At 44.8% G+C, this 144,179-nt stretch overlaps 1 protein-coding gene and 1 long non-coding RNA gene across 4 annotated transcripts in view; one reads left to right on the top strand and one right to left on the bottom strand.

The window, feature by feature from the left end:
- The window catches only part of LOC115656913, a 12,471-nt gene extending 6,962 nt beyond the window's left edge, over positions 1–5,509 (top strand). The window contains exon 3 of the long non-coding RNA XR_004001788.1: positions 5,370–5,509. This is a non-coding gene — a long non-coding RNA (uncharacterized LOC115656913). The remainder of the gene's footprint in view (positions 1–5,369) is intronic.
- Positions 5,510–75,642: 70,133 nt separating this feature from the next.
- KLHL3 (kelch like family member 3) lies at positions 75,643–141,297 on the bottom strand. Of its 3 annotated transcripts, XR_004001685.1 has the most exons (16): positions 141,111–141,297; positions 129,923–130,042; positions 126,898–127,004; positions 119,972–120,093; positions 111,404–111,566; positions 106,312–106,421; positions 100,367–100,483; positions 98,656–98,805; positions 92,514–92,631; positions 91,599–91,796; positions 89,415–89,516; positions 85,542–85,670; positions 81,621–81,761; positions 81,287–81,430; positions 80,459–80,972; positions 75,643–77,427 (listed from the first exon to the last, which is right to left on the bottom strand). XR_004001685.1 is itself a non-coding variant. In XM_030573315.1 (15 exons), exons 1-15 carry the CDS (start codon positions 141,122–141,124, stop codon positions 80,944–80,946), a joined length of 1,764 nt encoding a protein of 587 aa, XP_030429175.1. In that variant the 5' UTR covers positions 141,125–141,297; the 3' UTR covers positions 78,627–80,943. The 3 variants fall into 3 exon arrangements, 2 of the variants coding, with proteins under 2 accessions (XP_030429175.1, XP_030429176.1); XM_030573315.1 differs by lacking the exon at positions 75,643–77,427 and having other exon boundaries at positions 78,627–80,972; XM_030573316.1 differs by lacking the exons at positions 75,643–77,427; positions 129,923–130,042 and having other exon boundaries at positions 78,627–80,972.
- Between the last annotated feature and the right edge of the window lie 2,882 nt (positions 141,298–144,179).

Below are 144,179 nucleotides of genomic sequence, written 5' to 3'. Positions count from 1 at the left end.
AGACCTTGTCTGTTTATTGCAGGAACCCTTGGCTGGAACCCAAAGATGAGGGAAAGCCTGAGTTCCTTTATTGGCCATGAAAGGTGGTGGAAAGTCCCTAGAGACCAGGATTCAAGCCAAAGACTTGACTTGAGGGTGTGGGACTATGGTTTGTTGGATTTTCCGTTACCCTGGAAGGGATGGGACTAAAAGAGACCTGGTTGGAAGGAAAAGTCATGAGAAGAAGCAGACTATTGCAGGACCAGAGTGTCTGTCAGTAAGGTGTGCCAGACAAGGAGCGTGTGCTAAGCAATATGACATAATGCAATCCCTTCTATTTCTCAACTTATTTCCTTTACCCACCTCTCCCCAACTTCCCTAGTTGTTGCCTTCCTCTCTGTTCTGTCTATCTTCTTTCTTATGCTTTCTCTCCTTCAGAATGGTACAAAATCTGGTGACTGTTTTTCAGAGGATTTAACTGCAAAATATTTTCCCCTTTTGTTTCAAGCCATTTCTCATCCCTCAGTTTTCACTTGCCCATGAAATTCAGTGCAATGACTATCTGTACATCCAAATCATGCAAAGCTGTCTGTTTCAGATTTTGAAGCCATCTTTCACTTGGGAATATGTCTATTTTTATTCAGCAATAAACTTATTTTCTCTGTATCAGGGGGACTAGAAGCCTCAATTCATCCACAAAATACATACGGCACAGGCAGTGGCAGTGCAAGCTTCACCATACTGTTGACCAAGATGACTAAATCTTCTAGGGGTTACTTTGAGGGGTGTTAAACTGCAGGCCATTGAATTTCTGCATTGTCCACTATAAATACCAACAAGAATGTAGCCAGTCATGGCGTTTACTTTGGCTATATGGAAACCTGCTCAGTATAAACAGACTCAGATGACCAAACTCTAGCTTCTCACTTAGACCATTAAACCAGGCATCAGATGGTAACAAATTTTAGTCACCACCAGCTGGGACTGAATTGTAGTTGGCAGCTTTGAGATTAAAAGCTTTATAGCCCACTGCCCATCCCCTGAGTCAGCCAGCCTCCCATAATTGGTTCCTTTCATGTGCCTTTCTTTTGAAAGACTGAAAAAGTATATAATTTTACACCTCTTATTTGGTTTCATTAGTTGGCCTTTTTTCACTGAAACTGTGCTTTACATGCTATGCTTCCCATCAGAACTGGTATATGTCGTTTGTATGATCCTAAATAATATATTTGTTAGGATTCGAAGGGCACTTGGTCTAGTGAGAAGAGTCACTTTATTGGTTTTCATTTAGTTGTTCTAAGGCTGTTTTCCAGGATGGCAGAAATCTTGGAATCTTCACAAAGTGGTTTTAATTAGAGCAGCACTGGCTGTAATGCCAGCTATAACAACATTGATGTTTTGTCATCTAAAAGGTGCTGATTTGATTTGTCTGCTAGTAGTGTTAGTTCAAATGATTTGCTAAGGGTCCAACTTTATTTTAATTTAGTTATTAGCTCTGCTCAAACAGCAGCTCCAAGTTAATTCGCTTTGCTTTCTGCAATGCACAGGGTGCTTTGAAATTATTTTTATCAATGGTCAAAATTACTCTGATTAGCCAAGAGCTGGCTCAGTCACAAGGAGTATTTCATTTTACAGTATTACAGCTCCTCCAGGTTTTCCCCACTGTTCATGATCACAAGCCATGTTCTTTTGGCAGATGTAGAGATGTAGCTATTATGTAACCCTTCACTTTGGGACTGAAACCAAAATTCTGCATCCAATTCTCTTCATTTAAATATATCATCATTTGAACAATAAAAAGGAACTAATGTAACAATCTAGGCATCGTCATAATGTATAACTCTCAGAAACTGGCATGACATTTCATAGAAACCCTGAGTGACCCAGTCCCCTCTTTCTTTGGATTATGCTTGTGGAAGGGGACTTTGTTAATCATGTTTTCTCCATCTCCTATGCAGTCATAAATACTGGGCACATTTTTGGTTTGTGTCATGAAAATGTGCTAGGGTTGGTATGTACCCATGGACATCCTGTTGATTTGCTCTTGCCATGTGGACTATGTCTAATTTATATAAAACCGATCTCATTCTATCCGATCGCTTTGTAATCATATTGAATTTAGCTTTACCCCTGACAGTGCAGATTGGCTCCAGGCAATTAATTAAATTTTGCCCTCTTAAGTCATTTATTCAGTCTAGACTTCAGATGTGATGTAGCTTTCTCTCGGTCAGATTTTTTCTTTCCATAACCTTTGAATAGGTGACTCATATGGTAGCATTCTGCATGACATTTTCAAGTACTTGTCCTCTGACAGATCTTGGCTTTGGGCCTGCATAGGACATGTGCAGAGTAGTATGTATGTAGTCACCAGGTGAAAAGTGAGGATCAAGATGGGGAGCATAAGGGAACCCAATCCTACATTAATGAGAGCACTACTGTGTAGGTGGCAAGTTACTCCTGCCTAGAGATTTGAACCTGTACCTCTTGCCTTCCATGGTACAGGATCAAACCCCACAGGCAGAAGTAAGCCCGAAGTGGAAAGCAAGTGGCATGGTGAGGATTCCACTTATTCTCATGTTGCTGTAGATGCACCCATTTTCCACCCACAACCAATCACTTTTTTTTAACCCAGTGTTCTTAAGTCAAGGAACAGATAAACAAGCGGGTCCAGATCTTCAAAGCTATTTAGGTGCCTAACTCCCCTTGAAATTGATAGGAGTTAAGGAGCAATTGAAATCTGCTTACATTGCACGACAGCACAACAAGCCTCTAACTACAGCTGGTTAACTTTTTTTTTTTCACACAAAAATGTATTAGTTGAGAAGTTGGTTTGTTTTTTTTTTAACTTGATTTTTTTCCCCAAAAATATTGCTCGCATGATCAGAGTTTTCTGTTTGAGAAAATTTCCAATGATTTTTCATCAACGTTTTTTATCAAAATTGTTATCAATGAAAGTGTTGTCAAAATGGCATTTTGTTCAAAAAACTGGAAGGGGGTAACATTTCATTAAAATTTTCAGCAAAAACTTCATGTTCAGAAAATGTTTCAAAAAATGGAAATTTGACATGTTTAACAAAATCACTTTCCCGTTTTTCAACCCAGTCCTCTTCTTGTAATCTTCTTTAATTTAAAAAAAGAAGAAAGCCCCGGTCAGAAGTGTGTATTCTCAAGAGCAACTACCACTGGAAGGCTATTTGATGGCCTGGATACAATGATCTTCGGCTGCAGCCTGAGCCCAAACATCTGCACTGCAACAAACAGCCCCTTAGCCCCAGCCCTGCTAGCCCAAGTCAGCTGGCATGGGCCAGCTGTGGGTTTTTAATTGCAGTGTAGTCATACTATAAGGGACTCCATCCGTAAAGCCACCTGGGTTCAGAAGATTTCACTCCACAGGTCACTGGCTGGAGAGTTTTTCCCACTCTCATTTGTACTGGTTTGAACTCAGCACATATCTTTAACAGTGCAAGGATCATGAGTGGAAGGCATAAGGGCTGCAGGGAGCAATTATTCAAGTAACACTTGGGGTAACTCATGTGAGCAACAGCCCACTAATGACAGTAAAGGTTTCACAATCTGACCCTGTGTAAATTTCAGTTTTTGTTCCAATGCTAGAGCTGTTTAAAACAACATCACAAAAAAAATGTATAATAAGGAAAGTGTTACTTTTGTCACTCCTCGTACTGAAAAATGGCTGAACCATTTATGCTCAAGCTTTCCAGAATAATTGCCCTGTACAATGGAGACCATCCCTAAAATGTTCAGGCAACATGTGAAAGTTTTAGTAGTAGGGAACTGAAAACAAGGGATTGGAATGCCATTGTAAACACAGTGCCAAAATATATTCCCTACCCTATTTCTCCTCCCCAGTTTTTATTACTAGGTATAATACCTTTGCATGAAGAGGGTCTTTGTTTGTTAAGAGTTCTTCTTCCCTGATGATTATTAGAATGGATTTTCTTTCTACCATTGCTGATAAATTATAGCCTTTCAGAAAACTCGTTTTCAAGTTGTTCTTCTTGTCCTACAATTTACCTTACTTCTGTCCCTCAAATTTAAATAAAACCCTTCTCAGTCTTACACATATTCTCCTGTATAGGGCCCATCCTCAAACATTTCTTCCTCTTAATTTTAGATCCTGCCACTTCATGAAATTCCATTTCACCTGTACAGACAGGCGGCACGTCCATAATAGTCACACATCTGTCCACATTTTATTTTAACTTATGGTTCCTACAGCACTTGGACAGCCTGTTGTTTTCATCCTGTCTATCCATTCTCACAGAGGCTTTATATGGCAGACAGAGTACTGAAGAGATGGATAGCTCAATCATTGTTCAGAGTCTCCAAAAGCATAGTCACTTACATCCTAATGTAGCTTAATTTTTCACCCTGGAAAAAGATGTACTGTTCCAATACAATTCCATCGCCTTAACATTTTCATGAGCTGCATTAGTCACAGGGGCCACAATTTGGCAGACTTAGTACATTACTCCTTGCAAGGTACTATTGACTTCAATAACGGCAGGACAAACTCTGTTTTGCCCTATGAGTTTTAAGGAAATTGAACCAAGGGTAAATCTGGAATATAGGACTTTGTCTATTGAATGAGACCCATGGTCCATCAGTCCTATCTCCACCAGTACTAGCTACTTCAGAGGAAGGTGCAAAACACCCTCCATTAGAATAATCTGTCCATAGGGAAAATTACTACTTAACCCCCATTAATTGGAGGTTGGTTTGTGCCCTGAAGCATGAGTGTTTATATTTGTGTTGCATGACTAGAAAAGGTTAAATAGCCTGCAAAATAAATAACCTCAAAAGACCTGGGGAGATAATGTTCGTGTTTTTGTGTATTTACATATGTACGAATAAGGTGAACAATGTAATCAACAGTCCCTGTCTATGCTGTGTTCTGATAATTCAGCTATCAAAAGAACATCCCAGCATTTAAATGAATTGAAAACACAGGATAGCTCTGTATTCATCTCTCTTTTAAATGTATAGCAAATAACCTGTAAATGGTGGAAGGATGAGCAAATTGCCGTATGTTAATTCTACAGCTAAGTACCCATGATGAACCACCTTCAAAGTCATCCTAATTATCTTTTGTTCCCAGAAGAACTCCCAACTTGTCAAAGAGGATGTGAAATTGTATAAAAGATCCTTGGGTTCTGATTCTGTCATCTCAGATCTGCTTAGGCTTCATGAGGGGAAGTTTCAGTCACAAGACTGAGGTCCCAGTTATGCTGGTATGCCCTGAATATGAGATTTGGGCATTGGACTGTTTCTTAAAAGAACTCTTTGCAACTACAAAGCTCACCATCTCTGCTATGAATCTGAACCTCAGTGAATTGAACTCATGTCTGTATGTATATTGATCTTTTAACCAGTCTCTCTTTTGTTTTTTTTTAAATAAATTTTAGTTTAGTTCATAAAAATTGGTTGTAGCATGTATTTGGGAAAGATCTGGAATATTCAATAACCTGGAAGGAATATGTCCAATCCTTTGGGATTGGTAGAACCTTTTCTTTTATATGATTAAATTAGATTTTCAGAAATCATCATATTTGACTTAGGTACCTAGATGGAGGCCTGAGACTGGATCACTTTAAGGGAACTCTGTTGTTTGGACTTCTGAGTAATCAGTAAGGTAATGAAGAAGCTGTTTTATGCTGGCTTGGTGAATCTAACTATTGGAATATCCACCAGCTTTTTGTGGTTTGTCTGCCTCATTCTTTTCAGTTCACTCTAATTGAGTGACCACAGGTGGCTTCCCACTAGGACCCTGGTCACAATAGATTCATAGATTCTAGGACTGGAAAGGACCTCGAGAGGTCATCGAGTCCAGTCCCCTGCCCTCATGGCAGGACCAAATATTGTCTAGACCATCCCGGATAGACATTTATCTAACCTACTCTTAAATATCTCCAGAGATGGAGATTCTACAACCTCCTTAGACAATTTATTCCAGTGTTTAACCACCTTGACAGTTAGGAACTTTTTCCTAATGTCCAACCTAAACCTCCCTTGCTGCAGTTTAAGCCCATTGCTTCTTGTTCTATGCTTAGAGGCTAAGGTGAACAAGTTTTCTCCCTCCTCCTTATGACGCCCTTTTAGACACCTGAAAACTGCTATCATGTCCCCTCTCAGTCTTCTTTTTTCCAAACTCAACAAACCCAATTCTTTCAGCCTTCCTTCATAGGTCATGTTCTCAAGACCTTTAATCATTCTTGTTGCTCTTTTCTCCCTTCCAAAACTCTTGATCTTTCTTTTATATAGTTTCTGGGTTATTTAATATTTGCTAGTGTAACTCTGCAAGTTTTTGTTACGTACATAAATGCCCGATCCATTTTTGAATCCTCTTTGTTGCAAAGGTATCGCATCACAGGTGAGTTCCACAGGCTAATTATGCAAAAAAGTTGTGGAACGTCTTCCTTTCTCTCCTTGCTGAGTGTGTATGAAGGCAAAGGAACTACCAGTACTCATATTAGTAAGTGCCCACCAGTGTAAGTAAGATTTGCACACTCAGTCTTTCTATATACAAATAGTATATGTTGTTACTGGAATAGTCCCTTATTATGGTCTAAACTAATTTTCATATAGAATAATTTGTACTAGGATTTAAAATGTGTTTTGAAAGTATGATCCTTCTTTTCTTTGAATATATCATATTTATAATATTTTATACTGATCAGAAACAATAAAGAATTGTTTTCCCTTTAAGTGTATCTATTCTTATCTGGGCGTTATCCCAGGTTAGTTTTTCATAGACTAGTATTAGCACTGACCATTTATTGATATTTCTCTGTAATTATATTGAAATCCTCTCTCACTTTTGATAGAATCACACTTTATCGATTTTCCCTGAATTATTTATTTTTAAAGCTCTGTTATAAACTTCCCAACAATTCGTTACTAATAATCTGAACAGACTTTTATCAAGCAAAATCCTAAATGTCTATTACCAAGAGGCCTTTTCCTGACCCTCAAGAGCTGACTTTTTTTGACAATTCATCTGAAGTCAATTGCTTTTATTGACTTTTTCCAGTTTCTTCTGAAATGACGACGCTCTTTAGATTGGAAAATTAATCTGACTTGTTACGAGTCTCTCTCTACCCTACATAAATCTTGATTTAAAAATCCTGCATTTCTCAACAACATCCCTCCTAAAAAATTTTCATTGAAATCCTATATTTTCTGCAGGACTTAAATTCTCAGATTATTTCCCGGAGCCCACCCACCCCCATCCTGCTCGGGGCTTCAGCCTACAGGCGCTGGCTTCCTCCAGGCCCCAGGAGTGCTCAACACCCCCCTCCGACTGCTCCCCCCTCAGCCTACGTCTACTCCCAAGCCCCCGCTCCACCTCCACCCTGCCTCTTCCTGCCCAGTTCCATCTCCCACCTCAGTGCCCCCTGCACACCACAGAACAGCTGATTGCAGTGGGCGGGAGGTGCTGGCAGGGAGGGGGATTAGCTGATCAATAAGGCTGCCAGCAGCTAGGAGGCACTGGGCAGGAGGGAGGAGTTCGCTGCCAGTGGGTGCTAAGCACCAGCTAATTTTTGGAGCACCCATGGAGTCAGCACCTTTGCTTCAGTCCCATGGTGGTGAGCAAGGGGGGTTCAGGCCTGTGGCAGGTGACAGGGTTCTGCTCCAGTGGGCTCTGGCTCAATTTAAGCCCTGATTTTTCCTTTAATTCCTTTATATCTTTTGTGCTCCTTGCCACTGTATTTTTTTAAAGGCATTTACAAATGTCATCCTTTATGAGTTCTGATCTGGTTTCTAGTTTTATTTTTTTCAGTGTGTCTAACTTTTAGACCTGAGTCCTCTGTTATATCCATCACCAATTTTGGAATAATGAAATATTCACTTAAGGACTGACCCTGTAAGGTACTGTAATTCTCTTCTATGGTGCTGATCCTGACTCTCCCACTGAGGTCAATGAAAATGGAAGGTGTTCACCACCTCATAAGTTCCTTTAGTTCTCTTGGTTTTCTGTAGGCCTGACACTATTCTTAGGTCCTTATTTAGTAAACTACTTAAGCACATGCTTGAAATTAGCACATGCCTAAATCAATCCCTGTTCAGCAAAGCCAATGGGACAGAAACACATGTTTATGTGCATTGTTCAACTGGGACCTTGGCTTTGTTCCTCTTGAGTCATGTCTAGGCTTTGTTTCATTGGTTTCTGTTTTTTCCTTCACGTTTTTTCATGCTTTACAACAACTTGACCCAGGTTTTCCTATCTAATAAGCCATTTCAGGTTTTAGCCTACTCTTTCCAAGCCTATTTTGGTATGAATGAAACAGAGGGAACAAACGAAACCCATTTTTTTTTCATTTTTCACTCATTCAGATATGATTAGATACTCAAACTTTGAGTTATTTTTTTCAAGTCTTCAGTTTTCTTCCCCTCATTTCAGTCCCGTAACCTTTCTTGACTCTCTTATGTTTCACATCCTTTCATTCCTAGCCTATGCTTAAGGCTGCCATCCCACCCACAGACACCATTAGGCCTTAGGACATCAAAACAGTTATGCTTTTCCTCTAATAACCCTGTCATAGCTACACACATGTTCATCAGACACAGCTGGATTCTCTCCTGAGCCAGCACTCCATTCAGTGGAGGAAGCTGGTCACAGCTCCATGATTCTGGCCCCAGCCTCACTGTGACTGCTATGTCTTCCGTCTTCATTTCCAGCTTACTTAGTGCAGGGATCTCTATCTCTGATTGCGCAAGTGCACTAAAATAGAAGTGAAGCCGTGGAGGGGCAAGCAATGGTGCAAGCCGTTGGATGGGCTAGTCACCTGAATACGATCCCATCCAATACCCTAGCTATGCAGTCGGGCAGCTAGACTCTCCTGCCACTCGTGCTGCAGCATTTACACTTCTATTTTTAGCACTCTAGCCCAATCAGCTAATGCAGGTATGTCTGCTTGATCTGGAAATTACATCTCCAGCTCCAGGGTAGACATACCACACCTCAGCACTCTCGGGGTAAGTGGCAGCTGCAGTGTTATGTCCTTAATGGACCCTATCCCAGTGGAGGATTGGCTCAGCGGAGCTCCACTAAACTATGCTTCCTTCTTGGCCCACACATTTTGGCAAGCAAGGAAATATACTGCAGGCCCTGGATGCAGCATTCTCTGCTGGGCATTTGCATCCAGATTACAGCCCTTTTATGCAGCCTGAAAACAAGCTGTATCTGTGAAAAGAAACGGAGTCAGAATGCCTCACTGTTCAGAACAGAATGTTCCCCACTCAGAGGGTCAAGGGTCACAAATATGTGTAGTCTTTTTTAGGCAGATCTCTCATTTTTAAGTGTCTTATTCTCCCACCATAGAAACCTTCTTCATTTCCACTAAGATTTTTTTCCCCCCGTTTTTCTGTGAATTAAAATAATCTGCCAAAGTAGGAAAATAATGACATAGAAAATGCCTGTCAACAAACCAAACCTATTAACACCTTCAAGAGCCTACATATGAAGCAAGGAGGGAGGAGAAAATCCTTTGCAAGAATCACAACACACTTTGAGGGAAGGAAGTTCACTATTGCCATGTTCCCAATGGGGAAACTGAGGCAAAGAGCGGTAAAGTGGCCTGCACAGGATTACACAGGCAGAGCCAGGAATAGACTGTAGACCCATCTCCTCACTCTTTTGGACTTTGGCATTATGGTAAAAAAATGAATAATGTATTAAATCAAAAAACAAAACAAGAGGTCCACTAATAAGCAATAGACAGCTTTTTTTTCCTTCAGTAAAAAGGCTCAATTTTTTTCACTATTGTCCAGCTTGACACATTTGTGGTACTTGTTAGTGTTTGTAGAAACAGACCATAGTTTGTGCATGTCCTAATTGTAATCACATCCAGATGGTATATGTGTACTCCCTAGGCAATCTCTCTCTCTCTCTCTCTCTCTATATATATATAGAATCTCCATCTTTTAGGAGACTATTTAAATATGACAAGCTGATTCATATTTTAGCAACATTAAAGACCTTCTTCAGCAACTTCTTCCACATATATTCTTAGCCATTATAGCAAATCCTCTTTTGCTACATAAGAACAGAAGAAATAAATTCTAATCACATGTAGAAATCTCCTTCCAATATTTGCTCAGCACTAAATCAACTCTTTATCTTTTCCCTTTATTATTTCCTGGCATGCACTTTAAGCTCCAGAGAGCCAGAAAATGTGCAGAATGTGCTGAGAAATGTGGAGAGGAAAGAAGTCCTTTTTTAAGTTGCAGGGAAAATCAGAGGATTGAGTGAGGGCTGACAGCACAGTAGTTACTTAGGATCATAAACCCTCCACAGCAAGATGTGAATCCTACGTGAGTATGACAATGATAGCTGGGCCACAGCCTTGCCAAAACTTATGGGTAAGACGTTTATAGACTCATAGATTCATAGATTCTAGGACTGGAAGGGACCTCGAGAGGTCATCGAGTCCAGTCCCCTGCCCTCATGGCAGGACCAAATACTGTCTAGACCATCCCTAATAGACATTTATCTAACCTACTCTTAAATATCTCCAGAGATGGAGATTCCACAACTTCCCTAGGCAATCTATTCCAGTGTTTAACTACCCTGACAGTTAGGAACTTTTTCCTAATGTCCAGCTTAAATCTCCCTTGCTGCAGTTTAAGCCCATTGCTTCTTGTTCTATCATTGGAGGCTAAGGTGAACAAGTTTTCTCCCTCCTCCTGATGACACCCTTTTAGATACCTGAAAACTGCTATCATGTCCCCTCTCAGTCTTCTCTTTTCCAAACTAAACAAACCCAATTGTTTCAGCCTTCCTTCATAGGTCATGTTCTCAAGACCTTTAATCATTCTTGTTGCTCTTCTCTGGACCCTCTCCAATTTCTCCACATCTTTCTTGAAATGCAATGCCCAGAACTGGACACAATACTCCAGTTGAGGCCTAACCAGAGCAGAGTAAAGCGGAAGAATGACTTCTCGTGTCTTGTTTACAACACACCTGTTAATGCATCCCAGAATCATGTTTGCTTTTTTTGCAACAGTATCACACTGTTGACTCATATTAAGCTTGTGGTCCACTATGACCCCTAGATCTCTTTCTGCCATACTCCTTCCTAGACAGTCTCTTCCCATTCTGTATGTGTGAAACTGATTGTTCCTTCCTAAGTGGAGCACTTTGCATTTATCTTTATTGAACTTCATCCTGTTTACCTCAGACCATTTCTCCAATTTGTCCAGATCATTTTGAATTTTGACCCTGTCCTCCAAAGCAGTTGCAATCCCTCCCAGTTTGGTATCGTCCGCAAACTTAATAAGCGTACTTTCTATGCCAACATCTAAATCGTTGATGAAGATATTGAACAGAGCCGGTCCCAAAACAGACCCCTGCGGAACCCCACTTGTTATACCTTTCCAGCAGGATTGGGAGCCATTAATAACTACTCTCTGAGTACGGTTATCCAGCCAGTTATGCACCCACCTTATAGTAGCCCCATCTAAATTGTACTTTCCTAGTTTATCTATAAGAATATCATGCGAGACCGTATCAAATGCCTTACTAAAGTCTAGGTATATCACATCCACCTCTTCTCCCTTATCCACAAGGCTCGTTATCCTATCAAAGAACGCTATCAGATTAGTTTGACAGGATTTGTTCTTTACAAATCCATGCTGGCTATTCCCTATCACTTTATCACCTTCCAAGTGTTTGCAGATGATTTCTTTAATTACCTGCTCCATTATCTTCCCTGGCACAGAAGTTAAACTAACTGGTCTGTAGTTTCCTGGGTTGTTTTTATTTCCCTTTTTATAGATGGGCACTATATTTGCCCCCTTCCAGTCTTCTGGAATCTCCCCCTTCTCCCATGATTTCCCAAAGATAATAGCTAGAGGCTCAGATACCTCCTCTATTAACTCCTTGAGTATTCTAGGATGCATTTCATCAGGCCCTGGTGACTTGCAGGCATCTAACTTTTCTAAGTGATTTTTTACTTGCTCTTTTTTTATTTTATCTTGTAAACCTACCCTCTTTCCATAAGCATTCACTATATTAGACATTTCTTCAGACTTCTATATATTTATTTTTGGTTATGTCAAGCAGGAGCTATCTAAGAATTCTGTGAAAGAAAAAGCAACAGGAGTTACTCATGTACTTCACAGAGTGCTATGAGCCAGATGGTGGCACAAAGGGCTTCCCAAACTTTTCACTTAATTTACTTATGGCATGCTGATGGGCTTAAAGATGTCTGGACCTGATTTAGGGTGGAATTTTCGAAAGGTCCTACATAACTTAGGAGCACAAATCCTACGGACTTTGGCACTTTTGAAAATTCCATCCTTAGTCCTTAAAAATTTCCAAACATGATGTAGAGAAAAAAATTGGGTGAGATTATAGCTTTTATTGCACCAACTTCTGCTGTCTGAAGCTTGTGTCTCTCACCAACAGCAGTTGGGCCAATAAAAGATATTCTCTCACCCAACTTGTCTCTCTAATATCCTGGGACCAATATGGCTCCTGCAAAATGGCATGTGGGGGGAAAAAGTGAGCGTGGGGGTGGGGACTAGCTACTGAAAAGGTCAGTTGAATATGCAAGGGGAGCCGCTGTCAACAGCCCTCCTACTTCCTTTGTCCCCCTGGTCATACAGATATCTTCAGGCTAGGTCAGAATTGGAAATAACTGAACTGTGTGGATGGGTGGTAAATTGCATAGGGTTTAATCTTGCAATGAAGGAAGTACTAACTCATTCTGTGACACACTCTAAATATTTTATGAAAATATGGTAATGAGTATGAATATAATATAGCTGGATTATGCTTCATGCAAAAGATCTCTTGTAAGGTATCATTACAAATCTTATAATCTACTGAGTGTGGCCATCCTATTTGTATAAATGTATCACTTGTGTATCTGAAACTAGAACTATGAAATATAACTGTGAGGGCCTATTGTAATTATGCAAAGTGTGGGCCATTAGTGGTGGTCTGGAATCTGTAGATGGCTCTGTTTTACTTGTAAGTCGTCTTGTATACGTGTGTCCTGGCAAGTGAGTAATGAAGTCTTATAGTGATATGATCATGTCACCTGAACTGGGATCCATCTTTAACATGGTGCTTTTCCACTGAGAAGGAGGGGGTGGGAACCCAGAGAGGGACAAAGGATTCCTGCCTTATGCAAAAGATATATGAGTGGGTGGAACAGAACAATGAGTGGCCATCAAGAGAAATCCCCTAGCTACCACCTGCGCTGGAACAAGGGCTGTACCAGGAGAAAGGATTGTGCCCAGACTAAGAAAGCATCCAGTCTGTGAAAGAAACTTACTGGAACATCTCTGAGGGTGAGATTTTATCTGTATTCCATTTTATTACTGTATTAGGCTTAGAGTTGCATGTTTTGTTTTATTTTACTTGGTAATTCACTTTGTTCTGTCTGTTACTAATGGGAACCACTTAAATCCTACTTTCTGTATTTAATAAAAATCACTTTTTAATTAACCCAGAGTATGTATTAATACCTTGGGGAGGGCAAACAGCTGTGGATATCTCTCTAGCAGAGTTATAGAGGGCAAACAATTTATGAGTAAAGCTGCATAAGGTTTTTATTTTTTTGTTGTTGTTGCTTGGGACGGCAAAACAGCCAGAGCTGGCCCTGGTTGGAGCAGACTGGAATGTCTGGCTCAACAAGACAGGGTGCTGGAGTCCCAGGCTGGCAGGGAAAACAGGAGCAGAAGTAGTCTTGGCACATCAGTTGGTAGTTCCCAAGGAGCTTCTGTGATCCAACCCGTCACACATTCTTTCCTAAAAGTGTGGTGCATGCAGTGCAACCCCACTACATCTCAAGACCTGATGTCATCATTGAGTAGGGTGACTAGATGTCCGGTTTGCAACTGGAACACCCAGTCGAAAAGGGACCGTGGCAGCTCCAGTCAGCACACCTGGGGGGGGGGCGGGTATGGGGCTCTGCGCAGTGCTTGCAGGTGAGAGCAGTGTGCTGAGCCTCCCTCCCACTAGGCGCCAGACCTGCTATCAGGACAGGCAGGAAGCCTGCTTTATCCCTGCCGCTGACCGGGAGCCATCTGAGGTATGCCCACCCCCCAACCTCAAGCCCCAACCCCCTGCCTGAGCCCTGAACCCCCCCCAAACCAAAAGCCCCAACCCCCTGCCTGAGCCCTCAGACCCCCCAACCCAGAGCCCCTCCAACCCAACCCCCCAGCTCCACCCCAGAACCTGCATGCCCAGTTGGACACCACTCACCCCCCCTGCACCCCAACCCCCTGCCTCAACCCAGATCCTCTTCCCACACCCTGAACCCCTCATCCCCATCCCCCATCCCAGAGCCTGTGCCCCCTCCAACTCTCCAAATCCCTTGGCCCCACCCCGACAGCCTGGAGTCCCCTCCTGCACCCCAAACCCCTCATCTCCAGCCCCACCTCAGAGCACTCACCCCCTCCAACCTCAACCCAGTGAAAGTGAGTGGGGGGGGAGAGCAAGCCACTGAGGGAGGGGGAATGTAGTGAGCAGGGGGCGGTGCCTTGGGGAAGGGACAGGGCGGGACTAGGGTCTTCGGTTTTGTGTGATTAGAAAGTTGGCAACTCTATCATTGTGTGCACACAGTCACTCGCAGGTGTGGCGAGAAGAAAAAGTATGAAGGAAATCCATCAACCAGAGGGCAAAGACTGACCAATACACTTCATACAGGGCTGAAGAAGAGCTCGGTGCAGCTCAAAAGCTTGTCTCTTTCACCAACCGAAGTTGGTCCAATAAAAGACATTACTGTCAGATAACCTTAGTCCCAGATTTGGACCTTAGCGTCCAAAATATGGGGGTTAGCATGAAAACCTCCAAGCTTAGTTACCAGCTTGGACCTGGTACTTGCTGCCACCACCCAAAAAATTAGAGTGTTTTGGGGCACTCTGGTCCCCCTGAAAAACCTTCCCTGGGGACCCCAAGACCCAAATCCCTTGAGTCTCACAACAAAGGGAAATAATCCTTTTTCCCTTCCCCCCTCCAGGTGCTCCGGAGAGATACACAGAAGCAACCTCCGTGAATCTAAGCAGAAGGAGTCCACCCTCTGTAATTCCAATCCCGGAAACAAAAGCACTTTCCTCTTCACCCAGAGGGAATGCAAAATCAGACTAGTAAATCTAACACACACAGATCTCCCCCTGACTTCTTCCTCCCACCAATTCCCTGGTGAGCTGCAGACCCAATTCCCTGAAGTTCCCCACTACAGAAAAACTCCAACAGGTCTTAAAAGAAAGCTTTATATAAAAAGAAAGAAAATACATACAAATGGTCTCTCTGTATTAAGGTGACAAATACAGGGTCAATTGCTTAAAAGAAATATGAATAAACAGCCTTATTCAAAAAGAATACAAATCAAAGCACTCCAGCAACTATAGACATGTAAATACCAAAGAAAAGAAATCATATAACTCACTATTTGATCTCTTTGTCCTTACAACTTGGAAACAGAAGATTAGAAAACAGAAATCACTTCTCAAAGCTGAGAGAAAAGCAGGCAGACAGACAAAGACTCAGACACAAACTTCCCTCCACCCAGAGTTGAAAAAAAATCCTGTTTCCTGATTGGTCCTCTGGTCAGGTGCTTCAGGTGAAAGAGACATTAACCCTTAGCTATCTGTTTATGACAATTACGTCACTCACCTTGTCTTGTTCCAACAGCCTGACCCCAGCATGGTTTTAACACTGCAAGCAATACAGCTTAATTGTTAACAGGAGTCTTTGCAGTCTTAAGGTAGGGTCACGTGGGATAACTAGATAGGCAGAAGCCTCCAGCCACGCTGAAGCTCTACACTCATTCTTCCATGGAGGCCTAAACAGACGTTGAGTAGCAACAGGGAGGAGAGCAAGGTGACAGCCCTCTGCTGTTGGGATGGGAATAGAGCCAGGAAGTGCAAGTATTCCATAAGAAAGAGGTGTCTTTATACCCACTTAGCAAATATTCTTACCAATGAATAGTCCCACTATCCACCCCTCGCTTCTTCTTGGCGGGATGGGACGGGGGCTTCCTTCTTGGCTGGGTTAGTCCCAGTCCCTTACACTCCTGGAAGAAGCAGGTCAGGGCCAGCTCTAGGTTTTTTGCTGCCCCAACCAAAAAACAAATAAACCAAAAATCTTCCGAGAGTGCAAGTCCCGCCCCTAGACTTGTGCCACCCAAAGCATGTGCTTGGTTTGCTGGTGCCTAGAGCCGGTCCTGAAGCAGGTATTCACCCAGGAATTGCTCCAACACACAGTTCTATCCCAATGTCTTTATTAGCATATAAAGAACCCTAACGTTATTGCAAAGAGCAGTCAACAGGAATATGGCAAAAATCCCAGATGCCTAAAATGAACTCTACATCCATCACCTGCTCAACTGCCTTCCCTGCCTCTCCCCCACCACCTGGATTAAACTCCCACCTTTCTTTTGGGCTGTGGTTAATCTTAGGAGTGATAGTGTTGACTCGCACCATGTTCCAGGTAGGTGTCAGAGCTTGTCCCATAGCCCCGTGCTGTCAGCCAGCCCAGGCGCTGTCTTGCAGCCCTCATAATGTTATCAAATCAGAACCCCATCCTTCACTCGGAGGAGAGCTGGCAGGAGGAAGTAAGAGTGTGAGTTCTTGCCAGATTTCTAGCCAACCGGGGGTCATGGAGGTGTGGAGAGGCCAGCTTGCCCTCCTTGCCTGTCCCGTAGCCAGTCTGGGTTTCTGCAGCAAGGCTGGCTTTTACAGTCCTGCTGCTGATCTGTGGAGGCTTCCTAAAGACACCAAGGAAACAAAATTGAAAATCCATTATTTGAACTGCAAAGAAAACCAGAAATGGGATCTTTGAAATACCTAACCCAATTGAAATCTGAATGGTTTTTCGAAGAACCACACAGATGAACAGAGACACTGGATTTATGGCTTATTACAACACACTATACCCCACTAAACCCTGCCCGCCCACCCCACAACTATTTCTCCCCTTCTCCTTTCTGCCTGTAATTGGAGAAGTGTTAACTGGCTGCTTCACCTTGCCTGCTCCCTTGAAATATAAGTTAAATACTTTTGCTAAACAATCTGATCCACCTTGGGGTCTGCTCATTTATTAGGGTTCCTTATCTAGGGGTGGGTGGGGAGGATCGATATTTCTATCAATTTACTGCTTGTGTCACTTGTGTTCTTATACAGAGATCTAGTCCTCCCTGATGCACGTTCCCTCCCAATGGAGCTAGCCTGCAGGACCTAGGTTCCCCAGGGGTGGGTCTCTCATACACACACACACACACACACACACACACACACACACACACACACACACACACACACACACACACACACACACACACACACACACACACACACATATATGAAGGAGACAGAGACACAACAGCTTAATTGTGAAAGTTGTTTATTGCCAGGTAATAACCATAGGGGAGCCAAACAAATCAATTATAATATTAAATCTAACTTACATTTGATTATAAAAGTCAGGTTTACAAAACTATATCTGACCACACAAGGCAGGGTCAGAAGGCTATATCTAGAGAGAGAGAGAGAGCAAGCGAGCGAGCGGAAGCTGGGTTTTCACCACGCTGTGAAGCTTGAAGTGATCAGGGGACCTAGGTGGTGGTGGTAGCTGAAGGTCCAGAGTGCTGGAGTCAGCCAGAACCCCCAGCCCAGTCAGTCAGTTAGGAAAAGATGAAGGCCCAATGGAACTGATGCAGAGTTTGGATCCAGGCATCAGACCACTTACTTTGAACATGGATAGGGGTTTTTGTAGAGAAACAACAATGGTTCAAGAGAGAACACGAGATTTGTTTCTGGAGAATACCAAAGTGGTTTTGTTCAGGCTAGACATGGGAGCTGATCATGCCTGGCTTTGGGCAGTGACCCTTGGAGGGAGCTCACAATGCAATTAGGGAGTTTCGCTATTTTGGATACCAATAAAGAGATTTATTACTAGAATTGGTCTGATAATTACTGAGCTGGTTGTGTCCAGGCGTGGGTTCATTAACATCTAGAGTAGAGATTTCCCCCATTATGCAGTGCTTTTATGCTAATGGAGGTGCCGCCATGTCCAAGCTTCGATGCAACTGAAGCTAGGTGTTTCCTTAATCCTGTCCTCCTTATCCCAAGGCTTTAGGTGTGTTGCTCACTGCCTTTCTTTCCTTTTTTTAAAGTCTTTCTTCTGATGCAGATTTGGTTCAAGCAGAGGTTGGGATGCGGGAGGGGAACTATTTCATGAATCAGGCAGGCTGGGTACTGTGCCCTGGTGCCCCAAGAACACAGAGCTGCTAGGTAACAGCTGTGACACACCAAGTACAATTCCCAACTCTGAATGAGAACTGTGTGTAAACTGGAAAGCTTGTCTCACTTGAAAACAGAAGTTGGGCCAAGAAAAGCTAGCATCTCACCCACCTTGTCTCACACATACACAGTCTCTTGCAGCGTTCAGTGCTAGCGCTCCACTACCACACAGGGCCTCTGCTTTCATGTGACTACATTAGCTTTTCCAGCTCATTTTATTTTCACTGATAAAAATCTGATTCTTGCCCATAAAGTGTGTGTAATCTGGCTTCCCAAACATGCTGCTGTAAATAATCCATCAAAGCTATACTTTACCAAGAGACATGATGCCTTCTTCTCATAACTGGACCCATTCTTTGTAGTTCTAATGGTTTGCCTGAGTTCCACTGGCATGCAGCTTTTCACCATAATTAATATAGCAATAGCATTTAGGGTGACTAGACAGCAAGTGTGGAACATTGGGACAGAGGGTGGGTGGTAATAGGAGCCTCTCTAAAAAAAAGACCCAAAAATCAGGACTGTCCCTATAAAATCTGGACATCTAGTCACCTTAACAGCATTTAAGGGCCATTTGAACTCCAGCAGTTTCCTTCTATTCACACCTGCATTAATAAATAAATGCCTGCTGTGGTCTCAAAACTCTTTGGATTCCCACAAATGCTCATGTTCCAGCGCATTTGGAAAAGACATTCTGAGATGTGCATATAATGAGCTATTTTCTGAAGGCTACCAAAAACCTTGGCGAAAAGACCAGCTAGTGCAGAAAGGTGACTAACAGAAGTATGCGGGGGGGGGGGGGGGGGGGACTCAATCAGCGCCCCATGGGAGAGTGAAGGGGGAATATCCTCACACTATACAGGCTCCATCTTCTGGCCTGGCCAGGGCCTCACGAAAAGAGGAGAGGAGCAGGGCTAAGAGGCCACGGGGGGGAGGAGAGGAAGAGCAGTGGCTGGAGCCAGAATTCCCACTCCTTGTTGGGGCCCACAAATTGGCTGAGACCCCTGGGCCGCTGCGTCCATGTAGTAATCCGCCACTGTTAGCATAGCTTTGTGGCAACTGGTCACAGCCAGTGCAGTGGATGGCGTTTTTGCCTGCTGTTTCCTGTTCTCTACAACCATGCAGAACCTAAGACAGCCAACCAAAGGGCAGGGCTGGCTCTAGGTTTTTTTGCTGCCCCAAGCAAAAAAAATTTTGGCTGCCCCCCCCGCCTCCCCAGCCCTGAGCTCCTCCTTCCCTGCCCGCCAGTGCTTCCCCACCCGCACCCCTTGCCGCCCCAGCACTTGGCTCTGCCCCCCCCCGGCCCACAACCCACATTCCCTGCCACCCCAGCACTGGGCTCCCCCTGAAACGTGGGAATCCACTACCAGCACATGGCAGCCGAGCCCTGGCCCAGCTGCGACTCTGTCCCCATGCGGGTGGAGCTGCTGGACAGCGCGGAGCAGGAGTACTGTCAGCTGGAGGTGTGGCTGCGGGGTGGCAGGGAGAACATGGCCCCCTCCCTGGGCTTCGTGGTGCTGCTGGGGCTGAGGACCTGGAGAGCCCCCCCTGGACCTGCTGCTCTTCAGCCTCACAGTGCCCTGGCCCAGCCCTGATGGGCAGGAAGATGAGGATCTCCAGCTGCAGGGCTACCTGTTCAGCACCGATTAGCCCAACCGGCTGCTCACCTCCTCACACATTCCAGGAGCCTCTCTCGCCGCCGCGGCCCGGGCTCAGCCACAGGGGACCCCCACCTCCCTCCCTATCCGGCTTCTCACACGCTCTGGGCAGGGCCACCCAGAGGATTCAGAGGGCCTGGGGCAAAGCAATTTCAGGGGCCTCTTCCATTAAAAAAAAAAGTTGCAATACTATAGTAACACATATTTGGAAATGTAAAAAATAACTAGTGAAATACATTCAAAAATTAATTTGTAATAATTTGAAAATACACTAAATACATTATTTTAAAACATTAAATGCTTTGCATACATTTGCAATTACATAATGGGCTGTTGCTGAGTGCTAGTGAGGGTTGGTGCCAGTGGGCTGTCGCTGCCTGGAGTTGGTGCTGCTGTTGCCCAGGGTTGCGTGAGGAGCTGGGCTCTGGGTTGGGGGGGTGTGCCTGGCTCACAGGGGCTGGACTCAGGGCTTGGGGGTGGGGAGATGGTGTTTGGGGGGGTCTGGCTCAGAGGGGCTGGTCTCAGAGCTGGGGGTTAGGGCTGTGGGGGGGATGGGGTCAGGGGGGATGCCCAACTCAGAGGTGCTGGGCTTGGAGGTGGGGTCGGGGGGTTCCCGGCTCAGAGGGGCAGGGCTCAGAGCTGCAGGGGGTGGGGATCAGGGCTGGGGAGGATGTGGTCAGGCGGGTTCCCAGCTCAGAGGGGCTGGGCTCGGAGCTGGGGGTCGGGGCTGAGGGAGATGGGGGTCAGAGGGGATGCCCGGCTCCGGCCCTGGCCTCTTACCATGTCGCTTACCCCCCCCCAACCTCCCAGAGAGCACTGCAGTGGTTTGGTATCTCCAGCGGGGCCTGAGTTCCAGCAGCTCGGCTGCACCTCACAGCCCCACCCCCTTACCAGCTGAGACACCAGGGGATGGGGGAAGACAGAGGTGGGGGAGCCTCTGACATACTCATGTAGGCCCCTGCGGGGACCTGAGGAGAATTGCTCCACTTGCCCCCCACCCCCAAGGCCCTGATGCTGGGAGCCCTTCTTGCAGCTGCAGCAGCCTGAGTTCGGCTCCAGGGCTCGACTCCGGGGACCCCACCTCCCTCCTTGGCTTCTCACACACTTCGGGAGCCCCTCTCGCTGCCACTGCAGCCTGGGCTCGGCAAGATGAGCCCAGGCTGCTGCAACGTTGAGAGAGGCTCCCGGAATGCGTGAGGAGCCAGGGAGGCAGGGCCCGGGATTCAGGGAGGGAGGAGGGGTCCTGCTCCTGCTGCTGCTGCTGCTGCTGCTGCTGCCACTCCGAGTCTCCCCAGGGAGGTGAGGCCTTTCCCTGAGTGGGCTGTGCAGGGGGCACAGATCCCAGCTGGCGCGCTGACAGGGCGAGTGGCTGTGACAAGACTGGCTCCTGGCAATGCCACCCCAAGCAAAAAAAAAAAATGACAGGGGAGGCAAGGAGTGCCGCCCCTTAGAAAGTGCCGCCCCAAGCACATGCTTGGAGAGCTGGTGCCTAGCGCCGGCCCTGCCAAAGGGCCATCAGGAGGCCCAGAGAGCAACTAATGTCAAGAAGGCTTTCCTTCATAACAGGCTTGTTGTCTGTTGTGCCTTTAATAGTGTCCCTTTGAGACACTAACAGCTTTCCTGAACTCTTTTTTCCCTTATTTTTTTTTGTCATATGGGACCTTACTTTCTCTGTGATTGTTAAAGTCTGCTGGGCTTAGTCTGGTACTCTCACACCTTTGAATCATGACCACTAGCATTTCATGGTCACTTGCACCCAATTTGCCTTCAGTCTTCAGCTTTGCAACCAGTTCTCCCTATTAGTCAGAATCCAATCTAAAATGGATTTGGCCCCAGCTTACTTCCTTCACCTTGTAAAACAAGAAATTGGCCACATCACTTTTCAATAACTTATTGGATATTTTGTGTTCCACTATATTAGCTGGGTCATCAAAGTGCCCCATTACTACCACATATTGTGTTTTGGCTATTTCTGTTATTCCTCCTCCCAATTTGGTGTTCTGTAGTAAAAGGCTACCATGACATCGCCCATGGTTTTTTTTCCCCTCTTTTTAGCTTCACCCAGAAACTTTCAGCTACCTTTCTCAGCGCTTTTTTGGACTGCAGAATAACCATATTGATGTGTAATGCAACATCACCTTCCTTTTTTCCCTGCTTGTCCTTTCTGTACCCCTCCATACGAATATTTTTGTCATGCATTTCATCCTACCATGGCTCTGTCATGTCATATTTTAGCTTATGTATTAACATTGCCGGTTCTTCTGGTTTATTCCCCATACTCCTTGCATATGTGGATAGATACCTAAGCTGTTGAGCAGCTGCCCCCACTGTTTTCCTCGTGTTGCTGCAATAACTCTACTGTAATTTTTCATCACGACCCCAATAGTTATCCACTGTGAAGGTCACCTTTTTTATATACCCTCACCTGTGGGCTGGTGTCACCTGCCCCTTTTGAACCTAGTTTAAAGATCTTCTCACTAGATTGGCAACTTGGTGTCCAAAGATGCTCGTCCTCTTCTTGGTCAAGTAGACCCAGTAGCCTAGCTGGGCGGGGGGTGGAGGGGGCGGGTGCAGGCAAAGCAGCCTCTTCCCCTCAGCACAGTTTCCAAAAGCCGTGCCTTAGTTAGGGGTTACCATGGCACCAGCGGGCGAGGCCCACGCTCCACTCTGAAGCGTGGCCTGCCAGGCCGGCGCTGGGCTCCTGCAGGCAAGGGGAGGCAGCACAGACTAAGGAGCCATAGGGGCGGGTCTGAGTGGCCAGAGGAGGGGGGCTGGGGCACGCAGCATGACAGCCCGCAGCACGGCCGGAGGAGCCATGGGGAGGGGCTGCATGGCCAGAGGAGTTGGAGGGGGGCACAGCACAGGTGGAGGAGCCATGGGGGGGGTGGGCACAGCCGGAGGAGCGAGTGGGGATGCAGCATGGCAGCCCGGCCGGAGGAGCCATGGGGGGGCACAACTGAAGTCACCATGGGGTGGGCTGCATAGTCAGAGGAGCAAGTGGGGGGGGGCAGCGCAGCATGGCAGCCCGCAGTGCAGTCGGAGGAGCCATGGGGGTGGGCAGCAAGGCCGGAGGAGCTGGCGGGGGGGCTGCATGGCCGGAGGAGTGAGTGGGGGGCACAGCATATCAGACTGCAGTGCAGCCAGAGGAGCCATGGGGAGGGCATGGGGGGGGGGTGGCACGGCCAGAGGAGCGGGGGGCGGTGGCGCGGAGCAGCCAAAGGAGGAGCCAAGGGGGTGTGGTCAGAGGAGGAGCCAAGGAGAGGTGCTCTTTTTTAATGTTTGCTCCCCCCCTGCTCCTAGAACATGGGTCAGCCACCTTTCAAAAGTGGTGTGCCGAGTCTTCGTCTATTCACTCTGATTTAAAGTTTCATGTGCCACTAATACATTTTAATGTTTTTAGAAAGTCTCTTTCTCTAAGTCGATAATATGTAACTAAACTATTCTTGTAAATAAGGTTTTTTAAATGTTTAAGAAGCTTCATTTAAAAGTAAATTAAAATTCAGAGCCCCCCTGCACCAGTGGCCAGGACCCAGGCAGTGTGAGTGCCTCTGAAAATCAGCTCACGTGCCGCCTTCGGCAGCTGTGCCATAAGTTGCCGACCTATCTTAGAACCTGGCTATGCCACTGAGTAGACCACATATCTTTCCAGAAGGCCTCCTTCTCAGAACAGCATCCCATGGTTGAGGAAGCCAAAGCCCTTATGTCATGGGGAGGGGGAGGGTGCCAGGACACCTGGTTTCCTGCTTTTTGATGGTGCTGCTAGAATTATGACAGGGACTTTGGGATTTTTGCAGTGTTTCCTGCAATATCTGAAATCTGGTTGTGGGATGTCATACAGCAAAATCTTGCTAATTCCCACTAACAACTGGGATTTTGTTGCAAATTACGGAATTTGGCAAATTAGTGAGTAAATAAATAAGCAATAACTTAAAAAAGATTAAGTTATCACCAACTGTTCTTTACAGTAGTCCTTTCATTTCAGTTCCTCGCTAGCCAATTAGTATTTGATTCTTGAAGATAGCAATGTAATTGTCTAGCTCATAGTGTAGGGTTGATTTTTTTTTTTTTTTTTTTTGGTGAGGAGGAGGTCAGAAGTACCACTGACAAAATGACACCGTTTTCATCATGAAAATAGCAACATGTTACCCTCTTGCAAATCTCTGAGTAGAGTATAAGGAAGCATCAACATTATAAGGAAAACTTTAGTAGGCTGCAAATTTGGCAGTATTGCTATGGGTCATGTTCCATAGGCCAGTCGGATACGATTAGTCTAACAGAGACAAAGCCATTAAGCACTGTATGTCCCCAGCGTAACTCAAGTAATGAAACACCTAATCTTAGATGACTTTGTCCTGCTCTAACGAGAAAATATCAAATATGTTGCCACATGGATTTGAGGGAAACTCACAGGAGACCACATTTAGCCTGGGAGAGCACCCACGGTGCAACAAAGGTCATAGACAACACACTGCAGTAGATAAGCAGGTGAAAATGAGATTGAGCTGGATGTGATGGTGCATTCTGCATTCATCATTTCAAAGTGCCCTTGTGGAACAGTTATATACGTTGTAGGTGTTATTTTGCTAATAATTGAAAGTGGTAGTCAAGCAAACAGATATCCAGGAGCTAGCCATAAAGTGACTGCTGCAGGCACTGCTTCTAAAAGGATGCTAAAGTAGTGTTAGGACTGACATGGTCATTGCGCGCTAGGCAAACAGGAGACCTTGCAGCCCCCCACCGAACCCTACCCCGGCAACCAGTGTGGTGACTTCTAGGACATACTCGGGAGTGACAGATCTGCCAGATCTCATATTTACGCACGTGCTAATACATTTGGGGTTAGTTCTAGGCTCATCCCTCTGTGTTAAAAGATTTTAAAACAAGCTGTAAGGACATGAAAAGTAGCAAGCGATGAGATACACTGACCGTCAGCAAGCAAAAGTGAATGCTTTCTGCCATAAACCCCTAACAAGCCTTTCCAAAGGTCACACATACTTTCCTATGTACCTATCTCCTCAAAATAGTCAGCAAATATGGTAAGATACTCAGGGAACTTCCCAACTTCTCTAATTAGTGACACGTATTTAATATTTATTTATCTTTCATATTGAAAAATAGTTGAGTTCCAAATTGCCACCTGATGCAGGAAGCATTTCCCCCCCCCCCCCCGTTTGTCAGTTTTTACCACTGGCACCAACACTCTTTCCTTCCCTTGGGCCCTGCTGAGCGCTCTCTGCACATCCAGTGCTGTGAGAGTGGGAAGGAGGTGAGCTGGGCAAAGAGATCAAGAAGGAAATGTAATCCAGCCTTTACCCACCAGCAGGGATCCTCTGTAAGGAGAGTTTCCAGGGCAACTGCAGGAAGCCTGTCAATGGAACCATGCTGCCATGGTGACAAAGCTTGTCCAACACCAAGACCCAAGAAGGATGCCTGGGGCACAGGGGAAATGTGAGAGTTATGTGTGGGTCCCAAGGCCTGCATCATAGGGAGTAACCCTGCCTTCAGAGAAGCATCTGGGGAGAAATATCAGTGAGGAAACTTCCTGGAGATCTCTTCCTTAGCCATGGCTTTTCCTACAGCAGGGAGCAAACGGGCCTCAAATAATAACTTCAGGATCTGATCACATAAGTTTAAAAGTTTCCATTTCTTCTTGAGGATAAATCCATGTCACTGTATTTTAAAATGCTTGAACTCCAAAATACACCAACAGGCTACTGCCAGTATTATACATATATCAAAAAAGGACACATCCAAAAGTAAGACAAAGCCAAATTATTTTCTCTACTTTGAAGTTTATTTGTATCTTGCACTGCAGGGCACTTGTGAAATGTACATAGAAAATATAGGAAAATGAGTGAATACTATTCAAGTAATTTGGGAGATGAAATGGTAAAAGTAATCCCTTTGAACTCAGCCTGATGGCACATTGTGAAGTGTATTTTCTAATCTCCACTTTCTTATCTACACATTACCCAGGTATGGTACATATAAACATACACAACACTGTGTTGTTACGTTTGTGTGATAATGTACATTGGAACTACAGAGTCAGCCTCAGTCCACATTAAGGCACAGATATTTCATTTGTAGATTCCCAGTTGTCCTGCGCTCCACTCCCCTTGTTCATCCAATTATTATTAGTTATTTTTATTACAGTAACACGCAGAAGCCCTTCCTAAAGGCACTATACAGAAATATATGCTACAAGGCACCAATGGGGATATGTATATTTCTGAACAGTGCCTAAGAATATCAGAATGGCCATACTGGGTCAGCTCAAAGGTCCATCTAGCCCAATATCCTGTCTTCTGACAGTGGCCAATGCCAGGTGCCCCAGAGGGAATGAACGGAACAGGTAATCAAGTGATTCATTCCTTGTCGTCCATTCCCAGCTTCTGGCAAATGCTACATCTAGACCAGGAAACTACATCATGTTAAAGAACTTGTGCTCTGACATGTTTTAAATTGCCTGCTTTTAAACACTAGTATAGACCGGATTCAACAACTTAAAAAAGTTATTAGCTGATTGTGGGGATTCTAGGACTGATCATAACTAGCTATCACATTTTGAAGACATCAAATCCTGTCTCCCATAATATCAAATGGGTACAGACAACAGCAACAACAGATGGAGAAAGGAAGTATCCCCATTTTGAGGGAATTGCCCAAAATCACGCAGGAAATCTGAAGCAAAGCTGGGAACTGTGCACTGTTCTCAGGAATCCAAGGCTTAGTTTTGAGGTCAAAACATCTTTCCTCACTCCAAGTCCCTGTATTTTGATGGATCAGTTAAAACACCCTTTATCATCTTTGACTTTTTATCATTCTGACACCAGTTTCAAAAGAAGTGTAAATTTAAACAGTTTTGTTTAGAAAAAGAAATTAAGAGATTAACCATCAAGCTAATAAGAAAGATTAGACAGGCTTACAGTGAAGGAAGAAAGAAACTAATTACTGATATTCAAACAGATATGTAATGAACTCTGTGTGAGAGATAAATGGAATGCAACGTGTAATTTTTCCACAGAAACTACCAATGTATTTACTCTGTTTACAAATATATTAGTTAAATTACACTTTTTTTTCTAACTAAAATATTATAACTATTTGATTTGAAATTGAACCCTTGGCTAATATGAATTAGTCCTGGATTTTAATGCTACGTACTAATAAGAAGCTTGTAAATATTTCAAACAGATTTGGAAAGTTGTTCTCCTATAGATAATATTACTAACACACACAAAAAGCTATCATTTCAAAGGGAATCTTCTAACCATTATCTGCTGCAGGAGTTGAAGAGACACAGCTTTGCTAAGATAGACAACAAAGCAAAAAAATCAAACCATAGCCAGACAGAACTATCACTGATTCCTTAAGGGATTTCCTTAAGGGATTACCTTGTTGAGATTTTTTTTAAAAAAAAGATAAAATATTAACTAGATATAATAATGGATAAAACATGGAAGGCTTTTATCGTTGAACCTTGGAGATCTCGCTGAGATTGCATGTGCAAGCAGCATGGTTTTATTAATATAGTCCCAAAACAATCCTACTGTACAGCCAAAAAGGAGAGGAAAAAACTGCAGACAGAATAGAACAGGAGCAGCACTTGTGCTCAGGGAAAGGGTCACAACTCTTGGAGAGAGGTACTGCAGCACAAGGCCCAGGGTGGTCTGCACAGGGCACTTCATTATTATTTGTATTACACTGGCCACTACAGGCCCCAAGTGAGCCTGGAGCCCCATTGTGCTAGGTGCTGTTCAAACACACAGTAAGTCCCTGCCCCAAAGAGCTAACAGGCAGAGAACTAAACACAACTGACAAACGGTAGGAGGGGAAAGAGAGAAAATGACTTGCCCAAAGTCGTACAGTTCTGAAGACAAGATCGGAACCCAAGTCTCCTGACTCTGATTCACTAACCACTTCCTGTGTTTTATGCAAACAGAGAACTGAATCAGGACTGTGGATCCAAACCTACCCCAATCCATTGAACTTTGGGGAAATTTGACCTCTGATCCAGACAAACTCCGTGACGTTAGCCAGGATGGGCAGGGATGATGTCCCTAGCCTCTGTTTGCCAGAAGCTGGGAATGAGTGACAGGGGATGAATCATTTGATGATACCTGTTTTGTTCATTCCCTCCAGGGCACCTGGCATTGGTCATTGTCAGAAGACAGGATACTGGGCCAGATGGACCTATGATCTGACTCGGTATGGCTGCTCCTTTGTTCTCATGACTTGGGCCCATCTCAAGAATAAACAAACAATAGTTACAACCATCTGACTATTAAAGCCAGTCAAAAATTAGAATTTCATTGCTGTATAATGCTTCTGAAGAAACTGAAATATTCTGTTTTGTTCCCAAATTTTCCATAAAGTTTTGAATGGAAAAAGTTTGAAATGAATCAAACCAACATTTGTTTCAAACTGACATTTTTTTCTAGATTTTTTTAAAGGCTATGGGGGTTTAGTTGAAGCCCCAACCCCGCTTGTTCCATTCCTCTGATACAGAATGGTAAACGTCAAAAAATGAGAGAAAGCAATTTTTTTCAATTGCCTCCGGTGTTCTGGCAAAAGAGGTGAAAAGAGAGAACATGGGGCAAAAACCTGAAGAGAACAAAACATTTCTAAGAAAAACCTCAATATCTTTCATTTCAACATTGAATTTTTTTACAATTTTGAGCAAAATGTACATTTAAAAAAAGATGGAAAAGCCATTTTCTGTCATATACACCTCCATAAGTGTGTCTAATACACCTTTCTGTTCCCTTCGATTAGCTGGATCTTGGGAGGTATTTTCCACAGTTTCCATGTAGGCATTAATAACCACTCACGCTTTCCTTAAATTCCACTTTGGGTAATCATGTTCCACATGCTAATTTCCTTTTGGTTTTATTAAGATATGATAGACTTCTGATCCCAAACTGTTGTGCAGTTTGAACACTGTTAATCAGCTGCCACATTTCACTCCAGAGATCTCTACATTTAGTGGCTGGCAAAGCGGTTGTTTGAAAAGCAGTTTGGGATCCTTCAGGCTGAAATAAAAATAAATGTACTACTATGTGAATGCAAGATGATACTATTTATCCTTCATCTTGTAAAATAGTCTTGGTGTGTGACACAGTCATTCAGATACTGCTCCTGGGACAGTGAATTTTTAGGCACCAGTACAAACCATCAAACATGCAACAATAAATGTCAATAGCATAGTATATAAACTTACTCATTCTTCCCAAACAAAACCCTCCTCATTTCTCTTCAATAAACCACCCCTCATAAAATAATGGTTGAAGAAATGGCTTTATCTCGAATAACTGGTGTTTGGTACTGTTTGCAACCTCTGGTGTGCTAACTTTCTCTGCAGGGGGTATCTTAGAAAGCTATCACTGTGCTTTAGCTGTTTATCAGATCAAGATTAATGTAGTGTGCATAAAAAGCATGTTTATTTGTAGGATTGTGACTAATGTAGTGTGTACATTCTACATCAGTAAACATTAATGATTATTCCTCTGCGTGTGTCTATGTAAGTGAATAGCCTGGTATATTATTTCCACAAGACAAACTACGGTACAGGGTGAGGTGAGTTAATTTCAATCCCACCATGGGATTGCATGTATAGTGCATGTTATTGGGGCTAGAAGCCAATTTTTCAACAGGAAATAATGACTCATGGTACTGTGCTGTTTATTGAAATTAACCAGGGTTGGCATTATATCTGCAAGATGAAAATAACAGAGTAGAATCAGGGGCTATACGGTGCCTGCCTGATTCACAGTATCCCCAAGTGCCTGACAAACAATAAGTGAAATTCTGAGTGAGCAGAGCCCAGGAACACAGTTGTGTCAGCCTTAATCAAAGAGGAGGAAGCCATGAGAGAGTGAAAGGAGAAGGACAATAATACTAATATATGTTTAGACTTAACCCACTTCATCTCTATAGCTGGTCCCCAGTAGTGAGTGCCTCACAGTCTTTAATGTAGTTATCCTATCATCCTCCTAAGTCATATCTATGTGACGGTACAGGTATTGTCAGTAAGTGCATATTCTCCTCTAGCCCCTGAGCCCCTGCAACCAGTCTTCCCCAAGTTGGACCCTCAAGAAGGCTAAGGTAGAATTTACAAAATAATTGGCATAATGGATAAGCAAAGTGCCAGAACAAAAAAGCTAGTATAATGCCCCACATGTGTACTTTAGCTGTACTTATACATGACATACTTTGTAGTCCATTAGATTTGTAAGTGTGTTATAGTAGATCTTGTAAAAGCTATAAAATATTTGGGGCCAGATCCCATTACCCTTACTGATATGGATTAGTACCTTACTCCTGGAGTGGGCCCATTTACTTCTGTTGGAATATACAACATGAGTAAGGGTGGCAGAATCCGTTCCTCATTCTAACTTTCAATCTTGTCTGAGACATAGGGAGGGAGTGACCAGTTTTTTGTTTGCAGATTAGTAAAGTATGGATTAGCAGAGCTCTACAAAGCACTACTGCAATAGCAACAATGCTTGAATCAGGCAGTAGGAGGCAGCGGCACACAATCAGCAATGCTGGGGGAGGGAATACGATGAGCTAAATGGAGTTTTGAATAAAATATCGAGTCCAGTTATGATTCTTTTAACTTGCATCAGAATGGATAGAGTGAAGGCGGCTTTGAAACATAGACCCCTCAGTTCAGCACCCGGCTTTTATCAGCACTAGGCGGATTCCTGAATACTTGTGTGGTCAGACTTCAAGCCCACAGTATAATGGTTCACAAGCAAGAATGCCACCATCCAAATTGTTCTGAGGCTTTCCTTTATCCTGACAATTCCCTTTACACCTTACCCTTTAGATGTTCCTCCTGCTGTTTTTGAATTCTGTCAGCAGTTTTGTGTGTGGCCACTAACTTCATCTAAATGCCAGAACACATCTCTGTATGTTTGGTGTTTTTGTTGTCAGTCAGAATCTGCATTGTTACAAAAGAGGAGCATGAGCTGCCTGTGTGAGTTTATAAATAGCATAGTCAGACCCTCACCTCAAACCATCCAAGAATAAATAATGAATAGGCCTATGTATAACCCTCAGCTTCACTAGTGTCTCTGAAGGTGCCATTTTTTAAAAAATCCATATTGATTGATAGAGACTGATCATTAAATCCTAGGATCATGAGGATGAACTGCTTCATGAGTCAGCTACTGCCTGTGTAGGACTTTGATGGATAATTCCTAGCCAAACTTGTATACAGTGGAATTACATCAGGTCCATGGTGGGTGGGAGTGAAAGGGGCCAGTAGCCTGGGCTGAAGGATGTGCACAAGTTGTGCCAGACAATCCCAGTTCTGCTGGGACGTATTCTGGCTGGTATCTTGGAGGTTTTGGGGCTATTAGATTTGCCTAACTGTACATCTCTTTGACCTATCGCTTGCCTTTCCTGTATTCACTTGCCACCTGCTGTATCAGCTTTGCAGAATTTTCCAAAGAGTGCACTGGATACAGGTATATGCACATCTCCCACTTCAGTGCTTAAATGTTGTTGTAAAGACCCTCCCCCTCCTCCTCACCAGGTTGAACTTCACCCTGATTGGTTAAAGTCACTCTAGCCTCTGGCAACAAGTTGGGAAACACAGCAGGAGCCTTTGAAACTTTGTAGTTGTGTAAGCTACCAAGAACAAAAGACACCTTCTATGGGGCAATGCTGGTCAGTATTCCTGAAATAGCTACTCTACCAGGTCCTGGATTCTCCTGTGTAGCATCACCATATGTCATTGTTTTTCTTTACGATTTTATCTAACATTTAAAAAAAGTTCCCCTTTGAAGTTATGTACTAATAAATCAGCTTCTCGGTATAGCATTAGTGACAATATAGCATTGTGGGCTGACAGCCTAGCTGTACATTCTACACTCTAGGTATAACAAACAAGACATTTACTTACCATTCCACTGAAACTGACGCTGCCACATTTGTGATCACCTTGGCTAGAGCTCTCATCACATCTGTGGCTAACACAGAGCCTTGCCTCTGAGGGAGTACTTCAAAGTTTATATGGCGTGGATTATATTGTGCTTGAGTTAGCATGGTATAGTACAAAGGGTGGCAGGGCACAGAGAGAGAAACATGCTGCACGTGAACTTTTGGTCTGGGCCACTCTAGATCAGTTAGCCTAATGGAAAATGTGTACAAATTTTTATTACTGTCTAGCTGCATCTAGTCAGAGTGAAAGACATTGTGCTAGGCAAAAATCTTTAACTGGAGAACACTAAGAAAGGTAACTTGCTTTTGTCCATATGATAGAGCAACTAACCAGGATGTAATGTTTGTAAAGATGAAAAGTTTATAAAATATGATGTCATTACTTATTATGGTATTGCCCAATGTTTTATATGAGTGATTTATAGAAGTGGAGGGAAAAGGCATCTGTAAAGAGAACAGGAGGCATTTGGAGAGTGGAGTTAAATGTGTTTTATTTGTGAGGGAGCTGAATGAATATAGTCCTTGTGTAGAGCCCAGGGTAATCATTCCTGTGGAATTTTTTATTGGGAAATCTCTGCTCTTTGGCTGCAATATGGTGCAATCTGAATGCAAAACCATTTGCTCTTTGGAATTAGCTTTGAAACAGGGATGAAAATCAGCCTCTGCATGGTCACAGAGGGGAAGAATGCCACCAGGAACAAGAAATCCCCTGCATTCCCCATATCAGTTCAAACACTGGCATCTCCACTGTAACTGATCTTGCATGAGCAGGCATTTCCTATAGCAACCAGACAATATCTAATCTCTTTAGGTAGGTTTAGGGAAACTCAAACGTAGGACTAATCTCAGAGGAAATAAAACAGCATGACAAATAAAGAGTGATATTCAAGTATTATGTTCTGCTTAGCCTGATAATAAAAGCAATAACAAAATAGTGTGGAAACCAATAAATCTGTTGGGGCCCTAAGTAGCTTCCCTATGTTGGCTGCACTGCAGCCTCTGATATTCAGCTTACCATACCTCAGACATGTGCTCTCTCTAAATACAAACAATATGAAATGCTGGCATTTCTGTTACATGAACCCAAAGATTGCAGACATTTGGTTGAACCTGCTATCCCACATCTCAACACGTCGACAATGGTTTTTGTTTAGAAGTGTGGAAAATCTGGACAACCATTCAGAAAAACACCATTCACATGCAAGGTCCAATTTCTTGCGTTTTAGCAGGCACTTTGTTTTGTAAACTCCTTGGGGCACAAGGCTTTTCTGGCCTCTATTTTGTACATAGAAGAACTGGTTCAAAAAGGGTTTTATTGGCAAGTTTGTTTTTTGGAGAGTAGGAAAATCAAGAAAAATCAAGCTTGTCCACAAAGAGTTCTCCAGCTCTCCAAGGAAGACAGATGATTCTTGTGGGGGATTTAATACTCAGTAGAAATGAAGGCATGTTCTGCAAGAGACAGGCAGACAACAGGACAATCTTCTGCCTTCCCAGAACCAAGACACAAGACATCACTCTAAGATTCGATAGGCTTTTGAAGTTGACAGGAAAGGATCCATTGGTGATGGTTCATATCAGCACTAATGATATGGTACCACAGGACATCTATCTGATGGTAGATGACTTCAGAGAACTCGGAAGCATGCTGAAGAAGAATGTCCAACCGATCTTCTTGGAGATTCTTCTTGCCCCATAAGTGAAGACAGACAGAAGGCACAAGATTCTGGAAGTGAACTGCTGGCTAGGTAAATGGTCTGTGGTGGAAGGTTTAGGTTTTGTAAAACATTGGTCCACCTTCTATAGGAAGAAGGGGCTGGATACTTTGGATGGCCTCCAGCTCAGCAGGCTGGCTAGAGTAGTCAGGAGGGCATTAAACTAATAACAAAAAGGGGAGGGTAAAAAAAGGAAAAATATGAGCACTCAGTTAGTACAAAATCAAGATGAGACCAAAATTTATCAAGGAACAAAAAGGACACAAAGTGAACAGATTCTTTAATTGTCTATACACCAATGTTAAGAACCTGGGCAACAAACACGAGGAATTAGACTTGCTCATTTATAAGCATAAATTTTATCTAGCTGGTGTTACTGAAACCTTGTGGGATGATTCCTATGACTGGAATGTTAAAATCAATGGTTTATATCTATTTCGGAAGGACTGAGTGGGGAACGGGAGTGGCATTCTGTCAAAAATGTCATTACCTGGTTCTGAGTCACTGATAACACAAAACAGAATGATCTTGAATGCTTCTGGATCAATGTTCTAGAAGATAAAACACAACATAGGTTATTAGTTGGTGTCTGCTACGTACCAGGAACTGACACTGGGGAACAGGATAGCCAACTCCTTACACACCTATCCATAATGTGTAGGAAAGAAAGTTGTATGATCATGGGGGACTTCAATTTGAGTGACATTTACTGGAGGTCTCACACTGCTAGTACTAAAATATCTTTGAAATTTCTAATTATAGAGGACAATGGCATAGCTCAAAAAAAAAAGTGCTGCATCCAACAAGGTGGAACTCTATATTAGACCTCATCTTGACAGATAAAGAGGAACTGATCACAGAACTAAAAATTAATAGTAACTTAGGTACAAGTGATCATGATTTGATTACATTTATAATGTGCACACAGAATAAAATCCAGATCAGTGAAAACAGATGATGTAGTTATAACGGGTGACTACATCTTATGATAACACTATCATCTCAGGAGGATATTAAACAGCAGCTACTAAAGTCAGATATTTTTAAATCAGCAGGCCTGTATAACTTGAATCCAAGAATTTTAAAAGAGCTGGCTGAGGAGCTCTCTGGACCATTAATGGTGATTTTCAATACGAGTCTTGGAACACCAGAAAAGTTCCAGAAGACTAGAAGAAAGCTAATGCTGTGCCAATATTTATAAAAAGTAAAAACACCTTGTCATAAACAGATAGCTAAGGGTTAATGTCTCTTCCACCTGAAGCACCTGATCAGAGGACCAATCAGGAAACCGGATTTTTTCAACTTTGGGTGGAGGGAATTTTGTGTCTGAGGTCTTTGTCTGTCTGCCTGCTTTCTCTGAGCTTTGGAGAAGTAGTTTCTGCTTTCTAATCTTCTGTTTCTAAGTGTAAGGACAAAGAGATCAGATAGTAAGTTATATGGTTTCTTTTCTTTGGTATTTGCATGAATATAAGTGCTGGAGTGCTTTGATTTGTATTCTTTTTGAATAAGGCTGTTTATTCATATTTCTTTTAAGCAATTGACCCTGTATTTGTTACCTTAATACAGAGAGACCACTTTTATGTATTTTCTTTCTTTTTTATATAAAGCTTTCTTTTTAAAACCTGTTAAAGTTTTCTTTACTGGGAAATTTCAGGGAAATTGAGTCTGTACTCACCAGGGAATTGGTGGGAGGAAGAAATCAGGGGGAGATCTGTGTGTGTTGGATTTGCTAGCCTGATTTTGCATTCCCTCTGGGTGAAGAGGAAAGTGCTTTTGTTTCCAGGACTGGGAACGGAGAGGGGGAGTCACTCTGTTTGGATTCACAGAGCTTGTGCCTGTGTATCTCTCCAGGAGCACCTGGAGGGGGGAAGGGAAAAAGGATTATTTCCCTTTGTTGTGAGACTCAAGGGATTTGGGTCTTGAGGTCCCCAGGGAAGGTTTTTCAGGGGGACCAGAGTGCCCCAAAACACTCTAATTTTTTGGGTGGTGGCAGCAAGTACCAGGTCCAAGCTGGTAACTAAGCTTGGAGGTTTTCATGCTAACCCCCATATTTTGGACGCTAAGGTCCAATGACACACCTCTATCCCGATATAACGTGAATATATAACGTGACTTCGGATATAATGTGGTAAAGCAGCGCTCCGGGTGACAGGGCTGCTTTACCTCATTATATCCAAATTCATGTTACTGCAAGCGGTTCCTCTGCACCCACCCGTTACTCGCTGTGGCCCTCCCTGGGCCCCCCCCCCACACCCCAGCTCACCTCTGCTCTACCTCCTCCATGAGCATGCTTCAGCTTCGCTTCTCCTCCCTCCCAGGCTTTAGATTAGAACTCAACATGAAATACTAGGAACGAAGTAAATTACAAGCCTGTTAACCAAAAATAGGATAGCCTGGATCTCAGTGCCTGGGAGAGGGATGGATGCAGGAAGAATCTCCGGAATATACAAAAAAGAACAAAAGCGTGATTAAATTTTATTAGAATTGCCAAGAAAATTGAAAATAGATATTTTAGCTTTTGTCATTATTTGTCCAGAGACAAATCTATCAAATTGTCTTTTGTTCTCGATAATAAATGTTCTTTTTATAAGCAGAAAATATAAAGACTAATTTTATGCACGCATAAATACACATGCATATTTGTGCACGTCCAAACTGAGGTACATAAACTCCCCACTCAAATACATGTCAGAGTCCACACACACACGCACACACAACGCAGATGCACAAACCTCAAGTGATGTGTGTGTCGGAGGTTATTTATGCAGATAATTAAACCAATTCTCAAAGCACTTCTGGACAATACAAAGGACAAAAATACCAGTGTGAGGGCCTACAGCTACCAAGCCATAGTTAACCTCCTGAAGATGAGGGAGAGCGAAGAAGTGCTTCAGTCTCTCTCCAAGATCCCAGATACTGCCAGTCTGGAGCTGCTGAATGAGAGCAGCAGCAGCAGATCTCTGAAGAAGCTGGCCAGCCAGGCTGGTTCTGTTGAATAGATCAATGACGCTATACTGACGTGATATTTAAGATCCTGAAGAAAAGAAAACACTGAACCAATGGCTGCATCAGCATTTCAACTCAAAAACCAATGTTAAATGTTTTCATTTTTGAAAATATATTAATTCTGATGGGGGCTTATGAAAAGGGCTCCCAGAGAGTATTTTAATATCAAAATATACCTTCCTGGGTGTGGTGCTCTGTCCCCCTCTAGTGGCGCTGGGACCATTTAGAAATTGATGAGTCTGCTACAACCTTAGCTAAGAGCCATGGGACTTTTAGCTCAAGCACTAGAGGCTCATACATTTAGCTCCAGAAGTTACAGGTTTATTCCTGCCCACTGACACCTGGGCTCTGTCGGTTATATACATGCTTACACAAAAACTGGCCAGCAGTGCAAGTATTTCATTGTAGTGCAGCAAATACTGCAAGCTTTGTCCTGCTCCCATATAAGTCAATGAGACTTTTGCTATTGATTTCAACAGGAATAGAACTGAGGTCAGAGTGCACAATGTTAATACAAATGGCCTCACTTGCAATATCTCATTAAGGCCCCCAATACTACAACCTACTGCCTGCACTTGAGGGATAGCTCAGTGGTTTGAGCATTAACCTGCTAAACCCAGGGTTGTGAGCTCAATCCTTGAGGGGGCCATTTAGGGATCTGGAGCATAATCAGTACTTGGTCCTGCTAGGGAAGGCAGGGGGCTGGACTCAATGACCTTCCAGTTCTAGGAGATAGGTATATCTTCATATATTATAACTCCACTCAGGCAGATATTTGTATTCTTAAATATGACTAATGACCTTAGCACTAACATCATCTTATAAGTACCAATATCTGTTTATGTCTGGGTCTGTATACAGGGCTGTCTATGACTAATGTGTTCAGAAGATCACAGGCCCCAGAAAGTTAGCACAATTAAGACCATTGGTAATGTGAGGCACCAGCCACCTGAATTAGACTTTCCACTGAGAATGGACAGTTTAAATAAAACAGGATAACCATGCCCAGCATTTAAAGACTTCATAATGTGAGACAACACTGCAACTGGCTACCATGGCTGCTGCTCTCAGCAAAGGCTTGCATGGTCCCTATATGCACAGCGAAGATAGGACCCATGATACTGTACAGGTGGCAGGTGGGGTCATAGCCTCAGTTGTCTTTGGACAGCAAGCTCACGGGTGTGTCTGTGAATGTCTGCATGTGCACACACAGGTATAATCCTGTTTCTTTCAGTTTCCCATCTTACTCTTCAAAACTTTATTCAAATAATTTCAGTGCCTCCTTCTGTGGCATCTTGTCTACTAATTGGCACTTAAACACCTCGGAATAAAGCAAGCCATTAATATTATCTCTTTTGCCTCTTTCTTTACCTATCCTTCTTGGGAGGATGTAATTAAGGTAAAATTAATTGTTCAAAAAAGGCAACATGCTGTAACTTGAATCTGTAGTTCCCCTTTGAAAATCTTCCACTAGGTTTATGGTGGTTGGAGTGTGCTCTCTTTACATTTTTCATTAAGGAACACAACTTCTTGGTTAGAGTGCTGGAACTGGTAGCAGTGAGCTACATTTAACATCAAGAGGTGTCTGTGTTCATTTTTAAAGAGGCACAGTTCATTAGAAATGGCCCTAGATGAATAAACCAGCAGGCAAGGTATGTAGGCTTTTTATTTTACTTTGTTAACGCTGGTGAAATGGAACAAGTGCACCTCGGGGATACATTTTCATAACCAGACAAGCAGACGGGTGAAGAAATTTGACTTGCTATAAAAAGCTCATAACTGCTGAACAGTCTTAAAGACTCAGTAGAAAGAGTTGTCTGCACTGCAGACTGTACTCCCCCTTCAAAGATTTCACATTATACATGACAGTTTCTTTCTCCAGCATTTCATATCTTACAGGTGACAGGCCTGCTTTAAAACATAGCTGCTGGCAGGAGGCCAGAGCAGCCTATTTCCTGGCCATATTTCATTTACAGGCTCTCTGGCGCACAAAAGAGGATGGTTGGGGGTAACATGAATCATCGATTCAATCTTATTGATTGGTACATGGAAAGAATAGGCCACCTTACTTCTATAAAGTATATTTAATCACTAGAGATGCTGTAGTTTAACTCTCAAAAACACACGCACTCAAAGTGCCTGTAAGTAGAAGGAAACAGCCCTTTTATACCAACTCCTGATACATCTATGGGCTGCCAACATTGCAGCCACAACACATTCAAGAGATCCACTGAAGACCTGCTACTGCCTTACCCCTGTTACCACACAGTTTTAATTAGCAGCATAGATGAGACTTGACTATGTCCCTGAACCAGGTAACAGCCTTTACCACATCCAGGTACTTCCAAGTTTTAGCCTGGTTATGGAACATAGCTAAGATCCTGTCTGCACTACATACTGCAACTGTTCTACCACTGGGCCAGACAACAAAGAAATTTCTTAAACTAGTTTATATCGAGGGACATGAAAGAAATTAAGATTAATAAATTAGAATTTATATAATTTATCTTGCTAGCTGGATTAGCTGATGAGTTAGGCCGAAGGAAAAGATTAATATTTTGAAACTTGGGTACCTAGAATCAGGCACTTGACTACATAGTTAGAACCCTAAACACGTGGAATGATTTTGACTTCAGTGAATTTTGGATGCTTGACACCGCTGAAAACAGACAAATCTACCCATCTTGTGTTGTGTGGAAGTGGACATTAGCTCTCACTGCAATTGCATCAAAAGTTATCCCAAGTTAGTGAGACCTTTCCGCTTAGATATGAGAGTCACCGTTTATGGCAACTGCACCTGTAAACCCCCTCATGGTCCACTAAGGGCACCCACTATAGGCTCCAAGCTCTTTGGCTGTCACCTCTCTCCTCCTTCTGACCACAGCTACCATGGTTGCCAAGTTCATACCTATGTCAGATTCAGAACCAGCACAACCGTAACTAGTTCAGTCTTTCCTTTATACAGCCTGGGCCTTTGATCTTGGTGTCATTTAATAGGGAATCAGCAGACCAGGGCCCACTCTTCAGACTGGGGGTTTTGCATAACTCTAGGTAGGGAATTTGCATTCGAGTATCCCTAGAATTCCCCAGGGAACCTGCTTAATACTTGCTGTTCCAGGAGTCCATTCTTTTCTAGCACATTGTTCAAAACAGTCCTTTGAACCATCAGATCTCTCATCTGTCCAGATAGATTGCCAGGCATCTGGTTTTCAACCAGAACGCTTGGTTGAAAAGGTACCCTGGTGGCTCCAGTTAGCACCATTAAAAGTCCAGTCAGTGGTGCAGAGGGGCTAAGACAGGCTTCTTGCCTGCCCTGGCTCTGCATGGCTCCTGGAAGCAGCCGGCATGTCCAGCTCCTAGGTTCAGGTGTGGCCATGGAGGCTTGAGTGCCAGCTCTGCAGATCCCATTGGCTGGGAACCACAGCCAGTGGGAGCTGCGGAGGTGGGACCTGCAGATGGGAGTGGCCCATGGAGCCGCCTGGCCGTGCCTCTGCCTAGGAGCTGGAGAGGGGACATACTGGCTGCTTTTGGGAACAGCCTGAGGTAAGCGCTCCCAGACCCTGCACCCCTCACCCCCTCCTATACCCCAACCCCCTACCCTGAGCCCCCTCCCAGAACCTGCACCTCCCTCCCATGCCCCAACCCCCTGCTCCAGCCCAAAGGCATCTCCTGCACCCCCAACACATCCCAACCCCCTGGCTCAGCTCAGAGCTCCCTCCCACACCCAAATGCCCTTCCAGAGCCTGCATCTTGCACCTCCTCCCACACATCAAACCTCTCAGCCCCAGCCCAGAGTCCCCTCCTGCACCCCAAACCTCTCATCCCCAGATCCTGCACCCCAAGCCAGAGCCCTCACCTCCCTGCATCCCAACTCTCTGCCCTAGGCCTGAGTCCCCTCCTGCATCCTGAACCGCTCATTTCTAGTTCCATCCCAGAGCCTACACCCCCAGCCAGAGTCCTCACCACTTCCCACACCCCAACTCCTTGCCCCATCCTGGTGAAAATGAGCAAGAGTGGGGGAAAACAAGCAACAGAGGGAGGCAGGATGGAGTGAGTGGGGGTGAGGCCTCAAGAAAGAGGTGGGGCAGGGGCAGGGGCAAGGGTGTTTGGTTTTCTGTAGTCAGAAAGTTGCCAAACCCTATGCTCAGAGAGGTTACATACATACTATTCCAGCCTATGATAACAAGTAAACCGTTCATTCAATACAATGGACACCAAAGATACTTAAACTTAATAAGGTCTCCCAGGGATATGCAGGAAATTGACATTTCTGGCACAGTGAGAACCCAGTGAGGAAGCACTTGGAGAATTTCCAGTTTAGCAACTGTAAAATATCCCACATCACTGGCAAGTGCCTCTCTCTTCTTCAGCATAGGTCTTCTCCTGCACTTGGGATGCAAGACTATTCTTCCACCTTAGCCAGAGAAATTCAATTCACTATTTTATCCATATTTTCTTGGGATTGAGCTTTCATATTTATTTTCCTTTGCTGGACGCTCTGGAAGCCTAGAGGAGAAGAAAAGTGAAGATCAGATTTTGATTCTTCAGTTTAATTGAGTCGCATAGCAGACATTTTTATAAGAATAAAGTAATGGCTCAATATAATTGAAAACAAAAGATACCCGCTAAGAAGAAACAGTGGCGATAATAAGGTGTGCAAAATCTACACCAAAAACAACGTAATCTGACAAGCCTCTTCGAAAAACACTTCAGAAGCAGCTTTATGTCCTTTAGACTCTTACTGAATGTAACTAGTTAAAGTCTACACACTGTGTTTGCTAAACAAGCAGCTCAGCATTCTGCTCCCGTCAGGACTCCGCTTCTCAAGTAGGAAGTGACAAGGCACAGGTCACAGTTATGACATGGGAACATACAGAATGCTCTGTCACTACTAATTAGGGATCATTCAGATACAGAGAACTGCCTCCTTCCCTCAGGTCAGCATTATTCTCTCAGTAACTTCAGTGAAAAACATGTTCTGCCACTTTAAAATCTGACATCCGTGATCACTGGAATCCATAAATCTGAGTTTTCTAGGCCTGTGGGACTGCTCCAAGCTTAATTAGGTTTTGGTTCACAAAATGAATCAGCATCTGTTGCCTGTTCTGTGAACACAACAAACCCAAGGGGACCACCCCAGCCTCACTACATGTTCTGCTTTTACAAAAAAATAAAGTTTATCAAGCTTAGAGTGGCCCTGTTGGCTCAGAGACCTCTGAGACTTGAGCTGCATGGGGGCTACTAGCAGCAGATGCAGATACAGGAGGAAAAGCAGCTCACTGTGCTGAGGTAAGGGATAACTTCAGTGACCTGGCAGGAGACCGAATAGCGTTGGAAAGTTCATACAGCCACCTAGAATGCTTTTGGATCAAATTTTCAAACACAGGTTAGTGGATTAAGATCCCATGTTCCATTTTCAAAAGTGACTTACTTTCAGATTTTTAAAGGTTAAAATCATTTTTAAAATATCAATAAGTTATGATCATGCAATACAAGATTCTAATTTGAAGTAAAGAAACTAAACTGAGAAGTAGTTGCACTTTAGGGATCTCTTTTCAGAGAGAAGTTAGGCACCTAAATCAATTAAATCACCGGGAACGAGAAGCCTAAATATCTTTGAGGATCTGAGTCTTAGACGTGGTCTTAGGTTCCTCAGTGCCTAACTCGCTTTTGAAAATGGGATTAAAGGGCTTTTGAAAATATTGCTCTTTGTCTATAAGTTTTATTTCATTTAACCTGTCTCAGATTAATTTTAACACAGAATAAGGGGGAAATCCCAATAATAGTTGCTGAAAAATTGCTGAACGTTAAAAAAACCATTAAAGTTGAGACAAAAATATTTCCAAGCATCTATCAGCGCCTTGTTTAAATGACATTCCACAGGCAATAGTAAGCTGTACAAAGAACCTTCATGCCTAGTATCAAAAAGTCTCTATTAGATCATGAAGTTTCTCTTCTTCATCATCAATTAACAGCCAAAAATAATATAACAGCAATTTCACAGAATCAGTATTGTCTTCTGCAAAATCAGGTGCCAGTGCAGTATTAATAGAGTGTGAGGTCTTTGTGCTTGCAGTATGGCCCCAACGTGTGTGTAGTTTTACGTCCAATGAGCCTGGATTAGTTTCTAGCATGATTTCGGTCTGAAGCAGGCACTTTGATCTCCAGAATAAAACACAGCAAATTTTATTCCAGCCCAAGACAGGTGCTTCAAGGTATGATAAGTCTCATGGCAAATACTGTGATAAAACTGCCTGTGTTAATCTTACATCTATCATCTTGTCCATGTTATGCTTCTCTAGGATAGCACTTCACACCACTGAACCTGACTAGCAATCTCTAAAATGCAATTACTTCTCTGGTTGGTTGCTTTACTGCAGATGATGATCACACAATTCAAGGTTCTAACTGCAAGAACTATCTTCCTTTTAGAGATGGGCCAAACCAGAATTTTTTATCCAAATCCCTTTGAATTTCAGCAGCTTGGCCTCAGATCCCAACTAGCTTCCTCTGGCTAGTTTCAGATTAGATCCAAAAATGGTGTGGTGCCTATTTCTAGTTTAGTTAGGTGATGGGGCATTTTATATCATCAGGCTTGGAAGGGATCTCAGGAGGTCATCTAGTCCAACCCCCTACTCAAAGTGGGACCAATCCCCAGACAGATTTTTGCCCCAGATCCCTAAATGGCCCCCTCAAGAATTGAACCCACAAGCCTAGGTTTATCATGCTAATGCTCAAACCACTGAACTATCCTCCCTATGCACCACAGAATCAGAACACAATACCTAGCTTTGATTCACCATTAACTACGGATCCAAACACTGGCTCCTCATCCCATGTACCTCTGTTTCTTTTATGGAGCACTGCAGTGCTGTGTGCATATTTTTTCAGTTCAACAGCAACACTATCAACCTTGTTGTCCAGGCACACTTCTCAGGTACTGTGCAGTCACATGTTCCTCCATAAGCCTTCTGTTAAGATCATAGTCATTGCCAGAGGCTTGACTATCAATCCTCTCTGTACACTTTCCATGCCCAAAGCAGAGTCACTACAAAGGGATCATTTCATGAGTTTGCTGGGTTCTAGAACGTACTCTCTGTAACTCCTGAGTACCATGTTCAGTTTTAATTTAAACAAAAAAGAGAGAAAAAATAGTTTTAGCAAAACTGCTAGTAAAAAAACTGAATACTAAAAGAGGTTAGGGCCAAAATCTATCCTGATTGACACCATGTGCAACCCTGATGACATTTTAGGAAGTTAATTCACAGAGAATGTTTCTAGATACACAGTGTTGTCATGTGGCAATATAGGTTCTGCACACAGGGCAAAATTATGCTCTGATTTACCCCCAGATGTGTATAAACTGTCCTGTCAAATGAAGTACTGTACACCTGGAAAAATGTTCCAGCTAAGCACATACCAGCTGCTTCCTAACCTGACTAAGCAGGAGAGTGGTGTAGCTCTGTTCTGGAACTGGGTATGGAGCACAGATGTTTGGGCTCAAATCCCTACCCTTCACTAAATCCACTTGTAAAAAATAAAACATGAAGACATAAGAATGGACATATTGGGTCAGACCAATGGTCGACCTAGGCCAGTATCCTGTCTTCCAATAGCTGCCAGTGCCAGATGCTTCAAAGGGAATGAACAGAACAAGGGATCCATCTGTCTTGCAGTCCCCAGCATCTAGCAGTCAGAGGCTTAGCGATACCCAGAGCAAGGGGTTGCATCCCTGACCATCAAGGCTAAGAGCCACTGATGGACCTATGCTTCATGAATAAATCTAATTCTTTTTTGAACCCAGTTATACTTTTGGCCTTCACAACATCCCCTGGCAATGAGTTCCACAGATTGACTGTGCATTGGTGAAGTAGTATGTTTTAAACCGTATGCCTTTTAATTTCAATGGGTGACCCCTAGTTCTTGTGTTATGTACAGGGATAAATAACATTTCCTTATTCAGTTTCTTCACACCATTCATAGTTTTATAGACCTCTATCATATTCCCCCTTCATCTCTTTTGCAGGCTGAACAGTCCCAGTCTTTTTAATCTCTCCTCAGATGGAAGCTGTTCCATACCCTTAACCATTTTTGTTGCCCTTCTATGTACCTTCTGCATTTCTAATATATCTTTTATGCTGTGGGGTGATGAGAACTGCATGCAGTATTCAAGGTGTGGGCATACCATGGATTTATATAGTGGCACTATGATATTTATGGTCTTATTAGCTATTCCTTTCCTAATGGTTCCTAAGGTTGTTAGCTTTTTTGACTACCACTGCAGAATGAGCAGATGTTTTCAGAGAACTATCCACGACTCCAAGATCCCTTTCTTGAGTGGTTGTAACGCAGTAGGGAGCAGGGTGGGTTGACCTCGGAATGTCATTTAGTTTTACTGGGACTGCCTGCATGGGGGATGGGAGAGCAGGGGATGACTTTAGGTGAGGGACGGTAGCTGAGCCAGGAAGGGGGTGGGGCGAGGTGACACCTTTGCCCAGGAAACTGGACACAAGGAGAGGGGGAGAAAAGGAGGGGGGAGAACCTGCTGGAGGGATTTTTGATTTTCAGTTTTGGGCTGGCTGGGAAGAGGCAGGGAACCCCAAGTCTGGGGTCTAAGATCCTTACCCCTCAGAGGGACCCGGCTAGGGAGTCCTGGTTGTACCTACAAGCCCTGCTTGGGACTGTGTTCCTGTCATCTAATAAACCTTCTGTTTTACTGGCTGGCTGAGAGTCACGGTGAATCGCAGGAAGTGGGGTGGGGGCAGGGTCCTGACTGCCCCACGCTCCGTGACAGTGGTAAAAGGTAATTTAGACCCCCATCATTTTGTATGTATAATTGGGAATATGTTTTTCAATATGCCTTTGCATTTATCTACATTGAATTTCTTCTGCCATTTTGTTGCCCTTTTCTGTATCTTTTCTATTTCAGATCAGATTTTCGTAAGATCACAAATTTTCTATATCCAAGAGAAACAGTTGGATATGGGAAAAAAGGTGGAGCTAGAAGCTGACGCAATCTGTCACTGTTGAGGAAAGCACGACGTTGCTTCCTTTCAGTTCCAGCACTACTGTCCACAATTTCAGCAGAGTTTCAATTGCTCACATTTTATGTTGTGCATTTGAAAAGATGACAGTACACAGTCCTGTGCGTTGATATTTCAGCAGGTAAAGCATGAATGTCCTTGGCTACTCAGACGGCAGCAACTGTTTTCAAAATGAGAAGGAGAAATCTTGATTTAAAACAAGAAAGGATGGTGGCTAGCTATAGTGGCACACTAATTGGAAGACTGTTTTGTTTTATGAAAAGAAGAAAGTTGGCATTAAAATAAAACAATCCTTTGTACTAAAACAAAATTATGCTGAAGCACATGGCATTCACTACCAAAGTTCCAGGACAGAACTTCTGAAAAAAAAAACTGCCAGATTCTGTGTTTAAAATAAATACAATACTGCCGTGAATGCAAAGCAGTGGGAAGTATTGTTATCCTATAGCAGGCTCTGGTGTCCTGCAGGTATTCTGTCAAAGGCTTTGACGTCTAAAAATCTTGGGTTTGCAATTATATCAACTTCTTTTTGATTTTCACTATCTCCGTTCTTAAAAGGTAGAAGGAACACATATGTACAATAAAAAGATGAAGGCGTGAAAAGAAAAAGGCCTTGAACTTGAAAGAGTAAAAGTGGTTAAGTGCACACAGAAGGTGTCAACTATCAGGACCTGGGAGGCTTGGAGAGATTACATAATGATTCGCTGTGTACAAATGATGAGAAAAGTTTAAGTGGCAAATGAAAGGTTAAGACAAATAATAGGACTGTTTTTGGTACATTTCAAACAAACAGGTGGTAATAAGAGTTGTCGAGTCTCTCTGAGATGGAAGGAGAAACTCACAGACAGAAGAAGTATTGGTTAAAACTGTGATAGAGATGGCAATTTCCTGCAATATCTTTGGGATCTCTTATGGTATTAAATTTGCCTATCGTGGCAGGCCAGGGATTGTATCTAATTCCATAGGGGGAGGGTAATCACAGCCCTCCAAGAACTATAAACAGGGAAGAGTGATTAGGCACATTCACTCAGGTTATAATACCTTCAGAGAGGTTCCACATCCTGGACAGTTCCTGGGGAGGCTCACCTATACTGTTTCAAAACTTGATTCTCCAGAGGCCGACAGACAAAAAAAAGGACTTTGGGATAAATAGTTTAAACTCAGGCTGTTGCGGGGCAGGTATACCCTGTCAACCCTTCGGGGAGAAGGAGGCGGCATTATAGCCCCATGGCTGACTCCAAATAACCACCCTTTCCCTCATGGCAGTGTGATCTAACAGAGTCAATAGGACCACCCTTCAATGTAGGGCAGTATGGGTCAGTGGCCAGAGTCAATAGGGCTGCCCTTAGCTTGAAGGCATTATGGCCTGGTGATCAGAGTCAATTAGGTTGCTCTTTTATGTGGGGCAGTGTGGCCTAGTGGCCAGTTTAATAGGGTTGCCCTTATAAACGAGGTGGTGTGGTCTAGTGGCCAAAGTCAGTGGGGTTGCCCCTATGTGTAGGACAGTGTGGCTTAACAGCCTAAGGTGGATGGGCTGGCAGACAGGGTAGGCAGTCCCAGGCCCTCCCTATTCCACCAGGTTGCAGCCCAGGGCCCTATCAGTGGTGAGCGTACCCACCACTGAGTCAGGGGGGATCCCTCCGAAACACACTGAGTCAGGTCCTAGTTCCACCAACCGATCAATGTCTGGTTCTCCTGGTCTACTTTCTACCCTGTCTTCCCACTCTATAGTCCACAGGTCCTCTGGGTTTCCAGAGTAGTTGGTAGGTGAACCTCCTGATAGCTCCTCCTCCTCCCTGGCTTCCACAGCCAGCTGGGTATTTGCCTGGGTCTTGGCATGGCTGGCCTCCAGGGTCTGGGGCTCCAACAGCTCCCAGCCAGGAGCTTGCAACACATGTCCTCTCTCCTCCACAGTCAGAGCAGACTGCACTGGGCAGCCTGGGCTACTCCCTTTAGTACTGAGGTCCCAGTCAGAGCATGCCCAGCAGTGGCAAGGGATGTGGCTTCCTCAGCCCACAGTATGAGGTTAACCCCTTCCTGTCCAGCATGTGGGGCAGGTATACCCCATCACACTGACTCAGGGCCATCCTTCTAATCCAGAAAATGGACAGTACCTTCAGTCCAAGAGGAGGGCACCAGTCTTTAGAGAAGGGGTGGAAGGACTGACACCAACCAGAGCCCTTGTGGACATTGGTAGGGGAGGAGATGACATCTGGTAAGCTTATTAGCATGCATGTAGGTTCTTTTATTGTTCTTGATGTGTTTTTTCCATAATGCTTTCATCTTAGAATAAATGTGCTTGCTTAGAAAGAGCTGTGTGGTAACTTAACACTGGGCAATTACCCTGTTAATAGCCTTTGAAGAGAAAACAAAGCAGACACGCTGGCCTGCTTAGACAGTCTGGCTTGCTGGGATATCACACTGTTGACCGGGAACTGTGCAGCCTGAAAATACCTCAGTGAGGAGGGAGAGAGACATGTCTCTGTCCCAGAGAGGTGAAGGCTAGGGGAGCTGGATGCCTGAAGCAGGTGCCCTTGCTGGACCATAAAGGAGGAATACAGTTGCAGTTGCAACAAGAACAATTCAAGGAAATGCTCTTGTTCACAAGAGAGGGGACAGATGCCAGAAACAAACATTTTCCCAGTAGAAAATGCTAAAGGCTCAAATCCAAAAGAGATTATGAAGGAAACAGAACATCCAGAGTTTGATAAAACTCCAAAAGCAGACACAACCCAACCCAGAATTTTGCAGAAAAAGGAAAATACATGCAGAATTTTGCAGGAAAGGAAAAATGTTTCTGGAGGAATGGGGACGAATGGTATTAACAGTCATGCCACATTGTTCCGTGTTCCTCCCAGATCTGCTAAACTAAGGCAGAGCTTGGATAACTTATACTTGGATAGAGGGAGACTTCCAAGGAAAATCTACTGAAAGTTTACTGCTGGAAACAGATAGGAAAACTTATAGCTGAGAGATTCAAGCCCTCTCTGCAGAAAAAGATGCCATATAATCACAATGGTCTTTGTGTGTTTTCCTGAGCTACACCAGCTAGTGCTAAAAATTAATAAGTAGAATTAGAAGTCTAGCAATAGAAGTAGAACTATCTTAAAGGCCAAATTGGTAGAGGAAGCCATTCCTGACTCGGCATGAGTGCATTTCCAGGTGTTCTCTTGCAGCCAGTAGGGAAAACATGCAGGGAGTTGGGGCGGGGTGGGGGCGGGGGAAGACAGGAAAAGAAGGGAGTAAAAAAAGAGCATAAGAGACAGAAAGAAGAGCTATGGAAAGAAGAGACTTCACAAAACTAAACTTCCACTTGTAACAGGGAGGGTGCATCTGGTTGAGAAAAAATGCTTCAGACTTCTAGGCATTGATTTTCCCCGCTTCTTTGCCCATCTTCTTCCTCCTTTGCCTTCTTCTTTTCTTGACCCCGTGTCCTCTCTCTCTCTCTCCCTCCATTTCCCTTTCCTCTCTGTCACTTCTTTCACCCCGTCCTGACCCTGAGGTGGTGTTGGTGAGAAGAGAAATTAACCCATTGCAAAGATTTTTGAAGCAAAAGCTGCCATCTCATCCATCACATTAACATTCACAACTTACACAAACACTGAAATTGAAAATACAGTGGTTGTTGAATTTTCTTACTTCAAAATTGAGTAAAATTATATTCCAGAATCAGTCTAATTTTTACAGCATCTGGCCTAGTTGGTAAAAACCATTGTTGGAGTGGCTTGGGATATGGCCTTTCAATATTTGCATGTCAGACCTTTTGTCCAGATCTAATCTCAGGTATGTAAACATAAAACTGAAGACCTGTAATTTCGACACCAGTGCTGATAAAAAAAATAAATAATGGGGTGAGAACTAGAAAGCGACTATTTAATTAGGCATGGTCAGCATGTGGCTAGAGGACATCAGCCTCATCTTGTGAACCTGATGGAATTCTTTGAGGGACTTTACAAAAAGATGTATTGTCCCACAGTCAGTAAACAAAGCTGTGCTGGAGCAACTTGAATCAGAAAATAACTGACTATGTAATAATAATACAGAATAATTCTTACCTCTTCATGGTCCTGATTCTACCCTCCCTTGCACTTTGGGTTGTCACAGACATCAACGCAGAGGGGGTTCAGAAACAGACGGCCACTGGTGTGAGCGAGCGGAGAATCCTGAACGGCTAGCACTTTACACACAGTTGCATAGTTTAACGTCTACACCAGGTGCAGGGCATTGGAGGATCAGGCTCCCCTTATGTAGTGCCTTTCAACCAAGGAGCTCAGTGGGCTTTTGCAACTGTCAATTAAGCTTCCCAACAGAAGATTTAACACACTCATTTTACAGCTGGGAGAACTGACACACTTGAAAGGGGAAGGGACTTGCTCAAGGCCACATAGCCAGTTAGTGACAGACAGCTATATTGTGCTGGGCCCTCCTGTAGGGGCACTGGAGAAAAAGCACAAAGTGGCTTACCACTGTGGTGCAGAAGCATGGAGACTATGCCTCCCCCCTCCCCTCGAGTCCCACAAGGGGCAGAGCGTGGCATGGAGGAGACAAGACCATCACCCCAGTTCCCTCTACACTGGCCTGCAGAGGGGAACAGATACACTTTTCAGAACAGGCTGCACCAATCCAAATTGTGGTCCAGTCTGCACCATGCCCCTGCAATGCAGGCAGCTCAGGAACAGTGCTGAGTCTAGCAAAATTCCTCCTCAGTCGTCATTCTGGGTCCATGCAGCTTCATACCACTCCTTCCTTGGGCTAAGGCCTATAAAGCACAGCTCCACAGAGAGCTAGTGACAGAACCAAGGCGTCCTACCCTCCCTATGCCCCATTTTAACCATTAAACCTCCCGCTGAGATCCAACCCCAAGTAACTCTACTGCTAGCAATGCTCCAGATTTACACCGGTGCATCTAAGGACAGAATTTGGGCCAGCTCTCCCTTGACATTCATACTGCTAGACGTTACTTATGACAGCTGCAGTTTGGGCTGGTGGATAATGACTTGGAGAAAGTCACAAAGATCTCTATTAGGGCTGGTTTTATTCACGTTTTGTGTCAGTGGTCTGGAAAAAGAACAATGTAGCAAGGTGATGAACAGATAATGACAAACTGCAGAGGCAAATCATTGTCAACTTAAAAGGCAACGGCAAGAGAATTTCAGAATGACTTGGACAGGGCAGGAGTGGGCCGATAAACGATTTATGCAGCTCACTGGGAAGAAATGGAAGGTAATGAATTAGTGCTATGGTGGCTGTCATGGGACAGTTTAGCAAAAGTCTGGGGTTGAAAAGGGCAGAAGTCATGAGAGGCAATTTTCAAAAATGAAGTCAGGGTCACTGCTTTGCAGACAAATAAAATTAGTGCAAACCAATGACAACAGGGTGAAATTCACCCCCCCCACACACACAAAGCCCTATGCCCCATTTAAGCCTTTAATGTGGGTTAATGCTGGTACGCATAGTATAAATACACAGATTAGATGAAAGTACAGAAAGCCCTGAACCTCTGAACTGGAGAGATTCTCACCCATAGTGAAGAGTTATGAATGTAATAGTTTCTGTGCTACAGCAGACCATTAGACCATCTAGTCTGATACTTCAGAGGAAGGCAATGCCCTCCTGTAATTCACCTGCTCCGTTAGCAGTGCAAACAGGTATAGAAGTTTATCAGAGTCTGTCTGGACAAAAGTCACTGAGGAGGCAGGGTATGAATGTTATGAAGAGTGGGCATGTTTTGGAGAAGCCAGACTGAGCCCTGATCTAGCTCTTTACATTTAAGAACAAAAAGTCTTTCCCTCCCTCTCTAGTAGCAATCCCCACCTCTCTAATAGCATTGACTGCTGCAGTGGCTCATTAAGTCAAAGTGGTTTTTTTGTTTGTTTGTTTTTAATAAAGGAGCTAGATAATTTCATGACCAATACCAGGTCCAATCCTGGAAGCCCTCGGTGCCTGTAACTCCCATTGACTCGAGTGGGAGTCCTTTGTGTGAAAAGCATGCAAGATCAGGCTCCACACTTATGGTTATAATACCACTTATAAAGCACTATGTTCTGGGGCACAAATTGATAGCTGCAAGGGGGAGCGGGAAAGAACTTGCACGTTATTGGACAATTGGCTGGAGGGTCAGGATTGCTTTCCTCTGGGGGCCATTATGCATTTGCTGAAGTCCAGATACTGTGCTTGATGGGAAGACTCACTATCCCATTCTCCCAACCATTTACACTACGCACAGAATGCCACTGATTTTTTTTTAAATCATGGATTCCATGACTCCCACGAAAATAGTGGGAGGAGTCCAGTAGCAGTGAGGTTAGGGACAACCAGCATGTAAAAGAATAGTCCTTAAGTGGCCATACATTAAAAAACAGAACAAAAGAGGAATGTGTGGGTAATGCTTGATAAGGCTCTACATTCCTTGGCATGGTGTATAATCCTGTGATACTAGAAGTTAAATTCTCCCAGCGTGACATTTTTGATAACTGGCAGCAGTCAAACTCACTTATGCCTGGGAGTCATGAGAAGCAAATCAGCAAACAAAACCTGAGGACATCAGTTATTAACAGAAGCCAACATTTTAGCTCTACATATGGAAACAGACACATTTTGGAATACTGTACAAAGCTTTAGCCACCTAATAAAATATCATAGAAATAGGGTAATTGTGATGGGGTGGCTGCCCCTCACTGGCAGAAAGGGGGTTAAAAGCAGCCTAGGGAGGCTGCACTGGAGGCAGCCAATCAGAGAAGGGCTGAAGGGTGCAGCCAATCAAGGCCAAGCAGGCCCATATAAAGAGGGAACTGCAGGGCAGAGGAAGGCAATTCTTGCTGGGAGCCCAGGGAGGAAGAACTTTGTCTTTGGACAGCTAAGAGAACTGCCAGCACCCTGGACAGGGCAGTGTCGTGAGCAGAAACCAGGGGAGCGAGAGACAGCTCCTAGCTGGCTACTAGGGTTTGCAGGCTGAGGTCCTTGGGCAAGGGCAAAGAGGATGCTGGGGCCATGAGGAAGTGGCCAGATAATTTGCTGTAGTAATCACTAAGGGAAGTGGCCGAGCAGCAGACTCCCAGAAAGGTGAACACAGTGTGTGACATGGCTATGGCCCTTGGAGAGATGTGGGTCCTAGAGCAGGAATGACGGCGGAGAGGCGCCAGAGTGGTGAGCGCATACCACTGCAGTATTATACAGAATTTCAAGAATCTTCTTTCTCCAAAAAGTTACAGGAGACATATCTGTCTGCAGTGCTACAAAACAAACTGAATTCATGTCAGATCTAAGCAAGATAGGTACATTACTTAGATTAACGAGTTACTAAAGGAATTGGGGTGGTTTTTATTTTAAAGGAATTCTAGACAATATCAGGCCAAAAGGGAGTTTTACCTGATTAAGCACAGAAAAAAAAATGTAAGGACTACAAGATTTTACGCATTGGGGATAAAATACCCAGGACTTCAATAAAACTAATTAAAATAAAGATCTGTAGAAACAAATTAGAGAGGACTTAGAAGTATATGATATGCAAACGTTAGCTCACAGGAAAAGCAGTGGACCCATATAGACCCTTTCCTAGCCCTCTTGCAACCTAAAACTGTCTTCATCCCAAATAGACAAACAACTGACAGTTAACATACAGGCAAAATTGTGTTCATTCAACCAGTATTGCAATGAGCAGCCATCCTATACTAATTTGATGAGTGGTAATTTTATGCATTAAAAATTAGCTAATTGAGAATATAATTATAAGAGAAATGAGTAACTAATGCCCATTTTTTACTCATTTGTTGTTATTTTTAAAACAGTTTTTGTTTCACATTGATCCTCCTTTCCCACCTGGGGTTTTATTGGAACCCTTCCAGTTGATGCGGCTACTGCACACTGATGCCATCTTGTGGTGGGAAAGTTGAGGCATAGAACAAAATCAGTCTTTATAAAGAAATTAATCCTTTGACTGTGGCTTGACTAACCCTGAGTCAAGAAAGTCGGGCAGGATCATACTCCAAATTTATGTCTCTCTTTCATCCTCTCCTCAGCCTTCAGGGTTCTATTCCCACCAAATACTAAGTAGTTCTTCACAACCTTTGGAATTAGTAGACGTGCAGTCTTTTGGGGACCAAAAGCATATGAAGATTTATTTCTTAACAGCTGATGAACCAAATGCACCCAAATTATTTCCTTGAATGCCTCAGCAAGAATTCCAGGAACAGATGGACTTCAATTACAAAGTCATCCTCTCCTTTTTCAACACCATCTTCCCTGCTACAGATCTTGACTTTCCTCTCTCACTGAGCCTCACACCTACACATTAATTGCTTATCAGCATCCTTCAACTTCTTCCTCCAGCCCTCTCCCACTCCCTTGTTACTTTTGCTCTTTTCCCAGGATCTCATCAACTTCTTTGAGGGGAAAGATGGCTTCTCTCCTCCACTGCCATCTCTCCTCCCTTCACTCTTTCCTCTTTTACACCAGTCTCTGACCCTGAGATCTCTCTCCTGCTTCCAGTCACTCCACCTGTACCATCACTTCACAGCTGCTGACCTCATTCACTTCCTTCATGTTCAGCCTCTCCTCTGGCTTTGGCTGCTTCCCCACAGCATACAAATACGTGCTAGTATCCCCATGCTCAAAAAAATGACCCAGTCTCTCCAGCTACTGTCTCATCCTTCTCCTTCCCTTCCCAACTCTACGTCCACTGAACAGACTTACCTACAGTTGCAGTCTCAGCTTCTCATCTATCCTGGATCCACTCCAGTCTAGCTTCTGTCCTTGCCACTCTAGTGAAACCACTCTTGCCAAACGCTTCAGTGACAACTTCTTGGCCAAAATTCAGGCCTGTGCTTCATCCTCATCCTCCATGACCTTTCTATGGTCTTTGGTACTGATGATTCCCTTCTCCACAGTATCCTGTCCTCCCTTGACATCTGTACTGTTGTCTTTCCTGATTCTCCTCCTGTGTTCTTGATCTCTCCTTTGCTGTCTCCTTTGACATTTTCTCCTTATGGCCTCTTCCCTTTCCTGCTGAAATCCCACAGGGATCTTTTCTTTGTTTCCCCCTCCCCCTTCCTCCTCCTCTTGTAACCACATACTCAATTAATCCAATTACCTCTACCCTGATGACTCATGGATCTGCTTCTCCACACCCCACTTTTCTTCATTCTAGCCCCACATTTCAGACTGTCTTCTTCACGTCACTCTGGGTAGCTTGCCATCAATATGGCAGAGGAGATGCATGCATGTAGTTTTGGGGCCCCTGAAAGACTGGACCCTTATGGTAATAGATACTGAACATTTCATCACAAAAGGCTGGACTTTGGCTTTTATGCTACTGTCATAAGTAGGAGTCATTGCAAAGCCTGCTCTTCAGAGAGATACTCCCTCTGCTGGAGCTATGTCATCGGCTCCATGATGCACCAACCCTGCACTGTTGGCCATTGTGGGCTTGGGAGGCATGACCTTGTCCCTACCCACTTTTTGTCATCTTGTTCCTCATGGGGGAGTTGAAGCAAGCAGTCCCCCACACAAGTGGCATGGGCAGTGGACAATTGTCTCAGAGAACTCCCTGCCAGGAGACGTAACAGTATCAAGACCATCAAAAATATCACCCCCAAAGGTAAAGACAGTTAAACTATGGTGGCACTTCAGAGATTGAGATGGTTGGTACATTTAGTCTACTCCATGGTGTTTTTTCACTCCTACAGTCTTTCCCATCAGAAGATCTCAAACCCTTTCCAAACATACCTATCCTCCCAATCCCTGCAGATAACTGTTTAGAGCGCTCAGGAAACCAAAAGCACTACCAACATCAACTGCTAACAACCACACTCAGAAAAGACAGAATAATGGGGACAGGAACCCAGATGCAACTGGGAAGTTTCCTCAGTTACTTTACATTTATGCTAAAAGGGACCTTCCAGGAAACCATGTGTGAACATAAGAGTGTCATGTTTCTAGTAACGCTTTGGCTCTTCCAGAAGTCTTAGAGTTATCTCTGGCGTAGCCTGAAATTTGTTTTGTCCCTCGTAACAGGCCAAGTTAGCTATTTATCTACCCTCTAATAACAGCAACGTAGTGCCAGGCACACAAGAGAAAGAAACCCCTGTGAATACATAAGCAAGCAATTCTACCTAATGATCTGACAGGTGATGGGACAACTTCACTTTCAAGTCTTGCCTATTAATGAACTGCACCCAGGAGCAGGAGAGCGCGCACAGAACAAAATGATGATATCGCTGATTTACTGTCAGCAGAAACCTCCCTAGCTTGACTAAAAATTGCACATAGCTAATAACCATCAGCAGCATGGCATCTCCTGTTTGGGCTCCTACCCAGCTCTCACGACTGTTGCCTCGTTCACGGGGGAGGATGTGACAGAGATAAATGGTGAAAACGCCTCTGCTGTGGCTGCTCGCTGCTTCAGCTTGCGGACGTGCTAGGCTTCGTGGAGAGCAACCCCCAGGAACAGGATCTACCTGCTTTATGAAAGAAGGAACCCATTGGATAATATTTTATTCATTGAGACTTAAATTGTGGTGTTTTATTAAAAGCTCTGGGATGTGTTTTATAGCACGTAATGGTAAAAATATCATTGTGCAAATCTCAGTCTTACAGCTGTAGCCTCTCGAAATACTTCATAAGCCTCCAGGCATAGCACTCATCTTGCTCACTTACACCTTCATTATCATATGACTCATTAATCTCACCCTCTTCCTTGTTAAGACAGTACTTGGCTAGCAGCAATACTTAGTAATATCAGAACGTTGGCAATCTCTTGCGTACTCGGTTTAAGAATTCCTATAATAATGTTCCACCAAAAGTATCTAGAAATCAAAATATAATTTTAACACTTTTTAAAACCATTGATGCATGATGGTAATTTTGTGTGTTTCATTAAAATGTAATTCCTGTGTACTCTGAGCATTATGAATTGGCGTCATCATGAGTAAAATCATACAAAGACAAGAACCAGGTTATTATACAAAAAATAATATATTCTGAATTCATAATAAATATTAAGAAGAATCTACAATATCACTCACCTGAGAACTTGTACTTGACAGATTCGCATTTAGGCAGACTCAAAATAATGGCAATTGTCAGACGATCCGAATACATATCTTGGAACCTAGGCAAACAGTTATTTGGCATTTGTCATCCCACGCCTTATTCATATTCACTCAGTGGAATGACCTAAAGCTTGATTAGATGATGGCACACAAATCATTGTACAGGTACAGTCTTTGCTTCAAGATGACAGGAACACCAGCAAAGTCATAAAATTCACGTCACCTTGGTTGCTGTTCCTGCAGCAACACTAGGCTCGTTCCAAGGACCCTGGAGCCCTCTCAGACAAAAATCATTTCTTCCACATTGCATTCTGAACTTAACTGGAACTGCAAGTTGCACATTGCAGTACCGATGCCACCTTTCTGCTCCCCCAATCCTGGAGCCACTGAGGAACAAAACAGCTCCCAGTCTAACTTTGAGCAGCCTATCAACTGCTCTAAATTACATTGGCTACAATGATTTTGTAAGAAACTACTCAGTTGACCGTGCTTTCAAACCACCTTGTAAAATCTTCAACTAAGCTGTGCCATGAACTCCTTGGCTGCAGTGAAGAGTCTGGGCTAATATATTTATTAGTGTCTTGAAGAGGTACAGGTCCTTTGTTGGTGCTTAGCAAAAACACAGTTACCTACTTTTCGTAATTGTTTGAGATGTGTTGCTCATGTCCAATCCATTGTAGGTGCATGCACGCCCAAGTGGGCGGTCATCGGAAACTTTTGTCTTAGCGGTATGCGGAGGGACAGCCGTGGCACCCTCTGGAGTGCCATGCTCATGCCGTGGTATATCAGGAGCCACCATCCCTATGCCCTCTCATTTCCTTCTTGCTGACAACTCCTGCAGAGGGGCAGGATGGTGAGTAATGGAATGGACACGAGCAACATCTCAAAGAACAACAGTTACGAAAGGTAGGTAACCGTTTTTTCTTCGAGTGCTTGCTCATGTCGATTCCATTGTAGGTGACTCACAAGCAGAATTCCAGGAGGTGGGCTTGCAGTTCACAGTTTTGCAGATTGGAGCGCTGCTCTGCTGAAGCCAGTGTCACCTCGAGCTTGCTGGGTCAGTGCATAGTATGCAGTGAAGGTGTCGACAGACAACCAAGCCGCAACCCGACAAATTTCTTGGACCGGCACCTGAGCGCAGAAGGTTGCCAAGGAAGTCTGCACCCTAGTTGAGTGAGCCATCATGACAGCTGGCGGGGGCATCTTTGCCAGCCCGTAACAGTAGCAGATGCAGCCCGTGATCCACAACAAGAGAGTCTCTGGGTGGACATCCCGCAACCTTTCATTCTGCCAGTGACAGCCACAAACAACTGCATTGATTTACAAAACAGCTTTGTTCTATCAGTGTAGAAGGCCTGCACTCCTCATCCATCACATGAGGTTTTGGACAGAGGACTGGTAAGTAAGTGTTCTGGCCCGTGTGGAACTGGGAAATGACCTTGGGCAGACAGGCCAAGTGCGGCCGCAGTTGGACCTTATCTTTATAGAATACTGCACAAGGCAGCTCCGATGTGAGAAGCTCTGATCTCAGATACCCGACGGGCCAAAGGTATAGAGAGACCAAGAAGATGATCTTCCAGAAGAGAAGCAGAAGGGAGCAGGATACCAAGGGCTCAAAAGTGGTACCTATAAGCCATGATAGCACAAGATTCAGGTCCCAACGGGGGGACTGGGCCCCTGACATGCAGGTGAAGGCGCTCCAGACCTTTCAGGAAAAATGCCATCATGGAATGGGTGAAAACCAACCTGCCTTGAAATGGAGGGTGGAATGCGGAAATGGCCACCCAGGTGTACCTTGACAGAGGATGACAAGACCTGGAGCTTGAGGTGCAGCAGATAGTCCAGGATGTCCTGGAGGGAGGCCTCCTCTGCACAAATGAGCTGATCCTAAGGGATGAGGAAATAATGGGAGTAGAAACCTCTTCCGGGCATGTCCCAAGGAACCTCCTCCACTGCCCCCCAAACATAAGTGTTTTTCAACCTCCTGAACGAGGAGTCGCTTGTGGGAAGGGTCCCTGAAGAGGGACAGGGAAGACAGGGAGAGTCAGCTGCAAAGTGTAGGATACTATATCCAGGACCCAGCGGTCTGAGGTTACCCTTGACCAGGCCGAGCGGAAAGATTGAAGGCGATCCAGGAAGGGGCGGGAGGGATTTGGAGAATTGACTGAGGTGTCGCTCCTGGGCGCACCCTCAAAACTCACTCATAATGAAAGGTGCTACATAAATGCAATATATTAAATAATATCTCTGTGTCTGTGTGTGTGTATATAATCTCACCTCAGCAGAACAATACATTAGAAAACTGTATTCTAGCTGGAGGGGTAGCAACCGTTATAGCTAAGGTTACTTAATGGTTTCCATTTTAAGCCCCCTGCTTTCAGTCATGCAGAACTTTCTGCCACTTGCACATTTTGGCTGATGTTTTTAGACCTGTTCTCTGCCTTAAGGTGGATTTTGAGTGAAAAAAGAGTTCAGCTATTATGAATACAAAAGGAGTGATGTGGGGAGGGGAATTTCTTTACTATAACAAAAAAATCCTTAAGGCCTAGCCAGCTGAGAGCAGAAAAGACGGTTACTTACCTTTGTAACTGTTGTTCTTCGAGATGTGTTGCTCATATCCATTCCAGTTAGGGTGTGTGCGCGCCGTGTGCACGTTCGTCGGAGAAACTTTTACCCTAGCAACCCAGGCGGGTCGGCTGGGCGCCCCCTAGAGTGGCGCCGCCATGGTGCCCAATATATATCCCAGCCGACCCGGCCACCCTTCAGTTCCTTCTTGCCGGCTACTCCGACAGTGGGGAAGGAGGGTGGGTTTGGAATGGATATGAGCAACACATCTCGAAGAACAACAGTTACAAAGGTAAGTAACCGTCTTTTCTTCTTCGAGTGATTGCTCATATGCATTCCAGTTAGGTGATTCCCAAGCCTTACCTAGGCGGTGGGGTCGGAGCGAGATGTGGCGGTATTTAAAACTGCTACGCAGAAGGCTGCATCATCTCTTGATTGTCTGACCAACGCATAGTGTGCGGTGAATGTGTGGACCGATGACCAGGTCGCTGCACGGCATATCTCCTGGATAGGCACGTGCGCCAGGAAGGCCGCCGACGTCGCCTGAGCTCTCGTGGAATGTGCTGTGAGGTGGCTAGAGGGGACACGAGCTAAGTCGTAGCATGCGCGAATGCCTGCAGTTACCCAGGAGGAAATCCTCTGAGAGGATATTGGTTGCCCTCTCATCCGTTCTGCGATCGCCACAAACAGCTGAGGGGACTTCCGAAATGGCTTTGTTCGCTCGATGTAGAAGGCAAGCGCTCTACGTACATCTAAGGAGTGTAGCTGTTGCTCCCGCCGAGAAGAGTGTGTCTTCGGGAAGAAGACGGGGAGGAAGATGTCCTGGTTGGTATGGAAGGCGGAAACAACCTTAGGGAGGAATGCCGGGTGGGGTCACAGGTGCACTTTGTCCTTATGGAAGATGGTGTAGGGTGGTTCCACTGTGAGATCTCTCAGCTCTGAGACCCGTCTGGCCGATGTAATGGCCACCAAGAAGGTCGTCTTCCATGACAGGTACGTGAGCGAGCAAGTCGCCAGTGGCTCGAATGGCGGGAGCGTGAGCCTGTTCAGGACCAAGTTAAGGTCCCAGGTAGGAGCAGGGCGGCGTACAGGGGGGTAGAGACGCTCCAGGCCTTTAACAAACCTGGTGACTAAGGGGTGGGAGAATACGGAGCGGCCACCTTCTCCTGGCCGAAAGGCGGATATGGCCGCTAAGTGTACCTTTAAGGAGGATGTCGCCAGGCCCTGCTGCTTAAGGTACCAGAGGTAGGCCAGGACCGTGGGAATTGGGGTCTGCGCAGGGTTCACCCCTTGAGAAGAGCACCAGCAAAAGAAACGCTTCCACTTGGCCCTGTACGTTGAGCGAGTGGAGGGCTTCCTGCTGTTAAGGAGTATATGTTGGACCGGTGCGGAGCAGCTGAGCTCCGCCGTGTTCAGCCATACAGGAGCCACGCCGTGAGGTGCAGGGTTCGTAGGTCCGGGTGGTGAAGCGTGCCGTGATCCTGCGTAAACAGGTCTGGGTGGAGAGGAAGGGGAATTGGGGGGTCCACAGGTAAGTCCAGCAAGGCGGTGAACCAGTGCTGTCTGGGCCACGCAGGTGCGATCAGGATCAGATGCGCTTTGTCCCTGCGCAGCTTCAACAGGACCTTGTGCACCAGAGGGAAGGCATACAGGAGGTGGCGGGTCCACGGCAGGAGAAATGCGTCCGTGATCGACCCCGGAGAGAGACCTTGAAAGGAGCAAAACTCCTGGCACTTCCTGTTGGACTTGGTTGCGAAGAGGTCTATGCGGGGAAATCCCCACCTCTGGAAGATGGAATGGATGACATCCAGTCTAATCGACCATTCGTGGCAGAGGAAGGATCGGCTGAGTCTGTCCGCCAGCGTGTTCTTGACCCCGGGAGGAAGGATGCCACCAGGTCTATCGACTGGGCTATACAGAAGTCCCAGAGTCGAATGGCCTCCTGACATAGGGGAGACGAACAGGTTCCCCCCTGTTTGTTGATATAATACATGGCCGTTGTGTTGTCCGTGAGTACGGAAACACAACGGCCGTGTAGGTGTCGTTGAAATGCCTGGCAGGCGAGGCGGACTGCCCTTAGCTCCCGGACATTTATGTGGAGTGACAGCTCGTGGGACGACCAGAGGCCCTGGGTGCGCAGGTCCCCTAAGTGGGCCCCCCACCCCAGGGATGACGCATCGGTTGTTAGAGTTACCGATGGCTGCTGTGAATGGAACGGCATGCCCGCACATACTAGAGATGGGGTCAGCCACCAGTCGAGGGAGCGGAGAGGGTCGGGGGGGACCATCACCAATACATCCGGGCGGTCCCTGCTCGGGCGGAATACTGAATGAAGCCAAGTTTGGAGGGGCCTCATTCTGAGCCTGGCATGCTTTGTCACGTAAGTGCATGCGGCCATATGCCCGAGAAGTGTGAGGCAGGTACGAGCCGAGGTGAGTGGGGAGGCCTGCAAGCTCCGAATGAACACACCGATCGTCTGGAAGCGAGGTTGAGGTAACTAGGCCCTGGCCTGAGTCGATTCCAGGGTCGCGCCTATGAAGTCTAACCTCTGTGTGGGGACCAGGCTGGACTTCTCGGCATTGATAAGCAGGCCTAGCTGGGAGAAGAGGTCCGTAACGGCCTCGACATGTCGTCGCACCTGCGACTGGGAGGACCCTTTCAGGAGCCAGTCGTCGAGGTACGGGAAGACGTGGATTTTCCGCCGACGGAGGTGGGCAGCCACAACGGCCATGCACTTGGTAAACACCCTCGGGGCTGTGGAGAGGCTGAAGGGCAGGACTGCAAACTGGAAGTGCTGATATCTGACCGTGAAGCGGAGGTACTTCCTGTGCGGTGGAAACATGGCGATATGGAAGTACGCGTCCTTCATGTCGAGGGCGGCGTACCAGTCTCCAGGATCCAGGGATGGGATAATGGTTCCCAGGGAGATCATGCGGAACTTCAACTTGAGCATCCACTTGTTGAGCATCCACTTGTTGAGACCTCCCTTGGATTTGGGGATCAGAAAATATCGGGAGTAGAATCTCTTGCCTCTCTCTGCTAGAGGTACTTCCTCTATAGCTCCCGCCGCCAGGAGGGAACGAACCTCCTGCAGGAGGGTTTGCTCGTGAGAGGGGTCCCTGAAGAGGGACCAGGAAGGGGGGCGGGAAAGGGGTGAGGAAGCAAATTGCAGATGGTATCCATGCTTCACTGTGCGTAGCACCCAACGGTCTGATGTTAATTGGGACCACGCCGGGAGGAAGTGGGAGAGGCGGTTGGAGAAGGTAGGGGGAAGGATCCTGTCTTGAATCTGGTATGCCGTCCCCGGGCGCACCTTCAAAAGCCGGACTTGGGACCCGGCTGTGCCTTGGAAGGCCCTTGGTTCTGGCCTCCCTGGGAGCTGGATTGGCGTCTGCGTCCCCCCCAGCCACGCCGTCTATTGAGGTCCTGCCTCTGACGGGGTGGGAAGTATGGGCGCCGTGCTTGGGGCCTGAAGGGTCTACGCTGGGTGGAAGGTGTATGCATCCCCAGCGAGCGAATGATGACTCGATTGTCCTTCAGATTTTGTAATTTGGAGTCCGTCTTATCCGAGAACAACCCTTTCCCGTCAAAGGGTAGGTCCTGGATTGTATATTGCAGTTCCGGGGGTAGTGTGGAGGCTTGAAGCCATGAGATGCGCCTCATGGTTATTCCGGACGCCAGGGTTCTGGCTGCCGAGTCAGCCGCGTCGAGGGAGGCCTGGAGGGAGGTCCTGGCCACCTTCTTACCCTCCTCCAGGAACGCGTTAAATTCCGAGCGTGAGTCCTGGGGTAGCAGTTCAGCGAACTTACCCACCTCCGTCCATATGTTGTGGTTATAGCGCCCCAGTAGGGCCTGCTGGTTGGCCACATGGAGTTGCAAGGCCCCAGCCGAGTACACCTTGCGACCCATGAGGTCCATCCGCTTAGCCTCCTTGGACTTGGGGGCCGGTGCCTGCTGGCCATTCCGTTCCCTGTCATTGACCGACTGAGCTACTAGGGAGGAGGGAGGAGGGTGGACATATAGGTACTCGTACCCCCGAGAGGGTACCATGTACTTCCTCTCCACTCCCTTAGCTGTCGGCGGGATGGAGGCTGGTGACTGCCAGAGGTTCTCGGCAGTAGACTGAATAGTCTTTATGAACGGGAGGGCTACCCGGGTAGGAGCATTGGCCGAGAGGATGCTCACTACCGGGTCCTCAACCTCTGAGACCTCCTCCACCGGGAGGTTGAAATTAAGGGCCACTCTACGGAGGAGGTCCTGGTGGGCCCTGAGGTCTATAGGTGGAGGTCCCGATGCTGACGACCCAGCCACTGCCTCGTCCGGCGAGGAGGAAGAGGAGGAGGAGGATACTCTGGGGATGAGGGTATCCTGTGCGGTCTCCTGTTCTTGGCCTGGTTCCTGCTCGTGTTGCCCTGGGGAGTGTGGAGGCGGCTGTTTGTCCGACTCAACCACTGGGGGGCGCAAAACAGTGGCCTCTGGCACCCGATGCTCTGAGGCGGTGGAACGTTTCTGAGGCACGGGGGCACCCTGGGCCTGATGGTAAGCCCAGGGTGTTCAAAAACCCCACTGTTGGGCACCTGAGTCCTGTGGGTGGGGGTCTTGGAACACTCCCAGCGGTACTTCGGGGTCCTGGTCCCGTTCGTAATAGCTACCCGCCTGGGAGGATGCCGACGTGCCCCTTGATGGCCACGGTGGCACTGCAAAAGTCGGTGCCGAGGTACCGACCGACCTCACACCTCTGGATAATGGTGACCGGTGCTGGTATCGGTGTTGAGAGCGAGACCAGGACCTGGGACCGGCTCGGTGCCGGGAGGTCGACCGGGATCGCGAGTGCCGTTGTCTAGATCTGCTCCTGGAGGTGCGGTGCCCACCGCGGTGCCGGGAGTACCGAGTTGATGCTCGGGACGTCGACCGGCGCCGGGAGCCCAACCGGTGCCGAGAGCGTGAGCGGTACCCGGGTGATCGGTGCCGGGAGTCTGATCGGTGCTGAGGCAATCGGTGCAGGGATCGTGAGCGACGTCGCGAGTCTGAGTGGCGTCTTGATGCCGAGCGTCCACGGGACCGCGATCTGGAGCGGTGCCGGTCTGCTACACTGACCGAAGCTGGTCTGGTCAGGGTCGGTTTGCCCATAGAGCATAGTACCCACACCGGCGGTGCCGGGGGTAAGGGCATCGGTGCCTCGGTGATGGCAATTAGCTCTCTTGCAGCGGCAAACGTCTCCGGGGTAGAGGATGAGGCGAGCTCTACCACGGTGTGTACCGGGGAGCTGCCAGGTGCCGGACTCGACGGCCCTCGTGGGGTCGGAGTCAACGGTACCGGCTTCGGCGGTGCCGCGGCAGGTATCGATGCCGGGCGATCCACCTTCTGAGCAGGATCTGACTGCAGGGCGGCTGATGGCGAGATGATCTGTGCCTTCGCCGCCTTCGGCTCGGGGAGAGGGAGCGGCTCTGGTCCGGTTTCGGTGCCGGTTTCTTGGTGGTGGCACTCGGTGCCGCGGTGCCCTTGCTCACCGGCTGACTTGCGCTCGGTGCCGAGGGCGAAGGTGTCAGGGCTGCTTCCATGAGGAGCTGTCTCAGTCTAATGTCCTGCTTCTTCTTGGTCCTCGGCTTGAAGGACTTACAGATCGAGCACTTGGCCGATAAGTGCGACTCCCCGAGGCATTTCAAGCAGGAGTCATGGGGGTCTCCCACCGGCATGGGCTTGTGACAAGCCGAGCACTGCTTGAAACCCGATGAGCCGGGCATGGGCTCCGGCTCCTGGTGCGGGGGAGGGGGGTACCCCGATCCCCTTGCTACTACTAATAACTACACTAACAACACTAGATAACTGACTAACAACTATAACTACTATATACAACGATAGCGAAATGAGCTGCTAGGGATTGTGGAGGTCAGCAAAGCCGCACTCCACAGTTTCAATGACTGACACGGGCGGTAAGAAGGAACTGAAGGGCGGCCGGGTCGGCTGGGATATATATTGGGCGCCATGGCGGCGCCACTCCAGGGGGCGCCCAGCCGACCCGCCTGGGTTGCTAGGGTAAAAGTTTCTCCAACGAACGTGCACGTGGCACGCACACGCCCTAACTGGAATGCATATGAGCAATCACTCGAAGAAGAAAGTAGACATCTGGCATAGAAACAGCACTCAAAGCATCTTTGAGTTTTCCAATAAAATCGGATTTAGACTTGACTGACTTAGTGACCCTTTAAAAATGGCATGTTGTTCATGTCCAGGTTTTGTTTTGTTTTGGTTAAGTCCATCAAAGTGCACATCTAGGGATGGTTGCACCACTCATATAGCAATGACCACTTATCTGTACTGAGGAGGCTCACGGACTGGGGCAAGGGGTCTGTTGATGCCTGTGGCTGACTCCCTGCTGGTCTTTTAAAGCGTGAAAGGCAGCAGCTGGTGATACAACTGGGCTCCACTTTAAAGGAGGATTTTGTAAGACCCAATTAGTAAGAATGTTACCTAATTGGTTACAGAAAACAGGTGGGGGTGAGGGGGTTACGCAGTGAATAGCATAAATTAATATTTCTGTTACATCACCAAGTTATTTTTAGGTAACAAATGCTACTTTTAAGCTTGCTGATGAAGCAAATTTTAGTCAAGATGTGGAGACTGGTGTCACTTCACCTTGAGGTGAGATACTGTACTACAGGTGTCACAAACAGATAGTTAAGAGTTAATAGAACAGAAGTACTTCATGTTAACCCTTTACAGACAAAAGAGACAAGTTCAGTAAGCCTGGCTGTCACCTGACCAGAGGACCAATCAGGGGACAGGATACTTTCAAATCTTGAGGGAGGGAAGTTTGTGTGTGTGCTGTTAGTGTTTGGTTGTTGTTCACTTTGGGGGCTCAGAGGGACCAGACGTGCAACCAGGTTTCTCTCTAATCTCTCTGATACAGTCTCTTATATGTCCAGAATAGTAAGCACTAGGTAGATAAGGCGAGTTAGGCTTATGTTTGTTTTCTTTATTTGCAAATGTGTATTTGGCTGGAAGGAGTGCAATGTGTATTTTGCTGAAAGAATTTTACTTTGTACTTGTATACTTAGGCTGGGAAGGTATTCCCAGTGTCTATAGCTGAAAGACCCTGTAACATATTCCATCTTAAATTTACAAAGATAATTTTTTTACTGTTTTCTCATTCTTTAATTAAAAGCTTTTCTTGTTTAAGAACCTGATTGTTTTTTTTATTCTGGTGAGACCCCAGGGGACTAGGTCTGGATCCACCAGGAAATTGGTGGGGAGAAAGGAGGGAAGGGGGAGAGAGGTTAATTTTCTCTCTGTGCTAGGATTACTTTCTCTCTCCAGGAGAGTCTGGGAGGGGGAGAGAGAAGGAGGGGGGAGGTGAATTTTCCTCTCTGTTTTAAGATTCAAGGAGTTTGAATCACAGTGATCTTCCAGGGTAACCCAGGGAGGGGAAGCCTGGGAGAGGCAATGGTGAGGGAAAGGGTTTACTTTCCTTGGGTGTTAAGATCCAGAGGGACTGGGTCTTGGGGGTCCCCGGGCAAGGTTTTAGGGGGGACCAGAGTGTACCAGGCACTGGAATTCCTCCTTGGTGGCAGCGCTACAAGTACTAAGCTGGTAACGGAGCTTAGAGGAATTCACGCTGGTACCCCGTCTTTTGGACACTAAGGTTCAGAGTGGGGAATTATACCAGGACAACAGGCTTGGCACGAAAAAGCTGAAATACTCCCCCTGCCACACTATGAATACAGCAAGCAGAGGACAGGAATTAAATAAACACACGCAGAAACCACTTGGCTTATTTAATGGGGGCCCTGGAGCTCTGTGTCGCTAATGCCTGTATGGCTTATGCTCTGCACGTTTTTACGTACGTTCAAGCCCCAGACAGCTTCTTGCAACAGGATAAATTTCTCCTAAATTAAATTAGACTGGCAGACTGGATTATTTTTAAAGGTCAGATGCAGTGATTTCCCTACACCCCCCCCCTCAGTTTTGTGAGCTAGTTACATACCAATTTAGTGACTGTTTGGAAATCTGAATTTAAACTGAAACATTAATACACACTTTAAAAGCTTATACAGTGTATGATAAAATGTGTATCTGAAAAAGTATAATAGATTTGAAAAGTATGAACATAGACTAGTTTCCTTATACAGCTGTTTTTTATGATGTCAGTGCATTCATTTCGGTGATGTTGACCAACCTAATGCTTACAAATCATCATTTGAAATTAAAGTCTAAATGAGCTCTCCCTGACAGCTAGTGATGAGCTGGAGCTGCAGGGAAAGGCTTCAGGGCCAGATTATATTTACATTCACACCTAATCTACCTAGGTATCCAGCAAACAGAGCTGTGTTGTCCAAGTGATAGATTTTGGCTGGGGTTGGGTTACAAGTCACTTGAATGTGGGGGGAATGAGGGATGAAATGTTGTTCTTATTGTATGAGTAAAGGGCAGTAGAACTGCACTTAGCCTATGATGATCTGAAGGCATCAAGAGAGGGGTGGGGACCTGTCCCTCTCTACTGTTTAAAGACAGAGCTGTTTAGGCTCCATAGAGAGACTTTTGTTCTGTTAAGTGACCACTGCAGCTGAAATCACTGACCATCAGGTCTAAGTGCTTAGTCCTGTTGTGGGGACAGTGTTCCTGTGGGTAGAGTGTTCTTGTGTAAGAGACAGCCCAGACTGCACTAGCAGCAAGCGAGTTCCCACACTGAGAGCTCAGCTGAAATCACTGAGAGCCGGTGGAACCTCAAGAGACCAACTCGCAGAGGTCACAGTGGCAGATGGCAGCAGGAGACTGCACAAGGCCATTGGCAACAGAGCGGTGGAGTGAACGGTGGCACAACGAACAGACGTGACCAGAATGAACAGTGAGCAGCTGGAGGAACAAGCAAGGTGCCTTCTTGTCCCCCACCTGGAAGGTGTACTCACGTGAAAGCACCTCTGAACTCTGAGTCTCCACTGACCAAGGACAACACCCGTGAGTGGAGTGCGGTGGAGGAAAAGTGAGGGGCATGTTAAATAAACATTTGTTTGTTGGACTATATTTTAGTCACTTTGCTCCAGAATGCTAGGTTTGTGACTGGGAATGGAAACTTATATAAATATATGTTTCCTAGTAGGCCAAGATTTTTAAAATGCATTATTTGCCAAGGTTGTCATCTCACATTGTTGCTATCTTAGGAAGTCATTATGTTGGGGATTTCTGTACTAAACATTATAATTAATTTTTACATAAGAACGGTCATACTGGGTCAGACCAATGGTCCATATAGCCCAGTATCCTGTCTTCTGACAGTGGTCAATGCCAGGTGCTTCAGAGGGAATGAACAGAACAGGTAACCATCAAGTGATCCATCCCATTGTCCATTCCCAGCCTCTGGAAAACAGGCTAGGGACACTCAGAGCATGGTGTTGCATCCCTCCCCATCCTGGCTAATAGCCACAGATGGACCTGTTCTCCAGGAATTTATCCAGTTTTTTTAATAATCCTGTTATAGATTTGGTCTTCACAGCATCCCCTGGCAAAGAGTTCCCTGGGTTGACTTTACATTGTGTGAAGTAACATTTCCTTTTGTTTTTTTAAAACCTGCTGCCTATTAATTTCATTGGGTGACTGCTAGTTCCTGTGTTATGTGAAGGATTATATAAAATTTCCTTATTCACTTTCTTCACACCAGTCAAGATTTTATAGACCTTTATCATATCCCCCTTAGTCATCTCTTTTCTAAGCTGAAAATTCCCAGTCATTTTAATCTCTCTTCCCTTTTCATACTCCTAATCATTTTAGTTGCCCATCTCTGTACCTTTTGCATTTCCAGTATGTCTTTTTTGGGATGGGGTGACCAGATCTGCACACAGTATTCAAGGTGTACATGTATAATGGATTTATATAGAGGCAATATGATATTTTCTGTCTTATCTATTCCTTTCTCAAAAAAGCAAAGGTTTCAGAGTAGCAGCCGTGTTAGTCTGTATCTGCAAAAACAACATAAGCTTTCGTGGGCTACATCCGAAGAAGTGAGCTGTAGCCCATGAAAGCTTAGCTCAAATAAATTTGTTAGTCTGTAAGGTGCCACAAGTGCTCCTGTTCTTTTTTAAAAAGCAAACAGAATGTTGGGAATCTGTGACTGCCGCTGCACATTGAGTGGATGTTTCCAGAGAACTATCCACAATGACTCCAAGATCTTTCTTGAATGTTAACAGCTAATTCAGACTCCTTCATTTTGTATGTATAGTTGAGATTGTTTTCCAATGTGCATTACTTTGCCTTTATCAACATTAAATTTCATCTGCCATTTTTGTTGCCCAGTCACCCAGTTTTATGAGATCCCTTTGTAATTCTTTGCAGTCTGCCTGGGACTTAACTATCTTGAGCAGTTTTGTATCATCTGCAAATTTTGCCACCTCACTGTTTACCCATTTTTCCAGATCATTTATGAATGTGTTGAACAGTAATAGTCCCAGTACCGACCCCTCAGGGATACCACTATTTATCTCTCTCCATTCTGACAACTGAATTTATTCCTACCCTTTGTTTCCCATCTTTTAAACAGTTACTGATCCATGGAAGAACTTTCCTCCTACCCCATGATGGCTTACTTTTCAAAAGTCAATTTAAATTAAATTCTTTTTTTTTAAATGTATATTTTTTTAGAAATCTAGACCTGTTATGTGTTTTGGTGTAACTTGCATTATTCTTATATTAAACTTGCATAATCCTAACAAAACATTTACTTTATTCATATGTCTTTTATTTATCTCATTGATCCTGACATCCTCCCTGTAAATTCGAACACCCCTCCAATTTCAATTCCTGGGGAAACCACTGGTCAGATGCTACTATTTCTGCCTGAGCATTCTGGACATGACTGACAATTGCTTTTAAGTGGCAGCTAACAGACACTGAACTGAAGGTTAGCATGACGTTAGTGATGAGTGAACTCCCCCTATGGTTGAGGGAGAAGCTGCTGAGTAAGTCTGTCCATGTGGTGATACCTCGTATGCAGCAACAGACAACTTCCTACTCCCATCTTACACCCTGACAGATGCATTCCGCCCCTCATTAATCATTTATTTGCTGCCATATCTACAGAGAATCAGTATTAGTTATTTAAAAATGCCATAGGTGCATGTAACGGTCATACAGACAGACAAGGTCCCTGACCCGAAGAGCTTACAGTCTAAAGGCCTGATCCAAAACCCTCTGAACTCAAGTGGAGTCTCTCCATTCATTTTAATGAGCTCTAAACCCTGACCTCAGACATAATTATTATTCTCATTGACTTTAATGGGAGTATCTGAGGGAAAGGGATGGAGAGGTGACAACTGGGGGGGAGGCGACAAGCAGTTCCACCTAAAACCCGTTTCCTGCTGCCAAACATGGCCCTGCATCCCTTCCAAAGCCCCTAGATACTAATCAGTTCCCCCCACCTCCCCCTCAGCCTCATCTCAGGACCCTCTCACACCCTCCACTTCACCCTTCAGCCTCACCTCCAGGACCCTCTGCCCCCAACCCCTCAGCCTTGCCTCCAGGACCTTCCCCCCATGCTTCACTCCACCCTTCAGCCTCTCCTCCAGGACCCTCGGCCTCACTAGTTCAGGCTCCTGGTCCATCTAGTCCACTAGCTCATCTCCATCCATGCCCAGCAAGAGATGATTCAAACACTGCACAAAAGCCCTCAGTGGAAACCAATGGAATAATCTTCCCTCGGGGAAGGCCTCCTCCAGACAACCATTAGTTAGAGCAAGGGTAGGCAAACTACGGCTCGTGGGCCAAATCTGGCCTCTCAGGGCTTTGGATCCGGCTCATGGGATTGCCCCCTGTGGTGCTGTGGGCCCCGCGCTACTCTGCAGAAGCAGCCCTCGGGTGGGGGGGCAGAGGGCTCTGTGCATTGCCCTTGCCTCCAGGCACTGGCCCCCACAGCTCCCATTGGCCGTGAACGGGGAACCACAGCCAACGGGAGCTTCGGGGGAGGTACCTGGAGGTGCAGTAAGGGCAGAGCACGTGGAGCCCTCAGCCCCTGCCCTCCGCCAAGGGCTGCAGTGCTTCCTGGAGCTGCGCGGGGCCAGGGACAGGGCATGCAGGCAGCCCCCCAACTCCCTGCCCTAAGCCCCCTGCCTGCACCTCGCACCCTCCTACACCCCAACCCCTGCCATGAGCCCCCTTGTACACCGCGCACCACCCCTGCACCCCAACCCCCTGGCCTGATCTCCCTGCTGCACCCCGCACCCCAACCCCCTGCCCTGAGCCCCCTCCTGAACTCCACACCGCACCTGCACCCCAACCCCTTCACTCCCATCGCACTTCCTCCCGCATCCCAACCCCTGCCCAGGCCCTGTAGACAATTTCCCCACCCAGATGTGGCCCTCAGCCCAAAAAGTTTGCCTACCCCTGAGTTAGAGACTGGTGTAAGCCCTGAAGCATCAAGTTTTAAAACCCTTTCCAACTTTTTTTCTGGCATTTACTGTTATAACTCTGGATAGTCCTGTTATCCATATGCATGTGCACTCTGAATTTTGCAACGTTTTTCACCTCAACCACATCCTGTGGCAATGAGTTCCACCATTCTGTTATGCAGCTTCCCTCTCTGTAAAAATGGGGATAATGACACTAATCTCTTCTGCAAAGCGCTTGGAGATCTACAGCTAAAATATGCTATGTAAGATATAGGTATTCCTAATTTTCATCATATTGGGGGGGGAAATCGATAATTTACTTTATAAGATCATATTACATATAGCTGTATAAAAGGTAGGGGAGTGGGAAACAATCGGAGATTATGTTTGTTTCCCACTCCCCTACCTTTTTATATATTGCTTGTCTTCCTATAGTATAAGCTCATAGGGCCAAGGACCATGTCTATCTATAGATGTGTACAGTGCCTAGCCCAATGGGGCTCTGATCCTGATTTGGACCCTCTGGGTGCCAGGACAGTACAAACAATAGCAATAACGAGCATGCAGCAGGTTAGTGTGGGATGCAGCTTCATAAAGGGTTTATCAGTCCCTCTGAGATACTGTGAAATTCTGATGTGCAAAGTTGCCACAGAAAGGTGCTGACGCGACAGGCGTAGGAGGCCGTCTCTGGCACTGGAAATTCTTAATGTTCAAAATGAGGGAACTAATTGTAGAGGAAGATAAAGGAACACACATCCCTATCCACAGTGGTTTACTGGATAATTGCAGGTCTTAATTCCGAGTGCTCAGGGCATAATGCATCGTACAGTTCCATCACTGAATGCATCTGTGTTTGCACTGCCCAGCGCCTGCGCTGCATGTAAAGGGACAATATATTACCTAGTTACTACACATAGGGACAAGCCCCCAGCTCAAGCAGGATTCACACTGGGAAAGGAGCAAAAAACACAGCAAAGCCATAGAGGAATTTCTTCTGATCTCCGCTGAAGGACACCCTCAGAGCAGCCACTCACCTGGGAACCTGAGCATTGCCCGGCTCCGCCTGTAAATGGCTTTCCTGTCTGGAATAATTTTGCCCATTGTTTAGATGTCTGGTGGCCTCTGGTGGTGTAAGTATGAATTGAAAACCTCACACAAATCCACCCATGCTGACAATTGACACAGGCTGCAGCAGTATCTGTTTAACAACGATAAGGCAGCACTGCATTGCTCCCAGGTGGTTTACCTATGAAGAATCACCTTGCTCATCCTTCAGCTGCTGTGAGAGGTTCAATTCACCCTATCACTGGAACCTCCTATTGGGTGATCAACAAAGTTTACTCCAATTTCAGCTGGGAATGGAATGCTCCCAGCAGGGGTATGTGCCATAGTCTGTAGCATTACTAGAAAGGACTGGGTACAGAAACCAAGCCCCAGCTGTGCGCCTCACAGTTCTTCACCACCCCTTGCGTCTATGAAGCTCCCACTTACCTTGGAACAGGGTTTCCAGAGTTAGGTGCGTCACTGAAGCCAGTGCTTGGATTCCTAGGATCTGTCCCTCGCTATTCAAAGGAAGGAAGGAGTATTAAACACACCTCCACCAGAGGAATTTGATCTAAGCATGGACAAGCCCTATGGATTTTGAAACTAAGTGAAAATCTGTCCTAGCTTTGTACAGCACCTAGCACAATGGGGTCCTGGGCTGTGCTTGGGGCTCCTAGATGCTAGTGCAATAGAAATCATTCATGAGTAACTGTCTGCACTCAACTGCTTGTCTAGGGTGTTTGCTCTATGCATGGGCTCTGCCTCCAGCTTTAAAATGCTCAGCATCTTCTCTCTACTCACCCTCCCATTCCCACAGGGAAAAGGACATTTGTTCTGGCAAGAAAAGAAACAGGACCTACAACCACCTTTTTACTCCCAAGCCCTCCTGACTAGTTGCATCATATTTCAAATACTGGAGTCACCAAGGATTTGGTACCAGGGGGTCAAACCCTAATTTAAAGTCTAATTAATTAGTCTTTTGTCAGGCAAAACTCCCAGACTTTACTGAGGGCTAGTTTGAGGAAGGAGCTCAGCATTGGGTCCTTGGTTAGGAACAAGTGACAAAATGCTTTTCCTGAACACTAACTGTACCACATTCACAATCCCACCCGCCCCCGCAAAATCCTACCTTCACTCCTATCCTCTGGCACAGAGCAATGTTGCATCGACATCTTCCAGAAAACCATTTGCAGCCTGACAGTCTGATTCTAGACAGACTGATACATCTGGTTAAACAGCAGTGTCCATCAATGGCTTCCAGCAAAGAATTACTCTGCCAAATCTACAGCAGACTGTAAGAGTTAGAGAATGTCAATGAAGTGCCTATTTCCAGCACTGCAGCCCCACAGGAAGCATTAAGAGAACAGACAGCATGTATGCACCCATGCTGTCTATGTACCAAGGTCTCTATGGCCTACCACAGGATCCAAGGACCTGTTTCAATTATGTTGAATCACAACTCTCAGTTCCTTTCCCAAACTCCACGGTAGTTTTCTGGTATGTCCTTGGGTACGCTTCTGTTCTGCATTAACATACGCATTCAATATTTACAGGTATCTTACTTCTAGCAAAGTATATCCAAAGCAGTTGCCAAGAATAGAATGCCTAGGAACAATCCAGGAGAAATTAAAGTTGGTGCGGATTATATTAAACACAAATTCTCTCACAGAAAATGGCTATAAAGCATTAAGTGTTTTTTTGGTCCTCAGTCCAGTGTAAAAACACATCATTCAAAATAAATGATTATGTGTTTGATTCAATCAGTAAAGTTTTTGCCTGGACCTGCCCCAGGGGTTGATGGTCAGTATTAGCTCAGTCTGACCCCACTCTAACAGGAGCTAGGTGGGATGTAGAGGTACAGTAATTAGAGAAAGATAGCACACTTCATCCTGCACAAAATCCTCCAGTCAACCTAGGTGCCCAGTAATAGGTTTCAAAGGGAAATCTCAGCCATTCCTCCTCAGTGGGAAGGCCAGTCACCATGATTTGGGGCCTTTAAAGAGGAGGAAAGGAAACTGGTGATGGGAAGAAGTATCCTCCATAGAGAGCCCATGAAAATTGCATTTAAAAAAACAAACAAATTCAACACAGCCCTGCCTATGTACTTCAAAACCATGACCTAGAGAAACCAACCCCTACAATGGTCATCATGATCACAAGACAGGCACATGACCCAAGGGTTGTGATGCAAGTACAGTAAGAACATTTTTCTTTTATGAGGGGCAAGAGGGGACAGTGGAGGCAGGACAACTGCTGGTGCCTCTAGGATGATTCTCAAACTCTGCCTGAAAATAAGACAGACTGACCCTGAACAGGTTGGCTAAGAGTCTCTCAGTGCAGTTAAGGCCAAACCCTGGCACCAGCACAATAGGGTGACCTGTGCAGTCGGGATCACTGCAGGAGCCTACAAAGGAAGGGGTCCTTCCCTCCATGCGGCTGAACCACCCCCAGCATTGCCAGCTCTTCTGAGTGGCTGTGACCTGCAGCTCTGCACATGTATCCCAAGGAGCATGTCCCTCACTCTGTTGTAAGCTGACATAACAATGGAGAGTCTGAGAGCAACCTGTACTCCAACCAACCTGAGACACAGAGAATTCAGATCTGTTGCAGTGACCACTGACAACGTGGCAATGCTGCAAGCAGCAGGTAAGTCACTCAGAACATGTTACACGTTTTCGTAAAATGATTTTTTAAACAAATCCTGTGGACTGCAGAGGGAATTCTGTGGGAGTCTTCAAGCGATTTCCAGGATTCTTGTCAGTTGCCACTGCAATTTAGTTTATTTATATCAAACTGTGGCCCGAATCCTGTAATGGGGCTCCAGGTATAGTAAGAGTCCATTTGTGCGGATCGAGTTGCGAGATCAGAGCCTGTATATGCTGCATTAAAAAAAATTAAAATCCCATCCCTGCATCTCAATACAGCTGTGCCTCAATGTCACAAATCAAATTGACCAGGAGGAATTTCATTAGTCAATTTTTATTCAAATGAAAGCAAGTGTATTGGAAACTATAATGTAATTTCCTGTTAAAGTTCTAAGTGTTTCTATGAAAACCATTTCTTGAGTTGTTTGCCAAAATGGACAATACACATGTCAAGTGAATCACTTCACAAGAGATTTGGTCCTTGACACCTATGCAAAAAAAAAAAAAAAAAAGACAGGTTTAAGGAATCAACCAGCTGACTGTGTCGCAGCATCAGCCATTATCCTGACAGTCTGTTTTACAAAAACAAAACTCTGCATCCAGATAAACTTTCACGCTCTTCCATTATTGTAAAATTATTTTACACCTAAAAAAACATACAAATTAAACCTTAACATTTCCTTTTTGCCACTGCAGAGGGACATAAAATAATTTATAATCTCATAACCAAAGATAAGAATAGAAAAGATTAATGAATTCATTTAGCTTACTTCCACACTATAACACATGATATATTCCCAAATACTGTAGTTTGGAGCAAGAAATTATCCTAACACGGATAGTATTTATCTGCCCATCCCATTGTGTGTGTTTCTGTTAAAATCAATGGTGTAAGAGCCCTGATATTAGATATGAATCCACCCAAAAATTTAAACCACAAAATGGAGCGTGCTGTTGAGCCATTGCTCCTGTTTGATCAGTAGGCATTACAAATTGCTGAATGGTTTACCTTCGTCTTCAAATAGCACAAACAAGAGAACAGTAGTCAGCTTTCATTGCATTGTCAAGCAACATTGCCAAGTGTCTTTATGGTCATTACAGAGCTTTACCACTATATATAGAAAAAGGATCTAGATAAAACTAACAGAAAATTGGTTTTGATCACCCCAAATTACCTATTGGTACCAAATAGAAACTTTGGAGCTGATTCAAAACTCACTTTAAAAAACAACCGAAGACTTTAGGCAACCAATTATGTTGGAAGTGACTTTGCATTTGCACATAAACATCTTGACAGGCATTTGTCTGCAGGAAAAGCAGTTAGGTTTTGTGTATACATCCTAGATCCAAAGAAGGCTTCCTCACTCACTGGGGTCCCAACAAGCCACCCTTAGGGAATCCAAGGGTACCTCTAAACTACAAACATTTTAGTGGCACAGCTACAAGCTTTCAGTCACTGTAGTAAATCCACCCCCTTGAGAGGCAGTAGCTAGGCTGACAGAAGAATTTTTCCACTGACCTAGTGGTGTCCACATCAGAGGTTAGGATGGCTTAACTACATTCCTCAGGGGTATGAGGTTTTCACACCCCTGAGCAACACAGCTAGGTTGACCTAAGTTTTAGGTGTAGACCAGGCCTAAGGCCCTGACGCTGCAAAGGGATCAGTGCTCAGCTTGGAAAGAAATAAAAAGAGCCTTGCATAACCTCCTGCAGTTATCAGATTTGCTTTCATAATTAGGTTTGGGCTCAAACACATCTCCTGACATTACAACCCAATCAACTGCAGCATTCAGTTCATAGGAAAGAGACTGAAAATGAAACTGACTAGAGTCAGCCTGGTTTCCTTGTCTGAGCTGAGTGAACAGCAAAGATTAAATCCACAGCAGAAAAGGAGAAAGTTGAATTAGCCATTTAAAATTCTTAAAAAAAAACCTAATAATCTACGATGTTGTTCTTAGCAATTGAAGTAATGAAATCATTTTAAATTCATAATGTTGAACCCAGCAGTATCCTTTTAATGTGTTAGAATTAACATGAGAGCAAAGAGAATTTATCCCACCTTAGTTACAACGCTGACATTTCTTGTGCAGAAAATGTTCAAATTCAGACCCACATCACAGCTGGCAAGAACTGCATTAGAGTGTAAGAATTTGATACAGAATGGAACATATCATCAAGGACAATAAAAAGTAATCAAAAATTCTTAAAAATTATCTTATAAAAATATTTACATTAAAATTTGTTAGCTCTAAAGCTACATTTTCAGTCCTAAAAAAGGCAATATTTGAAACGATCTGGCTCAGGTGCTCAGAATTAATACAAACAGACCACACATCCAGTAAGACAACTTCAAAAGCATTTTAGGGGATATTACAAGTGGCTTGTCATGTGTTACAGATGTTAATATTGCATAGCTGAAAAATGAGGTCACTTGACTTGCATAACGCTGCAACATTAGAGAAGGAAGGAAAGAAGGATCATTTCCTATTGATAAGAAACAGCTTTGGAGATGAAAACACAATTAGTGATCCCTGACCAACCATCAGGGTTCTAGCCATGTCCAGTATGCACACGGGGCTAGTGGTTTTCCTTAGGCCACGTGTATGTGTAAATGCCATTTTAGAATAGTAGTAAGACACCAAAACCCACTGTCCCAAAATATGAGTGCACCAATTCCATAGTTAAAGAAGCTAACCTTTCATCCTGTGCATTATAAAACCATGTGAGAAGTTCTAGAACTACTCAAACACACACACTGCCGTGGGCTATGGAATTAATTTAAGAATTACTTCATCTTATGTAGTATTGGACAGACTATCCAGAGCTGGTGAGTAGCTATTTAGGGATGAACGCTGGTGGTTCGGTGACATGTGACAGGATCTCATTTGTCAGGGGTGAGGATGCCTCTTAGGGCCTGAGCCAAAGCCCACTGAAGTTCATGGAAAGACTCATCAATTTCAACGGCCTTTACATCAGACTCCTGGCGAGCAAGTTATGGAGCCAACACAACAGTAAAGCATCAGCTGGCAGAGCCATTATTTTTACTAATTTCACTGACTTCATTCAGATATACAGATGGTGGAGCATGGAGTGAGGGGCGGAGGAGGGTTTATGGGAGGCTCTGCTTGCTTGACTTATTTCTAGAAGCCCCTCACCTGACCCAAAAACCCCCAGCTGCCAGTATCAATATTGTATGCAGTGTAGTTGTAGTGGTTGGGAAGATGTGCTAATTACTGAGGCTAAACAATCTGTTCCACCTTGCTGATAGCTCTGACACGCCGAGTACCTTTCCCAGAGCTGAAGAGCTCTGTGAGGCTCAAAAGCTTGTCTCTCTCACCAACAGAAGTTGGTCCAATAAATGGTATTACCTCACCCACCTTGTCTCTCTAATATCAATACTGTCATTCCAGTGGGCAGTTCACTTTTCGCTTTACAACACAGAATGAGTGGATGCTACTGAACATTCCCTAGAGAGGATCAAATGCACCGCTCAGATGCCTGCGCAGTGCTCCCGCTGAAGTCAATGGGGCTGAGCCACAGGCATCCAGGTTAAAGGGACACTATCATTGTGCATTTTTAAAGTCTACTTGGGCTCATCTATATGGAGACCTATTGCACAAGAAGACAGGGCATAAATCTACAGTGCACTAGCCTGCTGGGCATATGGACCCTGCTCCCATGCACTAGAAGTTCCTTACTGCACTTTGTTGTCACAGTCAGTTAGCGCATGGCAAACTAATGCAGCGTAGATTTATATTCCAGTTTGCCATGCAGACAAGCCCTGCATTTTAAAATAGTCCCCTTCCTGATCCATCTCCCTTTAAAATCAGCACATCGTGATCTACTTTTATATTCTTTAAAAACCATTTTAAAGGGTTTTTCTACTCCCATGTCGATGTTTCTAAGAGCAAGGGAGATACTGAAGGCTTGTCTACATGGGAAAACTGACCAACAGGATTATAGTGGTATAAATATTCCAACATAACTGTAGTGGTATAACTCCCAAAGAGAATACTGTAATGCAAGCAACGTCAGTAAGCTTAAACTGCCTCCGAAGCAATATAAGATACACTAGAAAAAGTCACTTTTATTCTGGAATACAGTCAGTGGGTGGGTAATGTGCCGGAGGTCAGACTAGATGATCATGATGGTTCCTTCTGACCTTCAAGTCTCTGAGTCTATTTTGGGAGCTATACTGTTATAGCTATGCCAGAATAATAATACTGTTGTAATTTTGCAGGTCTATTTCCCTGTATAGGAAAGCTCTGACTGGCTCTAAGGGAAAACAGTGAAGCTGACTATCAAAAGTCCTGTAAAATGCACAAAGTTATGTGAGATGGGGGAGGGATGGAACCTCGGAGGAAACCTTTTATTCCCCCCTCCCTGCCCCCCAAATATCTTTCAGGACCCTTTGGTGTTACTTTTAACTACAGCAGATACCCAGAAGTGTCTCATGACTCCCAGCAGCAGGGTATGCTGGGAGTCAGACAAACAATTTGCAAGTTGACTCCATCCTTTCAAAGGGAAAACAAACTGGCAGGATTTTGGTACAAGTGAGATTATTAAAAGTCACAGCAGAGCCCACATTTCACTGTTTAAAATACCTTTTTGGAAGGATCTTATAAAGGCTCCTGCTAACTACTTGGTATGGATGGAAGAAAGTATTTAACACAGAAAACACTTTAAAAACGAGAACAATGACACTGAAGAATACGATTCCCCTCTTCTGGAAGCATTAAGACACTGTAGGCAATTTATCTTGGTCTTTAATCACTTCCTGGGGGGCAGGGAGGATTATTTGGCTGGATACAGGCGAGACGTGTCAATGACTCAGTAAGACACACCCTTATGTTTAAATGCTCTGTTCCAAAATGGCCTTGAAATGCAGGACACAGAGGTATGACTTTCTCCCTCGATTTTTAGTTCGAACAGTACATGTTTTATGGGAGCAATAAGCCCCTCCAGAGCAGCATGTTTCTGTGGGATTAACAACCTTTGGGTGGTGAGGTATTCACCTTTCTCTGGGCAAGCCACTGCCCAGCACATACTCTCCTGTATATAAAAGCAGCTATGTGACTAGCAAAACAATCACCCAATGTACATCTCCAATCATATCATAAGTGCGCTAGGGACACATACAGTTGTCCAGTGACATACATACATGTGACTGAGACAGTGTCAAACACAAGCCAGCACTCTGGTCCAGTATATTTCTGATGATTGGTGGTTAGAAGATTCCACTGGTCAGTAGTAAGTTCCAGGAGCAGTGAGTAAATAGCTTAACTCAAGGTGTGTACAAAGGATCAGTAGTAAAGACATTCAGTATATTGGTTTTTACTCACATCCCCTACAGTAGCATTTTGTTTCACACACGAAATTCAGTCTCTCTGGTATCAGTTTAAGCACAATGTTTATCCCAGGAAACCGGCTGTTCAGAGAGAACTGATTGCACCAAGGACAACAGGCAACACCTTGGAATTGGCACGTTGCTGAACTATTCACGGAAGGGGAAGTTCTTAATGCAGCACCTGCCACACTAGGAGTTCAACAGCAATAAGTTGGATTAAATCAGGTGTCAGGCATCTCCTCGAGAACACCCACTGAGATTCACTTCACTGCTGCTCCTTGCATTAACTGGAGGAGGTGTCACAATGGTTTATGAATCACAGCCACACCTATTGAGAGAACGGACAAACAGACCTCACGTAAGCTTCGGTGCAACTGCTGGGTTGTGCTGCAACAAGCACATGCTGCAAAGCCCAAGATCACTAGCTAGGGTGTGCAAAGAAAGTCGGCATCCCCAGTTCTGTGACGAGCTCCTCTCCAATGGAAGCCCTGTAGGGCATCAAATGAAAAGACCAAGCAGCCAGGAGGCACAGTCCTCTGGTTAAGGAATAGACACTCCTTCACCTGGTAGGGGCAGCTGGGCACATATGTGGGAGCTGGCACGTCCCAAGTTCTGTTCTCACCTCTTCCCCTGACTATTTACCTGCATAACTTCTTCCAGTGCTCATATTCGTTGGCAGTAATGTCCATTTATCAGTGACAGGATTATAATACTCTACAGAGGCCAAATTGCAAGAACCATCATCTCCTCCAACCACATAGAGTAGCCCATTTACAGCACATACACCTATGAATAAAGCAGACACACTGTTAAACTCCAGATACAATATCCTACTAAACCCCCAACCTTTTCTTCATTACAGGAGCCTGTACATCCAACGTCTTGCATTTTAACAGTGTTCACACAGTACCATTAAATACACTCCCATGACCGAAGAAACAAATGAAGATACAGATAGAACACAAACAGTGGTTACCTGCATTTCTTCTACACATGTTCATGTCTGCAACTTGTTTCCAGGTATTTGTTCCTGGATCATAAACCTCCACACTCTTCCTCACCAAGGGACCATCATGCCCTCCAGTAGCAAACAGCTGTCCACTGAGAACACCGACGCCTGCCAAGTAGAGAACAGAATTAGCCAGACCCGGATAGGACAGACATTTCACATCCTTAGCACCACAAACTTAATAGGGCTGTCTAGTGTGCTGGGTTAGTCATGTCCATAATGCGGATCACGCGCTGAGAAAGAGTGCAAGAGGGTGTCTGTCTCCTGGACACCTCCCTTCCCATTCGTGATTGTGGAACAGCATGACTGCAGCCACAACAGTTCTATATACGAGCAGTCACGGTGGGAAGGTATTTACTGCATATTTAGCTCTCTCCCTCATGTGCATTTGCCTTTTTGAAATGCAGTTAACCATGTGCTCTATTTTTGCTCTTCATTTCTTCCCCTCTCCCCCAGCTGTTCTGTTCCCCTAGCTGCTCTGTCTGCTGGTTTCCTTCGCCTCCTTTGCACTGACCCTTCTGTACTTGGCTCCCTTCTCTCTCTTCCTCTGGTCATGATGCCCCAAGCTACTGAAACCTCTTCTCTCCCTCCTCTTCCTCCTGTGCATACTGCCTGGATGCTTCATTCTCTTCTCCCCCCAACCAGAGCCAGTGTGTTGTGTAGGGGGCCCCCAAAAAAATATTCCCAATGGGCTAGCATCGCCTCTTCCCTGGCTGGTGATTTGGTGGCTCCAGTCCAGCTCATGCCTCCTCTTTTAACCTGAACATAGCTGCAGCTGCCCTGAATAGACACAACTAAGCTGGCTCCTCCTTGTCCGCCACTGCGTTCGCAGGGCCTCAGGCCTTGACCCTGTAAGGGAAGCAGGTGGGCTGGCCTCATGTGATCAGCCAGGTATATGCACTGTACCACTGGCCATAGCCGATGCCAGGAGCCACTGTTTTAGGTGCCTTTGACAATCCATGTGAATTAGCACATCCAGCAACTTACTCTCAGCTGCAGTGGCAAGACCAGTCAAAAGGAACCAGACAGAATGTTAATAAAACAAAGACGGATCCGAAATGCACTAATGAGAGGCTCCACCCCCCCATCTCAGCCCACCCCCCATGCCCCAGAGGTCAACACATTCAGGTTGTTTGGGCGAGGGAAGGAGTTCTAAAGTCAAATGTCCCCCAGGGAGCTCCCTGCTAGCCAAACCCTCTCTTTTAAGCCAAGCAGGCCCCTGCTCAAGTATCTCCAGCGATTAGCAACTGTAGTACAGTGACATGGGGAGAGGAGTGGTTTTAGGCAAGCAGGTCTCATGGTATAACAAATCAAAACATCACCGTCTTAATGCACTGAAAACCAATCAGCAGCAAGTTCAGATTCTAGAGCAGAGCTGTAACATGCCACTCCGCCAGCAGCAGTTTCCAATGGAACTAAGCTGCAGCCCCCACCTTAAAAAGGGGCCCGCTGGTTTTTATTGTGTTCTTGTATTTCACCCTCAACTTGCTCAGTTAGGTGCCTGACCCATATCCCAGAGATGTCAATGGGACTACACTGGCCATTGCACTAGATTTAGGATATGCTGCAGTAACTTATGGGAAAAAAGCTAACAGCAGGAGAGAAATTAACCAGACTGAACGTGAGTAACAAAAGGCAGAAACAACCACCTCTACAGAGGTGGTAGCTATGCTGTCCCTGACCTACCAACATCATTTCCATCCTATCGAACCTCAGTTTTAGCCAAGTGGGCCTCATTCACATGTATGCCCCAATCCCTACTGCACGCCTGGGATAGTTTGGACCACCACCAGATGAGTCAAAAGAAAGCAAGACAGATAGATGTCAGCAGCCAAACAAAACTGCCCTAGCCCATGGCAACTCTCTATTATATACTGTATTTCACTTTTGCTCGCTGGAGAAACAAACCTATCAGCAATATTAGGCCAAATTCCAGGTTTAGGAGAGTAACTCTGGATTTGGCCCAGTGTGCATGTTCTGATACTGTAATTATTGGGAGACAGTGGGAAATGAGCAGAATCGTAACTAATAAGAAAACATGTGTTACACTTGGGAATATTCACATTGGAATTGCAACACTTTCTGAATCATTTTTTAGATATTAAGTGCAGCCAAACATTAAAGAAGCTGGTTAGATTATCAGACGAAAAATAAAGTTAGAAATGTCCCATCCAGCCTAAAAATTTGCAATGCCTGTAGGCTTCCATCTACATCAATGCAGGGTATGTCAGATCCAGAGAGAGGACATCCCTTCCAGGAATGAATGGGATTCTTTACTGTTGACCTCATACACAGAAAGAGGCCTGCTGATGCACTGCCAGAATACATGTAGTTTTTAGTCTGTACAGGGCCTGAAGCTAGCAATCCATATTAAACTGCAACTATCCGATATACAGGAGTACTTGTTTCCCAAAGAACACTAGATGGCAGCATTGAGTCAAAGATGCTGGAGGCACTGAATGTTATTTTATTTATTGGAGTAGTGTTATACTGATAGTCACTTTTTATTGCTCTAAGTTGTGAATTCCATTACTGGTATTTTCCCCTGAGAAGAGGAAAATTCACTGCCTGTTTTGGTAACTGATGTAATTTGCTGCACCTCATATCCAGTTGAGGAAAAGAAAATGAACAACAGTATTCAACAGGAAATTGAGAGCATGTTCAGAATATTAGAGACTGTATTCCTTCCTCTGCATTTCCTATTAGAAGTACGTGTAAAGCAAGATTCCCAGCACAGTCAGTTAAATAAGGAAACTTCACCAAAAGCAAAGATTCATTATAACCAGAATTGCTATACAAGGAACATCAACTGCACGTTGCCAGGGACTGACCCAGTGGGATATTCATTCTATTTCCCTGTAAGACAGGGTGGGGCAGGTTCAACGGCCCTGCATAGAGGTGTAAAGTTCTTTTGCTGACTCCCCCTGATGTCAGACCAGGTGGGCCCCATTAACTCCAACCTAGGAGCATTAAAGGGTTGGCATATCAGAGACAGAGGTAATTAGAGGCAGGGCAGAGAGAGGTCCTGCAGAGAAGAGTGCTACAATCAGTCAAGGAGAAAATTCTTACTGAGGCTTATGCGCTGTTATTTCAGCTAGTAATAAAGGCAAGCCCCTAGGAAAGCATTGATCTGGGGCCCTAGTCAGTGTGTATTTGCAGTGCTAGGAGCAGGGTGGGAACTGCGCCTGATTAAACACAATTTCACTATGTTCACATGCAGCAAAAGTGAGTTTCCACTGCACGTGTTGCACCATAATGATAAAACTTCTATAGCATCTTTCGTCCAGGGATACAAATTACTTATGCACTGTGGGTATTATCATCCCCATTCCAACAGACTAGGAAAACGCACTGAGAAATTTAGTAACAGTCAAAAATGGAAACAAATCCCTTGTTCCTTCTCTTCTACAATCCTCTGGCTTGTCCACTCATTAAAAACTGGGTCAAGATGGAGCACTCGTTAAACTGGAATAAATTGCTTTAACTTGGTTTTTAGGTCACTCGCTGCAGGTGAATTTTGATCTATGAAACACCTACTATACAGTGACGTATGGAAATCAAGAGGAAGCCCACAGGACAAGAAATGAAGTGGTGGAAGGTGCAAGTGATGGTGTAGTCAGAGCCTGGCTTTCTGGTCCCAGGGTGAGTTTGCAGGGCTGGCAATTAGAAAAGCTGTCTTTTTACCATATGGACAAGGCAAGTTTGATATGGAAGCTACTCAGAAACAATAGACGTGATGCCATTTCTCAGAGTCAGAACTAGCAGCCCAAGAACACACCTTCACTTCATCACCATGCAGTGATCGGGAATAAAAGCCAGATGTATGTGAATTAAATGCTTCTGAGAAGCAGGGAACAGATTTATTTAAAGGTGACTCAGAATCAATACCTGCACCGCTGCGCCGAGTGCTCATATCAGCAACGTAGGTCCATTCGTTTGTAGCCGGATTATACTGCTCTACGGTACTAAGGCACTGACGTGACGCTCCATCATAACCCCCTACAGCATACAGCTTACCTGCAAGAAACACACAGCACAGACTAATCAGAAAGAAATGGGTGCATTCAATATCCGAGGAGGATAATAGGGTACATCATCAATCATTTGTAGACTACCGTAAGTTTGTAGACAAACCAGTTGAGACTGGGGTGCCATTGGCTAGGTCTCGGGGGGGGGGGGGCACTCTAATACACAAGGTAGAGCATATTTACCATCGATGTTCCCATTTTTAAGTGGCTAAGATTAACACGGTCTCTACAGGGATTGCAGGAGCATGGGATCCCAGAAGGCCGGAGTTCTAATCCAGTTCTACCAAGTGATTCACTGCACCAGATTCAGAGGTAGTGTGAAAACACAATCAGACCCTCAGCTCTACTAACACTCACTTCATGATGTGTAAGGGACTCTAAACTGCTGCAGCTGATACCCCCAGGAACCCAGGAGGTGTCCATTTAAAGCAGGTCTTCTCTTGCTTTAACCTTACATCCTCCCGTTCAGTTGCTAGATTTTCTGTCTGTTCCGTACATTATGCTCCCTTATATTCACTTAGCCAAATGCAGAGGTGATGCGTAAAGGCAATATACCGCAAGCTACTTATTAGTAAGTGGGTATGAATCTAACTGATTCAGAGGGAGACCAAGCTAGTATAACATACAGAACTATGTGGAAGTGTCACCTATTTAGGACACTATCACAACCATGAATTTGGCCAATTATGTTGCCTTGGGAACAACATTCCAATTTCACGGCTTTCATAAAATGGAGCTAATATTTACCTCACAGTGGTCTTACATAGGAGTTAAATTACATTCACCTCAATAGCACCTTCCAGTTTGAAAAAACAGTGCAATATTTAAGATGCCATGAAAGCGATAAACACGGAATAACCTACTCTACCGCAACAGGCTATGGTTAAGAAACACTAAATCTCTATTTTGAAAAATCCTCGCCAGTCGAAAGTGAGCTGATGACGTAACTGCAGCTCAAGGTTGTCTGCTCCTTTGGACTTAGCGTATAGCATCATGTTGTGTTGACGCATGCCAGGGGCCACATGTATGATTGGGACCCCCAACAAACGAATAAAAAGACAGGCATCTAGCGAGGCTGCATCCCGGAGCAGCATTGTCAACAAAATAATAATTAAACTCTACCCTCAGTTTTTGCCCAAAACCCTCCTGAGGTGAACAGGATTACAGTACTTACATTCTGTGAAGTATAATATGGACCTAAATGGGTTGCTCACCCCTTTGCTCTGTGACCCTCCTGCTGTCCATTTTTACAATCACTCTGGTCTTTTCCATCATCTTCTTTCCCTAATGACTTTACAACTCTAAGAGGCTGCAGGTTATTTTCCTTCTCATAGCGTTATCACACACATCTGGGTCCCGACCACAGACCCTTACACACACAGCACCACTGACTATGTGACAACGTACATGAGTAACTGCTGACTCATGCAAGGGAGAGGTTCACAAGAACCAGAACCAGCACCAGTCTTTTGTTCCTTCTATCCTGTTTCATACTAAGTGACAGTGGAAACCTGTGTCCTTCCAGAGGGTGACTCTGATAGTGACTTTGTTGGTGGGGATTATTACATCTTTCCCAATGCTGCCCCTGGGTAGTATCATCAGTGGGTAACTGCTGGAGTCTGGGGATTTATGGGGATTTTTAAGAGTGTGCCACAGGTGCCGAGGCTTACAAGAGCATGAACTTTTGGCTAGTGTACTATACATCTCAATAAATAGATACTCTCTAATTTCACTTTAAACATCCTCCCATAAGCCTTGCCAACTTTCCCCAATTTGCCATGTAAAGCATTTAATTATCCTCTTTGTTTTAATCTCAGCAGTACAGGGTATTGAGCTCACCCATTACAGAGGGGCCCTGAAAAGCCCTTTGTACCAATTGAGTCTCAAATTAAGCACAACTGAAGTGTGGTGGGGGCCCAGGCACCAGTCCGAACCTCGCCTCATATGAACGCTAATAAGCCTGCCTGCACTCAGGTCCTGGAGGACACGCAGCCTTTCTTCCTACTGGTGAAGACTGGCTGAAGTCAAAGTCAGTCCCATCACACTTCACTGGCAAGATCAGTTACTTACACTTCCATATGTGCACCGGTAATTGTTATGGTCTCTTTAGACATTTCATACACTTATTTGTGCAGTTACGTCAACCCAGCTGGTGTTTTAGGTTAACAAATCAAAGCAGAAAATAATTTGTTGCCGACTATGCTCTACCAAGGTAACATTTGTTGGTCTGCATCAACTATTAGATATTGTCAATAACTGTAGGCACCAGGTCAATTTTCATCATATCCAGTTTCTGTTGCTAGAACTCTGGGGGTATTGTTGAACTCCAGGAAGTGGCTTAAGCTGTATATCAAATTTGTTATTAGCTCCTGCTGGATTTAAAAACTGTTCAGCTCCAAGACACTTGGCTATTTCTGCTCCAGAGGGTCTACACATGCATTTAGTTTGCCTTGTTTAAAAGAAAAAAGTGACCATAGTATTTCTTAAATCTCTGTTAAGCACTTGAACTGAGTATGACCCACTCTGGCTTTTCATAAGTATCAGTGTTTACTAAGCACATCATAAACATATGAATATGCCAATAATCAAGGAAATTATTATTAAAATCCACAAGCAGTTTTTAGTCGCTCTATCACTACTTAAAGAGAAACTGACTTCAGTTCCTCTCCTCCTCCGCCTCCTATTTTAAAAAAAAAAAAAAAAAAAGGTCCAATCCATTCCCGTTTACTGGCCAAACCAGCCCATTTGCAATCCCAGGAACTGGAGTTTGTGACATACTGGGGCTAACTCCACCAGCCAATCACTACATACTGTACTGATGGGAGACAGCTACAACCCACTGCAATTAGGGCTACATAATAAAAACACTGCCACAAAGTTCCACAGAATGGAAAGAAATTCATATTCTAAAGCGATTGTTCCCCTGGATTCTAAACAAGGTAAAATGAAATCAACCCACTTGGCACCAGATCTCAGGACTTTCATACTTACATGTTCATGCTAATGGCTGTTTCAACAAATTCTACTGCCCCTTATCCTTCCCAGCCCCATCTCTGAGCTGGCATGGTACTGAAATTTGTTACTGTAAATTCCCTATTGACGCACCACACAGGATGGGCAATGCAACACGTGAGTCCGATGCACACAACTGCAGAATCTTATGATTTTTTTGGCAGTGCGCCCCCGCAACTAAGGTGCCAGGATTTTAACTGCACGTCAGCCTTCATTTTGGAGGGCAGATTTTTAATTGTCGTCTTCTTGCGGTTGCCATTGTCTATCACGATGCTTGCTGATGACCACAACAGAAAACACCCTCACGGTGCCTTGTTTCACGGACCAGAAATGTCTCAGATAACGTTATTGTCCCAGCAAAAAACTAAGAATGCCCATGCAAAGCAGGAGAGGTGTCCAGCTGAGGTTGGGCCCAGCATCAGTATCAAGATCCCGTGCCATGTAACATGGATGGCAAGACAGGCAAAAGAGAGACTATTCAAAGCTGCAGCAATTTAGCCACATTTAAAAAAAAAATCTTTAGCAAAGAACAAACATCTAGAATGCAGCTTTTAAAAACTGGCCTGGCTAGTTCCTGTGCTCATCTGGCAACAGGTTACCTCAGGGATTGTTTGGCGAGAACAGCTCCTCCCTTTGCTGCAGGAACTCAGACTTTAACCACTTGTGTTTTCGTTTTAAATAGCAGTATTCAAGTGACTGAAATGGCTGCTGTTATTCTTACCCTCCACAACTCCAACTCCAACACTGCTTCTTCTTGTGTTCATGGGAGCCACAAAAAACCACTCATTGGTTTTATAGCTATAGGCTTCTACTGATGCCAGACCTAGTTAAAAAGGGAATACAGAGGTTTTCTAATTAAAAAGATTAGCATTGTACTGTTCTCCCCCTTAGGAGATGCATCGCCCCTGTGATCTGGACTCAAGTTTCCCAAGGTTCTCAATTCCCTTCCTGCCCCCATAGCAGTTGCGTGGCCACTTCCCTGCTAGGCAAGGAAAAGCAGGCTAGTACTGGCCCATCAGTGCTGCTCCTTCTGCAGCCAGGAAGATTGCTATTGAGCCTTACCAGATGATTCCCTGTCCCAGGCCTGCGTCACTGCTAATGTGTTGGAATAAGAGATTGGATCTGGGGCCTAGATCCTGAGCTCTTCAGCTGGGACAGTCCAACAGCAAATGTCCTTTCAAGCAGCATTAAAATCAGTCCAATGCAAAGATTTCAAAAACTGCCCCTTTAAGCCATCAGAGGTTGGCTCATCACAAGTTTGTAAAGGTAACTGGGAGCTTGTTTACATTGCAAAGCTATACCAGCACAAGCTAAGTGTGAACTGAAACCACTGTGCTTACAATGGGATAACAGCTAGGCAGGTATTCTTATTCCAATACAAGAGTGCTGGTGTTTTGGTTTGGCTTTTGTTACTTTGGCAATGGTTTAAAAAGCCTCTCTTTTTCCAGAATAAGTGTCCACACAGGGAGTTGCACCAATATAACTATATTACAGTAACTATGCCAGTATAACTGGTAAAACTCGCCTGCGTAGACAAGCCCTTCGGGAAAGGCAGTTAGTTTTGCATAAACACCCAAAATCTGGATGCTTATCTGAACTTTCTAAAGTGCACAGGTCTCAGAAATACCGCTGGAAATACAGCAAAAGCAGTCTCCTGCAGTAACTTCAGCACTTTCCTTTCCAGTCCTGGGCAGAACCTGGAAGCACTGAAGTGTGCAAAATAGAAGGACAAGGAAGGGTGTGGGAGAAGTAACAAGCAAGTATTTCACCTTGACAAGTTCGGGAAAGGCTTTTGTTTAATCCAAACCAGTTCACCCATCTCCATTTAAAACAGCACGAAACTATGGCCAATCTGGGGTTTGAACTAGAGCTGGCCAAATACTTCAAAACATTTTTGTATTAATGTTCATTCAAATTCTTAAATAAGGCTGCTCTGACTGCATTTGTGCTGCATTCTGTGATCACTTGGAACATACATAGAAAGTGAATAGTTTACCAGAAAGAACATTTGCCTAAAAAAAAAGAAAAATGTTTAGTGTATACTAGAGAATAGTTACAGAAAGCTAAATCAGGAGTATTTACACCAGAAAACTGATTCTGAGAGAGAAGTTTTAATCTAACCCAATCAGGAAAGAAAACAAGACCATATGACCTCTGGCAAAACCAAATTAACCAATACAGTTGAAAATTTCAGTATAAATGCAATTATTTTAACAGCTCACCTGCAAACTACAGATCAAGAAATGTTTGCAGAGATCACGGTGGGTAGAATTTCAGAACAATTAAGGCATTCAAGAAAGAGGCAGAGTTTTTAGAAATGAAATATTTGCTCAGCTCTAGTTTGAACCATTCAAGCACAACTGCAAAGCCAATGTAACTATTATTTCATGGGAGGGGTTGGGGGGGAAGAGACCCTGACAATAATAGCAATACTTTCCAACAGTGAGCTGCCTCTGAAACAAGCACTTTAAAATATCTCCATCGTTTCCAATCCCATCTTCAATAACCAGATCTACTAGCGAATCAGGATTTTTGCTGCTTCTTTGGATGGTCACTTTAAAAAAATGAATGTCAGTGAATAACTTGCCTTGCAACAGCAAGAGCCCTACAAAAAACAAAGATGTTTGCTATGAAAACATTTCTTTTTAAAGCGTCAGATTCTTGTTGAATAAATTCTTACTTTCTAGAGGAAAAAAAATAAGCACAAGACGTCAAAACACAATGCTAGAAACATAGGTGTGGAGAACTGGTCAGAACTAACTGCTGTTTTCTACTGCGAGGGAATTTGCCGGTCAATGACAGCACTTTCAGCAGAGCTCTGCATTCCCTGCGAGGGACCTGGAGAACACAGAACTAGTACAATATCCATTTCATTTGGCTGCCTGGCTTTTGTGCAAGAACATACCAGTGCTTCCATCAAATCCGCCCACAGCATACAGGAGTTCATTCAGCACCGCTGCCCCCAAAGTGCTTCGTCGTTCCTGCATGCTGGCAATTGACGTCCATTGATCCTTCACGCCGTCATACACATCTACAGTTCGCACTCTCAGAGAGCCGTTAAACCCCCCGACTGCATAAATATTGCCTGCCATAAACACCACACCTGTTAGAAGGGGAGAGAGAGTTAAGTCTCCGAGTTAGGTTTAGAGATCAGACCGCAGCTACGGGTAGCTTGGAAAAGAGATGCCATCAGATGGTTTTGTTGGTATTTGTAACAGAGAAGGGATGAATAGGACATTTGCAAATGTTTAGCATTTAGTTGCTCTATACGACCATCAGATCTGAATAAGAGAGCACATGCAGATTGTAGGGAAAATAATGCATGACACACACACAGACAAACCAACCCAGGGGAAACCTGCTAATTCTGAGGTGGGTATGGGACCCAGTTAATTTCAAGGTGCCTCAGAGGAGGAGAAAAGTATGGCTCCGGAGGGCACTTCTGGATGCTGAATGGTAGGGCCAGTCAGATCTCCACGGAGGAACAAGTTTCAACCCAACCCCACATATTTCACCTCCCGTCTCTTTCAAACTGCAAGTCCAGTGAATGACCTTTGTTCCCAGCTCTTTACTGGAATGCCAGCAGGTAAAATTGGCTCCCCCTGTGAAGCCAGGCCAGAGGAGATGGGAAGAATAGCATAGAGGAAGTAGTGGGGAGTGAGAGGTCTTTGTGCCCATTTGAGGGAGTGAAGCCTTCCCCTGGATCTTAGTGGGCAGCAGAGCTGTTGGTGGCTGGGAACAGAGAGGGGCTGAATACACTTTTCTCCCCTAAGGAATTTAGTGGGAAAATGATGACGGCCACTGAACATGTTCCAATCACCTGCTCTGCATCTCCGGGACGGAAGCTCAGCTACCTGCTCCCACCGATCCTCCTCAAAATCATAACACTCCACGCTCCGGATGGCTTTGGGCGCTTGCCCACCAACCACAATCATTACCTGGGAAGGGAAAAAACAAGAAAAGGGAAACCCTCAGGTCAAGGACTGTTTACAGAGCGGGCTGCATCCTGCAAAATAAAAACCGCTACCAGAACCTAGTCAAAGTGAGCTATGTTGATGCCTGAGGGGCTGTCTGTGCAGGGAGGAGGGGAGATTTTTCAAAGGCATAAAAGGGTTGGTCCCTTTGGGAATCTGCCCCCAGAGGACCTATACACCTGGGAGTACAGCTTATTATAAACTGTTTAGGGGGGAAAACCTACAAGGAAAGCAGCGTGCTTATGCTGGCCTCAATATATGTCAAAAGATTCCCCCTCACGCAAGCTGGTCTGCAAGCAGTTTTTTGACTTGCATCAGGGTGTTCCAGCCCACCAATTATCATTCTTCAAGCAACCCAACTGGGTCAGCAGAACTTCAACGGCCCCAAAGACTGCCCAGAGTTCTTTGCATTCTCCCCCTCTGGCAGATGGGGTACATCTCCCTTAAAAAATCTTGTTCTGTGGCCAATCTCTATGGGGTTGCTGTACCCTTTTCCTCACTCTATTGCAATCCCTATGTTTTCAAATCCTCACTTATGGCTCTTGCTCAGAGGACACAAAGCATCAACATAGTTCTTGAGGGACAGTTGGTGAGACAGATGCTCTTTTAGTTGGACTGGATCTCTGGGATTTATGCCCACACGACGACAGGTAAAATACCACAGTTAGTAGTACTGCAGAACTATCACTGAAATCAGCCTCTGTACCAGATGACTGGAAGGTAGCTAATGCAATGCCAATTTTTAGAAAGAGCTCCGGAGGAGATCCTGGCAATTACAGGCCAGTGAGCCAAGTGTCAGTGCCAGGCAAATTGACAGAATTTTAGTAAAGAAGAGAATGATCAGACACACAGGTAAACAATTTGTGGTGGAACAGTCAACACAGCTTGTGTAGAAGGAAGTCATGCATCACCAATTTGTCTGAATTCTCTGAGAGAGTCAACAAGCATTGGAATAAGGGTGATCGAGTCAATATAGTATATTTGGGTTTTCAGAGAGCCTTGACAAAGTCCCTCACCAAAGGCTCAAACTAAGTAACCATGTGATAAGAGGGAAGGTCCTCTCCTGGATCAGTAGCTGGTTGAAAGATGAGAAAAAGGGTATGAGCAAAAAAAGGGGCAGTTTTCACAATGGACAGAGGTGAATAGCAGGGTCCCCCAAGGATCTATATGGAGACCTGCGCTGTTCAACATATTCATTAAATGATCTGGAAAGGAGTAAATAGAGAACTGGCAACGTTTGCCAACAACACAAAATTATTCAAAATAATTAAGTTCAAAGCAGACTGAAGAGTTAGAGAGATTTCACAAAACTAGATGACTGGGCAACAAAATGGTAGATGAAATTCAGCGTTGATAAGGGCAAAGTAATGGATATTGGAAAATCCCAACTATCCATATATAATGATGAGTTCTAAACTAACTGTTACAAAAGAAAGATGTTGGAGTCACCATGGACGGTTCTGCTCAATGAGCAGCAGCAGTCAAAAAGCTTAATAGTTCCTAATATACTTTAGGAAAGGTATTAAAAAAAAGAAAATATCTTACTGCAACTGTATAAATCCATGATGCACCCACACCTTGAATACTAAGTCCAACTCTGGTCATCCCATCTCAAAAAGGATATAGCAGAACTGGAAAACATTCAGAGAAGGGCAACAAAGATGACCAATGGTATGGAACAGCTTCGATAAGAGGACAGACTAAAGATTAGGCCTTTTCATTTTAGAAAAGAGACAACCAGGAGGATATGATAAAGGTCTATAAAAATCATCAATATTAAGTGTTATTTACCTTGTCACACAATACACTAACCAGGGGTCACCAAATTAAATTAATAGGCAGCAGGTTTAATACAAACAAGATGAAGAACTTTTTCCACACAATGAATCTGTGGAACTCATTGGCATGAGATGTTGTGAAGGCCAAAAGTATAACTGGGTTCAAAAAAAGAACTGGATAAATTCACAGAATATAGGTCCACCAGTGGTTATTAGTCAAGATAGTCCGTGACTCAACCCCATGCTTGGGGCAACCCTAAACTTCTGCCTACCAGAAGTTGGGAACGGAAGATGGCTGGATCACACCATAACTACCCAGTTCTGTACATTCCCTCTGAAGCTTTGATATGGCCTATTGTCCATGATAGGATACTGGGCAAGATGGACCATGATATGATCCAGTATGGCAGCTCTTATGTTCTTATGCAATCGGGATTTCCTCATGGACTCTCCCTCAAAACCTCTCTCACTGCAGCAGAAAAGTTGTAAAAAGAGTCCTAGAGATTCAAGGAAATCTCCCATTCCCACCCTGCCAAGGAAAAGGAACCAAAGGGAACGGAAATCGTTGGCTTTTAAGGGAGGAAATACATATTTGAAAGCTAATCAGAATACTCCTGGCTGGACCTCCTGTCTCCTAGGACTGTTGTAATAGAATTTTCTCAAATGACCTCTGAAGATTCTTTTTCTAAGTTTATCCCCCATTTTGTAACGTAGACCCAGCCATGGCAGCCCTGCTTAATCCAGCAGCTCATCACCTCATTTCTTTATTTATTGCCCACGTGCCTTGTCACATTTACCTTTGTCATGCATAAACCAACGCAGCATTTCTTATCCACTGCAGACACCATAATGCACCAGTGCTCTAAGCGGGGAAGACCTCAATGTCGTTTCAGTGGCCAGAACACCACTTATTTGCTGTTTTCAGAGTTATGCTGACAAAAGTTGATGCTGATAAATAAGTGAAGCACTTCAGGTAGACCACCATAGAATCATCGAATATCAGGGTTGGAAAGGACCTCAGGTGGTCATCTAGTCCAACCCCCTGCTCAAAGCTGGACCAATCCCCAACTAAATCATCCCAGCCAGGGCTTTGTCAAGCGTGACCTTAAAAACCTCTAAGGAAGGAGATTCCACCACCTCCCTGGGTAACCCATTCCAGTGCTTCACCATGCTAGTGGTGATAAATAAGTGATAAATAACTTCAGGTGGACCACTCCCCCAGAAAGCACCATGTCTGTATAAGGGATTAGAGTATTACAGGGAATCTCAAACTTCATTACACCGCGATCCTGTTCTGACACCAAAAATTACTATGATCCCAGGAGTGGGGACTGAAGCCTGAGCCTGCCCGAGCCCCATGGCACAGGATGGGGGGCCAAAGCCCAAGCCCAACCACCCTGTGCGGGGGGGAGGGGAGCAAAACTGAAGCTCCAGGGCTTCAGCCCCAGCAGGGGGCCTGTAACCTAAGCCATGCTACCCAGGGCTGAAGTCCTCAGGATTCAGCCCCAGGATGGTGGGGCTCAGGCTTCAGCTTTGGCCCTGGGCCTCAGTAAGTCTGAGCCAGCCCTGGCAACCACACTAAAATGAGGTCGTGACTCACTTGGGGGTCCCGACCCACAGTTTGAGAACCATTGGATTATTAGGTCTGTCTGTGGATTGCAGAGAGGGATCCTCGTCAGCCTCCTAAGGTCTCTGGTGCAACATGTGCACTGATACAAATCTAGTACATTTTAAGTCTAAATTGCGTAGATCTTAGTAAACTTTATATTGATCAATGGGGGCGGAAAAAAAAGAAAATCAAATCCCAGTGCATTTTCTGAAGCCCCCAATATGCACATTTCGTACATGTGACTGTTGTGTTTGGGAACAGAGGAACATTCCCGATGAGAGCTCAGCAGTTGGTGGCTGCCCATAGCAACCAAGCAGCAGCGGAACCCAGGCAGATTTTTGAAACAGTCTCTGGCTCCTTCATTGAGAAAGCAGTTTGATTTGTGCATTGCTCTGAATACATTGCTTTTTATTCTCCCCAGCTACTGAGAGTGAGATTTATTCCTCTTATCACAGCACAGCAGGAGCAAGCATTACACAAGACAATCGTATTTTAAGAAGGAACAGACAAACAGCATGCTGGCGGACAAAATAAAACCCTGATCTCTTGTTTCTAAGAAAAAACTATGTAAAGGTCCTGAGTTCAAGTCCCAGAGGGTTGGGGTGGAATGGGATGGTTAGATAACAGTCTAGAAGTATTTACTGGGCATAAAAAACAAGGAAAGAGACCTCTGTATAACTGTTTAAATGTAGAAGCAATAGCATGAAATTGAGGTGACAAGGTAAAAAGTTATCAGGAAACATTTCCTAACAAGGGTGACCTACTAAATTGTGGACTAGACTCCCAAGAAAAAAAAAAAAAAAAAAAAAAAAAAAAAAAGAGGAAAGCCATGGAGCTTAAGACATTTAAAACGAGGAGTTGACAAAGCAGTGGAGATTATACAGCAGGAAACAATCCCACATTGGTAGGGGCAATAGACAAGACCATATAGTTTCTCAATGAGGAAGGTCCAGCAGGATCACAACCTCCCTCTACAGCTAGGTGGAAGGCAGAGGTGGGGGGCCCGGCTAGTAGGTTTTTCTTTTGTACTTTGAGGTCATGGTATAGAAAATGTTGAGAACCTCTGAACTCGTTGCCGTCAAATCTTTTCCACCTCTCGTTTCTACAGTTCTATGATTCAGGCGCATGGTCCGTAAAAGGACAGACACATTCATCGTGACAACCCAAAAGGTAGATTCTGTAGATTAATTCCTATTAAGAACCACAATATGTAGGCAAATACAATGCACACACTATAGAATTGCAAATTAACAGTATCCACAATCCAGCAAATCAGTATCTGAATACTACCTCCTGAGATAAAACTGGTACATAGTCTCACGAAATCCAGCTTCCTATGGTTTATATCTGGAGGAATATGCATGTGATTTGACATCTTACAGTCTGAAATTCTCATTAATAAGTGCAAGCCGCCTGTATACTTTCGGGATGGGGTAGCATTTTTCTTCTTCATCTTTTTCTTACTAATGAACATGGATGCAGAGCAGCGCACAGCTCCCATATGAATACAGGGAATCTGAGTTCTTTCTTCTTGTGCCACATCTATTTTTAGTCGCTGCTCAGAATCTGCTATGAGACAGTTTTCAGATAAGGTTCTTTGGTTTTTTGCTATATCAGGCTCTGCCTCCAACATGCAGAGGAACTAATGAGAGCTAAAGGCACCATAGCCCTCTCCAACTGCACAATAACCATGATGTTTCACTCAGCAGAAATCTCAGCCAACACTCTGAGCACTGTAAACCCTTGCCTAATCCCATGGCCCAGTGGTTCTCAATTATAGTCCCAAGGCCACCAGCAGCACCCCAACACTTCTGGTGGTCTAGAATGAAATATTTTGAGAACCAAACAGTGGGAAATTGGAACATAAGAACTACCATATTGGATCAGACCAGTCTATTGCAGTATCATGTCCCTGATACTACAGAGAGTACCGCAAGAGGGTGCAATAAAACCCTGTAGTAGACCACTATGGAATTACTTGCCCATAAAGGAAGTACCTTCATAACCCTCATCAGCTAGTGACTGGCTCGTGCTCCAGTTCAGAAGGTTTTCTAGCTCTCAGTTAGCTTATCTAATGGAACTGCTGCTGTCCTCATTACGCATGTGAGTGTCAAACCCTATTTTTAAATGGTCATTTCAACTAGTTTCCTTCCTACTGAAATTGAGCTCGCTGGTCTGCAATTCCCAGGATAAATGCTAGCACTATTTCTGAAGACAGGTAGAATATCTGCAATCCTCCAGGCTTCTAGGATACTAGCCAATTTTAAGGAGACTGTGAAGCAGATTCTTGTCCCTGTTTTGCTCAAGCAACACAAAAAGGATCGGAGACTAGCCACACATCCTCTGCTGGGCATTTCCCTGGCACGGGGAAATCTCCAGTACCTGTGCCATTGTCAGGCTGACTTCAGCAGGCTTTGGATCAGGCCCTATCAGAACCACTGAAACGCAACAGAATTAGGAATCAAATTAAATCTCGTAAGAGAACAAGCTCTAGCCATTTAAAGGTGAATGATGCCTCTAATGATGCAATATCAAAACCAATTTAAAAAGACATACATTTTCCCTCTTAAGTTTCTCTATTCTGGAAGAAATTTAGCTTACCTTTGGCAGGCTAACTGGAGTCCTTGGTTTTGTTCTAGGGTTCTTTATCAATTGCCTTTGATCCAGAGGAAGCAAGTGATATTTCATGGCCTCAATAAGGAAGTCTTTACACGTGTTGTTATTCTTGATTAAAGCTTCTTCTTCAACTGTCTGGGAATGCCAATAAAGATTATTTGAATGGATGTATTTCACTGGGGAGTTTTCAGCGCAAATATAGGAAAGAGATTGGGATTTTTTGTAAAAGTACCGCACTGAGAAAGATAGAATAGCAGCAACATTAGTGGGAAGAATTCTGAGTCTTCGGTAAGGACCGCTACGGCACACAATATTTACTTTCAAGTTCACTCTCTTTCTCACCAGATCTTTAAAGATCTGTTTATGCAGGTCTATCTGTTCTGAAGTCATAACTGCATCCAAACAGTGAGGGTTGCTTTCATCCTCATATTGGAAACTAAATCCTTTCTGCAGAAAGGCACTGATTTTCCTGAAAGGACAGGAATCACTTTGCACCCAGTTCAAACATAAGGATTGGCATTTTACACCAATAGTGTAGCTTCTGGCTGGGGAGGGTGGAGTCCTGCATCCTGACCATCACTCACATCGCGCCCAAACAGTTGAGCTATATACAGAGGGAGGCTTGGGGAATATTGGGGGTGAGGAGACTTTAGGCTTTTGACATAAAACCAGCTAACACATAGCAACTACAACTTGCATTATTGTTGCCCCTTCTCTCAACACCTGTGTCTGTTCTGACCCCAGCCCTCCCTCTCTGCCAAGCAGTAGCTGACTTCTAGGACCTTGCAGGTTGGCTTCTCAGTGAAGGAGAAAATCAGTGGTGTACAGTCTGTCTCTAGTCTAAATTTAACATATTTACACAGATACACCAGTCCTGGTACAGAGGTGGTCCAACAGCATGCAGGCTGATCTTTTTTTCAGGAAATTCAGCCCAGCACCAGTGCCTAATAGCTCTGATTGAAGTAGCATGCTAAAAATAGAGAATAGCCATGGTGACACAAGAGGTGGGAAGTGCTAGGTGCCCTGAGTACGTGCCTATGGTGTCGGACAAGTACATACTTGGGGCAGCTAGCCCCTCCCACTTCTCATGCCACCACAGTTAAGCTATTTTTTGCAAAGCTACCTCCATCACAGTTACCGTGGCTATGCCTCCTCAAGCTGAGACTCACGTCCACAGCTTGAAGTGCAGATATAACCTAAGACAAAATACTTTGAAGTGCAAAGGTGATACCTAACAGCAGCAGCATTTTTGGATTCTGTATTGTCTTGAAGCATATATATTCCCAAAAGCCTCCGTCTGGATTCTGCCGGAATCCCATGTGCATGGCTCTGCTTCAGAATCAGGCCCTTAATTTAACCAGCTATAAAAACAGGTAAGTGGATGCCTTTTTAAAAAAAAAACACAAAACATATTTCCACATTTGTGGTAGTTTTAAGGTGCACATCACTGCCTTTTGCACTGCCCAGTAGAACACAGAAAACGTTCAGGGAGAAAAATGTTTTTCAGTGCTTGAATTATCTTTAGGTCTCACTCAGTTTGAAGGCACACTGTAAAGTATTGACTCTGGTCTTCCGCCCACTGACACAGATAAATGTCAAACCACCCACAACAGAAGTGCTCAAACAATCGAGTGCACAGGTTAAGGATCTACACTCAGTTTAAATGTGAGGAATTTTTTTTTTTAAATGCACTAACCTGTACAAGATAATCTCTGGGCAAAAGGGGCAGACGAACATGCTCCATCAGTTCAGCCATGTGTTCTAAGCGAGACTCTTTCTCATAATTTATCCAAGATATAACAGCTTCAAAGACCTATGCAGAGAGAGTATAATTAACTATAGAAAAGAGAATGTGCCTTCTTATCAATTATCAAAGCCAGAGGCTTAGTGGTCTAAGCATCAGGTTTGCAGTATCTAAAGAAAGAGATAAAAGATGCATCAGGGATAAGTAATAATGCAGAAAGAGATAAAGCAGGTAATAATGCTGCATATATGCATAGCACAAACGTTTTCCCAAGCACTGATCATGTGTGTCAAGAGAACAGGGCTGCACACTTTGATAAATCCCGTTTCATCATTATTTGATCAATGATATTCTCAAAGCGAAGCAGGTCCATCTAGACCAGCACACACCTCTGTTACATTAGGCACTGGAATGAAGACAAAACCAATTCGTCTTTCAGCATTTATGCCAGGCATTATTTGTAAAAATAACACACAAGGATTTATTATTTGTAATACAGGAAAGATCAGGCAGATCAACTTCACATATGTTCTGGGATCACATGCTAATTCAGTGCTTAAGATCAAATTTAAATCCCTTCAACGCCTCCTTCCAAAACCTAAACACTATGGAACATTCTCACAACATGAGCAATGAAATCCCTATTGTTTTGACTGTTGTTCCAGTTCTTAAATTTCACCTTCCTCTGATAGTTGAAACAAGGCAGGGCAGCTAAATAGATCCAAACACCACACACAAAAAATCTGTGCTTCCAGGAGGGGAAAAAAAGGGGGTGTTGGAAATTTGGTGAGGAAGCCTGGTCTGAGCAGAATTCCTGCTTCATTTCCAGATCAAACAGGTTCAGATACGCGGCAAAACTTAAGGCCAAGAACAAACTGTAAATAGACAGACACACACTTTGTATAGCAATAGCTGCAGTGGAGAGTACGCCAGGGAATAAGCCACCACCACCACCGAATCCTGAAAGAATACGCATGCTGTGATGTACTGAAAAAAATTAAAATAACTCAACTGTTGGGTAGAGAGTGGTGCTTGGTGGAGTATCTAAGGGCATTTCATTCTGCCCATATTGTTCAACATTTGGTTAACAAAGATCAGTTATTAAAGGCCCGTCCACGAAGGAGTTGAAACCACAACAGCTACAGCCCTAGTATAGACAAGGACTAAAAACCTATTAGAAACATAAAAGGCATTCCAGAGAAAACCTGCTGAGTAGGGAAAGGGGGCAGGGCAGTTGGAGATATGTCATATAATCCAGATCCTTGCAACAGGATGACTGACTGACAATTCCCATGTTCCCACTGAGCCAAAATTGTGAAATTTGGCACTTATTCAGTGTGGGCCTCTAAATACATGTGAAATATCCCAGTACTGACCTTTGTCCTTCCCATCAACAGTTACCAAAATAGCCCCACTTTAAGAGATTTCAAGTGTACCCCTTACATCCAGAATCTTGGAATCTAGAACACTCAGAGTAATGCCTTCCAGTTTTGACCTTTCCAGGCAGTCACCAAATGATCAGTCCCACAATTTAAAAGTATCTTAGTTTCTTCTGGGAGGCAGCCACGTTAAGTCCAAGGCCTCCAGTTTGGAGAAATTAAGGTCATGTGAGGGCACTAATTCTACTGGTCAGTATTTGATCAAAAATAGTTGATGGCTATCTCAAGCCATCCAAACTAAGAATGAAGAACATTGCTGGTATAGTGTGAAGGAAGTTTACACTGGAGCTCTCCAGCTACAGATCACAGAGAACCTGGATGTGAGAAAGTCAATTTCTCTGAATTGGGGCAATTCCTTCCATTCCGTTCAATGAGAGCCACCTACCCAACCCAAGGTGCAGCTCTCGAATTCAGGAGAAGGGGAGCTCTGACTCACTGAGTAACGAAGTGCAGGAAGAGACTGGGACTGCCCGAAAAGCTTTTATACGAGGTTCGAATATCACCTCTGTGCACACTACCTGAGAAGACAGAGTGAACCATGGTGTTTTCCCATACAGAAATCTTTGATGACCCCTGATTCTGAGGGGAAGTTCTGCACCAGCTTCTGTAGCGTGGCATGGGGTGCATGTCCATAGGGGCCGTTGGTTCAATCCCTTGTTCTGCCACAGACTCCCAGCAGGTCCAGCGACACAGAACTTTGGGAGTGAGTGAGCAGCTTCCCAGCCCAGGCCTAAGGATAGGGGCAGGCTTCAGAACCCAAGCGCTATCATGAGCCACAACTTCAAAGCCCTGTCCATACAGCTATTTTTAGAGCACTGGCACAAGCCCTGCTAACTCGAGTCCATCAACCCAGGCTGGGAGACTTGCTCCTGCTTGCTCCAAAATGCTGTGTAGATGTACCCTGTGTGACCTTAATCTCTGCCTCAGTCATCCCCACTCTGTAAAAAGGGGATAACAGCACTGCCCTATCTCACATAGGTGTTTGAAGATCAATACATTAAACATTGTGAGGCACACAGTAATGGGGGCTGGGTTACCACTTCTGCAGGTTACTGCAAAGTCCCAGTTTCATGCACTGTTCGCGCCTAGTTTTTATATGTCGGAACAAACTTCATTTTGTAAAAAATGGTCTCTCTTTCTATGTTTCAAGTCTGCAGTTAAAGAAGCAATGAAGTAAGGAGGGACAGATGCACATACAGCAGAGATACTAAGAGGACAACCCTTCAGGCTGACCAAATGTATACAAATACGTCAGATTACTTTGGTGACAGAAATATTCCAAAAGCAGTGCCTCCCAATGCCCTGATACAGTCGAGCCTACAGGTATTTGACTACGACACATCCATCTATTCTGGAAGATGGAATTTGCTGGTTCATTAGTTCCATTATACACAGAACACACATCAAGAATAGGCATTTCAACTTATTTCTTTACCCATTAAGAGTTTAACCTACTTTAAAAGTGACCGCTTGTCATAAAATCTGGTTATGACAATTTAGCCCTACGTCGTTTTAAACATTTGTCTACTTACTGCATCAAATTATTTTAAAAGAATCTGCTACATGAGAACATTGGAAGAGATGAATATGCAAGGTTAGAGAAATGTTACTGCCTACAATACTGAAGTTTACACTAGCTAATGGACTACTGTGTCAATATGACCTGAATTTCTGGAATTTTCTTTGGATGCCAGAACATACCCTGCGTGTCTACATTAATCCCATTCTTTTTGCATCTCTAGCCTGTTAACTTCTGTTGTTTTGAATGTGCAGCTTCAGCTTACATTTTCTTTTACAGTCTTGCACGCTGAACTTCAAAACCTATCAACAAAATTATGTTTTCAACTGTATGAAGTCCAGACAAGACGAGTGAAAGGCTGGCTTTCCAAACTGTGGGAACACGGACAGTAAAGGCTATTTATTAACATAGCAGTGGGAAGAGCTTGTAAAACCCTGTGCATGCTGCTCTGTACAAGCAGAGCAAATCTGTGGCAAAAACACATGTACAGGATGACAGTTTGTTCTTCCCTTTTAGTTTCCTGATCACAAATTCATTACACATCTATCGCTCAGATTTTGCATGTGAGTGAGCTAGAGTAACCAGGTGTCCGATTTTCGCCCAGAACACCCGGTAGAAAAGGAACTCTGGTGGCTCCGACCAACACCACCGACCAGGCCATTAAAGGTCTGGTTGGTGGTGCAGCAGCACTAAGGCAGGCCCCTACGTGTCCTGGCACCATGCTGCGCCCCAGAAGGGGCCAGCAGGTCCAGCTCCTAGGCAGGGGGAGCCACGGGGCTCCACATGCTGCCCCCGCCCTAAGCACTAGCTCCGCACTCCCATTGGCCAGGAACCTCCTGCCCCCACTACCTACTAGTGTCGGATCTGTTGGCCACTTCTGGGGTGTGCACAATGCGGTGTCAGGACAGGCAGGCAGCCTGTCTTAGCCCTGCTGATCAGGAGCCACCCAAGGTAAGCCTGTGCCCCAACCCCCTGTGCTAGCCCTGAGACACTCCCAAACCCGGAGTGCCCTCCTGCACCTCAAAACCCTGACCCCACCCCAGAACCCACATCTCCAGCCCAGAGCCCTGATCCACTCCTGCACCCTAGGCCCAAGCCTGAGTCCTCCACAGACCTGGAGCTTCATCGTGCACCTCAAAGCCCCCATCCCCGGCCCCAGCCCAGAGCCCTCTCCCACATCCTGAATCCCTCATCGCCACCCCACCCCAGAGCCCTTACCCCCTACCTCAACCTGCAGCCCTCTCCCACACTCCAAATCCCTTGGCCTCATCCCACAGCCTGGAGCTCCCTCCTGCACCCCAAACCTGCCATCCCTAGCCCCACCCCTGAGCCTGCACCCTCAGCTGGAGCTCTCCCCTCAACCCAAGCCGCAGCCCAGTGAAAGTGAGTGAGGGTGAGGCAGAGCAAGCCACCAAGGGCGGGGGAATGTAGTGAGTGGGGGCGAGGCCTCAGGGAAGGGGCAGGGGCAGGGGCAGGGTGTTTGGTTTTGTGCCATTAGAAAGTTGGCAACCCTGGCGTGAGCTGGTCATGTCAGTGTGATAGATCAATCGTCACCAGAACGTGGTGATTGTAGTTTATCATTTTAGGTGCTTAACTGGCCTCCATTTTCATAAAATTTGAGCACCTCACAATCTGTTTGCTATATTCATCCCCACAACTCCCCTGCGAGGCAGGGCAGTGCTGTTCTCCTCATCGTACAAGTGTGGAATGGAGGCACATAGGCTGCGTGACCCGCTCAAGGTGAGACAGGAAAGCTTGCGGGGGTGGGTGCAATTGAATCCACTTCTCCTAAATCCTGGGCTAGTCCCACAACTACTGGACCATCCTTCCCTCCAGCTATTTCATCTGCACTTGACCTACCAAATTCACAGGCATGAAAAACACACCCCAGACTGTGACATCTGGTCTCCCCCTGTGAAATTTGGTCTTTGACCCTATACTATACAGATTCCACAGAGGAGACCAGCGATTCTCAAATTGGGGGTCCTGACCCAAAAGGGAGTTGCAGGGGGTTCACAAGGTTATTTTAGGGATTTGCAGTGTTGCCGCCCTTACTGCCTTCAGAGCTGGGAGGCCGGAGAGCAGCAGCTGGCGGCCAGGAGCCCAGCTCCAAAGGCAGTGCCCCACCAGCAGCAGCAGAGAAGTAAGGGTGGCAATACTATACCAAGCCAGCCTTACTTCTGTGCTGCTGCTGCCGCCACCCAGCTCTGAAGGAGCAGTACAGCAATCCCCGCTACAATTACCTTGCAACCCCTCCCCACACAACTTCCGTTTGGCTCAGGACCCCTACAGTTACAGGACTGTGAAATTTCAGATTTAAATAGCTGAAATCATGAAATTCATGATTTCTAAAATCCTATAACCGTGAAATTGACCAAAATGGACAATGAATTTGGTAGGGCCTTACAAATAGGGTATGGTGCCTGACATTCCAAACGGCAGCAGCCACCATGATTTTTTCTGAAAAACAAAAAAAAAAAAAAAATCACACTGCCAGAGAAAAAAGTGTTTCCTTATTTCCTCCTAATCGTGGACCTCTCCTCCTCCCCGAATTACTCAGTTCTGAATTGCACAACATCCTGGACCAGTGAATTGGTTGGATCTCTCATGCTTCGGGTCTAGGAGAGGAGCTTTGCACCTGTGGGAGAGAGAGATTCTTGTTTTCCAAAGAGAAACAGAATCTCCTCCTTACCCTGGGAGGAGCTGGACAAAACACTGGATTTTACAGTCAAGATTTTATGTAGAAGAAATTGTGATAGAATATGCAGCTGGAATTCTAGAATTCTTATTAGTTATAAATTTCCTCTCCTTTTGAGACGTGGTGCACTGCTGGAAAAAGACCTCCAAGACAGCATAACATGGGACCAGTTACCAATAAAATGACTAAAAACTCAAAACATGCCCAAACAGATTCTCTATTACTTCATAACTTACTGTACCTTTTCTTCGGAAGACACAGTGAGCTTGTCACTTGATATTAAACTGCAAACCTGGTCCAGACTAAGGTTAAGGAATTCTTCCCCTAGCATCACCTCGGGAAAGTGCTGCTCTGTTCAAAAAATCAAAGGTTGGAAAGGAAAATTATAATGAAATCCATGCTTTCAGTCAACAGAAGGACTACAGTGTTCAGAGAATTGTTACTCTTACAGCAACGCCCCCTCCCCCCAAGACAAATATGATTACACTAGAATCAAAACGCTGAATAGACTAAAAATATTTTCAGAGCAGATTAAAGCAACCTGATGTTATTTGAAATACTATTTATGCCGCCTCAGAGACTCATTCACTAATTGCAATAAATCATAAAATGGCACAAAACTCTGCAGTGTTGCTACCTATTTTTCTCCAGTGATGGGTACAATTACTAATGGCAATTCAGAAAGAAGAGCTCCTTTCTAGGCCAGTAGGGAACCTGCACCCATGCCACCTCTGGATGTGATCCTGGTCTGCTCTCGCAAGTTAAGCAGCATTAGATCTGTTCCGTACTTGGATGAGACCCCCCCACCGTGAGGCAGGAAGTGGTGCTGGTGAGTCAATAAGGCAGCACTAAGGAATGCTGTGTTGCCGAACGGAGGCTCTGAACATTGCCAGTTATTAAACAAAAAAAACCAAACCACTAACACTGACTTGAATCATTTCAACAAGACTGGCACTGTCGGCACTGGTGTGTGTAACTGAGCGGCTGTCTGATAGCCACACAGGAAGTGAAGAATTACACAGTATCCTGCTGAAATTCCAGGCAGCTTGAGGCGATTAAATAGAGCATGGAAAATCATCAGCCTCCCATCTCCACTCCTAGGCCTTCCATCACCTCCAACCCATCAACATCCCAGGCATCTCAACAGCTGTCAGCCACACTCCACCCTGACCCCTCTCTTGTGCCACCCCACCAGTTCCACTAACCTCTCCTCCCCACCCCCATCCTGGCTGATACCCAATACTTGCATCTTCCTCTCCTGCTCCAGGGAGCCAAAAGCCCAGGGTCAAAATCCCTCTTAACAGTAACTCCAGTCTAGGCTGGTCTCTACGTCCACCAGCTTTCCTGACCACTGACCTCCCCTGCCCCCGCTCACACCCTCATCGCTCTCTTCCACCTACTTAACCTTTTACTGTCCTCAGGCTCCATCACCACTACCTATAAGCCTAGTCTCCTCCATCCTCATAATTCTGACTATGGACCCCACCAACTACCCATCCACCTACCTACTCAACCCTGGCCCAAGTCCCTTTCCACCACCCCCGTCCCTTCCATTCTGACTTCGAGAGGTATTGTATAAAAAACCTACAATATTTGTGTGTCACAAATAATCAGACAGGGAGCAATCTCCCTGGCTACAATGCAGTTGTGAAAGAGCTCTTCAGATCTGACACTGCTTTCCGTTACATATTAAAGGTTAACGAAGGGCACAGGTCCATACAATTAAAGACTTGGACATTTGTTGTTTAAAACAGCTGAGCTCTGTTTGCAGACAATTTTATTGCTGGACAAATATCCATACTAGTGCAAGCTGCCTCTATTTTATACAGCCCAATCCATTATTATAATCTTTTGCAAGAGGGTGGTGCTTTATGTTATGATGTAAAACGACAGGATTTGTGTATATATATCGCATCATGCATGTGGTACTCTAAAGGAGAGAACGAAGACCGCCCCTGCCCCAAGGCACTTAGTCTCACCCATCGCTTGTACAGCCCCATTTATCTTTTAGCTAAAATACGGCAACACGAATCTTTACTGCTGAGGATTCTCCTTGGAGCAGCAACTTTCAAGCACTGAGAAATCCAGCCACGAACACCTAGGTGAGCTCGTCGGGGTGAGGGCCGCAGCTTGTGTTCTGTTCCGTACTGCACGCGCGGTGCCATGTGGGTTAAACGACACCAAACGCAGAGAACAGGTGGCAATGCCTTCCCTCACATCCCTCGTTTTCCGCTCGCTCTGCTCTTGCTGTCCTCTAGGAAACGATCACCACAAAGGACTATTACTCCAGCTAATGGGGCAAACTTAGACACTAATGGGCCTGATTCTCACCTACGCTTTATAGAACACTGACTGCATAAGGATGGGTGCACATTACAACTGGCATCATCACACGAATGGCTTCAGTGTAAATGAGAATTGAGCCCTGATACGTGGTGCCTATGCCAGCGGACCGTACAAGACTCCATCCAGCACAATGCACGTGCTGTGGATAATGCAATCTACATTTCAGTCAAGACAGAACAGGGATTGGGCAGCTGACAATGAATATTTCATTCCTCGCTATTTGTTACAAGCATGTAAAATATGTTCTGATTTTACACATTTTACAGCTTCGGGCCTCTCAAAGAGGACGACTTCACCTGCCTAAGTTATCCATCATTTAAAATTAAGCTTTTAAACTAGGCATTTTCAAGTAACTGATCTCTCAAAATCCTCGGGGTCAAGTATCAGAGGGGTAGCCGTGTTAGTCTGGATCTGTAAAAACAGCAGAGTCCTGTGGCATCTTATAAACTAACAGACGTATTGGAGCATGAGCTTTCGTGGGTGAATACCCACTTCGCCGGATGCGTGCTGACGAAGTGGGTATTCACCCACGAAAGCTCATGCTCCAATACGTCTGTTAGTCTATAAGGTGCCATAGGACTCTGCTGCTGCTTTTAAAAATCCTTGGGGTCTCTCTGATTTCTGGCTCGGCTTAATGCTGTTACATAAACAACTCAAAGAATTTTAACAGCATGTTTATTAATGGCATTTCATTAATTTTCTATAGGCTATTGTACTAACAAGGACTCATGAAGGCCAATAAAGCAGGCCTTCTAATTGCCAAACAACCAAATAAATATATACAGAACGCACTGCTTGTTTGGTTAAAGATTAAACAGGGTCCTGGAAGCAAGGATAATGAGGTATTACAAGCAAACCCTTACACAATGAACCATTCCTTTCAGAGTATGTTTTTCTTCAGGGGATAATGCAACAAGAGCAGCTGAAAGGTTGTGTCTGGATTTGAGGGAGAATGCAGAAAAATTTGGTGGCTACCCTGTTTTTGTTGTTGTTGTGGAAGAGCCTACTTACCATATGATTAAAAACCATAAATGCCAGGCAAAGGAGGAGAGGAACTGTGAGAGCAGAGCCAGATTGGGGAAGGATTTGGGAGAATAGCACTACTGTGCCTATACAAGGCACAGCACACAAAAGCTCAAAGGCAAATCTGCTGGAGAACGGAGGGCGCAGGGGAATTCTTGCTCGGGTTCACTCGGGTTTCTGCCTTGGGCACCAGCTAGCAGATACAGGAACAAATCTCCTGGACGACGCAAAAATCTCCTGGACGACGCAGGCAGGCAGGCAGAAAAGCAGGCAGCGAGTACAACAGACGTCATTGAGAAATCGGTATTATGCAATAGGTTATTATCCAATTAAGTTTGCCATTAAATTGAAGAGATTTCCTCCACAGGTGGCAGTTGTCATACTTCCTTCAAAGTCAAAGTCAATGGAACGATGACCATGTACATCAGCTCAGGATTTGTCCCTAAGCCTGTCTGCCTAGATAACTGCTCCTAGAATGCACATCAAGCTAGCGCAGGTTTGTTTTTGGCTACCAGCTGCCAAAGAAGAGGAATACGGACTGCTCCATCAACATGGCTGACACTGCTCAGTAACTAGCCAAAGGGCCTTGATAGCACAAGGCAGCTAGCATTCCTCATCCGAAGGCCACCAAAAGAGTGTCTGGTGTGTGCTGGGACCATTTAAATTGAATTTAGCTGAGGTGGAGCAGAATGACAGTCTGTTTGGGACAGACAGAGCCTGGCACACTTTGAACAATGTCTGTAGCAGATGGCACAGCTGCTAATAGTAGGAACCTTTCTATCCAAGCCCAGCATTAATCTCCAAGACTTGCAGTCATCAGATGTTACCCAGAGCATGGACGTTAACTTCTGGTACAACTTGGTATATCGGAACTCTCCGAAGTCAGGGAGGCTTTGAGCATGACTGGGCGCCCTATGGTGCAGCTGTAAATTCTAACAGCAGCTTTGTAACTGGACAGACTCCCAAATAAGTAGAAAATGTTCTCAGCGACTGAGCACCTTGCATTAGGGTTTAGCTTTTAGCCGTCCAGATACTCAGCCTTCTTTTTGCTCGTTTAGATTAAAGAGAGCTCTTGGTAGATAACGTAATGCCCAAAGCAACTAGACAGATTTGGGCTCACGCGGTCTGTAAGAGAACCGCTGCAAGTAATATCAAGAAATAAGTAAATTCACAATTGCCCATTGGGATTAATGAATAGTTACTGCCTAAGGTTGCTTCTGAATATAAAACAAGAACAACCTCTCCCTGCCCCATCCCACCCCCCCCCCCCAATTTTTCATCTTAAGCGTAAAGAGTATCTATAGAATATAGATCAAATGTATTGAGACTGAACTAAGGATTGTGTTCTCTTTATTACACACACTACAGTGTATGAGGTTCAGTACAGAGACAAAGACAAGATACTGGCACATCTAAGATTAATAGATATGCTTTTCATTTAGCTTATGGATAAATATTTGAGAAAACTGAGAGCAACTTCCCCCTCATTGGTCTTAGTAACGTAAATCCCTAAAGGATCAGACAGATGAGCCCATTACAACGCACTTTGAAAGGCTGCGCTCACAGAAGAGGAGCAGGGGAGAAAGAAACTTGATAAGACAAGTAGACAAGATATTCAGTCTCTGTTCTATAGAGTCTTTTTTCTAGAAGAAGCAGCTGTATTTCTACTACTGATTTAGGAACACATAAAGGACATAATTCACCTGACACCTGCCTACATTTTCCATAACAAATTAAACTAAAGTCCTTCATTTCACCTCCAAAGCTTCCATTATTCTGAAGGGCCTCCGTCTTATGCAGGACCATCACATGTCAGAGCCCTGCAAAGTCCAATAAAGAAGCCCATTGCATGTTCTTTGGAAACATTAAAAGTACGAGTTGGTAATGGTTCCAGCCCCAAGTATCCTTTATACTTGGGACCAAACTCTTTAAGTGGCTGGGATAAGCCAGGATGTTTTGCTCACCTGCATAGGCATTTGCCTGCTGCAGAAGTTCAGTGCAGGTGTGCACATCTGCAAAGGCTCGAATTCCAAGGCAATTTGTGGGGTGCAGCTGGGATTGGAGAAAATCACAGCAGTTTTGTCTAACATCCATTAATTGCAATAAGCTGGCAGCTGGCAACAAAACCTGAGAGCAGGAAGGAATTGAGGGGTGGGGGGAGAGAAAAGGAGAGAAAAAGAGAAACCAGAGTTAGCACCAGAGGCACCAGTGATTCCTGGCATAAACTGGGTTTTTATTGGGGGAGGGGGGCACAAGAGGTGCTATGGATTTAGGAGCATCTATGGACAGAGGTTCCTTCCCTCATGTAGTGACTGGCAAAAGCAGCAACATCTCAGGGCACCTAACAGTGAAGGTCACCTCCTCCTTTCTTCCCCACTGAAGAAGTCGCACAGGCAGAGCAGAGACAGCACAATGGGCCTGCTACAGCCAACCACCTAAAATCCTCAGTTGGTTGACAGTAGGTCCCTTGTGCAGCCTTCATTCTGGAGAGCATAATATTATCTGCAGGCGTGGGACAGAACTCAAACCCCACAAACATTCCATTCTGCTTAGGACCCCAACCAACTGGAATCTGAGTTTCCAACCCAAAAAAACCCAACCCTTTATTTCCAGGCAGGTGCTGTGTACTGGCAAGGAGATGTTAATGTGCTCCACAACCCCTTTTCAGTTCAAAAGGTTTTCAGGTACAGAACTATTCTCTTGGTGGGCAGCCCTAATACTCAAACAACGGTCACATCTTTGCACCCACAAAACTGCAGGTGCCACTTATAGGATTTAGATGCTGAAATACTCGACAGCATCCACAAATGAGGTACTTGAGTGTCCAGGCACTGGAAATTCCACCCAAAGAATTGAGTGTGCAAAAGTGGAGGCAAGGATAAAGCAAGGATTAAGCTACGGCATTTAGCACTGTTCATCTGCAAAAGAAAAATGCCTTCAGAATCCCTGGACAGGAAGCCAGAGATAAGTCAGGCTGGATACCGCAGCCGTCACATCAGCTCCTTATGTTTCTTTTCTCTTGTCTTTTGCCAATGCACTGCGATCCATTTTTGAGTCCATGTTTTCCTAACTCTGGCTGGTGCCAGGAACTCTCTCTTAATGGGAATGCCAGCCACACATTAATGGGGGTTTCAAAACATGTTATCCACTTCTAAATTATTTCTCATCAAGGGAAACAGAAGCCTCTTAAAAAAGCTCACCTTACTCCAGCTAGTGTTGGTGAGAAGCAAAAATGGTTTTTCCCCCAAGCCTTCCCCTCCCCCATACATCTCAGCAGAATAGCAGTAAACCAGCAACCTGCCCTTAGGTACATTCTAAGCCACTGATCCATTCCAAGGAAAAAATCTAATCCAATTGGATTACATGTTAATACTATCAAACAGTAACTTTCACAGACAGCTACAACCCTAACAGGCAACAATAAAACAAAAATCAATTAACGTATCAGGCTGTTTTGGCCAAACACTTCGATCCCAGGAACAGATTAGTTTGTCTGGTTGATTAAGTTAAAAAGGCGAGAGCAGTACTATCTTAACATCTAGCTATGAACAACTTTCTACTTTATTATTCTACTAAAACCGCCTCCTTAGATCAACGTGGGGGTGTGCACGCAGCTTACATAACCATCCCAAGAAGAGAGATCCCCCCAGGTTCACTACAAGCAGAGGTTACGCTGCCTGTAGCAATACTTCACAGCTTCCTAATGTACTGTCCTTAGCAAGCTGAGAGAGAGGATTTCCTTGTGTGTTTTGGGATAAAATCTGCATGAAAGAGGCCATCCATAATAAAGCTGTACTGTTCTGGGTTACAACTGCACAACAAAGCCACAAACTTCCAAGAACTCCTCCTATTAGAGCACTGGGCATGTAAGAGGTAAAGGGTACTTTACTCTGAGTAGTGGAAAAATTCCCCAGGACATAAGCATTTGGTCTGCTGCATGGAAAAGAGCCATCACTACCTAATGCTTAGAGAGAGAGAGAGAGAGAAATAGTGTATCAACAGATAAGTGGGTTGCCGCTCTCTCTTTTCTCAGCTGTGTGCCTCTCCTCCAGTCTTGTTTCTATCAGAGAACATGAAAACCCAGCTAAGGATATCCGTTAGCACTGTGTATGTTTCCTTTAGAAACAACAGGAGGAAATGCCCTGCCTAATCACATACCCCAGCTAAATCTCAATTCCACTATAATCCATGCAAGTTTTTGCCACATATTTCAACTGCCTCAGAATTTGGCTCTTAATGCTGGAATTCCAGTTGCTGGATGCAATTCAGAGACAGCAAATGCTAATCATCTGGTTTCTCAACCACAGCAGCTTCCTGGCTAAAACTTTAGTCTTCCTTTGAAAGTCGCATCAAAACCTGTGCTACATTTACTACTGAAATTCTCTATTGGGATGACTTATATCTGGAATCTGACACATGGCTATAAGCTGCAATATCCAGATCTCAGCAGCTGCTGTAGCTGGTTCTCAGATTCTTCTTTTGCTGAACACTATTTGCATGGGATTGTATTTTTCTAAATGTTTGGTTGAGGTCACTGAGCTGCTACAGATGACCTGCATGATTTCAGGAAAGTCAATTAGGCACAGAGGCAGTTTATCCTCAGTCATACGGGGATAGTAGCACTGTCCTGCCACACAAGGGTGTTGAGAGCTTAAATACATTAAATATTGAGAGCAACTCAGATGCTACAGTAACGAGGGCCAGATAAATATGACAGAAGCAAACAACTAGGTAGACCTAGACAGCCCATTCAGGTTGAGGGGGCAGGTCTGAATCAAAGATTTAGCTCTGGCATTGTAACCCTCCCTGACAAACCACACATCCTCATTAATGAAAGGTACTCTGCACATCAGCAGAGGACTGAAGGCTGCTTCCCGAACAGATGTCCTGAAGAGCTGCTGTTTCCTTGCAGCCTCTTCCTGGAAAGTGCTCTGCATAGTTTGAGACACAGAAGCACATGGATCCTCCACGCGGAAGGCAGATGAAAACACAGTGCTGTTAGATGATCAGCTGCAAACGGCATGTGGGACTGAGAGGAAGCTACATTCAGCTTCCTTTGATTTGTCTGGTTTGTTTAAGAGACAGAATTTGCCTTATGGCCCCGCTCTCCAAATGATGTCCAACCGGTACTAGCAGCTCGGAATGAAGAGCAGCTCCTGCATTTAAATGCTTTCCCGGGGGAAATACTGCAGCAGCACTGCAAGTGAAATGCTTCCATGTGGGCGTGCATGGGACGAACCAAACAGACATGTGCTAACATCTCCACATGGAGAAACAAGGAGAGGGACAGCCAGAGAAAAGGAGAGAAAAAAACTGGTGGATATAAAATGAGAGGTGCGGGGGAGGCAACTCCAGCTGCTCACTCTCTCAAAATATTCCTTCCTGAACTTTATAGTGTAGAATGGCCAAATATGTCTGTTGGCAAACGCCTGGGAGAGCGTGCAACAACTCAGCCTATTCCCACATCAGACTGCGACTGCAAAACCCACGCTATGATTTTTAGGTGCTATGAGTTTCCCTTCCTTGTCCATCTTCCATCAGACGATACTGGCCTCTAATTCTTTCTAAGGGATTGGGGGGGAACCCTAGTTTGGGTCCTGTTAAAACTGAACAGCCACAGCAGAGGGATATTAAGGTGATCTCTTTGGTACTCCATTAGAGACAGATGCAAGACAAGAATATCTCCTATAGCAAGGAATCAGGCTTCCTTAACACTATGTTGAAGGACTCATTTCCTCATTCACGGCTTTCCTGTATGCCCAGGTTGTTTTTAAAAAACAGTTTCCAGTTTTGCCAGAGATGTCTGGGATAAAAGGGTGCAACCCCTGAAGGCTCCAAAATGCTGCAGTTTATGGGAGGTTTTTTATTACATTTTACAGACCACATTAATCTGTAATCGTTTTTAAAAATCAGCAGAGGCTCCAGCTATTTCTCCTCATGCCTTGTATTCTCAGGCATTTTTCATTCTACGAATATCATACACACACACGCATTCCTCATGCAATGTGGAATTGCACTCAACTGGGAAGCACTCAAACACAGCATCCTGCACCTAACTGGGAAGGGTTTAATTGTGGAAGCAGCTTAATCAGTCCACTCCCAGGAAACCAGTTTATCCTAACGATACTTATTGACAATGACTTGCTCAATTAGGATGGTAATTTCTTGGAGGCATGCAGGTAATTAAGCAGCTCCGTTAAGGATCTGTGCCCAGTGACGTGCTGTGTGTAGGGGGCCTCGGAGGGGTCCTGCATTAGCATTCCACAACCAAATGGAATGGACGATTTTTGGAGTAATATCCCTGCATCTGATGGAGTCACCTCTTCTCTAGGCACTGCCACAGCATCCCTGCCAGAGAAGATTTACCTATCCTTGGAGCTCACAAAAACACTTGAAGAGCAACATTTATTAGAGCGGGGAGGTTGGTGAAGTCCAGATTGCTCCAGGATTGAGGTATTTTTGGTAGAGTTTCCCTGGGGAGGATAATCCCAGCCCCTTTGAGATTCCATGCCCACCCAAGATTCCATCAGCTGGTCACTGTGCAACAAATACAGGACAGGCATTTCCAGAACACATCCTCAATATAATGCTGCACTGCACCCCTCCCTGGTTCTGGGGGAGAGAATGCAGTTTTGTTTAAACACGAACCGAATCATGTCCCTTCTACTGTTCCTCGCACTCCTCTCTGCAACATACGCACCCCAGGGTCAAGGCACTTATCACAGGCTGAGGGGGACAATTTTTGTGGGAGCCCCATGCTAATGGCACCTCACTGGTCCAGCCCTCATGAGGCTGACAGAGCTGCGTCTCCCTCCAAATAGCTGCACTACCATAGGCGTTGGAACCAGGGTGCGGCCGCACCCCCTGGCTTGAAGTAGTAACAACCACCCAAATACGTGGTTTCCATGTTCTGTGCCTCCACTACAAAAATTGTTCCAGCACCACAGCAAACTAGCGCTGGCTCAGCAAAGCAGAATTACTCTAATCCCCCCTCCTGGGCCATTTTATGTTCAAGTGAACTCTCATCAAGCTCACAGCATTACAAGGTTCTTCAGAAACATGGTGGCACTTTAATTCTCTACCTTGACTTTATCTCCACTCAGGGGAAGTGGCCTTGAGCCTTTGTCAGCAGCGGGCCTTTGTTCCCCGTAACTCTTTCGTGAGCCAGCAGCTTTGAGAAGAGCAATGGAAAGCCACTGGGGAGACATTCATTTCAGCTACAATTTGAAGTCTTCTCTTCACTGGGAAATCCACATAATTGGCACGATAACAGTCGGCTGGAACAGCCAGATTTGCAGGGTTTTACCAAGCCATGTAATTAGAATACACTGGGCCACAGGCTCTGCTCAGAGGCACACCTGCTGCTTCCAATGAAGCCAAAAGGGAATGTACGTAACTGGACTCACAATAATCACATGTTCCTGCAAATTTGTTAGGGCCAGCTTTTACAAACACACACAATAAGGGGAAGGGGGGGCAGAGGGGGGAGAACAAAAACTCACACCACATTACAGCAAGAGGCAACAGGGTGGAAACCCTGTATGAAGATTTCCTCAGATTGCTGCATGGCAGAGGGGGATTCCCCCCTACATCCGTTCTCTGTAATGAGTATTCCACACCAGACCAGAAGAGAAAGATGAATGACTCCCTGGCTTCCCTCTACTCACCACGAGGGGGAATCTGGATCCTTGTGACAAGGAGAACTTCATGAACCCTCACATTCGTTACTATGCAGAAAACCTGAACTGACTTGAGGTCACTTGGCCCTTTTGAAGCAATTCTTCCCTACTGTGGTAATCCCATGCAATTAAATGATGCATAATTACAAAAAGACGTGCCCTGGAAGATGGAGCTTCACCCCGTGAATACTGCCTATTCCACTTCAGAAGATCTACTGCAGCTCTGCACAACATTCAGCATCACCTGCACAACAGACGTCTCCTCTACCTGTACTTTAAGCCCATAATAGCAAATAAGTAGGTGCTAAAATCTATTGCTTCCTATTTCATCAAGTGCTGCACATTGCTCAAACTCTGGGCACATGTTGGAATATTCACTCCCTCGAAGCTACCTTCGGTGACATCTTTTCTAGGCTCAATTGCTCTCATTTCCCTTTTCCTAATGACAGGATCCTAGGTTTTCATTTATTTACCTGACTCTGTAGCACCTGACTCAGTTCTTGTAACTTCTGTAATGAAAACATTTGGCACCACTTGGTGCCAACTGTACCAAGAAATTGTTTCTTCCGCCAGTTGAGAAAATCTGAAAATCATGGTCAAACTGTACAAAATCCCTTTAGAAATCCACAGCTAGCCAACTAGAAAGACAAAACTTGGGACATGAGAATACGGGTATTCCAGTGAGTAAAAAAGAAATTAAAGCCTGCAGTATTTCAGACACACTAAAGAGAACAAGGGAGTAAACTCTGAAAGCATAAGAGAGACAAGTCAAGATAACACCACTTTTTAAAATGACTCGCCTTGAGTGGCATGGCTGGAGGCAAGAAACATTGGGACAGTGATGTAGGGCTTGGAGAGGTGGGGGGGGGACCTGAAATCAGTATAAAAAATTCCTCTCTTCTTTTTAGTAGATACACCTGAGACATTAACAGTCTTACACTTCTGTTTGAGCTTCTTCGGATAGCTATGCAAAGAGAAAGAGAGACAAAGAATGATCTCCTTTCTATAGCCATCACAGGCTCTATGGGAGGAACAGAACTGTTCATTATGTTATGTAGAATGGTTTAAAAAAAAGATCATGGAAAAGGAGATCATTCTCTATGCATTACTATGAGTGTTTAAGAGTAATTTCTGTCCTATTGGTTTCAATATAAAACTATGTTAAATTCTATATAAGACATTTCCATTACAATATCAACTTGGATATTGAAACAGACTAAATAGTCAGTTTCATCTTTGTTTCTAATCAGTTTCACTTTCTTTAAGTTAATGCAGTTTCCTGTATTAACTTAATTCTGGGCTTTCAAAAGGGGGCACGGTGATGTTTAAAGAAGTCACATGGGGTTGATGCTGTTTGGGGATTTGTTTTATTTAGATCATGCAAATATCTCTATTCCTGTTGGACTTTTCTAGGCCTCTACCCACTTGGCTTTGAACTAGTTTGACTGCAAACATCTTTGAAAGAGGATAGATAGTGCTCTTACTTTATCTATTAGTCCCACCACAAGGCTTTAGAGCAAAAGCAGTGGTTGGGTTCTATTAGTAAGACCCTGGCCTCTGTTCAGGTCCCGTAAGCCAGCATTTGGACACAGGAGACAAACAATCTGAACCACTTGATGTTTACCATAAGACAGACAGACACCAGTCTTGGCAATGTGTAAGCCATATCCCGGCCCATGAGATGCAAGCTGCTAGAGAGAGAACATTTCCCAATACACATTATTTGGAAGCTATCCAAGTCTCTTTCATGCCCCTATTAACGTTGTATCTGAGCACCTCTCAATCTTTAACATATTGATCCTCTTGATGGTCCCTTGCCTATTTCCCACTCCACACGATCACCTCTATCAACCTGTGACTCTTCTCTTCACAAATAGCTCCCAAAAATAGGACTTTATAACCAAAATTGAATCATATTTGTAATTCTTATTTTGTATTGGCAGGTTCTATATAAGATAACCCGCTCCTCCACCCATCTCAGCTAACTAGTATTTTTTATCATCTGTATAGCACCAACAGGGTATTAAGTGCTTTACAGACTGGTATAGAGGAGCCCAAGTCTGCTCCCCCACAAAATTAACACTGGCATAACTCCTTTCGAGATACGCCTGATTTATACCAGTGTCAGAACAGAACCAGAACAAATGTCCTTCCCCCAAAAAACTTCAAGTCTAGACAGAATACAAAGGAAGGAAGGAGGAACTGGAAGCGTCTATGCAAGCTCTAATTTTAGCTGTAAATTTGCATTCTACTCAAAGCTTCACACAACTCAAATGACTACCCCCTAAGAACTAAAAATTAACCACCACAGGAGTTTTCTATCAGGAACTTAAGAATCACCATCTCACTTACACTTATTTTAGCGTCTCTTCAACGACAGACTGACCCGACAAGTTAGCACGGCTTCTTGGAAGGCATATGCCTAGTTTTATTATATGCAGTGGTGTTATACCCATGTCGGTTCCAGGATATTAGAGACACAAGGTGGGTGAGGTAATATCTTTTACTGGACCACTTCTGTTGGTGAGAGAGGCAAGCATGTAAACTCATAAGCCTCTCTCTGACCAGCAGAAGTGGGACAAGTAAAAGATTACCTCACCCACCTTGTCTCTCTAATCTTATAACAGGAACGTAAAATGAAGACTAAATGTAACATGACTTATGTGCGGGGGAAAAAAAGCAGTAAAGTGCCTCAAAACAATACAGAAAAAAAAAAAAGATAGCTTGCGTCACAGTCTGCCCTTCATTTTGTGTAGCCTGCAGGCATCAGTTACGGTGACAATTCCTCGGTCTGTGATTAAGCCATGAAGGTTTTTTCCCTTCAGTTTCCAGGAGGTATTGAGCCCAGCTTACCTGCACGTTCTCTTCTGTGACCTCTATTTCAGCTGTGTAGATGTAATCAATCAGCTTACTCAGTGTTTGCCCATCAACGTCTTTTATTTCAATCTTCTTTGCTTTTCTTTCAGTCATGTCTCCTGAAATTCAGTTCAAATCGGCATTCAATGTTTGTTCGCTTTTCTCCTCCCCTCCACTTTGATTCCCCGTATGCCCAGTGGAAACGCTCCCTCCACCTAATTAAGAAACATATTGAAAGCCCTGAACCCAATCACTATCCCTGCAGGTCCAGGATGACTGGCAGAAGTCCATTAGTGCCACCTTCTAAACATCAAAGAGCGATATCATGAGGCAACAAGAGAGGCTTCCCTTCACTCAGGGTGTGTGCGCACTGTTTCACAGCCCAAGAACTGCAATGGGGGAAGGTACCCCAAGAATAGCATGCCTAGAACGGGGTAGTCTTCTGGCAGCCTCTTCTCCTGAGGCTTCCAGCACAGTTCTGCAGACTGAAGAGATTGGCCTGGTTCAAATACATTTCCCCTGAGCTGGGTGCTTGGATGAAGAGAACTTCCTGAGAGTCACCCAAACTCAAATGTATGAGAAAACAATAGGACACGATTAACTGCTCTCATATAAGGCTAAGCACAGAAGGTGACAAAGAAGTTGTCTTTTGATATAAGAACTAATTATGGGTGAATCTCCTGAGGGTCTCTTCCCACAAACTGGGAAACCAGGAAAATCTCTGCAGAAATCACCACTCCTTCACTAGCATTTTTTTTGGCCAAGGAACAGTCATATCCGGAGGGACAGGCCAAAGGAAATCTAAGGTTAACTTAAAAAAAAGGCAGCCAACAACAAGAGACTCCATTGGAGGTAAACCAAACCTGTGTCTGCTCAACAGCCTATGCATGCATACATCAGTGTAGCTGACTTTGAGCTTGATTAGAAACAGGGTGCGTGTGTGTGTGCGTGCGCGTGCGCATTTTAGTAACAAAAGAATACTGTGTGCGTTGCAAGAAAGGATCCCTGAGGCCATCTTTAATGATCAGTTACAGAAAGGGACATTATACCTCCAGGTTTTATCAGCATTTTGAGAAGCCAAGGAAGAAAAGCAAATTCCAGCTGCAGAAGTAAAACAATAGAAGAAAGCAATTAAGTTATACAAAAGAGAAATTGAACAAAATGTCAAATCTTGTCCCGGGATATGAATAATCACTACACTGAGAAATTCAGTCACTCGGTGCTGCTGCTGTGGGATTCCGAGGAATAGTTCTGTACTCACCCTCTGTGAAAAACAGTTACAGGCTGCACGTGTGTAAAGGAAATGTTCAAGTCATCTTTGACATGACATGACAAAGCTCCATATGCTAAGAGCACAGCAGGTGGCATGGGATGACACACAGGAAGGCAGCCAAGTTTCAACAAAGTCCTGACACTGGGAACTACATCTAGCTCTGGCCTTATTCACACAAGTGAGATGAACTACACTCTGTGTGAGTAGGATGAGCAGGACCTGGTCCCTAAGTAAAACCACTAAAGTCTTGCATTGAACTGAATAAAAAAAAAAAAAAAAACAATAATAAAGGTCATGTAAAGGAATCCAGGACATCTTTACAAGCAAAAGACCCACATCTGTGAAGTCAAATCAAATCCCTGGTGGTATTCAAAGCCGGTGGGCTTAAAAGAGAGAATGAGAATTCTCCCCAGCTGAAGAAAGGGTCCTGAACAAAGGATATTACAGAATGGTCCATAAAAGTCTCCTGGGTGCTATGATAACATCCCTTCAGAGCAAGCAAGAAACGGATAGGTTTACTGAAAAAGAGAGGAGCACGATAGAGTCAGAGGCACTTATGCAGAGATCAATACACGAATAGCTCAGAGAGACGGATCTGAGAACATCTCCCTTTGTAGCACTCATAGGACACAGCCAACAAAAATAACTACCGTGTGGGCTCACACGCCCACCCACAAGCTGCTAACTCTGCAGTATGCATTCTGTTAGATCTCTAGATCATTATGCTCAGCTCCATAGCCCAGCCAAGTAGAGCTGCAGCTACCCCCCACCCCTCCACACTCCAGTGGGTCACTCCAACCTGTTCCACTGGTCAGAAGGCACCACTTTTCACATGCCTTTTATTCTTCCCAGCCAGGAAGCATCTGAACACCTGACACTATGAGCTGAAAGGGAAGGGGGGAGGGAAGTTAGCAAGATAATAGGAGTGGGTGATATATGGTTCCATCCAAGCCCAAGCACGCATATTCAGTACAAATATAGCATCTCGTAAGGCCTCTTTGGAGGTGTTGGAATGACTGGATGAATTAATTCAACTCATCCCATACACCCTTTCAAAAAAACCTTAAGGTCTTTGACAAACCAGAATCAAGCCTTGCTCGCTTCACATCTTAATCTAAAGCACTGTTATTAATTATTTGTATTAGCACTATACCTACAGACAACTGATAGCAGGGTCCCCCTGTGCTAAGCAGTGTGCACATCAGCCAAGCCCTGCTCCAAAGAATCGAAATAGACAAGACAGACAAAGGTAGGAGGGGAAACAGACAGGACGTGACTTGCCTACGGTCATGCAACAGGTCAGGGTCAAAGCTGGGAGACCTGGGTTGCATTCGACTCCCAGTCCTGTGCTCTACCCACTGGACAATGCTGCCTTTTGCTGCTGATTAGACTTTGCAACCACTGCTCTCACATCTGCAAGCACTTCATATGTATACTTTGCATATAGCCTCACTACACATTACTGTCTGTCCTGTATATTACACTGCCATTGCTCTTTCTAGCCTGCATTAACTCAGGGGGCTAGTCAGTTCTTCTCTCCCATCTTTGATATTGCCTTGTTCGCAGAGCACTGTAGGCCGCTCTGCACTGTATTTCTTGTGCTCCACATGGACACTGTCTGGTTCATAGCTCTTTTTTGTTGTTTTTTTAAACCAAGGATCTGTTCAAACTGCCTGTGAGGAGAACACACAAGCATGTCAGAGAACACAGCAGCAGCCCTTTCACACACAAAAGAGGAGAGCAGATTCTGAAGCGATGCCGAAGATTTGAAGAGAGGATCTGGATTGCTGCTGACTGCTTCTGTGCTTCCAAAAAACAAATCACTCTACAGTTCGGGTCCCAAACTTCCCATTCACATCACTGCAGCTTTTGCAGTCATGACTGGAGTGGATCTGGTTTTGTTTCATTTCAAAATGTTGTACATTAGAATGACCACCCTTGCAGAACAAAAAGCCATCAAACCACCATGGGAAGTGCTTTTAAAAAATAATGAAGGGAAAGCAATCAGTTTAGGAACACTGATCCAAATTCAGCTCTGGAGTTAGCAGGAGTAATTCCCATGACCGTCAGTGGGTGATGTGCCTGCTTATTCCAGAGATTCAAAGTATTGGTTTTAAACAATACATAACTAGAAGAGATCAGCTGGCTAACGGTGCTGGCATAGGGAGTCCTTCATCTCAAGTCATTGGTTCAAATCCAGTACAGGTCTACACCGACTGAGAGCTGCTGAACAGCAAGGGGATGATAGTACATAGGTAATGAATGGCTGATCTTCGTTTGGATCCTGCTTGTCCACAGTCGTCTTTTCTACCAGCTAACCCAATGGGCCCTTCCTCATGGTCATGGCCGTAGGATTCTTCTCCTTGAGTGAACTTTCTCTGCCCCGGAAGAGGTCCCTTTCAGGCCAAGCATGACACATACTAGAGGTTTTCAGAAACAGCTCATTACTGCTGCATGGGTCCCGTGGATAAATACAAGAACTCAGTTTCCCCACTGCTGTCAAGTTTCATCTCTGAGCAGTAACACAAAGAAAATGAAGAATATTCAGCTTCTTATTGTAAAGGGTCACTAGCCACAAAGTGAAACATGGAGGTACAGACCCTTGCAATGGGGAGACTCAGAATTTAAATATGGGAACAGCCAGCCCTAAACTGAACCAAGGAGAGGCCTGATAGTGACCTACCGCTCAACTTGTTTTACAACCAGAACAGCAGCAAATCGTTAACACTATAGCCAAAGGTAGTTTACAAAAAAAGGTCACATGATTGTGGTTAGATGGTTACTGTTTAACTTTCAGATCTGAGCATTACTGGGCCCCACAGAATTCCAGTACAGGAACAGCAACCAAGTCTACCTGCCCCCCTTATTAATGCCAGTTAATCATGATGGCTGGTTTCAGGCAGACATGCCCTCTAAGGATCAGAGGCGTCTCCAGGGCTGTACTCTTGTTGGCTGGTGTAACAACTACCACAGACAGTAACAAATATTCTCAGTGCAAACCTCAGAGCAGCGCACTCTTTCTTGCTTTGCTCCTTACACATAGCGACATTACCACCACTAACATCCAATCCCAAGATACCGTCTCAGCTCTCTGGCTTCTTAATAGCTTAGATTTCTCAGCCTTACGAAGAAAAAACTTGCTGGCAAACAAAGTACCTATCAACGCACTCCTGCCTATACATCCCACAACGTCAACCAATTTTATTTTTTAAGTGAATGGACCTTCTATTTCCCACACCCCAAAAGCCACTGACACATGCAATCCCAGCAGAACAAGCGCAACACATGAACTCACGTTTGCATCTCCCCCTTTCCCATTCAGTTAGGACCATATTCTCTCTGGCACAAACTTTGCCTGGCTCTGCTATAGCTTTTAAGTCACGACAAAGAAAACACATTTCACAGATGATTAGCAAGGAGTTCAACTCTTCCAATAAAGCTGACAGAAAGAGGCCCAATTTAAGCCCCTTTTAAAGGAGGGAGCATCCATGTAGAGAGCTCACAGCTCTCGTTTGACCCTCCTCCAATGCTTTGGTGACCACAAGTCAAGGAGTATCACAGAATGTTCCCAAAACTGGGTTTCCCACATAACGCATTGGGCTGAAGTTAAGCTATCACAAGAGTCGTTCAGAGGACCTTAAAATCCAATCTGTTTTATTACTGAGTATTTGGGTTTGTTGGTTCTTTTTCAGGAAGGGAAGGCGAGTGAGGGAAACAGTGTGGCCTCCTGGTAGCTGTTCCTTTAAGAGGAGGAGCAAATAGCAGATGGCCCAGGTGGAGGGGGAAGTCAAAGGTCTACCTACTCAGGACAGCAACAGGAGGAAAGTCAGCAGCTGGAGAGCTCTGCAAAGAGAGAGATTTGGGTGGGGTGGTAGTACTGATTGGAATTATTTGAAGAAGGGCAGAATTGCTTGGAGGTATAACTGATCTGTTGGAGGCATAGAGATGATTTGTCAGGTGGGAGCAAAGATTTGCCAATGGAAATTCAATATGCATGGCCAAGGGGCTTCGGAGCAGAGAGGGTACTGCAGTGCAGGTGTCTTCCAGCTGAGCTAACAGGCTGAGTCTTCAGTTGAGTTAGGTGTTGTGGAAATATTCCAACTCTGTCCTCAGAGACTTTCTGCTCTTGACTTTTTTGCCTTAACATAAGACTGAATCTTGCCAACGCTGAAGCGTGCATGTAGTTTTGCTTACACAGAATCATAGAACTGGAAGGGACCTCAAAGGTCATCTAGTCCAGACCCTGCACTCATGGCAGGACTAAATATCATCTAGACCATCCCTGACAGGTATTTGCCCAACCTGCTCTTAAAAATCTCCAACCTCCCTAGGCAATTTATTCTAGTGTTCACCCACTCTGACAGTTAGGAAGTTTTTCCTAGCATACAACCTAAACCTCCCCTGCTGCAATTTAAGCCCGTTGCGTCTTGTCCTATCCTCAGAGGTTAACAAGAACAATTTTTTACCCTCCTCCTTGTAACAACCTTTTGTGTACTTGAAAACTGTTCATGTCCCCTCAGTCTCCTCTTTTCCAAACTAAACAAACCCAATTTTCAATCTTCCCTCACAGGTCATGTTTTCTAGACCTTTAATCATTTCTGTTGCTCTTCTCTGGACTTCCTCTAATTTGTCCACATCCTTCCTGAAATGTGGCACCCAGAACTGGACACAATGCTCCAGCTGAGGCCTAATTAGCGCAGAGTAGAGCGGAATAATTACTTCTCATGTCTTGCTTACAACACTCCTGCTATAGACCCCAGAATGATGTTCACTTTTTTTTGTAACAATGTTACACTGTTGTCTCATACTTAGCTTGTGGCCCACAATGACCCCCCCAGATCCCTTTCTGCAGTACTCCCTCCTAGGCAGTCATTTCCCATTTTGTGAGTGTGCAACTGACTGTTCCTTCCTAAGTGGAGTACTTTGCATTTGTCCTTATTGAATTTCATCTTAGTTACTTCAGATCATTTCTCCAGTTCATCCAGATCACTCTGAATTATTATCCTATAATCACAGATGGGGTTTCCAAAGCCTTGGTCTGAGCACTTCTACCATCCGCTTCAGCGGGAGCAGAACTAAATCAATGCCAAACTCTTTGGAAAATCTCCATCCCTTGTGCTCAAGTGTTTGTAGGACAAGGCCTTTGGACTGTAAGCTCTGAGACGGGGACTTCTGTGGGAGGACGTATGTGCGATGTACCATGTAAATTTACAACACTGTATAAATGTTTGATATAAATAAAATCACACTTTAACACCCCAAATTCTGGTCTAGAAAAGTGAAACATCTCACTTCAAAAGCTATCTACCAACCCACATATAATTCCTTCTGCGTCCCACACTGCACAGATCTCCCACCTGAGGGACACATACAGTAGCATCCAATTTTTACCAAATGCTGCCAGTGTCCTCAAACCTGCACAAGACATGGTCCCCTGTCCAAAAGGGATTTAGCCAAGAGATTTTTCAAGCACAGTCATTGGTATAAGCAGCTAGGGACTTCACTACATTTCTTCTCTTCCAGGAAAAGACCTTCATGCAACCCCGAGGCCACAACATCTCAGCAGGTCTATCGTGAAGACATGACTGTGGGTCTTGGAATCTGCAGGGCACACTCAACCATAGAACTTTGTTTGGAGGCAGAAAAGTACCTGTAAACATTGCACAAAAATAGGGGCTGCAGGCTGCTAGGACAACGCGATGGGCTTCCATCTCAATGGCTTCGGCAACAATCACCACGTCACAGAGGAGTCGCTTGCTGGAAAACACCAGAGAAGACAACATGGTTTTAGAACAATTGGCCATGCAAAGGGACCTCTGTAAATACCCTTGGGAAAAATGAGCAGAGTTCCTACGTCACAAACAAGTGACCTGAATCATCCAGCAAGACCTGACAACTGCTGGAGTCTCAGTGGAAGGTTGAAACACAAAAGAGACAACCAGCCTCTGTCAACTTTTCTTTACAGAGCATATCCTGCTCCCATCCAAAGCTGCAGAGATCCCTACCTGAAATAAAACTGGACACATTCTTTTCCACAAAAAGGAAGGATTTGGGAGGCTGGCCACAGGGTTCTGAACCCCAAAGTTCAGACTGCCTCCATCTCCCCCCACAGCATGGCCTAGGAAAGGGACAAAGGAACCTCCTAGCAGATCAGCCACTACATCGATCTGCCACCCACTTTTCCCCATAAAGCCAGGATGTAGCAGCCTTGGGGGGGGAAGCGGGATAAAAGGGGAGAGAGCTCCTTCCTTTCCCACATGACACTACAGGGCTGGTAGAAAGAGAAGGTTTGATGCTACAGCACACGAACAACACAGCGTGTTCCTCAGATCTGAATAGCACACAAAGGGTTCCTCACGTCATTCTCACGAGCATCACCACAAAGTGCACTCATTCACTGGAGTCTGCTATTCACCTTGGTGATGAGTTTAACGCACAGGTCAGCATGGAGCTGAGAGTCCAAAAACTTCCGAGTTCTAGCCCCAGTTCTGCCATTCACTCACTGCATGGCTTTGGGTAAGTTTTTCAGGAATCCGTGCCCATTTTTATCTCCATCACAGATCTCTCCTTTGAGGATTTGTTAATTGACATTTTTATATTGTAAGTGCTCAGTATCATCATAAAATACCTGGTCCCTACTTGAGCATCTAAATGCAGAATAAGGGTGCTCATTGAAGGTGTCATACTAGGAAAAAAGATCAGGGTCTACAAATCCAGATGTCACTTTCTCTTCTATGCAGCTTATTACGCTTTTGCTTTAGAAAACTCCGTATCAAAACAGAACACACACAAACTTCTAACAGACTAGGTAGGTCCCCTGGATTTTGTGATACCTAATAAAATGACTCCCAAAACACTGAAGATTAAGCTGGAAACATGCAGGAAAGAGAACACCTAGAAACAGACAAGAGACTGCATGTTCCATATTTATGCCAGCTTTGATGGAATGGTGGTGGCAAAGGGAGCTTTTGTGTGAGCAAAATACAACGCAGGCTTTGGAGATCATTCACATTCAGTCTATCAGGAAGGAACTCGGTTTAGTCCCGCTCTGGGATCCTACCATCTAAAAAGTGCATTTCATACAAATGAGTTTTCCATTCAGAAGATGAATGTGCCAAGCACCTAACCCGTAGCAAATAGGTTAGAGGTCTCACCACCCCTCAGAGTTTAAATCTAGATTTTCTGAAAAGGATTACTAGATCAATAGGAATTAAATCACTGTTAATCAAGGTAACCATTTCCACAGGCTGTCTGACAACGCTCCTGACCGCTAGTTCAAAGCAGTGCACCATACAAACATTAGGATTGCAGACTCAAAAACTGACAGAAAGCAATGCTAAGGAGCACGCAAAGATGCAGTCTGAAAAGCAGGTGCTTAAGGGCAGATCTAACCTTCCGCAGTCAGCTGAGTAACATACAGGATCTAGCAAAACACAGAAACCAAGAGAGCAGCACTGCTAGGGCCTCCAGTGCACTTCAATTAAAGGAATACAATATTGGATTTTCAACATAACCGCAACAGCCTGGTGCTCTGCTGCACAAGCACCTACATTCAGGTCTCCTGATCCCTGTGCCAGCAGAGGGAGACTGAAAAGGAAACGCACTTTACACCACAGAATTGAGAGACGGGAAGGATACTTCATATTTCTCTGTTATCCCCCCCGCCACTTGGGCAGCCCAAGCATGGTGGCATTTGCCGCAGAGGGAGAGGATTCCAGTCCCTCTCCTTATTGGAGAAGGTGTATTTTAGAAGTGTCAACCTATTCAACCCCTGAAAGGTAGGGGCAGAGGGAAGGGAAGAGACAGTATGTGGGTTACATACACATTTTTCACATTAAAACAAAACAGAATAATAGTGTCAAACCAAAGATACCGTTTGGCAGGCTAAGGACTCAAATAAGTCACATATAAATGAAAGTCAAATGCTCACTGAATTTCAACCTGCTTCAAGGGAAGATGGCAGACTCCAGAAACAAGCTGAATGTTATCCACCACCACTGAATGGCTGACACACCCATAGGCATCTTTTAAAGAACTTGATTTTTCTTTTTTAAGTCCATTTAAAGTAACAATTCTCCTCTCCCCCACACATACACACCCTTGATCAAAGATGTGCTGGAGTTCTTTGAGCAGTGTGAAGTTTTTAAATTGGCTTGTGGGTGGTGTGATTTTTTTTTTTTTTTTTTTTTTTTTACTTTGCAGTGCAAAGCTGAGATTGAGTGACTGAGTCAAAGAGAATGAGAATTCCACTTTAGCAATCCTTGCGCTGTAATTACGTGTAGGTGTCCTCGTATCTGTAATGTTCTATTATTGGTCTTCAAGCCATTTGCTCTGTTAAGAATATAGTGTGTGTGTGTGGATTTGCTGTAAGTAGCAAGAAACTTTAAACCAATTGTTAGTAAATGGCAGGTATGGCTCTGAAATTGTTTTTTGAGACACAGCTGGCTTCTTTCTGACAAAGAGGTAGACAGGTGTGTGGGTGGGAACAGCAGTGCTCTACAGTGTCTACACTTTGGCTGCTTCTTCCTACTGTTTTGCTAACACCCTGTTGCGTGACCTCCTTTTGTGCTAAAGCAAATACACAGAATATTTTTTAAGTGCCCCAAATGACCTGCTGTTCTGCTCAGCATGTGTCTGATAAATCAAAGATGATGCATGTTACGTGGAAAAAGTACCTCCGTAATTCATTCATGACCTTGAATGCCTTTCCCATGTGAGAAGGATTGACTGTTACCATGCGCTGGTCCTTCTCCTTATCTTCAGCTTCATCAGGTGACTGGGAACTCTGTTTGATGCTGAAAATGAGGATAAGAAGGAAGGGAAAGTTTATGCTTTTTCAGTGATGTTGAATCAAGCATAACTGAATTTAAAGATATCAGTAATTCATATTAATATAGCAAGCTCTGTCCTGAAGGATCCCCAGTGCTTTACAGATTACGGCCCAGCTCCTGCAAACTCTTACTCTTGCAAGTGCATGAACAGGACAACTCACATGTGTAGAGTCACAGACACTGTCATCCTTGTTTCTAGGATCAGTGTCCGTATACGGAAAGGATCACGGGAATGCAGCTACCGCTGGTTGGTTAGATGGTTGCAGCTGACCAGACAAGAGTAGGGAGGGGAAGAAATGTGAACCAAGCACATGAGGACAAATTCAAGTCTAAGTAGTGGGGTGGGGAGGTGATTCCCTGCTTGAGGAGACATGCCCACACTAGCTCTGACCAAGCTAGTGCACTAAAAATAGAGTGTAGTCACAGCAGTGCAAGTGGCAGGAAAGGCTAGCTGCCGTCAGTACATGCCTATAGTCTCTGACAAAAACATACTTCAGGTGGCTAGCCCCTTCCGCTGCCCACACCTGCATGACTATGTTGTATTTTTAGCATGCGCTTGCTCTGTTTGAGCTAGCAGTTATGCTGAGTTGGGAATCAATCCCCAGCTCAAAGTGTGGGCATACCCTGAGGGTGTGCTTTCACAACCCAGTTAATCTGAGTGATCACTCACGTGATCAACCAAACCCAATACGTGTCCACAAAAATCTCTAACGCGAGTTACGTGCTGCTTAAAGGTCGAGCTAGCTGGCCAGTCGGAGGGTGGGGAGCGTGGCTTGAAGCTCAAGTGAGACCGATGCTCATACCGGTAATTCAGTGGGGAGGCAGCAATTAATCCAAATCATTCTGTAACTCCAAGGTTGCTTGCAGCGTGGCTGCTCTCACTAGAGCTGGGCTAGCTCACAGGCAGTAATGAGGCTTACCACCTGTCCAGGTTTTCCCAGGATCATCACTTTTTGAGGCAGCTAGCCCAGGAAATCTGCAAGTCTTCCCAGGATATTAAACTCCCAAGTTGTGGGTTTTTAACACCTGTATAATACTACACCACTCTGAGCCTGCTCAGAGACGGGGGCCACAACTGCGCTACAGACAGATGGCACAGCACACCAATGAGGGGTGGCTCCAGGGGCAGGGGCAGAGGCAGTGGCGGTGGCTGCAGCAGAAAGCCTGGGGTGCTGCAGGGTCAGACTGCCCCGAGCCGGCCTGCCCCTGCCAACCAGCAGCGGGAGCTGGAGCTTGGGAGCCCAGCTTGTGGGGAAGTGAGGGGCTTGGATCTAGGACCCATGTGTCCCTCCTCCAGCGCTGGGAGGCAGGGGCAGACCCTGCAGGCTTGTCCTGTGCTCTGGCATAATGGTGGGGCAGCTGGATCTCTGGCATTAAGTAACAGGTATGCTGTGTGTGTGTGTGTGTGTGTGTGTGTGTGTGTGTGTGTGTGTGTGTGTGTGTGTGTGTGCACGCGTGCACGCAATAACAGCTGGAGTTAGTACACTTAACTACTACAGTGAAGAAAAGCCCAACAGGCTCTGATTTACCAAAGCACTTGATCTTAAAGTTAAGTGGGTGCTTAATTGCCTTGCGCATAGGTATAGACTTAAGCACAAGCTGGCCAGTGTCCACTCAGAGAGCAGGATTGTGGTTTTTCCATCTCTCATCCGAAAGAGACAGCATGGAATGCACTCTACAGGGCTAAGTCAGAAAATGGGAATCAAAATTATTTGTACAACGTCCACTGTATTAGTTTAGAGGCCACACCTCATTCTGTGTTAACTTTAGAAACAGGGTGTAGTGCAGGTGAGGCATAAAAGGACGAATTATTAAACCAGAGCCTCCTTTCAGAACAGCAAACTATCCAAGCAGAAGCAGATTAGCCCAATGTGTTCTATCTAACAAGGATCACCCTAACCTGGAAGTTTAAGGCACATCAGTGTCCTCATTACCTTGTTCAGAGTGTTGCCTCTTCTGTGCAAGACTAACATAAGGTCTATGATTTAGATATGTGTAAAATTATTCTGAGCTCAATGTTTCCAGTATTGGAAAAAAAAAAAGAATGAGAGACTGTGACTATTTAAATCCATAGTCCTTTCTCCAGACTTTTCAGCACCAAACGTTCCCCTCCAGTACATGAAACCCAATAATGAAGAACCCAGAAGTGCAACTGATTTAACTGATTTTCACTTCCAAAGCTGGGAAAAATGTAGGAAGTAAAGGAACCCCATAAGGGTTCATAGCAAAACTCCCATTGACATTACCAGGGCCTGGATTTAACCCAGAACAGTACAGGTGGATTTTTAACTCTAACATTGTTAATATTTTAAGGTGATAATAATATTGCTAAAAGGATTGATTTGCTTACAACACTTCTGTAATGGACAGTGTCACTATCGTAAATAGACACTGTCCATTAAAAAACATTGATTTATTTTAAAAAAAGCTTATTATTGTTGCAAGTAATCTCCAAGATTATTATTACTGATTATAGGGAAAAATATTTCTCCCTGTTTCTAGTTTGCTTACTTTATTCATTTAACAGCACTCTGCATAGAATCAATTCCATTGTTTCCCCTGTGTAAATCGGTACCCGCTAATTTCACCTTATGTCGGTCTGGGATTTACACACGAGAGAAAGCGCCTAGATTTAAAACACACACACACACACCCCTACCTAGGATGGGGCATTCTAGAGCAGCCTGAGTACTTGAAACATCTCTAAACCATCAAATTGTCCGAAGAAAGCTTTGATTGACAATCTTGTACCTATATTACCCGCAAAAGTCCTCTGAATGAGGTTGGGGGGGGGGGAAGTATGTCTCCCCTCCTCCCCCCCCCCCCCGTTTATTTACTTGGTTCATTTTACAGCACGAGGCTAGATAGAGGTCACTGACTATACATCCTACCCTAGGCCCTGAAAAAGGGAATTTACCAGCAGCAGAGCTGAGAGTGAAACTGAAAACGAAGAGGCTGCAAGCACATGCATAGATGCATACAGAGAACGCAGCAGGACTCAGAGCACTTGGGTGGCTTAGTGGCATTGCGAGTGTGCCCAAAGACCTCTCTCATAGTATTGCCAAGTCCAAGCATTCAAAATTCCTGAGACTGGTTTAAAAATCATGAGATTTTAAAACTACTCCATTCAGGTTCTTTTTATTTGCCTTCTGGTAAGAGAGCCTTTAAATTTCACGTTTTCAAGCTTTTCTCCACCCCCATGAGAGCTAGCAGCTGGAGGGAAGGAGGGGGCGAGGTTATTTAACATGAAAGCTGATATTCTCATATAATTAACTGACTCCAGGAATTGGGGCTATAAGAAAGCCATCAGATATCTTGAGGCTCACCATAAAATTGTGAGAGTTAGCTGAAAAAAAAACAAAACCCTTACTGTTGCCAACATGTTTAATACTTTTTTAAAATCAAGACATCCCATTTAAAGGGTTCTCGCTAAGATTTTTTTTTTTTAAGTCAGTTTTTAAGAAGATTCAAGTTGACAAATATCAGAGGGATAGCCATGTTAATCTGGATCTGTAAAAGCAGCAAAGAGTCCTGTGGCACCTTATAGACTAACAGACATAATGGAGCATAAGCTTTCATGTGTGAATACCCACTTTGTGGGATGCATGGGTCAACAGGACAAGTTGACAAGAGCCTTTAACACATCTGTGAAAATGACAAGATTTCCAGTTGATCTTGTTCTTTAACATAGTGAGGAGGCTTAGCTGTGGAATGAAGATTTCTGATGAACTTTTAAGGATGATGTGTGAACTAATGTGCATGTGGCCATGCGCAACAACTCAAAAAGTACGCAAGATCGGCAGCCAAGGATTCCCCTGGTTTAGGCAAATCCTCAGAGGCATAAAGCCAATGTAGCCAACTCTATGCCACCTGCATCCTAGCTACCCTTAGCCAATAAAGCAGACCCTAGAGTTCAGCTTGCTCTAAATTCCACTTGGTGCCACATTGTTTCCCATCTCACGGGAAGGAGAGCTTGACCACAACCCCTCTTCAATTTGAGGGGCTGCTCCTGCCATTCTCCATATTCTCCCAGCCTCTCTGCAGCTCTAACCCTCAAGCAGCCTCCAATTTCTGATGACTCCTCTTCTATGAGCAGCCTCAGTTCCTACCTCCAGTGCCACTCAGAATTTTCCCAAGCGGAAGCAGCCCTGACCTCAGAGTTTCCCCAAACAGCAGCAGTGAAATTAATGTAAGATGGTGCTCTGGCCCAAGCAGTGAGAGGTACACTAGCAAGGTCTATCCACAGGCTCAGAGGAGATCATGGCATTGCTTCACCTTTGCAACCAGAATGGCTCACACGTGGTATTTCAACTACCAAAAAAACCCAACTTTGATTTCTGCAGCAAATCAGCCTCAGCCCCTTCCTCTCCTCTCCATTCATTAGGTAAAATTCCCCAATTACCAATGGGATTTTCAAGCCATACTCTATTAAATGTGGTCCATTAACACAGAAAATGCTGATCCTCTACCCTACCCATAAATACCCAAACATCGTGGCCCTTTTCCCTGTCAATAGCTTCTAACTTGTCTACCAGCAGCAACAACGAGGCAAAATCCTGCATTTCTCTCACACCCAAAACTCCCAGCAAATTCAGTGGAGGTGGTCACGGGTGTATACAGAATGCAGAATCAAGGCCATCAACTCTTCTGGACAGAGTCTGATCATCTAGGGCAAGGCCGACGCAATACGTATATTCACCAGCAAAGCAGGGGATAGGGGTGGGGTAAAGCTTTTACTGGCATAACTTTGGAACAGCTGCTCTAGCCACAAGCTAGTAATGCAGCTCATCCGGTGTGAGCCCCAATAAAACTATCACGTTTCTAACCAATCACAAGAAAGGTATTAAAGATAAAGGTTATAAATCTCAGAACTTTACCAGTGCTGTGTGCGCGCATCTGACTATAGAACTGGGCTGCTTTAGTTACCAGCAGTAACTACATCAGATGGTCTCTGTAGGCAAAAGGGAGGAAAAATATCGAAATATTGCAAATACGCAAACTTCCTAAGAGCTAAACTGTCCCCTTGGCACACACAGGAGGCTGAAAAACTCAAAGGGTGAAATCCTGCTCCTGTTGAAGTCGACGGGAGTTTTGCAATGGACTTCACTCCGTGAGTTTGGACTTGCAAAGTTTCCAGCTGACCCTTCTTTAGGATGGGGGAAAGGCATGTTTCCACACGCACATTCCACAGAATGGTCAAGAAGTTCAGCCCACTGAACCACGCAGCTTCCCAAGGTTCATGCAGACACTAGGGGATACGGCCCTGGTTTCTATGCACAAGCAGCTGCTGTACTGCGCCCTGCTCCTCCACTCAGGATCTGCAACAGAACAGCTTCAGCAGGGATCAAGAAGCCACCATGGCCCTGTTAGATGCTGCTGCTGGCAAAACAACCCCACCCACAAAAGGGGATTTTATGAAGGGGAGGTAGAGGGCAGTCAGTCAATGATAGGACCAGGAATCCCCATACATCTCCTGGAGAGGGAGAAAATGATGCCACGGAAAGAAGTTGGAAACCTGCACTGCCTCTGATCTGCCATCTGCCTAATCACAGAGGGATTTCCATGCCGTAAGGGAAGGCACCATACAAACTTCTTCTACAGCCGAGACTGATGAATAGTGTTTCTGCTACTGCTGCCAAGAATTCCATGAGGAGCTGCCCTCCTTCAAAATGGCTGCCATGTCCCACTGTTCTCAATGGGGCTGAAGCTAAAAGGGCCTACTTTCAAACAGCCGTGGAGCCAAGCTGCCCTCAGAGAAGATGGTGGCCCTGAACACATAGGTGGCCAGCAGGCCTACAGACACTTATGTACTAATCATAATTTTATAGTTGTGGCATGATGTTACTACAGAGGGCAGAGTTAAGGTTGTTTTGGACCTTAACTGTGCATTTCCATTCCTTGACAGGTCAGCTCTCAAAAATTAACCTTAACTCTGAATTTCTTGGTTTTGTAGTGCCTATTTATGGGATAATTACAGCATCTTTGTAATGATTTTTACCCTTAAATTGCTGACAGGCACTCGGCCTTTATGCCAATCTAATGTACTTTGATCTGGAAACTAAACAGATGTTAAATTGCAGTCACTTGACTTATAAAGCTAAGAAAGAATTTGTTTATCAAGACAGAACTGCTATCCATATTGACAGAACTGTCTTCCTTATTTTTAATTTGAGAAGAAAGGAAGTTTATTATGATATCTATTTATCATAGCCAAAAATTAATTTTTTTTGGACTTTACTTTTAACTGAAGGAAACAAAGCAAGTAGAAAATAAAAAGGACAGCAATATTTTACGTCTAGAATGAGTGGCAAGAAATACATGGAAGCAAATATATTTATTATACCTAATATTTCCACCCCCAAGACAACCTAACACCCACTCTATCTGTTGTCAGTGCTATAGTACATATAGAAGAGACTGACGTAGCTAGCTATATGAGAGAGAGAGAGAGAGAGAGAGAGAGAACGAACGAGCACTAGCTAATGTTTATTTTTGTAAGGCCACATGAAAATAAAATAATTTTAAACACAATGAGCTAGGATTGTCAAATGAGCTTAGAGAAATCAACTTGCCAAATATCCCCAATACTCAATAGGAGTTTGCCACCTAACTCACTTTGGCTTCTTTGAAAATGCCAGCCTTGATTTTTGGGGAGGTGTTGTGGGGGGATTTTGCAGAGCATTTGAAAGTAATGAAACAGAATTGGCTAGTTCTGCTCCTCTCCCCCATTAAAAAAAAAAAATCAATATAAAGGAAAGGATTTTTCGGTTTTGAGGGCAGTAATATTTCCCTTATTTAGTTAAGGCATTTTTGGCATTGCCTATTACTACAAAATGGATACAGAAAATATGGTAACATGCAATTGGAGTATACTGCAGATATGAGCACTAGAACCCAAAAACAACATTGAGGAAAGCGAACTTGATAAAAATCACAATAAAGAGTTCCACAACATAGGATAACAAATTTAACCCTAATTAAGAAAATTAATTATTCAAATTAAACACCAATATCACAGTTGCTTTCTGATGCAAATATTAACCTTCTCAGAAAAATACTAGGCAGATGTCACCACATTTATGCAAAATCATCCAAAACTATTATTTTAAAATTACAATATTGGAAAATTTAGGTTCATTTTTTTTGGTTGAACGATAAAATGTGTCTAATTTCACCAAAGGTAAAGAACAGATTTTTGATCATACAGCCGTGTAGTTTTGCAGGACAAAGAATGGCCACACCACACTGACAAAAAGAAACTCTGATTTCAAAGTAAATAATTTAGATTGCCACACCTGACTGGCTTAGACAAAATCACCCGCTCTGCAAACATTTAGGCACATGAGTAACTTTACAACACATGCAAGCAGTCCCACTGAACAGCTCCCAAGTGTAAACGTTTCTCAAAAATACAAGTGTTGGCAGGTTTAGGACCTACGTATGGCATGACCTGAGCTGACCTGATAACATACTTTTTTTTTTTAATTTGACAGAGAGAGAGAGAGAAATTGAAATCCAGAGAAGAAAGTTAAAGTAGGTCAACCTTGAGGCCTAAACTATTTTTATGCAAGTTTATTAAAGTGTTCCCATCAAAATTTTAAGCACATGTACAAATATTAAAACAAAGCCACCGCAAAAAACACACAGAGAAAGTACTTGACAGTTCTTTTTAAAGAACTATTATCATAAATAGATGGTTAAGGGTTAATGTCTCTTTTACCTGTAAAGGGTTAAGAAGCTCAGTAAACCTGGCTGATACCTGACCAGAGGACCAATAGGGGGACAAGATACTTTCAAATCTTGGTGGAGGAAAGTCTTTGTGCTTTTTGTGTTGTTCGCTCTTGGGGCTAAGAGGGACCAGACATACACCCAGGCTTTCCCTATCTTTCTGAATCAGTCTTTCAGGTTTCAAAATTGTAAGTAATAGCAAGGCAAGGCAGATAAGTCTTGTTTGTTTTCTTAACTTGTAAATGTGTCTTTTTGCTGGAAGGATTTTTACCTCTGTTCGCTGTAACTTTGAATCTAAGGCTAGAGGGGGAGTCCCTCTGGTCTATATGAATCTGAGTACCCTGTAAAACATTTTCCATCCTGATTTTACAGAGATGGCTTTTAATTAAAGGAAGAAAAGGTAAAAATTTTCTTTTTAATAACCTGATTGATTTTCCTTGTTTTAAAATCCAAGGGGTTGAGTCTGAACTCACCAGAGATTGGTGGGGGGGAAAGAAGGGGGGATGGTTAATTCCTCCTTGTTTTAAGATCCAAGAAGTTTGGATCGATGTGAAGCCTCTCAAGGCAACCCAGGGAGGGGAAAGTCTGGGGTGAAAAGGAGGGGGATGGTTAATTTCTCCTTGTGTTAAGACCCAAGGGGGTTTGGGTCTGGGTTCCCCAGGGAAGGTTTTGGGGGAACAGAAAGTGTGCCAGACACTAAATTCTGGCTGGTGGCAGCGTACCAGATTTAAGCTAGTAATTAAGCTTAAAAAAGTGTTCATGCAGGTCCCCACTTAAGTGTGTAGGACAGGGGTCGGCAACCTTTCAGAAGTGCTGTGTCAAGTCTTCATTTATTCACCTAATTTAAGGTTTCGCGTGCCAGTCACACATTTTAACATTTTTAGAAGGTCTCTTTCTATAAGTCTATAATATATAATTAAACTATTGTTGTATGTAAAGTAAATAAGGTTTTTAAAATGTTTAAGAAGCTTCATGTAAAATTAATTTACAACACAAAGCCCCTTGGACCGGTGGCCAGGACCTGGGCAGTGTGAGTGCAAATGAAAATCAGCTTGCGTGCTGCCTTCAGCACCTGTGCCATAGGTTGCCCACCCCTGGGTTAGGGTTATGGCTGTACTACAGCTTATTTCTGCATAACTTATGTCGCTCGGGATAAGTTGCTGTGAATAAACCACAATCTTGCCCTGAAAATCAGCCCCCTTTGGCTGCGATGAGAATTTTGCTCAAGGACTGCAGCCAGGTTTTGTTTTAGGTACAGTATGTTGGAGAAGCAAAGCTTTCCTCACATCCCAAAAGGCAGCAGTTCCATCAATATTATTCAGTGAAAACTCCCCCCCCCGCACAAAGGTCTCCAGCACAACTTGGAAAGGGAGCACTCTGCTGATTTTTAGCTTCTAGAAGTTTTAAGTTTCTGGCTTCAGAAAGCGTCAAGGGGATTCAAAGAAGAATGCCTACATGGTAAATATTTTATATTCCCCTCTTCTCTAGGTTTCAGAGTAGCAGCCGTGTCAGTCTGTATCTGCAAAAAGAACAGGAGTACTTGTGGCACCTTAGAGACTAACAAATTTATTTGAACATAAGCTTTCGTGGGCTACAGCCCACTTCATCGGATGCTTAGAATGGAACATATATTGAGGAGATTGTGTGTATACATACATACACACACACACACACACACACACACACACACTGAAAAGATGTGAGTTGTCTTACCAACTCTGAGAGGCCAATTAAGTAAGAGAAAAAAAACTTTTGAAGTGATAATCAAGATAGCCCAGTACAGACAGTTTGATAAGAAGTGTGAGAATACTTACATCGGGAGATTGAATCAATGTTTGTAATGGCTCAGCCATTCCCAGTCTCTATTCAAGCCTACATTGATTGTATCTAGTTTGCATATCAATTCAAGTTCAGCAGTTTCTCCTTGGAGCCCCGTTTTTGAAACTCTTCTCTAGGGCATTTCCATGCAACAATCACAAGAGCCATCTCTCATTATTTGCAGTATGTTCAGTGGCCATTATGAGCTTGGCTTTTTCTTAGAAAACTACAGCAACCAAGGTATCACAGACAAAAACAAGACTGCACAGGAAATAGTTAATGGCCTATCTACCCTATGAGCAGCTATACAGCTCCGTCCTGCTGTCTCCCTCTACCTGTCATAAAACACAGGTCTGTGGTTTTGGCTTACAAAGGATGTGTCAATATACTCTCAGTATATTTGCAAAAATCATAAACTTGTGTGTTAACTACAAAAAGTACTACATGACTGCCACTGGGTACAAGTCAAGATTTACAGAACTGAAATCAACTAGCTGAAATTAAAGAGTGTGGCAAACACTAAATCAGAGTTTAAAATTTTACTGGTAAGCTGCACTACATCAGCCCACCATAAATTTCTACACCTCACCTCCGTATGTTCCTTAAATGCCAGTGTCAATAAGACAAAATGCATTCCAACTTCTCATAAAAAAGTCTTTTTTATGAAAAGTTTTGCATGGAAATAAATTCCTTTCACTTCTGAGCAGAAGTAACCTTCACCTATGGATATTGCAATGTCTAGTAATTAGAAGATAAAACAACAGATATTTTGTGCAAGGGATTAGGAAAAAAGGCCTTGCAAGAACAGGAGCCTGACATGCTTCAGAACTAAGGTCAATTCTCACAGAATCATTGAGAATCTATTAGGCTTTAAGGTGGTACCAGACTCCTTGGTTTTGTGGATACAGACTAACACGGCCACCCCGCCCCCCACCCCATACTTGACAGTCCTTTACTTAAATCACTGCTTCTTGCATGCCAACGAGTGCCACTGGCTAGGTGATCTGGTTCTTACAAGTCACACATCTCACATTCTTGCTGATCAGCTTATGCAACTCTAAGCAAGCTTAATTTCAAGTTAAGTTAAAAGGCAGTTCCCACGAGAATGTTTCCCCTTAGACTGTTTTTAAAAAAAAAAAAAAAGCGGAGATTCTTGTATTGCACAGCTCCAAAGTCCACTAGTTCAGGCGCTCACACAGGGGGATTTTGAATCTTGAAAGCACACACACTCCCCACTCAGAGATAGTTAACCTGGGACAATTTGTACGAGGAAGCGCGGGGGGGAGTGCCCGGGGTGATGTGTTTCACGGAGACGGTCATCCCTCACAATGCAAAGCTTTGACAATCCCCTCCTCACATCCCCCATGAAGAATGCCGTGACACTTACAAATAAGCGCCCGGCTACGCTGCGTCTCCTGCGGGGAGACTGGCATGCCCTGCCAGCCCCCATGCAAACACAAAGGCGTCTGCCCTGCACAGCACATACCTTTCCTCCTCCATTGTGCGCAGCCGGACTGGAGCCTGAACTCTGCATGCACTCCGGTCCTCTCGCAATCCTGCGGCCGCTTGCAGGGATTAATCAGCGCCTGTGATCCCGCACAGCTGCAGTCGGATCTGCCCCCCCCCCGCCCCCTTCAGCTGCTGCCTCTCCCTTGCTCCTAAAAGCAGCAGCAGCTAATGCAGCAGCCACAGCACCTCCTTACCCAGAGCTCCCTGCAGCAGCTGCTACTGCAGCCCACTCCCTCCTCCTCCTCCTCTTTCCCTCCCCTTTCCCTCCAAGCTTGCTACTCGGTCTCCTGGCAACAGCAACTGCCGGGGCTGTGTTAAGGTTACACCTCTCCAGCTGCTGCCTCTGTACAATGCATCTTCCAGTCTCTTTAGGACCAGCCCGGGATTTTGTCAAGGGGAGACAGGGAATTCAGGAAAGGTTCTGGCTTGCCACATTTCCATACCCTCCAGCTGCAGGGAACTTATTTCCCCAAACACACACACACACACACACACCCACCCGTGGCTAGTCCTATCCTAGGCATTGTCCAGCAAAACACGGATAATGGTCCCACTTCAACCTGCGGCTGTCCCTTTTAGAGGCTGTAATCCACACAGAAATCATCGCAAATGTAAAAGACAACCAACCAATAGATCATGGACCAGATCTGATTCTAATGGCTATGAAACTATTAAAATGAATTGCTTTTGAGCCAATCCATGTAGGATACCTGATAGTGACATTCCTACTTGAGGAGAGACTTATTCACGGATTTCTAGGCTAAAAGGGATCATTGTGATCTAATCTGATCTCCGGTACAGCAGAGACCACAGAACTTCCCCAAAATAATTCCTAGAGCAGCTCTTAGAAAAACATCCAGTCTTGATTTTAAAATCACCAGCGATGAAGAATCCACCAAGACCGTTGGTAAATTGTTCCCATGGTCAATTACTCTCACTGAATTTAAGATCTGTGACCACCTCTGAAGCAGATCTATCTATATATGCTCTCTCTTCTATCATTCCCATCTCCTCTAGCCTCTAGGGGAGGAGACAGGTCAGGAGCATGACTAGTTATAGGCCTCAACAATTACACAGATCCCAGGTGTAAGAGCAGGAGACAGCAGATGTGGTTGCACTGTTCCAGTGGTGCTCTGCCCCTGAGCTACTCTGCAACCCTCAGGTGGTGCCCCCATTCACACTCACTTTACAGGGAGCCGAGGCTTTGCCTCTAGCTTCTATTTTTATAGAAATACTGCAGAAAAGGCCCCAAACACTGCTGTGAAATGACTAAACTACAGTGATTTGCACCACTATTGTCAAATACTGTCACATTTAACTAAGGACATTTCCTTTTTCAAATGCTTTTCCCAATGGTTTTCCCTATTGTTTCTCTTTTAAAAGAGCTCTGCCCTGTGGGTCCATCTTTGCCAAACACCCACCAACATGCCATCTAGGGTAAAATTAGGATGCACACACCAAAAATAACCTGCAACTCAACTGGACACTGATCTTTAAAAAGCACAGGAACCACTGTCAGTGTATTATAGAAGCTTATTACAGTATATTTGGCAATAATGCAGAATACTGTATGATTTCTTAACAAGACAGACTAATGGGGTATTTAGCCCTCCCCTACAGATGTATAGTATGCATAATATACAAGGCCAAATGTAAAAGACGGTTACTCACCTTTGTAACTGTTGTTCTTAGAGATGTGTTGCTCATATCCATTCCAATTAGGTGTGCGCGCGCCGCGTGCACGTTCGTCGGAGACTTTTTACCCTAGCAACACTCGGTGGGCCAGCAGGTCGCCCCCTGGAGTGGCGCCGGTATGGCGCCTGATATATACCCCCCTGCTGGCCCGCCCGCTCCTCAGTTCCTTCTTGCCGGCTACTCTGACAGTGAGGAAGGAGGGCGGGTGTGGAATGGATATGAGCAACACATCTCGAAGAACAGTTACAAAGGTGAGTAACCGTCTTTTCTTCTTCGAGTGCTTGCTCATATCCATTCCAATTAGGTGATTCCCAAGCCTTACCTAGGCGGTGGGGTCGGAGTGAGACGTTGCAGACTGTATAACCGCTGCGCCAAAAGCGGCATCGTCTCTAGCTTGCTGTACCAGCGCATAGTGTGATATGAAGGTGTGTACAGAAGACCATGTGGCTGCACGGCAGATTTCTTGTATGGGGACATGAGCCAAAAACGTGGCCAAGGAAGCCTGAGCCCTGGTAGAATGGGCGGTAAGGGGTCCCGTTGGCACACTGGCCAAGTCGTAACATGTCCTGATGCAGGACGTGACCCAGGATGCGATACGCTGGGAGGAGATTGCCATGCCTCTCATGCGTTCCGCTACTGCCACAAACAATTGTGGTGAATGCCGGAAGGGTTTAGTTCTCTCAATGTAGAACGCGAGAGCCCTTCGGACATCCAAGAAGTGGAGCTGTTGCTCTCTTCGGGATGAATGCGGCTTTGGGTAAAAGACTGGCAGGAAGACGTCTTGGTTAATATGGAAGGCGGAGACGACCTTAGGGAGGAACGCCGGGTGCGGTCGCAGCTGTACCTTGTCCTTATGGAACACCGTATACGGAGGGTCGACGGTCAGAGCCCGAAGCTCCGAGACTCGCCGGGCCGATGTAATAGCGACTAGGAAGGCCACCTTCCAGGATAGGTACAGCAGCGAGCATGTGGCTAAGGGTTCGAAGGGGGGTGCCATTAGCCTGGTTAGAACCAGGTTCAGGTCCCAAGTAGGGGCAGGCCATTTGACCTGAGGGTGGAGCCACTCCAGACCCTTGATAAATCTTGACACCATTGGGTGAGAAAATACGGACTTGCCAGCCTCGCTGGGTGGAAGGTGGCTATAGCCGCGAGGTGGACGCGTAGAGAGGAGATCGCCAAGCCCTGCTGCTTGAGACCATACGTAGTCCAAGATGGTGGGGACTAGCACAGCGAGTGGGTCGTGGCCATGCTGACTGCACCAGCAGCAGAAGCGTTTCCACTTCGCTAGGTAGGTTGAACGCGTGGAAGGCTTCCTGCTGCCCAACAACACTTGTACTGAATCAGAACAGCG

This window comes from Gopherus evgoodei, chromosome 8 (genome assembly GCF_007399415.2).
Source record: "Gopherus evgoodei ecotype Sinaloan lineage chromosome 8, rGopEvg1_v1.p, whole genome shotgun sequence".
Lineage (NCBI taxonomy): Eukaryota > Metazoa > Chordata > Testudines > Testudinidae > Gopherus > Gopherus evgoodei.
This window is presented reverse-complemented; position numbering and strand designations above follow the sequence as displayed.

Bases quoted from the DNA above. Each gene is read 5' to 3' on its own strand.
- KLHL3 (XM_030573315.1), bottom strand. The intron at 81,762-85,541 runs GTATTGATTCTG...TCTACTTGGCAG, and splicing joins CACTCGGCGCAGCGGTGCAG to GCGTCGGTGTTCTCAGTGGA. The intron at 80,973-81,286 runs GTAAATAGTCAG...TTCTCTCAATAG, and splicing joins CACTGGAAGAAGTTATGCAG to GTGTGGCTGTGATTCATAAA.